Source organism: Myodes glareolus, chromosome 3 (assembly GCF_982192425.1).
Source record: "Myodes glareolus chromosome 3, mMyoGla1.1, whole genome shotgun sequence".
NCBI classification, from domain to species: Eukaryota; Metazoa; Chordata; class Mammalia; order Rodentia; family Cricetidae; genus Myodes; species Myodes glareolus.
Window position 1 is genome coordinate 28,866,840 of NC_142028.1, and position 121,907 is coordinate 28,988,746.

Here is a 121,907-nt window from a genome sequence, read left to right on the forward strand (position 1 = left end):
GGTGTGTGTTACCACAATCTGGTCTGTAAGGCTGACCAGTGGGACTGTTTTACTCTCAGATCTTCAGGCCATCTTTCCTTATTAAAATATAATTGAACTGCCACTACAGGGTGACAACAGAGAAACCCTGTCTTAACAAACCAAAAAAATAAAATAACTTCTCCTCCACCCATCCTTGTCATTTTCTCCATTCTTCAGTTCAGTCAATGCCCTGAGAGAGTTCCAGACCATCTCCTACTTCCCACCCTGCCCCCATCTTTGCTCCCAACACAAAGCAGAAATAGTAACTCTCTTTAGCACTAATTCGATTAAGTTACTCTCTGAAGACAGCTGGGAATGTAGGTATACATCTTAATCACAGCACTTGAAAGGTGAAGATGCCTAATTTATCATTAGTGCAGCCATGACAAGCTAATGATACTGGGATGAGGCCTCACCCTTACAATAACTAGGAAAACCCACAAACTGTACCCTGCAGGGGACCAATCAGTACTTAGACAAACCGTTACTAGATGCCCCAAAACATTAACGATAGCGTACAGAACTTGTATATAGGCTGCTAATTTCCTTGCAGCAATACCAGTACCAATTCCCATTTGACAAGACTTCTGTTGCCGGATCAGGGGTTCAACCCCCATCTGAACCCAGAATTCCCTTACCTCCTCCTCTTGTAGTCCTTAAATACCCTGCCATAACTGAACTCGATGCTCTCCTGATACAATGCTGAGTTGGAATGGATGGAGAGTCCCACCTCGAGCTCGCAATAAAGACTCTTTGCTTTTGCGTATGAACTCGGACTCCTGGTGGTCTCTGGGGAGCTCATGACATGGACATAACTTTTGGGGGCTCATCTGGGACCCATTGGGACCACTAACCTGAGGATTCTTCAACCGACTGGTCAATGTCTGTCTCTGCCGGTTTGTCTTGTTTGGTTTCACTTTGTCTGTCTTGCAATGTTGTTTGACTGGGCCCATTTCTGAGTTGCCTGCAAAGGTCTGGGCAGATGTGCTGGAGGACCGCAGGTCGGGACCTGGGAGATGTCCGTGGACCCTTCTGTATGGGATTGGATCTTGGATCCCTCTGGCTTCTCTGAAAAGACGAGGAGGGGCACGTCCAGTCATTCAACGACAAGTCTTGGTTTCAGTTTTTCTGCCAGTGAACAGGAGGAATCTGCAACCGCCCCAGGTCAGAAACGAAGCAGGTCAGTACCTCATCTGCCTCCTGGGCCAGATTGATGGGGCAGTGGGGTGTCTGGGTCCCACTGGCAGCACGTATGGTTTTCTTCCTAGTTCCTCTCCCACGCTATTGGTTGTCCTTAGAGCAGCAATCTGTCCATGTCTGTCAGTTTGTCTGTAGATTTGTTTAGTTGCTTAATTGTTGCTCTGTGTTTCATATTCAAAAAGAAAAAAAAAAGTGGCTCTTTTACAAACCCGACAAGCTGGCTCTGCTGAGGGAGTGCTGCATGGGCAGCTCCTTTAATCCGAGGATCACTGCTGCCCACGCTGCAACCTGAAATGATTTAACGACACTATATGGTTACAGAATGCAGTACTTGGGCTTGTGGGCCCCTTTCTCCTGCACCCATGAGAACTGGAGCCAACAGGTAACAAGACACCCCTTCTTAAAATTATAGCTGGAGAAAAAAAGTATTATCTGTCTGTTTTAATGTTTCGGTGCACAAATATAGCCGCTGCACACTTGTGTCGGACTGGTCATGAATTATGAGTTCACTGTGTGCTCTGTGTCTCGGCTGCAGCTCAGGTGCTCCTGTTGCAGCCAGCCACCCGGGCTCAAAATTTATCTCTGGGCATTCTGGTCATTAAAACTAATGTAATAAGGACTCAAATGTCAATTGAATATGAATAATATTAACATCGTTTTAGACTGTTCTGTTTATTAAAAAGCTGGCTCAAAAATTGGATTATGGCTCACCATCTTTCAGACCCAGACGGATTTTTAAAAGTCTCTGTCTGGGGTCAAAAATTGGCAGACAGGAAGAACAAAAGCAGAGCAGCCAAAAAAGTTATTGGTTTATAAATGTATTAGACTTGGTTAAAAATCTGTTGCAGCACAACAAATAAAAACGCGGAGACAGATATTGGGGTTCAGGCTGTGTGGCGGCCCACAGATGTGAGCCTGTTCCACCTTGACTAAAGGTCAGAGAGTTTGAACCCCTTTTTGCTCTTTCAAAGTTGTTGGCAACAGGGGTAGTTACAAACAAGAAATCCTTGCCTAGGGTGTGGTTAATTAGTATTTTGAGTGTAAAGGGCGGATCTGCTCCACCTGGACCAAAGGTTGGAGAATTCAAGTCTATTCCTTATATTATGTCAATGAAGTCTGTTGCTCCCCCCTTCTCCTTTTGAAGTGAAATACATAAGCATGTGGAAAATAAAAATGCATCAATTTGTGATTCGGTATTTACTGAATGTCCCTCCTGATGCTGTTCTGTGTTTCTGTCTCTTATTTCTCTCATAATTCTGATCCTTTTGCTCAATAATTCTAATCCTTGTGCTCCTACCCTGGAACATGCGAATTTCGTTGAGGCTGGACCCCAACATGTGTCACCTCAATGTGTGGCTTAGGACAAAAGCTGAAGATCAGAAAAGCAAAGCAGCCAAGGCACTAGAGAGGTCTTACTTCTACTAAGGCTCAGACAAACAAAGGGGCAATTCTGTCCTCAATGTGACTGCAGACTTGCAATGCCCTCCACCAAATATCAGGCTGAAGACTGAGCCTTGGAGGAGGGAGGAGGATCACTAATTTTTTTTCCCAACTTTTTCTTTTTTTAATTGATTTTTATTGAGCTCTACATTTTTTTCTGCTCCCCTCCCTGCGTCTCCCCTCCCTCTTCAACCTTCCCCCAAGGTCCCCATGCTCCCAATTTACTCAGGAGATTTTGTCTTTTTCTAATTTCTACTTCCCATGTACATTAGATCTATGTAAGTCTCTCTTAGTGTCCGCATTGTTGTGAAAATTCTCTGGGATTGTGTTTTGTAGGCTGGCTTTCTTTGCTTTATGTTTGAAAACCACCTATGAGTGAGTACATGTGATAATTGTCTTGCTGTGACTGGGTTATCTCACTCAAAATAATGTTTTCTAGCTCCATCCATTTTCCTGCAAAATTCAGGCTGTCATTATTTTTTTCTGCTGTGTAGATTTCTGCTTGTTGATTGTGTAAATATACCACATTTTCCTTATCCATTCTTCAGTCGAGGGATATTTAGGTTGTTTCCAGGTTCTGACTATGACAAACAATGCTACTATGAACATAGTTGAGCACATCTCCTCGTGGCACGATTGAGCATCCTTTGGATATATACCTAAAAGTGGTATTACTGGGTCTTGAGGAAAGTTATTTCCTAATTTTCTGAGAAATTGTCACACTGACATCCAAAGGGGTTGGACCAGCTTGCATTCCTACTGGCAATGCAGAAATGTTCCCTTTGCCCCACAACCTCTCCAGCATAAGTTGTCATCAGTGTTTTTGATTTTGGCCATTTTTACATGTGTAAGATGGAATCTCAGAGTTGTTTTGATTTTCATTTCTCTGATGACTAAGGATGTTAAACATTTCCTTAAGTGTCTTTCAGACATTTTAGATTCTTCTGTTGAGAGTTCTCTGTTTAGGTCTATACTCCATTTTTTTTTATTGGATTATGTGACCTTTTGGTGTCCAATTTCTTGAGTTCTTTGTATATTTTGGAGATTAGACTGCTGTCTGATGTGGGGTTAGTGAAGATTTTTTCCCATTCTGTGGGTTGTCATTTTGTCTTGTTGACCGTGTCCTTTGCTTTACAGAAGCTTTTCAGTTTCAGGAGGTCCCATTTATTAATTGTTTTTCTCAGTGTCTGTGCTGCTGGGGTTCTATTTAGGAAGTGCTTCCCTGTGCCAATGCGTTCAAGTGTACTTCCCACTTTCTCTTCTATAAGGTTCAGTGTGGCTGGCATTATGTTGAGGTCTTTGATCCATTTAGACTTGAGTTTTGTGCATGGTGATAGATATGGGTCTATTTTCATTTTTCTACATGTTGATATCCAATTATGCCAGCACCATTTGTTAAATATGCTTTCTTTTTTCCATTTGATATTTTTTGCTTCTTTATCAAATATCAGGTTTTTGAAGATGTGTGGATCGTTATCCAGGTCTTCTATTTGGTTCCATTGGTCCTCCTGTCTGTTCTTATGCAGATACCAGGCTGTTTTCAGTACTGTAGCTCTGTAGTAGAGTTTGAAGTCAGGGACTGTGATACTTCCAGAAGTTCTTTTATTGTACAGGATTGTTTTGGCTATCCTGTTTGTTTGTTTGTTTGCTTTTCCATATGAAGTTGAGTACTGTTCTTTCAAGATCTGTGAAGAATTTTGCTGGTATTTTGATGGGCATTGCATTGAATCTGTAGATTATTTTTGGTAGAAAATCACTAATTTGAGGCCACCCTGGGCTACACATTTTCCTCTAGTGGCTTGGCTGCTTTGCTCTTCTGATCTTCAACTTAAACTCCAATATCTGTCCCTGGGTTTTTATTAGCTGTGCTACAATCTGTAATATTTGTAACCAAAGGGTTAACTCAAAACTTCAACACAGGGTTAATAATCAGAAAGCTACATACATAACTTTAAAACAAAGACCTAATTCATCAATATTTATAATTCTGGGCCAGTATTCAAATTTATAAACCTTGGTTTTTTTTTTTAAAAGCATTTAGTTCTACTTATGACTAACTGTTTTTGTCAACTGAAATATGTCAACTCCAAAACATTTTTTTATGTTTAAAGGCTCATCCTGAGAAAGGCTTATGGCTACGCTGGAATCCCAAATATCCAGTGTAGTCACTGGCTAACTAAAATAGGGTCACAACTGCTAAGCTCCAAAACCTGGGATATATGTATATTATGATGCAATAAGACAATGACCTTTCACAGTCTAGCAGACAACTTGGATCAGTTTTTCAACCTCTGTTTTTCAGTCTTTTCAAGACTCCGGGGGTTAAAAGATCTTTTTACAACAACCTGCACGTTGTTTGCATTGAGATTCATAACGATGCACTACAAAAATTGGAAACCCCTGGCTTAAAAGATGTCTCTCTTAAAAATTTTTCAAGGTTCCAAAGACTGGTCTAAAGATATATATCTAACCCTCTTGTTTGTGTTAGCACGGTTAAGCTCTGGCTATTTTGGTAAACTGAGTCATACAAGAAACTGGTGTTTCTATAATGGTACACTGTGTAGGGATCAGGAAAATTTCCAGTCTGTTTATAGACTATGTTTATCAGTTAAAATCTTATCTTGATACTAAAAAAGCTTCAATTTAGAGACTATTGTTTTTATTATAAACTATTAAAGAAGATTAAGCCTTGCGATGTTCAGAACTATACTTATAAGTCATGCTAAGGATTATTGTAATTAAGTAAGGAAAAATTTATCTAGCCTTTTATATGTTTTCCTCACAGATCTTGAAAGAACAGTACTCAACTTCATATGGAAAAGCAAACAAACAAACAAACAGGATAGCCAAAACAATCCTGTACAATAAAAGAACTTCTGGAAGTATCACAGTCCCTGACTTCAAACTCTACTACAGAGCTACAGTACTGAAAACAGCCTGGTATCGGCATAAAGTATAGCCTAAAACAAAGAACTCAAACCAGAAGTTGTTTGACTCAAGTCCTCAAACTGTCAGAAATTTGCTGAATATGGCATTTAAGATATTTAAACTTTCTTTGTTTTGTTTTGTTTTGTTTCTCTATGTAGTTTTGGAGCCTGTTCTGGCAGTCATTCTGTAGACCAGGCTGGCCTTGAACTCACAGGAGTTCATCTACCTCTGCCTCCTGAGTATTGAGATTAAAGGCTTGCGCCACTGCTGTTCAGCAAAATATTTAAACTCTTATGGCAGACAGAGACTCTCAGATCTTAGCAGTGACTCCCAAGGTCTCCAAGAAGACAGTGAACACAACAGACGAGTCCACCTGGGCTATGGTAATGCTAGCCAGTGAATCACTGGGCGAGACTGCCACAATACCTTGCCTTCTGTCAAGGCCCAGCCCAAACTATGGACAAGCAGGACACTGGAGAGCTGATACCTTGCTTTACCTAGACAAGGTAAGGCCAGTCTCCCCATATTCCTCCTCCACAAAAGAGCCTGTCATCCTCTGGGCCTGGCAGCCGAGACTGCTACCCTGATAACTCTGCCCTCATTGTCATAGAGCCTATAGGAGCCTGGGATCACTGTCTAGGTAAAGACTATAAATTAGCCTCTGTTATTTTGGTTAATCCTTCCCAGATCTCTGACACTGATGGCTAAGCTAACTGTAGCTTTGTCAGGTAGACAACTAGGTCTCTTATCTAAAAAAGACGAACAGGTTTGCCTTGCTCACAAGCTTCAGATTAAAGAATAAACAGGTTTCAGATATAACTTTTCATTAAAGGAATATACCTTACAGTGACTGTTCTCAATAATAACTATTCCTATCTCTGATAAAATACACTTTCTGCCATATGGTGGTGGCATATGCCTTTAATCCCAGCACTCGGGAGGCAGAGGCAGGTGGATCTCTGTGAGCTCGAGGCCAACCTGGTCTACAAGAGTAGGCTGGTCTACAAGTATAGGCTCCAAAGCTACAGAGAAACCCTGTCTCGAAAAACCAAAAATAAATAAATAAATAAAAACATATAAAATGTCAAATACTAGTAAAAGTAGTGCAGAGAAAAATTTAAAAAATACAGAGAACCATAAAATTGGCCTGCTCTAGCTATGTTGAGAATCATATATCATAGATTTTTCTGGTTATATTTCTCTGAATGTTCTCTTAATAGTCAAGGAAGCATGGAAGCTTGGCAGGATAATTGGTCTTGGACATTAATCTTATATGCCCTGTATGACTTGCAGACTTGACTGAAAATACATCGCTACACCGAGACTTCACCTCTGCCCTGCTAGAGGTTTAAAATTTTAACACTAATAAGAGGAGTTTGGATAAACTGATAGAGCACTGAGTGCTCACCATTCAGTCATAAACTCAAGATTTTAAATGTCCTTTGCTTGTCTTCAAAGTACAGACTTAAAGATGCTTTTCATCAGGCTTACCCAAAGCCATAGCTTTTGCTGTGTCTCCAAGGTAGAAATCTGTTCCAGCTGTTTTACAGACACTGTTGACTGCTTTCTTTCCAAATACAGATTTCAATACAATGAAAATGCTAATATATCTAGAACTTATATCTCTTTTGATAAACTAAAAAAATCATGTAAACTTTAAGGAGTCAAAAAGGTCTTAAGGCTTAAAACCACCTGTCACTGGTCAAATGGACTCCAGATAAATAAAAATCCCCAATACAATGTTTTCTTTTAAGCTCCTGAATTTTAATTTTTGTCTTTAATCTATATTTGTCTCGGCAGATTTAACAGATATCATCCAGGGAGCACCTAAGGACGGCAAACTGCTGAGCTCTGGACTTGCTGATTATGAACCAGTTCAGTCGATATGATTGTTCCCTGGCCCTTCACGTGAAACAGCTCCTGATAAATGCTCCATTGCCCAGTCTTTCTCTAGCCTTTCAGCCCTTCTGGACCCAGATAACAGACACCCCAACTTCAGCTGAAAGCAGTTACAGAAATGAGTACATTGTCCGTTTCCTTAACAGGCTGAAATGCTAAGTCAAGGCAAATTCCCTTTGAGGGAAACCTGTTGATCACATGTCAATCATTCTGGGATAGTCCAGCAAAAGTAAAACCTTGATTGTGCAGAATGAAACTTATTATGCTGCCCCATCTGGATTATGGGCCTACAACACTGGGTTGACCCCATGCATTCATGGTATGGTCTCAAATGCAGTAGAGGGATACTGTGTGATGGTCCAGCTCTTCCCCAACATGAAATACTATGAAGAGACTCAGATGGAACTAGTCCTGTCTCCCGCTTTGAGATCTAAGAGGGCCATAGGGGAAGCTACAATACTGCTCTCCAGTTTGATCTGTTTGGGTTAGCAGAGCCATGGGTATAGGAACCTCAGCATTAATATTACAAAACAGAAACTACAAGACTTTACAATTAGCCATAAATCAAGACTTGGCTCACAAACTGACAAACTGGAAAAGTTTCTAGGTTCTCTAGCTGAAGTAGCTACAGAACAACTGGGGCCTGGATCTCCTATTTATGTAGCAAGGAAGTCTCTGTATTGCTCTTGGAGAAGACATTGTTTTTATGTCAGTCACTCAGAGGCCATTTGTGACTCAATGGCTACACTAAGAAAAAATTAAAGATAGAGAACAGTGGATCCATGTAGTAAAGAGAGGGCTGCTTGTTCATCCCAGCCGCCTGGCTAGCTTAGCCCCGAAATAACCACACAGAAATTATATTAATTAAATCAGTGCTTGGCCCATTAGCTCTAGCCTCTTATTGGCTAACTCTCACAGCTTGATTTAACCCATTTCTATTAATCTGTACATCGCCACGTGGCAGTGGCTTACTGATAAAGATTCAGCATGTCTGACTCTGGTGGTGGCTCCGTAGCATCTCTCCAACTCTCCCTTCTTCCTCCCAGCATTCTGTTTAATTTTTCCCCACCTACCTAAGTTCTGCCCTATCAACAAGCCCAAAGCAGTTTCTTTATTAACCAATGAAAGCAACACAAAGACAGAAGGACCTCTTACACCATTTCCCCTTTTCTGTTTAAACAAAAAGAAAGGCGTTAACTTTAACATAGTAAAATTACATATAACAAAACAGTCATCAAGCAAGAATTACAGTCATAATATTTATATCTACTTTATCTTTTATTATAAGTAAGACAAACTATAACTATAAATTCTTCAACTCCATCAAAGACCCCAGAAGGATATAATATTACCTATGCAAACTGTAAATGCATTGTAAGCAACTTACAAAACTCTAGAATTGACAGAGATATCTTGCTGCCTGGACAGTTACCCAAAGTTCTTCTGTACCATTGGGCCATCCATCTTTAGCCTACAGGCCTATAGTATCCAGAAGACTTTTCCATGAAGCAGGAAATTTCAAAGACAGTTTTGCCTATATTGGCAGTTTCCAGTAACTTTTTTCTGTATCCTGCAGAATGTCTGGCAGACTCTTTCATGAAGCAGGAACCCCGAAGGATTGTCTCTCCTTTAGGTAAGTTCAGCAGTCATTGCTTTGTGGGTCCTGCATGTCCAGTTTATGCAACAGTCCAGGCAAGAGCAGTTCCTTGCTCAACTGGCTAACCAACTCCATAAGGAGCCCTTTGAATGCCCATTTTCCTCTTAAAGTAGATAGGTGCTGCCAGGAACAGATGTGTCTCATTGTCATGAAAGGCCCTAAAATTCTTAAAACATTTTAAATGCCATATTCTGAAGATTTCTGAAAGATTTGAAGAATTCCTATCCATCTGAAATACTTCTCTGTACATCCAGAAAATCTAACTAACATAACTACAAACTTGACTATTATCGATGATTATCTATTAACCTATATTTCTTAATTATATATTACATTTTTAAATGAACTACACAATCACAATACCTTAATCAAGAGCAGAAATATACATATAACAAAATTGACCTTAAATTTGTATTAATAAACCAAGATCCTTACCAATACAAATTATTCATATCATATCCCCCTTTAAACGTAAAAGAACATTTATAAACAATATTTGGGAATATGGGCATAGTATTGTCCGTACTGCTTTCTGCTGGTTGGGGGTGCTGTTAATCAGGTCTTTCATGGTTTATCCTATGTGCTAGGTTCATCTCAGTCAGCAGTTGGGCAAAGTAATTTTTTGAGGGTATTCATGGCAACCTTTCAGGGGGGCGTGGTCTACCAAACCATATTTGTGTGGAAGTATTCCACAGGATCTCATCTTCTATGGAAACAAAAGAAAAACATCTTTTCCAAAGCAACATATCCTTAGACTCAAATTTTGGAATCAATATATCTTTAGAACATATATGGTGGTTTAGCTTAGCAGCCGATACAATGAAATGTCTCTTTGTACTTAGCTCCTTCACAGTCAAAAAAATTCAAAGAAAACACAATATACATAATCCTGACTTTTTGTGAATTTTCCACTTTTACATGGCTTATTTTTTCTTTACACCTTTTAATCTATGACTATCTGTACTCTGTCCCTTTAAAGATTTTACTGGTTTTATTTTATTTATTTATTTATGATTTTATTCAAGACAAGGTTTCTCTGTAGCTTTGGTACCTGTCCTGGAACTAGCACTTATAGACCAGGCTGGCCTTGAGTTCACAGAGATCCTCTTGCCTCTGTCTCCCAAGTCCTGGGATTAAAGGCGTGTACCACATTGCCCGGCTTTTTTTTTTTTTAATTTCTTTTTCTTTTTTTTTTTTCCTTTGGTTTTTCAAGATAGGATTTCTCTGTAACTTTGGAGCCTGTACTGGAACTAGCACTTGTAGACCAGGCTAGCCTTGAGTTCAAAGAGGTTCACTTGCCTCTGTCTCCCAAGTCCTGGGATTAAAGGCATGTGCCACATTGCCCAGCTTTTTTTTTTTTATTTTTCTTTTTTTTTTCCCTTTGGTTTTTCAAGACAGGGTTTCTCTGTAGCTTTGGAGCCTGTCCTGGAACTGACTCTCTTGTAGACCAGGTTGGCCTCGAACTCACAGAGATCCACCTGCCTCTGCCTCCTGAGTGCTGGGATTAAAGTTGTGAGCCACCACCGCCAGCCTACCCTTTTTTTTTAAAAAAAAAAACATTAACTTTATTTTATGACTCTCTATATTCTTTTTCTTCTTTCTCCCAAGCCTACATACATTTATCTAACACTGTGACCCATTTATAGGTTGTTTATGTCTGAATCTGTCCTATTGTGAATCTGTAATTCTTTACTGTTCTAGGCACACAGTGAGTCCATGTTGCCATCAAGCAAGCCACAGCACTCTGCTCACAAACCCAACTCAAATGCTCTGTAGTCAGACCTCATCCCTGAAAGAGTCAGAGGTCGTGCTGGCATCCTGGCCCAGAAAGCTGGCGTTTTAAAACTGCTGCTTTTTTTTAAACTGCTGCTGAGTCGGGAAAATCTCCCTTAAAGAAGCTGCAGCATGCTGCCAGCAAACAGCAAGAAGCTGTGTTAAACTCTGTATTTTTGTGTTTAAAATTTTTTTTCAAACTCTCTCAGGTTTTAAGTAGATTTAGCTGGCCATGGTGGTGGCACATGTCTTTAATTCCAGCACTTGGGATCTATGTGAGTTGGAGGCAAGCTGTGTCTATGAGATCTAGTTCCAGGACAGGCTCCAAAGAAACACAGAGAAACCCTGTCTCAAAACAAAACAAAACAAAACAAAAAGAACTGGCTGCTTTTTGAAATAATCTGGATTTGATTCTTTACACCCAAGTGGTGACTCACAGCCATCCATGATCTCAGTTCTAGAGGATCCAACAGATATACATATGATGAACATACAGGCATGGAGGCAAAAAATTATACTCATAATGGAAAACCAAATAAACCTAAATATTTTAAAAAGAGAGTTCTAAGCTTTCTTTTCATTCTAAACTCTCATCCATGCTTCCTTTCTGTCCTTAATTTCCTGGCTTATCTGCTTCATTCCCATACCACATCTTTAGTGTCCTGGCTTAATGTTACCTAGATAGTTTATAGTAATCTCTTCTCTCCTCCACTTACTTCTAGTATTCTAAGTTTCATATGGAAAAAAAATAGCATTGAATTCCTCTTTTATATTTTTTTCAAGCTAATGTTTGCACTGTTTAGCCCAGGACTCTGTTATTTCTCTATGGAGACCAGGCTGGCCTTGAACTCACAGGTACACATCTGCTTCTGCTCGGATTAAAGGGTTGATCACCAAGTCCCACAGACTGAATTCCTGATATATCCCCCCTACCCCTCTGCTTCTCCAGTGCTTACAGGAATGGATCACCTAACCTCACTAAACCTGAGCCTCCCTTTTCCCCTGTGTCAGTGCTGTGACTGCTGAGTCTCATCCTGGCCCAGGACTGATTTCTACCAGGTCTTCCTGACTCCTCTGGGCATTAGTACTGCTTGGACTGTTTTCTGAACTTTGTATAATGCGAATTTGCTGCATAGAGGTATCTTGCCCAGTGTGGATGCTCCAAACATAAGAGCTCAGAGTTCCTTTCACCCAAGAGACATTGTGTAAGCTGGATGTGAGAATGTACACTGGCGACCTCAGACCTCATAGCTCCAAGTCAGGAGAATCTTGAATTCAGGGGCATATGTGACTACAAAGTAAGATTGGGGTCAACAAACAAACAAAAATATGGAATAAACATGATACAGTAAGTATACTTTGTCTCATTTTTATGTCTAACTTCTTTCCTTGAATGTTCACAACTGTTACTAGTGTCTTCTGTATCTATAATACTCTCCAGATGGTGGAGGAGGTCCTTCTGTCTATATGTTGCTTTCATTGGTTAATGAATACAGAAACTGCCTTGGCCTGATGGGGCAGAACTTAGGTAGGTGGCGAAGATGGAACTGAATTCTGGGAGGAAGAAAGCAGAGTAAGAGAAGCCATGGATCTTCTGCCTGAGACAGAAGCTGGTTAGCCAGTAAGCCACAGTCACGTGGCGATACACAGATTAATAGAAATGGGTTAAATGAAGATGTAAGAATTAGCCAATGAGAAAGTAGAGCTAATGGGCCAAGCAGTGTTTTAATGAATACAATTTCTGTGTGGTTATTCTGGGTGTAAGCTAGCCGGGCGGCTGAGACAAACAAGGTACCCTCTCCTTGTAACATGTTACTGGTATCTTCTGTCATCTATAATACTCTCCTGATCTTTCACAATATTCACACGTGAATTCATGCTAATGAGACTAGGGAGCATGTGAGGTAACAAAGACCTTTGAATGAATTGCAGCTGTGACCTGGAGATTAGGATTGGAATTACAGACCTACCCATGGATTCACAGAAAAACTTGGGAAGATACCAATTCTGGGATAGGACCATATCTGCCTTAAAAAAGATTGGTGCACAGCAACACACAGAAGGTTCTGTGCCCTGGACTCTGTCACACCCCAGCCTGCCCTGTGTACCTCCCCACACAACTCATAATCTTTGAAAGAACTATAATAAACTGGTAAGCGAAAACTTCTTGGCCAGTTCTGTGAGCATGTTGGCAAATTCTCAAAGGCAGTGATTGAATTATCAAGGCTGGGATTAAAGGTGAAATTATTTATAAAAGGGTGACCCAAGGCTTGTCCCGTGAGAGGCAGCAGCTGTCCACCTGAGGCCTCAGCAGGTGCCCTTGTGGCTGGGAGACCTATAGATACACCATGCAGAGAGAGCTGGGGTATACAGTTTATTTAGTGGGTTATGGAGGGGGAAGGGGAGGAGGGAGAGAGGAAGAAGCTGCCTCTCCAGAAAAAGGGCAGAGAGTGGGGGGAGGGAGAAAGGGAAAAAGGGTGGGAGGGTAAGGGAGGAGGAGGGGGAGGAGAGAGGGGGAGAGAGAGAGAGACAGAGAAAGAGGGAGAGGGAGAGAGAGAGAGAGAGAGAGAGAGAGAGAGAGAGAAAGAGGGAGAGAGAGAGAGAGTCCTGAGGAAGTTGGTGCAGGACAAGCATGGAGCGGGCATGTTCAGGTTTTCCCTAGTTTTAAACACTCACCTTTATTGATAAAATTGGCTCCTCTTCTGCACACACTCTCAGATGTAAGCTTAAAGTTGGGGTCCTTTTGAAGGGGAGGGTGTAAACTGTTGTTAAAAACAAAACAAATGTCTTTCAATACTCACAACCAAATGTCTTTCAATACTCACAACCCTAAAATTATACCCAAGACAAAGGATAAATAACTTTTTATGAAATAATTGCTTCTCAAGTAACATTTTACAATAGAGCTGCCCAACCCATTGTCTCCAACACATCTCAAATGTACAGCCTTTCTTCTTCTTAGCCTTTCTTCTGGCCTGGGAAAAACCTACATGAGCAAATGGACCTTTAAATTAAGGGGTACTCTTCAAAAACCAATGGCTGCTTAGCGCATGCGTACAGGGGCTTATGTAGCTACATCATGCTTAGCAGCAGCATGCATAAATCACATGACCCCACTGCAGGTAGGTCACATAGGACTTGAGGACCCTAATGGCTATATAAGTTGTGTGAGCCAGAGATCTGATCTCCAAAATATTCAAAGAACTCAAGAAATTGGACACCAAAAGAACACATAATCCAAAAAAAAAAATGGAGTACAGACCTAAACAGAGAAGTCTCAACAGAGGAATCTAAAATGGCTGAAAGACACTTAAGAAAATGTTCAACATCCTTAGTCATCAGAGAAATGAAAATCAAAACAACTCTGAGATTCCATCTTATATCTGTAAGAATGGCCAAGATCAAAAACACTGATGGCAACTTATGCTGGAAAGGTTGTGGGGTAAAGGGCACACTTTTGCATTGCTGGTGGGAATGCAAGCTGGAACAACCCCTTTGGAAGTCAGTGTTGTGATTTTTCAGAAAATTAGGAAATAATCTTCCTCAAAACCCAGTAATACCACTTTTGGGTATATATCCAAAGGATGCTCAATTGTGCCACAAGGACATGTGCTTAACTATGTTCATAGCAGCATTATTTGTCATAGACAGAACCTAGAAACGACCTAAGTGTCCCTCTATCAAAGAATGGATAAGGAAAATGTGGTACATTTACACAATGGAGTACTACACAGCAGAAAAAAATAACAACAGCTTGAATTTTGCAGGAAAATGGATGGAACTAGAAAACATTATTTTGAGTGAGGTAACCCAGACACAGAAAGACAATTATCACATGTACTCACTTATAGGTGTTTTTTCAACACAAAGCAAAGAAAACCAGCCTACAAATCACAATCCCAGAGAATTTAGACAACAATGAGGACACTAAGAGAGACTTACATAGATCTAATCTACATGGGAAGTAGAAAAAGACAAGATCTCCAGAGTAAATTGGGAGCATGGGGACCTTGGGGGAGGGTTGAAGTGGGTAGGGGAGAGGCAGGGAGGGGAGCAGAGAAAAATGTAGAGCTCAATAAAAAAAAAAGTTGTCTGAGCACTTGATGGCACATATGCAGCACTGGAACCCGACATGCCCTCACTTGGGGTAGCTAGACATTTTGCCAACGCGCTGGGTGGTGGAAATGATAACAAAGGTGTGCACATGTCCAGCGGTGATTAGGTTTTGTATACAAATGAAGAATCTTGCATGGACAGTGGTAACACACACCTTTAATACCAGCTCAGGAGGCAGAGGTTCGTGGATCTCTCTGAGTTTGAGGCAGCCTCCTCTACAAAGTGAGTTCCACCACAGTCAGGGCTACACAGAGAAACCCTGATTCCACAGAATAAAGTTAAATAACTTCACATCCATCCTTTCTGGTCATTTTCTCCATCCTTCAGATCAGTCAATCCTCAAACAGAGTTCCAATCCTTCTACTTTCCAACCTTCCCCCATCTTTGCTCCTAATACAAAGCAGAAATTGTTCAATGTTCTTTAGCAGTAATTTGACTTCCTTATTCTCTGGTTGAAAATCTGTGAAGACAGATGGGTAGGGAGATATACATCCTTAATCACAGCACTTGGAGAGCAGAGGCAGGCAGATCTGTGAGTTTCAGGCCAGCCTTGCATACATAGTGAGTTTCAGGCCAACCAGAGCTACATAGTGGGACCCTGTCTCTCAGAAACAACAACAAAAACAAAACAAAACAAAAACAAATTAAAAGGAAGTTAAATTAAAAATCAAAACAAACAATAAGAAAACCAACAATGAGTAAAGCCTTACCAATATCCTCAGGGTATGGACAAAATCATTCAGCAATCCACATATTATATCCATAATATTTTTATTAGACACCCAAAATTTGAAAATTTGAAGTTATCTACCCTAAAGACCTAAGCTCATGGATGGCAGAGATGACTCAGCCATTAAGAGTACTGGCTGCTTTTTGAAATGACCTGAGTTCGATTCTCTACACCCATGTGGTGGCTCACAAGCATCCATGATCCCAGTTTCAAGGGATCCAACAAGCATGCACAAGATGAACATACAGGCTAGAAAGCAAAAATTTGTACTCATAAAGTAAAAACAGTTAAATCTAAAAATACTTAAAAAGAGAGTTGTTAAGCTTTCTCTCCCTTCTAAACTCATCCATGCTTCCATTCTGTCCTTAATTTTCTGGTTTATCTGCTTTATTTCCACACCATGTCCTTAGATCCCTAAATTAGTGTCACCTAGTAAGTTTATTATAATCTCTTCTCTTCTTACATTTTATGTTCTAAGACTCCTATGGACAAATATGAACAAATATGACCTTGAATTCCTTTTTAGATAAGATTTTCACTGCTGTTTTTAATAATTTATTTTATGTGGGTTGGTGTGAAGATTTCATATGAGGTCCCATGGATTTGGATGCAGAAAGGTGCTGGGAATTGAACCCAGGTCCTCTGTAAGAACAGTGCTCTTAACCAGTGAGCCATCTCTCCAACCCTAAGATTTTCAGTGTTTAGCACAGGTTTTTGTTAACCTGGATTTCTTTTTGGAGACTAGGCTGGCCTTGAACTCACAGGTACACAGCTGCTTCTGCTTGGATTAAAGGGTTGACCACCAAGTTCCACAGACTGAATTCCTGATATATGACCCCTACCCCTCTGCTTCTCCAGTGCTTACAGGAATGATTCACCTGACCTCACTAAACCTCAGCCTCCCCTTCTCCCTGTGTTGGGAACTGAAGCCTGAGCAGTGTCAGTGCTGTGACTGCTGAGTCTCATCCTAGCACAGGGCTGATTTCTACCAGGTCTTCCTGACTCCTCTGGGCATTAGTACTGCTTGGATCGCTTTCCTAATGTACGTACAATGTAAATTTGCTGCAGTGAGGTGTCTTGCCCAGTGTGGATGCTCCAAACACAAGATCTCAGAGTTCCTTTCACCAAAAAGACACTGTGTAAGATGGGTGTGAGAGTGCACATTGGTGACCCAGACCTGGTAGGGCCAAGTCAGGAGGGTCTTGAATTCAAGGGCAAATGGGGTTGAAAAACAAGATCCGGTCTCAACAAACAAACAAAAACATGGAATAAACATGCTATAATAAGTATATATTGTCTTGTATTTTTGCCTAAATTCTATCAAAGTTCACATGTGTTACTAGTATCTTTTGTCATCTATAATACTTCCCTGATCTTTGGCAGTGTTCACACGTGAATTTATGCTGATGAGACTAGGGAACATGTGAGGTAACAAAGACCTTTGAATGAATTGCAGCTGTGACCTGGAGATTAGAGTTGGAATTTGAAGACCCACCCACTTATTTACTGATATCTGGGATGGTCTGAAAAAATTCTGAAACATATCAGTTCTGGGTTAGGACAGTATCTTCCTTTAAAGAGGTTAGTGCACAGCAACATACAGAAGGTTCTGTGCCCCAGACACTGTCTCATTGCAGCCTGTCCTGCTCCCCTCCCCACACAACTCATCATCTTTGAAAGAACGGTTTTTTCAAAAGAAAGAGGTCTGTTAAATGAAGACCTCTTCATCACTTCTCTGAGAATGCTGACAAATTCTCAAAGGCAGGAATTGAATTCTTAAAGGTGAGACTAGATTCTCAAATGCTGGGATTAAAGGTGCACCCTACCATGTCCAGCTGTCATTAGCTTTTGTATAGAAATCTGTTATCTTGTATAGGCAGTGGTGGTACATACTTTTAATACCAGTACTTGAGAGGCAGAGCCAGGTAGATCTCTGTGCATTTGAGTTCAGCCTAGTGTACAAAGCAAGTTGCAGGAGAAGTTTTAAAGCTACACAGAGGAAACCCTGTATAAGGTTTAGCAAAATAAAATAACTTCACACCCATCCATTTTGGTAATTTTTCTCCATCTTTCAGTTCAATCAATATTCTAACAGAGTTCCAAATTTTCTACTACCCAACTTTCCCTCTTTTACTACCCAATTTCTACTACTAATATGAAGCAGAAATCATTCAACATTCTTTAGCACTAATTCCATTATGTTACTCTCTGGTTTAAAATCTGTGAAGACAACTTGATATGAATGTATGATGTGGGATTCCCCTCTGTATGTTATGAATATATTTTATAACCATTGGTTAATAAAGAATGTGCTTTGGCCTATGTCAGAGCAGTATGTAGATAGGTAAGAAAACTAAACTTAATGGAGGGAGAAAGATGGCAGAATCAAGGAGATGCCATATAACTGCTTAAAGAGAAAGATATCAAAACCTTACCCATAAGCCATAGCCTCGTGACAAAACACAGATGAACAGAAATGGGTTAATTTAAGGTGAAGGTGCAGCTGGGCAGTGGTGGCACACTGACCACCTAAGTGGTCATCACAGTACACGTGAGACAGAGGCAAGAGGATCTCTGTGAGTTTGAGGCCAGCCTAGTCTACAAGAGTTAGATTCAGGACAGGTTCCAATAACTACAGAAAAACCCTGTCTCAAAAAACAGAAACAAAAACAAAAACAAAAACAAAAGATGGAGGCACTAGCTAGAACTATGCTTGAGCCATCAGACAAACAATGTTATATTTAATATAGTTTCTGTGTGGTTATTCAGGTCTGGATGTCTGGGAAACTGGAGTACAGTTTCTGTTTACATAGTGGCACCCAACATGGGGCATTGCACATCTACATAGAGCCTAAGAAAGCTTAAAAAAGGGTAAACCTTTTTTTAAACCACTAAAATGGGGTCAATTGAAGATTTTTTAGAAGCCAAATTTTTTTTCAGAAAGTCTCTGTTCACTGGTGGTGAGCAGAGGCACTGTTTCTTTAAGAGATGACTTTCTGGTTTGTGGTGACAGCAGGAATGGCACTTGCTCTTGAAGAAGGTCCTGCTAATGAGCACTTAAATGGAGTTTGTGAACAGAATGCTATAAATTGCTTAATGGTGACATACACCAGCTGTGTTCCTTGAGCTGGCACAGTGAGCATGGCTTGCAGAGGCAGTGAGCATACATCTGCCATGTTGGACTTGGTAGAGTCAACAGGCAAAGCTGCAGCACTAGTCTAAGTCACATCTGTGTAACAGTTTAAAGCAGTGCTCAAAAAATGATTGCAGATCCACAGTAAAGTAAGCTTCGGATGAAAAAAGGATTGAAAATTTACAGTAAAGTAAGATTCAAATTAAAAGAAGCCCCTGAATGGTTTACAGTGTGTTTAAAATATACAAGGTAGGGCAGGCAGTGGTGGCACACACCTTTAATCCCAGCTCTTGGGGGGGCAGAGGCAGGCCAATCTCTTTGAGTTTGAGGTCAACATGGTCTACAAGAGCTAGTTTAAGCTACAGAGAAAACCTGTCTCCAAAAACAACCCCCAAACCCAAAACTATACATACATACATATACATACATACACACACACACACACACACACACACACACACACACACACACACACACACACACACATGCTTGGGAGAGAAAAGAAAAGGGATAGAAAAAGTCCTAAAAAAGGCAAATAGAATAGCTGGACAGTGCATGCCTTTACTCCCAGCACTTGAAGCCAAAGGCAGACAGATCTCTGAGTTCAAGGCCAGCCTGGTCTACAGAGTGAGATACAGGATAGCCAAAGATACACAGAGAATCCCTCTTTCAAAAATAAAAAAAGCAAAAATTAAAAAAATAAAATAAATAGAGCAAAAAAAAAGTCACGTAAGGATGGAAAATATACAGAGTCTGGATTATGTATATTATTATGTTTTCTTTAAATTTTTTGATTGTGAATGAGCTAATTACAAAGAGATTTCGTTGTACAGGTTGCTAAACTAAACCAACATAAATATTTTAAGGGTATCTTCATTTCAAAATTTGAATATAAGGATATATTACTTTGGAAAATAAGTTCTGCTTTTGTTCCCACAGAAGATGAGAACCTGTGGGTTCCTTCCAGGTTAATGTGGTTTGATGGAACTAGACCCTCAAGATGTACATGAAACCAAAAAATACTTCGTCCAACAAACAGCATGAAGCAGTTTGGAGAGAACTATGCCCAAATTCCCAAAATGATAAATTCCCAAAATGATTGTTTATAAATGTTTATTTTCACTTAAGAGAGTTGAGTATAAATTGTTAATGGTCACAGTCAATCTCTTTTATTTAAAAAAAAGATAGATGATAAGATATAGAAGTGAATACTTTTCATTGGTATGGACTTTGGTTTAGTGATACAAATTTAAGGTCAATTTTATTATATATATTTCTTTTCTTATTTGATGGAAGAAGACAAAATAATCCCACACTAGTTCAAAATTATGAATAATAAAGGGTTATTTATTTAGGAGAGACTTACAGATCACTGTCCTAGATAACAGTCCTGGGCACGAATGGGGGACAGGAACAGAGTCTAGCAGTCAGAAGCAAGAGCACAAGTGCAGGCTTGACAGCTGCATTTATTGTATAAGAGACCACGCACAAGTGGGCTGGTATCTTAAAGGCTATTGGCTGAAGGAGCGGAAGGAGTTCCCACAGCACCATATCTTAAAGGCTAGATAAGTTTTTTCACTCTTTCTAAAATAGTTTATTTAATTTCTTTTATGTTTGGTGTGAAGGCTATCATATGAGATCTCTTGTAACTGAAAGTACAAACAGGTATAAGCTGCAGTGTGGGTGTTGGAAATAGAAAACAGGTCCTCTGGAAGAAGAGCCAGTACTCTTAACCACTGAGCCATCTCTCCAGTCCAAAGATTTTCACTGGTTAACACAGACTTTTGTTAACTCAGACTCTATGGAGACCAGGCTGGCCTTGAACTCACAGGTACACAGCAGCCTCAGCTTGGATTAAAGTGTTGGCCAACAAGTCCTGCTAACCATGAATTCCTGATATAGCTCCCTACCCCTCTGCTTCTCCAGTGTTTACAGCAATGAATCACCTGACCTCACTAAACCTCGGCCTCCCTCCTCCCTGCGCTGGGAACTGAAGCCTAAGCAGTGTCAGTGCTGTGACTGCTGAGTCTCATCCTACCCCAGGGCTAATTTCTACCAGGTCTTCCTGATTCCTCTGGGCATTAGTACTGCTTGGATTGTTTTCCTCATCTATGGACAATGTGAATTTGGTGCAGGAAGTATCTTGCCCAGTGTGGATGCTCCAAACACAAGAGTTCAATGTTCTGTGCACTCAAAAGACACTGTGCAAGCTTAGTGTGAAAGTGCACACTGGTGACCCAGACCAGGTAGAGTCAAGTTAGGAGGGTCCTGAATTCATGGCAGGTAGGGCTGAAAAGCAAGACTGTGTCACAACAAACAAACAAAAACACAGAATAAACGTGCTATAATAAGTGTACATTGTCTTGTATTTTCGCCTAAATTTCATGATAGGTCACAAGTGTTACTAATACCTTCTGTCATCTATAATACTCTCCTGACCTTTGGCAATGATCACGGGTGAATTTATGCTAATGAGACTAGGTAGCATGTGAGGTAACAAAGACCTCTGAGTGAATTGCAGCTGTGACCTGGAGATTAGGGTTGGACTTACAGACCTACCCACCGATTCACAGAAAAACTCAGGAACATATCAATTCTGGGAAAAAAACTTTATCTGCCTTCAAAGAAGTAGGTGTGCAACAACACACAGAAGGTTGTGAGCCCCGGACTCAGCCACACCCTAGCTGGTTCTGCGCACTTCCCCAGCTAACTCATCATCTTTAAAAGAAGTGTAATAAACTGCTAAGTGAAGAGTTCCTTTTAAATTCTGTGAGAATAGTGGCAGATTCTCAAAGGCAGGGATTGTATTCTCAAAGGCAGGGATTAAATATTCGAATCTGGGAATAATGGTGTGCACTGCTGTGATTAGCGTTTGTACACAAATCTGGTATCTTGCACGAGCAATGGTGTTGCATGCCTTTAATCCTAGCACTCTGGAGGCAGAGGTAGATTGATCTCTGTGAGTTCAAGGCAGCCTGGTCTACAGAGTGAGTTCCAGGACAGTCAGAGATACACAGAGAAACCCTGCCACAACAAACCAAAATAAAGTAAAATAACTAAACTTTCATCCATTCTTCAATTTCTCCATCCTTCAGTTTATTAAATGTTCTAACAGAGTCCCAAACCTTTTACTTCCCCCTTCTTTGTTCTTATACAAAGCAGAAATCATTCAACTCTCTTTAGCACTAATTTGATGAAGTTATCCTCAGGTTTAAAATCTGTGAAGACATCTTAGTAAAGGTTCACATCTTCAATCAGAGCACTTGGGGGTCAGACAAAGGAAGACCACTACAAGATCCAGGCCAGCCCTGTCTACATAGTGAGTATGAGGCCAGCCAGGGCTATACAGTGAGACCTTCTCTCAAAACCAAAAGCAGAACAAAAACAAAAGAAGGAAAAATAAAAAGCAATCCATACCAAATATGCAAACAAACAACAAATCCCCCAAACTATAAAGCCTCGCCATCATCCTTAAAGTATGGATAACAGCACACAGCAGTCTATATATCATATCCACATTATTTTTATCTCACATTCAAAATTCAAAACTATCTAACCTAAAGCCCTAAGTTCAGGGGCTGCAGAGATGGCTCAGTCTTCAAGAGTTCTGCCATCTTTTGCAAAGACCTGGGTTCGATTCTCTACACCTATGTGGTGGCTCACAATCTTCCATGATCCCAGTTTCAGGGCATCTAACAGCCCTGTACAGGATGCACACACAGACACTGCGGCAAAAATGCATACTCATAAAGGAAAGCTATATAAAACTAAATATTTAAAATGATAGTTCTAAGCTTTGTCTTCCTTCTAAACTCTCATCCATGCTTCCCTCTATCCCTAATTTCTTGGCTTATCTGCTTCATTCCCACACCAGGTCACCTAGATAGGTTATAGTAATCTCTTCTCTCTTCCCCTTATGTCTTCTAAGTCTCGTGTGGACAAAAATAATATTTAATTCCTTTTTGATAAGATTTTCTCGTTTTTTAAAAAATTATTTAATGTGTGTTGGTATGAAAGTATCATATGACACCCCCTGGAACTGGTTCTACAGACAGGTATAAGCCAGATCCTAAGAAGAACAGCCAGTGGTCTTAATCAATAAGCAATCTTGCCAGCTCAAAGATTTTCACTGTTTAGCCCAGGTGTTTGCTTACCTGAACTCTCTATGGAGACCAGGCTGACCTTGAACTCACAGGTACACAGCAGTCTTAGCTTGGATTGAAGGGCTGGCTACCAAGTGATGGTGACCATGAATTCCTGATATTTCCCCCCATCCCTTTGTTTCTCCAGTGCTTAAAGGAATAAATCTTCTGACCTCACTAAACCTCAGCCTGTGCTAGGAACTGAAGCCTGAGCAGTGTCAGTGCTGTTACTGCCTAGTCTCATCCTAGCTCAGGGCTAATTTCTACCAGGTCTTCCTGACTCCTCTGGGTATTAGTACTGCTTGGATTGTTTTCCTAATGTATGTACAATATGAATTTGCTGCAGTGAGGTGTCTTGCCCAGTGTGGATGCTTCAAACACAAGAGCTGAGAATTCTTTGCACCCAAAAGAAACTTTGCAAACTGGGTGTGTAAGTGCATAAAGGCAATCCCAGACCCGGTAGGGCCAAATCAGGAGTGTTTGAATTTAAAGTCAAATGGGACCGAAAAGAAAGACCCGGTCTCTAAAAACAAACCAACTAACTAACAATAACATGGAATAAACTTGCTATAATAAGTGATTATTTGGGTCTGGACATCTGGGAAACTGAAGTACAGTTTCTGTTTATATAGTGGCACCCAACATGGGGCATTGTACATCTACATAGAGCCTAAGAAAGCTTTAAAAAGCTTAACCTTTTTTAAACCACTAAAATGGCATCAATTGAAGATTTCTTAGTAGCCACATTTTTTTCAGAAAGGCTCTGTTTGCCGGTGGCTAACAGAAGAGCTGCTCCTTTAAGAGATGACTTTCTGGTTTGTGGTGACAGCAGGAATGGCACTTGCTCTTGAAGAAGGTCCTACTAATGAGCACTTAAATGGAGTTTGTGAGTAGAATGCTAGAAGTTGCTTAATGGTAACATAGACCAGCTGTGTTCCTTGAGCTGGCACAGTGAGCATGGCTTGCAGAGGCAATGAACATACATCTGCCATGTTGGACTTGGTAGAGTCAACAGGCAAAGCTGCAGCACTAGTCTAAGTCACATCTGTGTAACAGTTTAAAGCAGTGCTCAAAAAATGATTGCAGATCCACAGTAAAGTAAGATTCAGATGAAAAGGAGCTTCTGATTTGTTTGCAGTGTGTTAAAAAAAATATACATAGTTAGGCCAGGTGGTAGTGGCACACACCTTTAAATCCAGAACTTGGGAGGTAGAGGCTGGCAGATATCTTTGCGTTTGAGGCCAGCTAGGTCTACAAGAGCAAGAACAGTCTACAAAGAAAGCTACAGAGAAACCCTGCCTAAAAAAAACTCAAAACAAATAACATATATACATGTGATATATAAACATACATACATAAACATACATACTTGCTTGGTAGAGAAAAGAAAAGAGATAGAGAAAGTCCTGAAGAAAAACATAGAGTAGCTGGGTGTGGTGGCACATGCTTTTAATACCAGCACCCCAATACTTGGGAGCCAAAGAAGACAGATATCTGAGATCAAGGCCAGCCTGGTCTACAGAGTGAGATCTATGATAGCCAAAGATACACAGAGAATCCCTGTCTCCAAAAACCAAAAATTAATGAATAAAAATAAAGAAATAAAGTTAAAAAGTCACATAAAGATGGAAAATATACTGAGTCTGAATTATGTATATTATTGTGTTTTCTTTAAATTTTTTATTGTGTTGATCTAACTACAGAGAGTGATTTCATTGTACAGGTTGCTAAACTAAACCAACATATATAATTTAAAGGTATCCTCATTTCAAAATTTGAATATAAGGATATATTACTTTGGAAAATAAGTTCTGCTTTTGTTTCCACAAAAGATGAGACCCTATGGGTTCCTGCCTGACTAATGTGATTTAATGGAACAAGAGTCTCCTAAGATCTACATGAACCCTAAAAATATTTCCTCCAACAAACTGCACAAGGAACTTTGGAGAAAACTATGCCCAAATTCCCAAAATGATTGTTTATAAATGTTTGTTTTCATTTAAAAGAATTTGATATAAGTTGTTAATGGTCACAGTCAATTTCTTTTTTCAAAAAGAGGTAGGTAATAAGATATAGCAATTAATACTTTTTATTGGTATGGACTTTGGATTGTTGATACAAATTTAAGTTCAATTTTATTATATATATATTTCTGTTCTTATTTAAGGAATTATATTTATACTGCTCATCTAAAAATGTAATGTATAAATTAAATTAATGTATTAATAGATAGTCATCTATTTTAGTCAAACTGTAGTCGTGTTAGTTTGGTTTTCTAGATGTACAGAAATATAGTTGAGATGGATAAGTATTCTTCAAACCTTTCAAAGACCTACAGAATATGGCATTTAAAATCTTTTAAGATCTTAGACTTTCCTTGACAGTGAGACATGTTGCTTCTGGCAGCATCAATTGCTTCAGAGAGGCTGATAGGTATTGAAGAAACTCATTATGAAATCTACCTTCAATATGACAGGCTAGCCATTTGGGCAAGAAATTGTCCTTGCCTAAACTGTTTGATGGTATGTTGTGTGAACTGGACAAGCAGAACCCACAGAAAATGGCTGCTGGACTTCCCAAAAGAAGGGGAGACATTTCTTCAATGTTCCTGCTTCATGAAAGAGACCATCAGAAATTCTGAAGGACATAGAAGAAAGTGACTGACAAACTGCCAATATAGATGAAATAGTCTTTCAAATTTCCTGCTTCAGCCAAGAGCTAACATCAAAGTAAATAGAGAGAAACTCCCAGTGATTCCACTGAAATCAGGAACAAGACAAGGTTGTCCACTATCTCCATATCTATTCAATATAGTTCTTGAGGTCCTAGCTAGAGCAATAAGACACCAAAGGGAGATCACAGGGATATAAATTGGAAAAGAAGAAGTCAAATTCTCAGTTTGCTGATGATATGATAGTTTATATAAGTGATCTCAAAAATTATACCAAGGAACTTCTACAACTTATAAACGCTTTCAGCAATGTAGCAGGATACAAGATTAACTCAAAAAAATCAGTAGCCCTCCTGTTCATAGATGATAAAAGGGCAAAGGAAGAAATCAGAGTGCCAACACCCTTCACAATAGCCACAAATAGCATAAAGTATCTTGGAGTAACTCTAACCAAACAAATGGAAGACTTGTATGACAAGAACTTTAAATCTTTGAAGAAATTGAAGACACCAGAAAGTGGAAAGATCTCCCATACTCTTGGGTAGGCAGAATTAATATAGTAAAAATGGCAATCTTACTGAAAGCAATCTACAGATTCAACACAATGCCCATCAAAATCCCAGCAAAATTCTTTAAAGACCTCGAAAGAACAGTGCTTAACTTCATTTGGAAAAGCAAAAAACCCAGGATAGCCAAAACAATCCTGGGCAATAAAAGAACTTCTGGAGGCATTGCAATCCCTGACTTCAAACTCTACTACAGAGCTGCAGTACTGAAAACAGCCTGGTATTGGCATAAGAACAGACAGGAGGACCAATGGAACCGAATCGAAGACCCAGACATCAATCCACACATCTTCGAACACCTGATCTTTGATAGAGAAGCAAAAAGTATCAAATGGAAAAAAGAAAGCATATTTAACAAGTGGTGCTGGCATAACTGGATATCAACATGTAGAAGAATAAAAATAGAGGTATAAATCTTTTAGCTTTTTTTTTTGTCATGAAACAGGATTTCTCTGTGTAATGTTCATAGTGGTCTTGGAACTAGCTTTGTAGACCAGGCTGGTCTCAAACGCACAAAGGTCAGCCTGCTTCTACCACCTGAGTGCTGGGATTAAAGGCATGTGGCACCACCACCAGGCAGAGGTACACAGCTTTAATCTCAGTTTATGGGAGGCAGAGGCAAGCATATCTCTATGAGATCCAGGACAGCCGTGGTTACATAATGGATATCAGGCCATCCAGGGCTAAAGAGTGATAACTTGTCTTGTAGGAGGTTCTTCTGTTTATGTGTTTCTTTCGTTGGTTAATGAATAAAAAAATCTGCTTTGGGCCTGATAGGGTAGAACTTAAGTAAGTGGAGAAGGCAGAACTGAATGCTGGGAAGAAGGACAGAGTGAGAGACGTCATGGATCTCCTGCCTGAGATGGATGCTGTTAGAATCGTGCCAGTAAGCCATAGTCACATGAGAATACAAAGATTAATAGAAATGGGTTAAATTAAGATGTAAGAATTAGCCAATAAGAAACTAGAGCTAATGGGCCAAGCAATGTTTTAATGAATACAATTTCTGTGTGGTTATTTTGGGTGTAAGCTAGACAGGCGCCCAAGACAAATAAGCTACCTCTCCTTACCTCATGTCTTAAAAACAAAAGGAAAAAAAAGAAAAATAACAAAAAATAAAATGCAAGTCAAACAAACAACATCAACAACAAAACCCCCAAACTGTAAAGCCTCACATTATCCTTAAGGTATGGATAAAATCTATCAGCAGTCCATACATCATATCCATAATGTTTTTATCACACATTCAATATTTAACACTATCTATTCTAAACCCTAGGCTCAGTGGCTGCAGAGATGGCTCATTCATTAAGTGTATTGGCTACTTATGCAAGCTGGTACAACCCCTTTGGATGTCAGTGTGGCAATTTCTCAGAAAATTAGGAAACAACCTTCCTTAAAACCCAATTCAGTGGCTGCAGAGATGGCTCATTCATTAAGAGTATTGACTATTTATGCAAGCTGGTACAACCCCTTTGGATGTCAGTGTGGCAATTTCTCAGAAAATTAGGAAACAACCTTCCTTAAGACCCAATAATACCACTTTTAGGTATATAGCCAAAGGATGCTCAATCGTGCCACAAGGACATCTGCTCAACTATGTTCATAGCAGCTTTGTTTGTCATAGACAGGACCTGGAAACAACCCAAATGTCCCTCAATCTAAGAATGGATAAGAAAAATGTGGTACATTTACACAGTGGAGTACAACACAGCAGAAAAAAATAATGACAGCTTGAATTTTGCAAGAAAATGGATGGAGCTAGAAAACATTATTTTGAGTAAGGTAACCCAGACACAGAAAGACAATTATCACATGTACTCACTCATAGGTGGTTTTTAAACATAAAACAAAGAAAACCAGCCTACAAACCACAATTCCAGAGAACTTAGACAATAATGAGGACACTAAGAGAGACTTAAACATAGATACAATCTACATGGAAAGTAGAAAGTATAAAAAGACAAGATCTCCTGAGTACATTGGGAGAATGGGGACCTTGCAGGAGGCCTGAAGGGAGGAGGGGAGAGGCAGGAAGGGGAGCAGAGAATGTACAGCTCAATAAATATCAATAAAATAATTAAAAAAAGAGTACTGGCTGATTAGGGAAGGGTCTGGATTCAATTCTCTACACCCATGTGGTGGCTCACAACCATCCATGATCCCAGTTCCAGGGGATCCAACAGACCTGCATAGGATGCACATGGCTTGGAGGCAAAAATTTATACTCATAAAGCAAAAGTAAATAAGCTTAAAAATATTTAAAAAGAGAGTTCTAGGCTTTCTCTAATAAACTCTCACCTCTGCTTCCATCCCAGCTCTAATTTCCCAACTAATCTACTTCATTCCCACAGCACATCTTTATTTCCCTTGCTTAGTGTCACCTAGTATATAGTAATCTCTTCTCTCCTCCCCTTACTTCTAGTCTTCTAAGTCTCATGTGGACAAAAACTACATTGAATTCTCTTTCTTTTCTTTTTTTTGATGCAATTTTCTCTATTTTTTAAATAATTTATTTAATGTGTGTTGGTGTGAAGGTGTCATATGAAACACCCTGGAACTGGTTCTACAGACAGGTATAAGCCAGGTCCTAAGAAGAACAGCCAGTGGTCTTAACCAAGGAGCAATCTCACCAGCCCAAAGATTTTCACTGTTTAGCCTAGGTGTTTGCTTACCTAAACTCTCTATGGAGACCACGGTGGCCTTGAACTCATTGGTACACAGCAGCCTCAGCTTGAATTGAAGGGCTGGCTACCAAGTGATGGTGACCATGAATTCCTGAGATACCCTCCCCACATCCCTGTGTTTCTCCAGTGCTTAAAGGAATGAATCACCTGACCTCACTAAACCTCAGCCTCCCCTTCTCCCTGTGCTGGGAACTGAAGCCTGAGCAGTGTCAGTGCTGTGACTGCTGAGTCTCATCCTAGCACAGGGCTGATTTCTACCAGGTCTTCCTGACTCCTCTGGGCATTAGTACTGCTTAGACTGTTTTCTTAATCTATGTATAATGTGAATTTGCTGCAGAGTGTTGTATTGTCAGAATGTATGCTCCAAACACAAGAGCTCAGCATTCCTTGCACTCAAAGGACACTGTGCAAGCTGGGTGTTAGAGTGCACACTGGTGACCCAGAGCTGGTAGGGCCAAGTTAGGAGGGTCATAAATTCAGGGCAGGTGGGGCTGAAAAAAAAAAAGACTGGGTCTCAACAAAAAACACAAATACATGGAATAAATGTGCTATAATAAGTATATTTTGTTTTGTATTTTTGCCTAAATTCCATGAAAGTTCACGAGTGTTACTAGTCTCTTTTGACATTTATAATTCTCCTCTGACCTTGGACAATGTTCACATGTGAATTCATGCTAATGAGACTAGGGAGCATGTGAGGTAAGAAAGACCTTTGAGTGAATTGCAGCTGTGACTTGAAGATTAGGGTTGGAATTTGCAGAAGTACCCGCGGATTCACAGACGATCTCGGGAACATATCAATTCTGGGATACGAGGGATAAGAGTGTATCTGCCTTCAAAGAGGTTGGTGCACAACACAGCAACATGCAGTAGGTTCTGTGCCTGGACTCTGTCGCACCCCAGCCTGCCCAGAGAACCTCAATCCAACTCATCATCTTTAAAAGAAGTGTTATAAACAGGTAAACTAAGATTTCTTTGTCAATTCTGTGAGGATGGTGGCAGATTCTCAAAGGCAGGGATTGAATTCTCACAGGCAGGGATTAAAGGTGTGCACTACCATGCCCTGGTGTGATTAGCATTTGTACACAAATCTGGTAGCTTGCACTAGTAGTTTATCTCACATTTTTAATCCTAGTTCCTTCCTCTTTAGTATAGTGGTGAAAAACAACAATCCTACTTCCTGTGAGTTCGAGGTCAGCTTGGTGTACAGAGTAAGTTTCAGGACAGTCAGATATACTGCCTCAAGAAACCAAAGTAAAATAAAATAACTAAATATCTATCCATTCTTCTGATTTTCTATATCCTTCAGTTCAGTCAATGCCCTGAGTTCCAAACCTTCTACTTCCCCAGCTTGCCCCATCTTGGCTCCTAGGACAAAGCAGAAATTGTTCAACTCTCTTGGACCTAACTTCACTAAGTTTGTCTCTTTTAAACTCATGAAGACTTCAGAGTATAGAGGAACACGTCTTTAATCAGTGAACTTGGGAGGCAGAGACTTGCAGATCTCCGTAAATCTAGGACAGCCTTGTCTACATATTGATTTCCTGCTAACCAGGCCTACTATAATCGAGACTATCTCTCAAAAACCGAAACAGAACAAAGACAAAAAATAAATTGAGAGCCTAAACAAAACCAAAGAAACAATCAAACAATAAAACCCACCAAACTCTATATCTTCACCATCGTCCGTAACGCTTTGACATTATCACGCAGCAGGCTGTATATATCATATTCACATTATTTTAATATTACATTCAAAATGTGAAACTACCTATTCTAAAGCCCTAAGCTCAGGGGCTGCAGGGATGGCTCAGCCATTAAGGTACTGGCTGCTTTTTGAAATGAGCTGGGTTCAATTTTCCATACGCACTTGGTGGCTCACAACTATCCATGATCCCAGTTCTGGGGGATCCAACAGACATACACATGATACAGGCAAGGAGGCCAAAATTTAACTCATAAAGTCAAAATAAATAATTCTAAGAATACATGAAAAGAGAGTTCAAGCTTTCTCTTCATCATAAACTCTCATCCGTACTTCCATCCCAACCCTAATTTTTGGGTTATCTGCTTCATTCTCACACCACATCCTTAGTTCCCTGAACTAAGTGGCTTAATGTCACCTGAATTGTTTATTAAAATCTATTTTTCTCTTCCTGCCACTTCTAAACCTCTTAGTCTCATATAGACAAAAATGACCTTGAATTTTTTTTAAAAAAACCTTTTTAGTTAAGTTTTTCACTCTTTCTTAAATAATTAATTTAATTTCTTTTATGTGCATTGATGTAAAGACTGTAACTGGAAATATAGACCGTTATAAACTGCCATGTGGGTGTTGGAAATTGAAACCAGGTCCTTTGGAAGAACAGCCAGTGCTCTTAACCGCTGAGCCATCTCACCAGCCTACAAATTTCACGGTTTAATGCAGACCTCGTTAACCCAGACTTTCTATGGAGACCAGGCTGGCCTTGAACTCACAGGTACACAGCAGCCTCAGCTTGAATTAAAGTATTAGCTACCAAGTGCTGCTGACCATGAATTCCTGATATAGCCCCCTACCCCTCTGCTTCTCCAGTGCTTAAAGGAATGAATCACCTGACCTCAGTAAGCCTCAGCCTCCCCTTCTCCTTGCGCAGGGAACTGAAGCCTGAGCAGTGTCAGTGCTGTGACTGCTGAGTCTCATCCTAGCACAGGGCTAATTTCTTCCTGACTCCTCTGGCATTAGTACTGCCTGGATTGTTTTCCTCATCTATGTACAATGTGAATTTGCTGCAGGGTGATGTATTGCCCAGTGTGGATGCTCCAAAGACAAGATTCAGAGTTCTGTGCATCCAAAAGACACTGTGAAAGCTGGGTGTTAGAGTGCACACTGGTGACCCTGGACTGGGTACGGCCAACTCATGAGGGTCTTGAATCCAAGGACAATTGGGGCTGCAAAGCAAGACTGGGTTTCAACAAACAAAAAAACATGGAATAAATAAGGCATAATAAGTATACATTGTCTTATATTTTTGCCTTAATTTCATGAAAGTTCACAAGTAATCCTAGTATCTTTTGACATTTATAATACTCCTCTGGTCTTTGACAATGTTCACACGTGAATTTATGCTAATGAGACTAGGTAGCATGTGAGGTAACAAAGACCTTTGAGTGAATTGCAGCTGTGACCTGGAGATTAGGGTTGGAATAACAGACCTACCCACCGATTCACAGAAAATCTCAGGAACATATCAATTCTAGGAAAAGACTTTATCTGCCTTCAAAGAGGTAGGTGTGCAACAACACACAGAAGGTTGTGAGCCCCGGACTCAGCCACACCCTAGCCGGTTCTGCATACTTCCCTAACTATCTCATCATCTTTAAAAGAAGTGTAATAAACTGCTAAGTGAAGAGTTCCTTGTCAATCCTGTGAGAATGGTGGCAGATTCTCAAAGGCAGGGATTGTATTCTCAAAGGCAGAGATTAAATATTCAAATCTGGGAATAATGGTGTGCACTGCCATTTCCAGCTGTGATTAGCGTTTGTACACAAATCTGGTATCTTGCACGAGCAATGGTGTTGCATGCCTTTAATCCTAGCACTCTGGAGGCAGAGGTAGATTGATCTCTGTGAGTTCAAGGCAGCCTGGTCTACAGAGTGAATTCCAGGACAGCGAGGGCTACACAGAGAAACCCTGCCTCAATAAACCAAAATAAAGTTAAATCACTTCACATCCATCCTTTCTTGTAATTTTCTCTTTAACATGAGGGGGCCTACTTGTTTGTGTTTTCTGTGCCTCCCAGTACCCCCAGCTGTTTAGTCCCAGAGAAAAATCAACCACAGAGTACTCAGTAAGTTATAAAGCTGATTGGCCCATTAGGTCTGGCTACTTATTAGTTAACTCTCACATCTTGATTAACCCATTTTTCTGATCTATGTTAGCCATGTGGCTCAGTACCTTTTTCAGTGGGGCTGCTCACATCCTGCTGTTTCGGTGATCTAGGCAGGAGTGGGAGGAATCAACTTCCTCCTCCCCAGAATTCTCCTGCTCTCCTTGCATCATTTCCACTTCCTGTCTGGTTTTCCCACCTACACATCCTGCCTGGTCAATCAGCATTTATTTAAAACATGATTAACAGAATACAGACAATTATCCCACCCTTCAACTCAGTCAATGTTCTAACAGAGTTCCAATCCTTCTACCTTCCCACCTTCCCCCTTCTTTGTATAACAAAGCAGAAATTGTTCGACTCTCTTTAGCACTAATTTGATGAAGTTATCCTCAAGTTAAAAATCTGTGAAGACATCTTAGTAAAGGTTCACATCTTCAATCAGAGCACTTGAGGGGCAGACAAAGGGAGATCACTACAAGATCCAGGCCAGCCCTGTCTACATAGTGAGTATGAGGCCAGCCAGGGCTATACAGTGAGACCTTCTCTCAAAACCAAAAGCAGAACAAAAACAAAAGAAGGAAAAATAAAAAGCAATCCATACCAAATATGCAAACAAACAACAAATCCCCCAAACTGTAAAGCCTCGCCATCATCCTTAAAGTATGGATAACAGCACACAGCAGTCTATATATCATATCCACATTATTTTTATCTCACATTCAAAATTCAAAACTAACCTAAAGCCCTAGATTCAGGGGCTGCAGAGATGGCTCAGTCTTCAAGAGTTCTGCCATCTTTTGCAAAGACCTGGGTTCGATTCTCTACACCTATGTGGTGGCTCACAATCTTCCATGATCCCAGTTTCAGGGCATCCAACAGCCCTGTACAGGATGCACATACAGACATTGCGGCAAAAATGCATACTCATAAAGGAAAGCTATATAAAACTAAATATTTAAAATGATAGTTCTAAGCTTTGTCTTCCTTCTAAACTCTCATCCATGCTTCCATCTATCCCTAATTTCTTGGCTCATCTGCTTTATTCCCACAGCACATCCTTAGTTCCTTGGCTTAAGGTCACCTAGATAGGTTATAGTAATCTCTTCTCTCTTCGCCTTATTTCTTCTAAGTCTCATGTGGACAAAAAAAATATTGAATTCCTATTTTTTGTGTTTTTTTAGATATGATTTTCTCTATCTTTTAAAATAATTTATTTAATGTGTGTTGGTGTGAAGGTGTCATCTAAAACACCCTGGAACTGGTTCTACAAACAAGTATAAGCCAGGTCCTCAGAAGAACAGCCAGTGGTCTTAATCAATGAGCAATCTTGCCAGCTCAAAGATTTTCACTGCTTAGCCCAGGTGTTTGCTTATCTGAACTCTCTATGGAGACCACACTGGTTTTGAACTCACAGGTACACAGCAGCCTCAACTTGGATTGAAGGACTGGCTCCCAAGCGCTGCTTACCATGAATTCCTGATATATATCCTCCTCTCTACCCCTCTGCTTCTCTAGTGCATACAGGAATGAATCACCTGACCTCACTAAACCTCAGCCTCCCCTTCTCCCTGTGCTGGAAACTGAAACCTGAGAGGTGTCATTGCTATGACTGCTGAATCTTATCCTAGTCCAGGGCTGATTTCTACCAAAGTCTTCCTGACTCCCCTGGGCATTAGTACTGCTTGGATTGTTTTCCTAATCTATATACAATGTGAATTTGTTGCAGTGAGGTGTCTTGCCCAGTGTGGATGCTCAAACACTAGAGGTCAGAGTCTCTTGCACTCAAAAGACAATGTGCAAGCTGTTTGTGAGAGTGCACACCTGCGATGCAGACCTGGTAGGGTCAAGTTAGGAGAGTCCTGTATTCAGGGCAGGAGGGGCTGAAAAGCAAGACTGTGTCTCAACAAACAAACAAAATACTGAATAAATGTGCTACAATAGTGTATATTGTCTTGTATTTTTGCCTAAATTCCATGAACAAGTGTTACCAGTATCTTCTGTCATCTGTAATTCTCTCCTGACCTTTGGCAATGTTCACACATGAATTTATGCTAATGAACTAGGGAGAAAGTTAGGTAACAGAGACCTTTGAATGAATTATAGCAATCACCTGGAGATTAGGGATGAAACTTGTAGACCTACCCACTGATCCACAGAAGTACTCAGAAACATATCAATTCTGGGATAAGACTCTTTCTGCCCCTTCAAAGACGCTGGTGCACAGCAACATGCAGTGGGTTCTGTGCCTGGACTCTGTCGCACCCCAGCCTGCCCTGTGTTTCGCAATCCAACTCATCATCTTTAAAAGAAGTTTAGGGGCTAGAGAGCTAGCTCAGTGGTTAAGAGCACTGCCTGCTCTTCTAAAGGACCTGGGTTTAATTCCCAGTGCCCTCATGGCAGCTCACAACTGTTTATAACTCCAAGATCTGACATCTTCACATAGACATACATGCAGGCCAAACACCAAGGCACACAAAATAAAAATAAGTAAATTATAAAAAAATAAAAGAAGTGTAATAAACTAGTAAACTAACACTTCTTTATCAATTCTGTGAGAATTGTGGCAGATTCTCAAAGGCAGGGATTGAATTCTCAAAGGCAGGGATTAATGGTGTGCACTACCATGCCCAGCTATGATTACCTTTTGTACACAAATCTGGTATCTTGACCAGCAGTGGTGGCTCACACCTTTAATCCTAGTTCCCATGAGTTCGAGGTAAGCTTGGTGTACAGAGTGAATTCCAGAATAGTCAGATATACGCAGAGAAACCCTGCCTCAACAAGTCAAAATAAAATAAAATAACTAAATGCCCATCCATTCTTGTCATTTTCTCCATCCCTCAGTTCAGTCAAAGCCCTAACAGAGTTCCAAACCTTCTACTTCTCCAGCTTTCTCCATCTTTGCTCCTAAAAGAAAGCAGAAATCGTTCAACTCTCTTAGCACTTATTTGGTTAAGTTAGTCTCTGTTTTAAACTCTGTGAAGACATCAGAATATGGAGGAACACATCTTTAATCGGAGAACTTGGGAAGCAGAGACTGGCAGATCTGTGTAAGCTCCAGGCAAACCTTTTCTACTACTTATTACTTATTGCTCAGCCAGGGCTACTACTGAGACTGCCTCTCAAAAAACAAAACAGAACAAAAACAAAAAATTAATTGGGAGCCTAAACAAAACAAAAATAAAAAATCAAACAAAACCCACCGAACTCTAAACTTCACTATCATCCATAATAATGCTTTGATAACATCACTCAGCAGTCTATATATGATATTCACATTATTTTTATCTCACATTCAAAATATGGAATTATTTACCATAAAGCCCTAAGCTCAGGGGCTGCAGAGATGGCTCAGTCATTAAGGTACTGGCTGCTTTTTGAAATGAGCTGGGTTCAGTTCTCCATACGCACTTGGTGGCTCACAACTATCCATGATCCCAGTTCTGGGGGATCCAACAGACATACACATGATGCAATACAGGCAAGGAGGCAAAAATTTATGCCCATAAGTCTAAAATAAATAAATCTAAGAATACATGAAAAGAGAGTTCAAGCTTTCTCTTCCTCATAAACTCTCATCTGTGCTTCCATTCCAGCCCCAATTTTCGGGTTATCTGCTTTATTCCCACACCACATTCTAAGTTCCCTGGCTTAATGTCACCTGGATTGTTTATTAAAATCTATTTTCTCTTCCTGTCACTTCTAAACCTTAGTCTCATATACTTGGTCATAGACAAAAATGACCTTGAATTCCTTTTAAAAACCTTTTAAGATAAGTTTTTACGCTTTCTTAAATAATTAATTTAATTTTTTTAATTTGCTTTGGTGTGAATGTTATCATGTGAGATCCCCTGTAACTGGAAATACAGACAGGGATAAGCTGCCATGTAGGTGTTGGAAATTGAAACCAGGTCCTCTGGAAGAACAGCCAGTGCTCTTAACCACCGTGTCATCTCTCCAGCTCTAAGATTTTCAGTGTTTAGCACGGATCTTTGTTAACCTAGACTCTCCATCGAGACCAGGCTAGCCATGAACTCACAGGTACATAGTTGCCTCTGCTTGGGTTAAAGGACTGGCCACCAAGTCGCACTGACAGTGAATTCCTGATATATCCCCCCTACCCCTCTGCTTCTCCAGTGCTTACAGGAATGAAACACCTGACCTCACTAAACCTCAGCCTCCCTCCTCCCTGTGCTGGGAACTGAAGACTGAGCAGTGTCAGTGCTGTGACTGCTGAGTCTCATCCTAGCCCAGGCTAATTTCTACCAGGTCTTCCTGACTCCTCTGGGCATTAGTACTGCCTGGATTGTTTTCCTCATCTATGTACAATGTGAATTTGCTGCCTAGAGGTGTCCTGACCAGTGTGGATGATCCAAACACAAGAATTCAATGTTCTGTGCACCCAAAAAACACTGTGCAAGCTGGGTGTGAGAGTGCACACTGGCGATCCATACCTGGTAGTGTAGAGCCCGGGCCTTCCCTTGCTCCCTGGGATACAAATCAAGGACTGTTTTGGCAACCAGCTAAGCATCCTGCTAAGTTCATTACTTGTTCTGCTATAGCCTGGTATAATAGCCTAGGGCTCTATATTACTTTGGAATGGTAATTTCTCAACCTGCCCAGAAGAACCCAGGCGCCAAGATCCCTCCAACCTGTCTGACACTGCCCTGCACCCCTCACCCACCTGCCTGCGGAGAAGCTCACTGGGCGCCAGCTTCCCCATCCCCCTCTGGTTGGGAGGGGATCGTTTTCCTCTTCTGTGGCCAAAGTATTTAACCCTGGATTAAGTTTGAATAAACAGCATTCTCCTCTTGGGAATGACTCGAACTCTCTATCTGTGTGTGTGTCTTGTGTTTAACCCCTAGGACCTTATCCAGCTTGTGAAAGGTATGGAATCACGGTCCATACCAGGTGGGTGGTGAAGCAGACCCCGTGGCGTGGAATGTTCACCACATGGTAGGGTCAGGTCAAGAGAGTCTTGAGTTCAAGGGCAGGTTGACTGAAAAGCAAGACCGGGTTTCAAGAAGCAAACAAACGAAAAACACAGAACAAACGTGCTATAATAAGTATATATTGTCCTGTGTTTTTGCCTAAATTCCATGAAAGTTCACAAATGTTACTAGTATCTTTTGACATTTATAGTACACGCATGACTTTTGACAATGTTCACACATGTATTTATGCTAATGAGACTAGGGAGCATGTGAGGTAAGAAAGACCTTTGAATGAATTGCAGTTTTGACCTGGAGATTAGGGTTGGAATTTCTAGAACTACCTGCTGATTCACAGAAGAACTCGGGAACATATCAATTCTGGGATAAGACTATATCTGCCTTCAAAGAGGTTGGTGCACAGCAACACACAGAAGGTTTTGTGCCTGGACTCTGCCACACCCTAGCCTGCCCGATGTACCTCCCCATTCAACTCATTATCTCAGAAAGAAATTTAATAAATTGGTAAGGGAAGACTTCTTTGTCAATTCTGTGAGAATGGTGGCAGATTCTCAAAGGCAGGGATCAAAGGTGTGCACTAGTATGCCCAGCTGTGATTAGCGTTTGTACACAACTCTGGGGTCTTGCACCAGCAGTGGAGGTTCATGTCTTTATCCTAGTTCTTGGGAGGTCGAGGCAGGTTGATCTCTGAGAGGTCAAGGTTAGCCTGGTCTACAGAGTGAGTTCCAAGACCGTCAGATGTGCACAGAAAAGCCATGCCTCAACAAACCAAAATAAAGTAAATTCACATTCATCCATTCTTGTCATTTTCTCCTTCCTCCAGTTCAGTCAATGCCCTAACAGAGTTCCAGACCTTCTACTTCCCAACCTTCCCCCAACTTTGCTCCTAATACAAAGCAGAAATTGTTCAACTCCCTTAGCACTAATTTGGTTAAGTTAGTCTCTGGTTTAAACTCCGTGAAGACAGCAGGGTACGGAGGAACATATCTTTAATCAGAGCACTTGGGAGGCAGAGGCTGGCAGATCTCTGCAAATCTATTTAGCCTTGTCTACATATTGATTTCAGGCCAGCCAGGGCTACACAGTGAGACGTTAATTCAAAAACCAAAACAGGACAAAAACAAAAAACAAAAAGTAAAAAGCAAGCCCAACCAAATATTCAAACAAACAACAGTTCTCCCAAACTGTAAAGCCTCGCCATCATCCTTATGGTATGGATGACATCACTCAGCAGTCTATATATCATATCCACATTATTTTTATATCACATTCAAAATGTGGAACTATCTACCGCAAAGCCCTAAGCTCAGGGGTTGCAGAGACAGCTCAGCTATTAAGGTACTGGCTGCTTTTTGAAATAATCTGAGTTGGATTCTCTACACCATGTATGGCTCACAACTATCCATGATGCCAGTTCCAGGGAATCCAACAGACATGTCCATGATGCACATACAGATAGGGAGGCAAAAATTTATATTAATAAAGCAAAATAAATATATCTAAAATGAAAGTTCTAGGCTTTCTCTTCCTCATAAACCTGCACACAATTGCATGCTTCCACGCCATACTTAATTTCCCGGTTTATCTGCCTTGTTCCACCAGCACACCCTTAGTTCCCTGGCTTAATGTCAACCAGATGACTTATTGAAATCTTTCTCCCCTCCCCTTTCTTCTAAACTTCTAAGTCTCATATAGACAAAAATAACATTGACTTCCTTTTCTTTTTAAAGATAAGATTGTCACTGTTTAGGGCAAATCTTTGTTAACTTGGACTCTATTGAGACCAGGTTGGCCTTTATGAACTCACAGGTACACAGCAGTTTCTGCTTGGACTAAATGGCTGGCAACCAAGTCCTGCTCACCTTGAATTCCTGATATAGCCCCCCCCCCACTCTCCTCTGCTTCTTCAGTTTTGCAGGAATAAATCAACCTCTTCTTGTCAGGGGTCTTGAACTTTAGAAATCCCTCACCTCCACCTTTGCAAGTATAAAAAACTCAACCCCAACTGAACTCGATGCTCTCTGATCACTTCAATATGTTGGACACACAGAGAGTTCAAGTTTGCCAACTTTTGTAAGAATAAAGGCTCTTTGCTTTTAAATATAGGACTTGGTCTCCTAGTTGTGGGGGGGGGGGGGGATTCCGTGATCTGGGCATAACATTACGACTGCTGATTCTCATGCTAGCCCAGGGATAATTTCTACCCAGTTCATCCACGTTAGTACCTCTTGGATTATTTTCCTTAAAGTCTCTGTACAATGTGAATTGACTACAGAGAGGTATGTTGCCCAGTGTAGATGCTCCAAGCACAAGAGTTCAGAGTTCAGTGCACCCAAAAGATACTGTGCATGCTGGGTGTGAGAACGCACACTGGAGACCCCAGACCTGGTAGGGCCAAGTCAGGAGGATCTTGATTTCAGGGGCAGATGGTTCTGCAAAGCAAGACTGGGACCAGAAACAAAAAACAAACAAACAAAACAAAACAAAAAACATTGAACAAATATGGTATAATCGGTTTATTTTGTCTTGCTTTTATGTCTAAACTCCTTGGCGGTTCATGAGTGTTGCTAGTATCTTCTGTCATTTATAACACTCTCCTGATCTTTCACAACGTTCACACCTGAATTTATGATAATGAGATTAGGGTGCATGTGAGGTAAGAAAGACCTTTGAATGAATTGCAGCACTGGCTTGGAGATTAGGCTCGTGCTAATCTCCTACTGATTAGACCAACCCATTGTTTTCCAAGAAAGTGGGATGGTCTAGAGAAACTCAGGAGCATATAAATTCCTGGATAGTAAGCACTGTGTCTGCCTTCAAAGAGGTTGGTGTGCACCAACACACAGAAGGTTCTGTTCCCAGGACTCTGCCAGAGCCCAGCCTTCCCTGCGTACCATCCCATCCAACTTACCGTTTCTGAAAGCGCTGCAATAAACTGGTAAGTGAAGTGTAATAAACTGGGAAGCGAAGACTTCTTTGTAACTCCTGAGAATGGTGTCTAATTCTCAAAGGCAGAGATTAAATTCTCGAATGCTGGGACTAAAGATGTGCACGGCCATGCCCAGCTGTGATTAGCTTTATACAAGTACGATGTCTTGTCCGGGCAGTGGTGGTGCATGTCTTTAATTCCAGCACTTGGGAGTCAGAGGCGGGTAGATCTTTGAGTTCGAGGTCAGCCTGGACTACATAGCAAGTTTCAAGACAGGTTTCAAATTACACAGAGAAACAATGCCTTGAAAAACCAAAGAAAAAGCAAGCAAACAAACAAAAAGCCCAAATCTGGTACCTTGCAACAAGAACAATGAGGTAGTGCTATGTAGCATGACAGGTGATTAAGAGGATGACTATAGTATGGCCGTGGACTCCAGTATAGACTTAACAGGGCGGCAGGAGGACTTGTGCAGAATCAATCAGAAGCGGTCATTTCTTCTATGTTGCCTAGTGTATGAGGAATCTCCCTCTTCCTTCCCCTCTCTCTCCTTCCTTTTCGTTGTTTTGTTTAAAATATTTTTTTTTCCTTTTTTACATTTACTGTCTGTAATTGGAGGGATCAAAAGATAACCCATGTGACTTATTTTTCTCTTGGTCCTCCATCCTCTACCTTTCTGGGACTCTCTTTGTGCTGGGATTCCAGTCATGCACCACCGCACCCAGTGCCAAAGGAGGTCCTGAAATTCTCTCCTGGAAGGAGCAGTTCGGCCGTTTGTCTGTCAGGAGTCCTTAGCGATTCTCTTCAAGGAGTCCCGGCTCTGGTAGGCAGGCTTCCCTGCTTTACCGCAGCGTTTCCCAGACTTGAGCAGACGTCTGAATCCCCCAGGGGCCTGACAAACACAGATCTTGGCAGATAATCAGTTAAAAGAATCTCAGGTAAACAAATGGGAGGGCGTAGGGCCGGACGACGTCTCAAGTAGTGTAATCTTTGAGAAATCGTCTTTATCTGAGACCAAATGTACCTTCCTGCCACGCGTCGGTAAACACTTTCAGATTAGTGGCTTCAGTCTCCCTTGAGGCAGGTACTTTGGATGATTATCTATTTTGTCTTTTTAGGAAATTTCAAGATACATAATCGTATTAGAGGGTTTTTTTTTTTCTCCATTACTAATTCTCCTATTAGCCTCGCAGACGAAAAAAAATCTCAGGAGAAATAGTATAATCTTTCACATGGTGTTCTTTTGTCTCGCCTTAATTTTGAAACCTGCCTCGCCACTTTCCCTTTTTTTTAGCCTCAGCTCATGAGCACCACCATATGGACAGAAGCGGTAGCTCTTGTCTTTCAGATTTAAAGATTTCATGTTTATCTAAGTGTGTTTGTGCGAATGTATTACCACGTGTGTACACTTGTGAGCTGGGTACTGAACTCAGGTTCTCTGTAAGACCTGGCCATGATCTTAATCCCCAACCATCTCTATCTAGTCCATCCCTCCACCCATATAGGAGTTTGAATTCAGGGCCTTTGATTTGAGAGGCAATCGCTCTAGCACTGGGCTCGGTAACCAGCTCCTCCTCCCCTTCATTTACATAGTCTCGGCTGGCCTGGGCCCTGCTGTAAGGCTGAAGCGCGCCTTGGATTTCTGATTCTCTTGACTCTACCCTTTACTGGTGAGCGCTGTCGCTAGTGCTACCGTGCTAGGGACTGAACTCGGGGTTTGAATGCCAAATAGCTATCCTACCGAATGAACTACACCCTCCTGTTTTTATTTATTTTTTAAATTCTGAGGTGATGGTTTCGCTCACTTGGTCAGGCAGGCTTTGACTTCACTCTGTAACTCAGACAAGCCTTGAATTTTTTGGTCCTCTTGCCTCAGCCTCCTGGGTAACTCAGATTACAAGCCTTCACCAGGCTTGTTTCTGGACCCAAAGGCTTTTTTGATTTTATCCGTAATCTCAATACAGTGAACTTTCTCTGCCTCTCTGCTTTTTTGAGACAGGGTTTCTCTGTATGTAGTCCTGGCTGTTCTGGTACTCACCTTGTAGACCAGGCTGGTGTCGAATTCACAGAGAGCAGCCTGTCTCTGCCTCCCAAATCCTGGGATTAAAGGCATGCACCACCATCGCCTGTCCCTATCTGTTTTTATTTTATGGCCTTCATTTTTTTTTCTCCCTTCTGCTTCTCCCCCTCCCCCAAGAACTTTTTAATTAAAGAAAGAAGAAGAAAAAATTAAAAGCTGAAGAAATAATCCAGAGCAGACTCTAATTGGACTATCCTTTTGCTAAGGATTAAATTCCTGGTCAGGGCAAAAGGAACTTCAAGAAATTATTGCCTAGTTCGAGGATTTGTCAGGAGATTGATAGATGGCAGGCAGTTTGATTTGGAACTCCGGTAAAGGAAGCAGAGCCACAGTCAGGCAACGGGAGGGGAGGAGGTGTCTGGAAGAAAGAGCCAGTCAGGACGGCTTAGGAAGGGGTGGGGAAAGCATTGCCTGTGTGTGCAGCCGGCAAGGACTTTTCTGCCTTTCTGCAGACATTGTGTCTTTGTGAGCTGACTGCAGAGGCCTTGTGTGGGCAACGTGTAATCGAATGTATGTGTTGTTTCTTTCCGACCATGGGTCTGGGTGAACTGCTGACTGCAAGAACCAGGAATGGGTTGCTGAAAAGATTTTGCAGTCGGAGAGCTTGTCTGTGGTTCTGTGGTATGTGTGGCTGGCTTTTTGCCAAACGTGCTGTTTCTGGTTCCAGCTCTCTTGGAAAGTTTAGTGGACAGCTAGCAGATTAAGCCAAGACACAACAAAGTCAGGATTTAGAAGAAAATACAGGGGCAATGTGAGGTGGAAATAGAATCTGGTACAGAAGAAAGAAGAGGAGACAGAGAAAGGGGGGAGGGGAAGCAGAAGATCAATATTTAAGTTCCTTCCTTAGGAAGAGAAAGAAATTTCTGAGTGGGAGGGGTAATGAAAAGCAGCGCACACTTCAGATGTGGGTGCTGGACAACCCCAGTATCTTCGCCTCCCCCATTTCTGGGCATGTTTATCTTGAAATGTGGGTGTTATGTGGATATTTAGGTTCTACCAGGGTGCTCAGAGCGTGAACAGTTCTTAGGGGTTTCAAGGCTGTTGCTGGCGATGGAATAGAGAAGTGATTGAACACAATTGGTTCCTGATCTGGGAGTCACGCAACAGGACAGAGGACTGTTTTGGTGATGAAAAGAATGCCTGAGGTGCATGGCTAATTTCAAAAGCAGAGACCCTGAGATGTCACCACATTCCAAGAATTGACATTATTGCTAATTTACTTAAATGTAATAGGGGCCACCCACACCTGGAAGGAGACCTATAAAAAGGCGGTCTAACCGTGGACAGGACACTTCATAGGAAGTGAGGGTGTAGACCTCGAACTCACAGATCCACCTGCCTCTCCATCTCAAGTGCTAGAAATAAAGGCAGGCACTACCACTGTCATGCTCAGCTACCTATTAAGTTGTTGTTGTTTTCTGAGACAGGGTTTTTCTTTCTTTCTTTCTTTCTTTCTTTCTTTCTTTCTTTCTTTCTTTCTCTTTCTTTTTTCCTATTTTCTTTTTTTCTTTCTTTCTTTTTTTTTTTCCCGAGACAGGGTTTCTTTGTAGCTTTGGAGCCTGTCCAGGAACAAGCTCTTGTAGACCAGGCTGACCTCGAACTCACAGAGATCTGCCTGCCTCTGCCTCCCCAGTGCTGGGATTAAAAGTGTGCGCCACCAATGCCCAGCTGAGACAGGGTTTTTCTATGTAGCCCTGGAACTCACTTGTAGACCAGGATGGTCACAGAGATCCACCTGACTTTGCCTCCAGAGTGCTGGGATTAAAGGCATGCACCACTACCGCCTGGCTCCGATTTATATTCTTAATTACAAATTTCATCTACTGTGGTGTCTTCCCAGCACTTTGTTCCTGTCAGTTTTAAACTTCCGAAACTAGAAATCACACACTCAAGATGACTTGCACTGTTCCTCGTCTGCCTGCCTCTCTCGTTCAGCCATTGCTGCCTAACTTCTTTCCTTGTCTCCCGTGGTCTGGATTACCTGATTAATTCTTCCACTTTTTTTCTTCATCTTTTTAAATCAAAAATCAGCCCTTTGCAGGTTTGTCTTTCGCTCACTGCTTTCCTGGCGTCTCTGTGTCCGGCAGACTGGATGCAGAGGTAGGGAACAGGCCTGGAAGGCAGCTGCTTCAACTCTTTCTCCCAGCAGCCTAGGAGGCTGACTTAAAGTGGTCTGCGCATCCCCTCTTTCTAGCACACAGTCTTCCGTGCAGGGTCTCTCCACGTCCCCACCTTCAATTCCACCCTTCCCCCATCTGTCTTCTGACATCATCCTCCACCAGCTGTGACAGTCGGGGACACTGACCTACTTTCAGCCTGTCAAACACGAAATCCTGGTTTTTCTACTCAACTGGCTTCTCTGCTGAACACTTTTGGTCCCCCACGCGCCAGCGAGTCCCCCGACACTTTGAACTATTTTATGGTCTCAGAAAGAAAATAGCTTTTACTTTTCATATCAGAAGAGCAAAAACCATAATGATAAACAAAAGCTTCTACGGCTTTAGCAGATCCATTTACGACTTAAGTGGGTTTATTTATCATTCATCAAAACAGAATCTATGTGTATCTGAGGATTCAAGCACCTATTGATATTTTTTTTTTGTTGAATCTCTGTAGGTGATGCTTGGTTAGTAGATTCTTAGGTCTGTGGCAAATTTGAACATACACCACTATTTCTCAAATTTTTAAATGCCATTGAAGAAATATACCCAAACAGTAACCACAGATAAGACAAACTCAAAATGTGAAAAAACCTGAAGGCATCAAGTCTGTAGTCTCCAGACGGATGATGAGGAGAATTGGAATAAATTAGAACAAAACTTGGCTCTGCCACTTACAGCTGTGTGACTTTGGACAAGATGCTTAACATCTCTGTGTCTTGGGATGTTTACAGAAAGAAGATACGGAGATCCAGCAGGGTTGTTGGGAGACCTTAAAGGGCTTAATGTCCATAAAAAATTTTTAGAAATGACCCCAGGGACAGGGAAGAACTACGCATTCCAAATATTTCTGTGGTCCTTCTGACACGCCTAAGTCTGCAGGAGCTTGTATCTCATGTGTGTGCTCAGCTGTTCAGAAAACTTTTTGGAGTCAGAAGTCAACTAGCAATTCTCCATTGATTTTTTTTTCCCTTTCTTTTGGAAACAGTCTCCTTGGCCCAGGCTGCCTTCAAACAAACTTGCTTAAGACGGCCTAATCCTTCCAGTCTCTGTATCCCAAGAACTGAGATTCTGTGGGCATTTATCACCAGAGCATATTACCAACTGAGCTCCATCCTCACCTCTCCCTCAATTGATCTTTTTAAAAGATTTGTTTTCATTTTATGTGGATGTGTTTATATGCATGTACCTGCACTGCATGTACTTATGTGCAGCACATGTGTGGCTGGCACCCTCTGAGGGAGCCCCTCGAATGCAATTACAGACAATTTTAAGCCGCTATGTGGGTGCTGGCAATCGAACCTTGGTTTTCTGGAAGAGCAAGCGGTGCTCTTAAACACGGAGGCTCGGACACTCTTGAGGCTCTTGCCTTGGTTTTTTGAGTCCGGAGATTATAGGCATGTGACACCTCACTGGCTAATCCTATTTAGTTTTACTACATTTAGTGTGTGTTTTCCTCTTTCTTGAGATAGGGTATCATGCAGTTTAGGCTAGCCACCATTTGATAGGCAGTTGAGGAGGTCCTTGAGGGCTCTCCAAGCCCTGTTTTTTTCCTTTTTCCTTTTTCCTCAATATTTTGTCTGGCTTTGCATTTGCCTGTTTAGGATAAAACTCAGACTGAAAAAGAAGAGAAGCCAAGAAAAGGTGGTGCTCAGGGATTCTGGAGCTGACTGAAGAACAGAGGTGACAGATAGCACAGTGGTTTTTGTGAAGCCAAGAGAATAGAAACAATTTAGGAGCAAAATGAGGCGGTAGAGCAGCAGTGAGAAGTTGGGCACAATACTAGGGAGGTAGATGCACGTGGATCTACATATAAGACCTTCTCTCAAAAAGAGAAAGGAAGGCCGGGTGGTGGTGGCACTGGCTTTTAATCCCAACACTTGGGTGGCAGAGGCAGGTGAATCTCTGTGGGTTCGAGGCCAGCCTGGCCTACAAAGTGAGTTCCAGGACAGGCTCCAAAGCTACAGAGAAACCCTGTCTTGAAATACCAAAATAAATAAATAAAAATAAATAAGTAAATAAATATCCTTTTATTATGTATGTATGTATGTATGTATGTATGTGACAAAGCAAACCCAAACAATCGTGGTGGTGCCAAGCCTTTAGGATGCTTGAATTAATTAAATCTGCATGTTTATTAGTCATTCAGGGTGCTGCTGGATTAGGGTGACATCTGCAATAGCTGTTATGTAGTTTGAGTATAATCACTTCTGTAGTCGAAGCCCATTGGTAAATTGTCTCCCAGGTCAACCTGGTTTTCTTGCACCAAGTTGGGAGACACCCTTTCCTCCCCCTCCTCACTCTTAGTTGACATTACCCTTGCTAGGAGAGAACATGTTGCCTCTTCAAATTTCTTTACCCCATTGTTTCCCTCAAGTCTTCCAAAACTGACTTATTTGAAAATATCCCAGATGAACAGGCAGTCAAGAGAACAAGGTGATCACCAGTGATTTAATCTCATTGCCTCACCTTTCCGCTGGGGGAGGGGGCTAACAATATTTACTCAACCTTATGAGGTTGCTGGAGGCTACAGTGAGTTTATAAATGTTGAGTGTATTTTGCAGATGGTTATCTAGCTCTCTTCAGGAACTTCCATGTGCACACAATCACCTGGCGTGGTTATTAAAAAAATGCAGACTTGGGAATAGTTTTAGAAGCTTAGTGGCTCAGGTCGGAAACCACACAGCCTGCTTTTCAAGCAAGCATCCCAGGTGATTAATTCCTCGGGAGCTGATAGGGGCGGGGAAAGCGGGGACGGGGGGAGGGGGAGGATCTCACAACCAGAGGCAATTAAAGAAAGGGAGGGGGCTCGCCCGGCTAACACGTCCATCCTTTCAACCACGTTCTGTGATTCTGTCTCTATGGGAGCTTTCACTCTGTTCCCGACCCCGTCTCCCTTTGTGTCTGCTCTGAGCATTATGAGAGAGGCAGAGAGTTTAATGTGCAGAAACGGGGAGCAGCAAAGGAGGAGGGGAGTGGGTGGGGTAGGCTTGACCAGTGTTTAGCTATTCTAGCTGACTGACTCTGGCAGTGGAAGCTGCAGGGAGAAGTAGGTTCAGCAGCTCCTTGTCTGCGGATGGAGGTGCTGACACAAGACACCAGCCCATTTTCTCTAGCCACGTGAATCTGGCAGTTAGACGCCTAGAAGAGCACCCTGTTTGGTGCAACAATCCAGCGATTGTCGTCTACTTTGCAGTTCGCCTTTGCTATTTTGAGTCCGTCATTTTTAATCAAATCCCAGCTTGTTTCCCCGTCTTGAACCCCAGAAGACGCGCAACAGATGGTGCCTATAGGGTGCTTTAAAGAATTTTACTGTCTAGAAAAAAAAGAAAACCCGCAAATTTTACTGTTGCTGGGTGGATGACTTGTGCTTTTGGGGGAGGTGAGGTGGGGGTGATATCAGTAGACACCCATGCTGAGAAGTAGATCCAAGAGTTAACAGGATCTGGGTGTGGTGGTCCATGCCTGTAATCCTTCCCCTTTACAGAGAGTTCCAGACCAGCCTAGGCAAAACCTTGTTTCCTTCAAGCCAAACCCAACCCAAAATAAAGCACACACACACACACACACACACACACACACACACACACACACACACAGGCTTGAGGAGCATAGTGTGTTGGGGCACCCCTGTGGTTTAAGCACTCAGGAGGTTGAGGCTGGAGAACCAGGAGTCCCAGGTCTGCCTAAGCTACTCAGTAGTGAGACTGAACCGCAAACAATAACCAGCCGCAACAGAAACAAGCAGAATCATAGAGTCATAGGGCTGGTTGGGGCTGGGCAGATAAATCTTATTTGATATTGAAGAGAATTAAAGAGGTCCAACTTTATGGGTAATATCTTTGAGATGAACTCAAAGTTCATCTTTTCCTCTGACCAAGCATTTCCAAACTTAACTCTTTATCGAGCCATTAAATCCAACTGGATAGAGAGAGCATTTATTGGTTTTGTACCGAAAGACACGCCTTTGAATATAATTATCTGTACTGCTGTCACACATCTAAAAATATTCCTCTTTGCTCCTCAGCTATTTTGGTATCAACTTGAATAATAGCCAATACTTACTAAACTCTTGCTGTGCTTGACTTATGTTAAACTGCATTAAGTTTGGGTAACTTCATTAATCCTCATAATTTAATAAATCAGTGCTAATAAGATATTTAACTTATCGATGCAAAAAAAATGGAGGTTTGTGGAGGTTAATAAGCAAAGGTCTGGTGTAGCTAGTAAACAAAGCTGGGGTTTAAAATAAGATTTCTCTGACTCCAGGGTTGTAGCATTACCTACATAGGATGCCTTTCCAGGCGCTCAGCTGACCTCTGACCTTCAGAATGATACTAATTCACCAGAGAATAACGAGCTGGAATAATGAGCGGGGAGGCTGGAGCTTGTTGCTCGGCCGTGAAGAGCACCGAGTTCAGTTCCCAGCACCCACAGGGTGGCTCACAACACCTGCAAACGGGGCTGCAGGTGGCGCACAGACATACAGTCAAAATAAAATCCACGCAAATAAAGGAATACTTCAAATTTTAAAAAAGTCGGGAGGTAGTGGCACACACTTTTAATCCCAGCACTCGGGAGGCAGATGCAGGTAGATCTCTGAGTTGAGGCTAGCCTGGTCTATAGAGCGAGTTCCAGGACAGCCAGGATGACATAGAGAAACATGAAATAACCAAACCAAACCAAAACAGAACAAAACCTAGTGGGCATATAATGAAGCTAAGGCTAACTACCCAAAATACTTATAATAAAGCACATCTTCCCCCCCACCCCCAAGACAGGGTTTCTCTGTGTAGCTTTGGAGCCTGTCCTGTACTCACTCTATAAACCAGGTTGGCCTCAGACCCAGAGATCCTCCTGCCTCTGCCTCCTGAGTGCTGGGATTAAAGATGTGTGCCACCACCGCCCAGCTCATAAAGTGCATCTTAAAGGAGATGTGAGACATAGCAATCTAAGCAAATGGACCGTGAAGCCTGTATGGTCGTTCTCGTGGTTTCCCATAATGGGACGGTGGAGATTCCAGCACCGTTACTTATTCAGAAAAGTGAAATGATTGTTTGTTCATCTAAGTACCTCGGCAGCACAGCAGTTTAAAACAAGCCGTACCCCACAGACCCGAGGCAGAGTCATCTTGAGTTATCTCTGAAATTCCATAAGGAAGCTCCAGCAACCCAGTTTAAGAGCTGACTGTTGTAAAGCTGGGTGCCAGCGTGTTTGAAGTGTTGATTACATCACGCTTAAGGCATAACTAAGAACTGAAAATGGCCCCATTAACACTAGGTTTTTACTTATAACATTGGATATTCTGCAGTTAACCATGCTTGTCTTATCTACCCCCCTCAGGATTTTTATGAGCATAAAATAACCTGTTCTGCTGTTCAGATACGATGAAGGGAAAGTTCCTTATCGAAACCAATGCTGTACACATTCAGACACGGTGCAGGGAGCGGCAGTGTGGTAGATAAGAGAGCCTTGACCAGGGAGTTGATAGAATACCTGCAGCTCAGGTCTCCTGCACAGCCTACTTTTTCTGGAAGGTATATGGTTACTATCAACTGGATTGAGTTACAGTAGGAGGGACAAGCTATTCATGCTCTGTGCAATCTTTCTCTCTGCCAGTTTCTGTGTGTGTGTGTGTGTACACGATGCACGCAATCCCACGTGTATGCGTGTGCTTGCTAGATTCTCATTATGACCAAGTTTCCCTTTATTACAAAACGCTTTAAGAAAGCATGGTTGTGGTGGTATTTTGTATGTGCTTTAACAAATAAAGCTTGCCTGAATATAAGGGTACAGAACTAGCCACACTAGAGACCAGGCAGTAGTGGCACACGTCTTTAATTACAGCACTTGGGAGATAGAGGCAAAAGATCTCTGAGTTCAAAGTCACCCTGAGTTACAGGAAATTGATCTGGTCTAAAAGATAAACAGAGTCAGGCAGTGGTGGCTCACACCTTTAATCCCAGTACTTGGGAGTCACAGGTCTTTAATCCCAGTTCTAAGGAGGTGGAAATAGGGATATGGCTGGGCGGAGAGAGGAATATAAGGCAGGAGGAGTCAGGAACACGTGACATTCAGTCTGAGTATTCCCAGAGACAGGATTGCCCTTTGGTCTGAAGTACAGGTAAAAACTTGTGACTGGCTTCTCTAATCTTTCAACTTTCACTCCCGATAGCTGACTCCGGGTTTTATTATTAAGACCAATTTGAGTTTGCGCTACACATGGTCTTTTGGTTAAACCTGCCTTATGTGCCATAGGCTATCAAAGTAGTCCCTTTCCTGTTTTTCTCTGAAGGCAGTATGCCATACTGCACATTTGCTCCTCTGAATGTGTCCTCTGTAAAGAGGGCTTGCTACCGTAGACGGCTCTTAATGGCATAACGAAGAATAGATATAACCACTCATGCAGATGCTTTGTGTCAGGAGGTGTAACCTACAGTCAGCCTTCTTCAGATTTAACTAACTGTAGATAGAAGACATTTGAAAAGATTGCATCAGTACCAGATATGTTCAGGTGTTTTCTCTTGTCGTCTGTTCAATATTGTATTCAGCATGACTTCATCTAGAGATGGTTTAGGGTGTGTATAGGGTATAGGCAAACAACACCTACCTTTTTATATATGGAACTGGAATATTCCTAGAGTCCTAGGTCCAGTTCCCATGGATATTGAGGACCTGCTGTGCTTACTAGCTCCTTAGGACAGTTCTAAATAAAGCAGGTAATTCCTTTTTAAAAATCACTATTTCTTTCTTCAGGCTAAGATAGAGGGAGGTGAATTTACTTCAGATCACACAGATAGTGGAACCAGCAGTCCAATGCCAGCAGTGTGGCTCCAGTGGTTCCCTCCCTAGGTTATGGTACAGCTCCTAAAATGTATATATAATCTCTGTGCACCCACCTACAGAGAGAGAAAGGGGTGAGATAGGTCATGCTTGTGGGAACTGGTCCTCTTTTTAAATTACTGTTATTTGGTTTTTTGAGACAGGGTTTCCTCTAGCTTTGAAGCATGTCCTGGAACTAGTTCTTGTAGACCAGGTTGGCCTTGAACTCACAGATCCGACCGCCTCTGCCTCCCACGCCTCTGCCTCCCAAGTGCTGGGATTAAAGGCATGTGCCACTACCATCCTGCTGGGAATTGGTCCTCTTACTTGCCAGAGGTGTACAGGTGTCTTTATGTACCTACTGAGCAATTTCGCCCACTGTCTAGGCCAGTGATTCTCAACCTTCCTAATCCTGTGACCCTCAACACTGCGTCTCAGGTCATGGTGGCCCCCAACGATAATTATTGTTGGTACTTCTGTTATGGATCGTAATGTAAATATCTGTGTTTCCCCATGGTTTTAGGCTATCCCTGTGAGTTGGTCGTTTGCCCCACCCCCAAAGGGTCGAGAACCACTGCTCTATGCTGCTAGGACTCTAGGACTGGCTAGATGATTAAACGAAAAAAGCATAGAGCTGTAGGTTGACATGATTTCAGATGGGAGGGGGAGTACAAGGCGCTTTAATTGTAGCTCATATCTGGGATCTCTGATGACTGAAGTTATTTGTGGATGGATTTTCAATGTAAGGGCGGTCACTCCTCATCCTTGGTTTCATTCATGGTGCAGAAACGGGAGTTAAGTAGCGGAGCGTGGTCAAATGTTTAGCCTCTGTTTGAGACAATGATTTTCTTTTTTTAATAAGGAAACGCTCCTAAATGCATGATCTGTTTATTCTGACATCAACTCGGAGCTCCTCGGAGGTTCATAAGGCTTCCAAGAGGCCGAGGTGGCTCTAGCTTCCCTGTCTATCTCTGAATCTGTCCAGCCCACAGAATTTATGATATCCTTTATTTTCTTTTGCGGCACAGGGTCGCCTGTGATCCTCCTGCCTCAGCGTCCCTTAGCGTAGCACGCTCGGCTGAGGCTGCAGTTACCGCGCCTTTCGCGTGCGTACGGAGAGGTATTGTCTTCGGTGCAACAGCAGACCGGGATCATTACAGTTACCATCATCTTTGTCCCGAAATCTATGCCTCCTGGTGAGGCAGGAAGGACGCAAGGGAGGACGGTTGGCGCCACGGCGGGCCGCCCGAGTGCCCAGGCCAGCCCTCGCACGGGAGCCTCGGCCGGGTCGGCGGGCATCAAAGCGCGCACGGCCGCTGCCCAAAGCGGGGGCTGCGCGGGCGAGCGGGAGGGCGCACAACGGCAGGGCCTACTCTCGCGGTGCCGAGCGGAACAGACCTCGCCCCCCACCCGTTTTCCCGGCTCCAAGAGGACGGTTTGGGGGCGGGTGGCGAGGCGCGCGTCCTTGGGGGCGCCCGCGTGGCGATCCTCGCGAGCGAGTGAGCGCGCCCGCGTGCCCCGTGGCTCTCGTCCGGCCGCGGGGCGGCCCCCTCGCAGGTGTCAGGCCCGCGGGCGCGCTCGGCGCCCCGCCCCCCGCCGCCCCCCGCCCGCGTCGGCGGCGCCGCCGGGGGGCGTGGCCGCGCGGGTCCTCGGCTCGGGCGGGGGGGCGCGCGGCGCCTCGGTCTGGGGGACGCGGGGCGGCCTCGCCGGCGTCGCGCGCTGTGTGAGTGTGTGTGTGTGTGTGTGTGTGTGAGCGAGTGTGTGAGCGGGGTCGCGCGCGCACGGGCGGGAGAGCGAGCGACAGGCGAGCGAGGGAGCAGCGGCGGCCGGGCGTGAGCGTGTGGGAACGAAGAGTGCGGGCGTGGGGGGAGGGGGGGAGGGCGAGCCGCCGGGCCGACCCCCGCGAGGGCCGTGAGAAAGTGGGCGAGCGGGCGTGGACGCGCGGCCTGGCTGCGGGAGCCGGCGGCGAGGAGAAAGGAGGCGGCTCCCCGGCATCCCGCCCCCTCCCCCTCCTCAGCGGACTTCCCGCGGCCCGCGCTTGCTCCTCTCTGAGGCGGCGGCCCGCCGGGCGGGCGAGGGAGGAGCCGGCGGCCAGGTGAGCGGCAGGCCGTCGGAGGCGACGGCGGGGCCGGGGGACGGGGACGCGCCCTCGAGCCCGGAGCTTCGGCCGCGGACCCGGGGCGGGCGCGGCGCGGGGGGCGGGCTGGCGGGCGCCGGAGGCCGGTGGTCGCTGGGTACCCGAGTCGGCGGGGGAGCGAGGCGGAAGCTGGGAGTCGCTGGCGTGCGGGAGGGGGCGTGAGGCGGCGGTCGCGCCGTGAAATCCGCCTGGTTTCCCGTGTCGCCGAGGGGGTGTGGTAAGCCTGGGAATGCCGCTTGGAGTAAAAGCTGCGGGCTGCTTCGCAGTCGGCAGGGGTGTGGTTGCCGCCGTGGTCCCCGATTTTCTTCGAAGAATTTGTGACCGAGGCAGGCGGAGGCTGTGAGCCTCACCCTGATGTTACTATGTCCCTCCCAATGTGTAAAATTTAGAGGAGCGATTGGCTCTTTCCATTTTTTTTTGTCTTTAACAGCCGTCTGAACAATAAGGGTGACTAAGTAATTGAAGGCTTGACTGTAGTAGAAATATCCCCTCCCCCAAAAAAATTCCTGGTAGAGGACAACTTCAGTCTTAATTTAATGTTTCTCATCCCAGGTTTGTAATCGCTGTGTTCTGTCCGGTTTGTAGTCATGAACAGACATGGGGTGCTCATTCTGTTTTATCAATGGGGTTTTTATACTAACCGAGCTGTGTGTAACTCGAATGTAATTTTTTTCAGTGTAATTTTATTTTCCCCAAAATTGCCTACAGTTTTCCCAATGTTTCTGAAGTTGGGTTAAATTCCAAATCTGTGTGGAAAGTCTTATCAGTTTACTCTGGAAGGTTTCCTTTTTCTTTTTGCTGTTGGCTTTTTTTTTTCTTTTCTAGACATTCTTAATAATTAAGTGTAACCATGAAGGTTTAAATGGCACTTATGTCTATTCCTTTCCACAATGGGGAGCTTGAAGGTTATGTCTCCGGCTTTCAGATGATCTCTTAAGCAGTTAATTGACAATACTTTTTGAGATATTTGGGATCAAACAACGGGATTTCAGACACGGCGTTTAACCCTTTACTTTTTTAAAGAAGCCGTTGTTCTCTCCTAGTAGTCCCTACGTTATTTTGTCAGGTGGTTTGAAGTGGCCTGTTTAGTCGCTGTCAGTAGGCGCCTTATTTTGTACGTGTTGTCGTTGTAATTGTTAGTTTGATACACCCCCCCCCCCCGCCCCGTGTCCCCGTTTCCTTGTGTCGTCGTAGGTAGCCCCTTTAGGTGCTGGAGTCCGCGTGCTTTGTCTGACAGCTAAGGTGAAGAGCAAGTCCTCCACTCAGTCAAGAGCCACTGCCTAGTACTCTTTGCTGCCGCATCTGATAGCGAGCGCAGGACCTAACCTTAATTTAGCCATTGCCCACCAGCTGCCATCTGGCTTCTGTTAGTTTAGGCTGGACAGTTTTATGGAAAGCCATTTTTGAGTCCCTGTCGAATCTATTCACTTCAGTAGTTGCAAAGGGGTTAGGGGAAGAATGACAATAAGTTATTCTGCTCTCAGGGTTTCTCCACTCAGAAGCAGGAGTAGCTTTTACTCGTGGGAAGCAGGCATAGCAACACAAGCTGAACGAAAAAGTGGGTGGAGGAAAAACCATGACTAAGTGTGAAGAGTTAGATAAACCAAATATAAAGGGAATGAGTTTTCTTGTAAGTTGTGATTGTTTTGGGAGCTCTGTAGTAATGTGAACTTCTGGGGAGCATTATGGCAAGTGAGTTTACAGAGGATTCTGTAAGTGGGATTAAGTTATAAACATTAAAAATCTTTGGAAATGAGCAGGGTGGTAGTGGCACACACCTCTAACCCCAACACTTGGAAGTCAGGTGGGTGGGTCTCTTGAGTCCAAGCTAGACTGGTCTACAAGAGCTAGTTCTAGGACCCTCTAGGGATGTTACACAGAGAAACCATGTCTCAAAACAAAAAAACAAACTTTAGAAATTGCAACCATGCTATTTAAAAATCTGAGGGAGAAAACATTAGCTGTGCTGACATGAGTTCTAAGAGAAGCTGAGGAAGATAAGGTAAAGATGTTAGAGAAACTGTCTTTCCTTCCTTGGAATTTTCTTCTTGTCATGTTAAGATTTTTGAAGTAATATGGAACCTCTAAAAATATCTGCACGTAAGTATTTTAGATCCATGTGCCATATGTATCAGTACAGTTGAGGTTTATAGAAAGGACTTTCTGGCTTCATGGTAACGAATGGAAGGCTGTTATTTTTAACATTTTCCAGTGTTTTTCTTCTCACTTGGCTTAGACATAAAAGCTACAAGCGAGTCTCCCCTGTTTCCTAGAACCTTAGAAGAGTGCATGGAACCCTATGTACTCAACCCTCCCTCCCCTTACTAAAATTGTTTTTGTTCTTTCAACTTAAACTGTTAGGACTGTTTCAGAATCAGATCTATGATCATGGATAGTGACATCAGGCTATTTAAATTTATTTTTTTTTTTTTTTGAGACAGGGCCTCACTATACAGCTCTGGCCTGAACTCATTATGTGAGCCAGGCTGTGCTCAAATTCTGCCTTAACAGGTGCTGCCATAAAGGATGTGTGTCACCATGGCAGCTACATTGGGCTTTTTTTCTTCCCCAGAGCTGAGGATTGTAACTTGGGCTTTGTGTATGTCAGGCACTGCTGCCCCTCCCACTCCATTAAGATATTGGAAAAATAATCTATGAACATTGACGGTATGTTTTGTTGTTGTTAACATGACCAAAAATACCTGACGAAGTAATTTAAGGGAAGAATTTAATTTGGTTTATAGTTCTAAATAAGTGGTTTTCTATGGATATTTTGTTTGTGGGTTTTTTGTTGTTGTTGTTTGTTTGCTTTATTTTTTTCAAGACAAAGTTTCTCTAGCTTTGGTGCCTGTCCTGGAACTAGCTCTTGTAGACCAGGCTGGCCTCGAATTTGAGATCCGCCTGCCTCTGCCTCCCAAGTGCTGGGATTAAAGGCATGTGCCGCCACCGCCCAGCTTTCATGTTTAGTCTTTAGACCAGTCTGATCTTGAACTCAGATCTGCCTGCCTCTGCCATCACCACCTGACTGATCGTAGTATTTTTTTGATCTTCCAGTTCAACAAGTAATGTCTATAGAATATCAAATTCTCACAAGTTATATATATACCAACTGAAAATAAAACCTTAGGTGTTTATTTACCTGATTAATTTTACTATCCTTTTGTAGTGATAATTTTATTTGTCTAAGTAAATAAAGCTTGCCTGAAGATTAGAGAATAAAAAATAGTTGCCCTAGTCAGCCTTACAGATGAGGTGTTGTGACACACCTTTAATCCCAGTAGTCTCCTAGTTTGCTGAAGAAACTGGGTCATAGTGGTGCACACCCTTAATCCCAGCACTAGAGAGGAGACAGCTCAGTCTCATTCTGAGAATTCCTGGAAGCAGTATCACCACTTCAAACAGAGGTAGAAGTAAGAGCCAGTGACTGACTGTTTTGCTTTCCTGACCTTCAGGTTGAACCCCAGTATCTGTCTCTGAGTTTTTATTAATTGTGCTACACCCTTTTCTCCCACAAAATGTCAGTATGTCATGAGTTGTGACAAAAAATTGACAGCTACTCATCACTTAAATGCTTCCTACTGTCTTCTGTACCTTTCACCCTTCTGTTGCTACTAGCTACCTTCATGCTCTAAGCACGTAGCCAGAAAGTCTGAAACAAAAAAAGGTATTGTTTCCTCCTCTTTCTCTCTAGGTAATTCTCTCTCCCACCCCCTTACCTTTCTCAAACTCCTCACTTAAGCTTTAAAATGACAATGAATTGCTGTATGATGGAAGACCACTTGTTTTATATTGCTGTCCTTCCATTTTGGTAGCATTTGAGTTTTTGTACTTTGTCAAAAACTCCATTTTGGAGCCAGGTAGTGGTGGTGCAAGCCTTTAATCCCAGCACTTGGGAGGCAGAGGCAGGTAGATCTTTGTGAGTTCAAGGCCAGCCTGGTCTACAGAATGAGTTACAGGACAGCCAGGGCTACACAGAGAAACCCTGTCTCGGAAAAAACAAAAAACAAAACAAAACTGCATTTTGGAAGCCTTAAGTAAATTTCCTCCAATAGTGTTGGTAATTCTTTCCTAGATGTTTTTGAGCGCTCAGTTGTTAGCTTACTCCATTGACATATAATTTAGTCATTCTGTTGGGCTCCAATAAATGAGTAGTTTCACATTGCTTTATCAAAGCACGTTAAAGTCTGGGGGGAAAATTTGGGGAGGACCTTTGAGCTACACTGTGTTTGTACCTTCGTGTTTGGGTTTTTTTTTTGTTTTTTTTTTTTTTCTTTTTTTTTCTAAAGATACTTTGTAACATTTTTCAAGACAGGGTTTCTCTGTGTCAGAGCCCTAGCTGTCCTGGAATTCACTTTGTAAGACCAGGCTGTCCTTGAACTCAGAGATCTACCTGTCTTTGCCACCCGAGTGCAGGGATTAAAGGTGTGTGTCGCCATCGCCTGGCCTTTAGAAATCTTTTATAGTTTGCTGTAGATGAAGTTGTAACCTTTATCAAAGTTTCATTTTTATAAAGATTTATTTTTATCCTATGTGTATTATTTGCCATGTGTATGTGGTTCCCAGTAGAGGCCAGAAGAGGATGCCAGATCACTTGAAACTGGACTAAGAACAGCGGGAGCTTTTTTTTTTTTTTTTTCAAGACAGGGTTTCCCTGTAACTTTGAAGCCTATCCTGGAACTCACTCTGTAGACCATACTGGCCTCCAACTCACAGAGATCCATCTGCCTCTGCCTCCCAAATGCCGGGATTTAAAGGCCTGTGCCACTACTACCTGGCAAGTACAAATTCTTAATCCAATTGATTGCATGAGGCTTTTCCACATTTTGAAAGATAATCTTTTAAATCAATAGATTATAGCTGTTAATCACTTACACAGACTACCTTGAACAAAGACCAGAATATGGTCAGACAAATGAACATTATAGCTTAGCCAAGCTTTTCTAAAAAAAATTTAATGATCACAATGGGGGGTGGGTGGGTGCAGAATATAGGTGTTAAAGCGGGTATATAATTTAAGAAATTAAAAACTCAATGAGGCAAGAGGATGACATTTAGTTAGGGAAGCCCAGTAACTTCATTTCAGTTGGATTTGAAATTGAGTCATGAGCTCGTAATTGGAATGAGATACTTAGGTCTGTGTTTCAATAACTGCCAGACTCTGGATGAAAATGACGTTTTTAGTTAGTAGAAATGGGTTTAGAATGGAAACCTGAGATTTATGGACAGGGGAACTGCCAGAGACGAAAACTCTTGAAGGAGTGCCTAAGACTCAGCAGATCTCTACAAACCAGTCTACTCCCATTTCTCACACTGAAGTAGATGGCATCACTTGAACAAGGCTATAGCCATTTCTGGATTGTTTAAATGGTCTTAGAATTTTATTGTACATTACAGTAAAATGATACACTAATTCTCTTCCATAGTAATATACAGCCATCCCTTTGTATCCATCTCTGTGTTGAAAATATTTGAATAAAAAGTCTGCATTGAACATGTTTGACATGTTGAAGCGTTTGGATGTTTGGTCCCTAATTGATGGTACTGTTGGGGTATGGGTGTGGCTTTGCTGGAGGAAGTATGTCACTGGGACAGGCTTTTGGGAGCATCAGAGCTGTACTTTGTTATTCCCAGGTTGCTCTCTCTGCTTTCAGTTTTCCACTCCAGATGCCATCTGCCCCTTCTCCACTATGATGGGCTCTTATCTCTGTAATCCTAAACCCAAATATACTTTCCTCTAAAACTGCCTCGGTCATGGTGTTTTATCACAACAGTAGAAAAGGAACCAATACACATATAGAAATAAGATATGAGAATGTCGCTTGGTTATGTTATGCATAGTATTCTTGCATGTATGCCTGAAGGCCAAAAGAGGGCACCAGATCTCATTTTAGATGTTTGTGAGCTACCATGTGGTTGCTGGGAATTGAATTGAGGACCTGGAAGAGCAGCCAGTGCTCTTAAATTTATTATTTTTATGTGTTTGTGCACCTTATGTGTGTCTGGTACCTGCAGAGGTCAGAAGAAGACATCAGAAACATGGGGACTGGAGTTAGAGATGATTGTGAGCCTACATGTGTGGGTGCTGGGAATTGAACCTGAGTCCTCAGAACAAGTGCTTTTAACCATGAAGAATCAACTCTCCAACTCAAGGAGTAAAAGGGTTTTTTGCTTGTAGAAGTGTTTTAATATCTTTAGAGAGTACATTTTGGCTTCGTTCCCTCTTTTCCCTCCTTCAACCTACTTTTTAAGGGTTTTGCTAGTGCTACTATTCCTTGTCCCCTAACTTTTTATTCCTTTGCTTTTTCCCTTACCACACAGCTGTGGGAGAGGGAAGGGGAATGTGGTATCCTTGATTTACTTATTTATTTTTTGTGATGTTTTAAAAACTGTCTTATTCTGTATTGGGTAGTTCCAGCTCTTTGTGTTCATTAGGCTCAAGGATTTTAACTTTGAGTTTTGAGAACATCTGTTTATTAAGGGAATTAAATGATAAGAATTAGAATGCTAAGCTTTAGATCCTAGAAAGTTTTAGTTGAAATTATTTGAAAGGTAAAAAGAGTACTTTTACCTTTACGGTAGTCTGAGAATTAAAATTTTGAGAAAATAAAGGCATACTTTTAAAAACAAAAAATCAAAAAACTAGAGCTAGGTATGATGACATTTGCCTGTATTCCCAGCCCTGGGGGATGGGGTTGTGGACAGGAATAGGGGTGGGTTGAGGTCAAGGCCAGCTGGAGCTACATAATTGAGACCCTTTCTTTATAAATATATATATATATATATATATATGTATATATATATATGCAGTCTTAACCACTGAAACAATGATTTTTCCCTTGATAAAGGGAATAAGTGAGGAACTTCAATTCTTTAGCCTTGTATTCTAGGCAATGTTTTTTGTTTCTTTGTTTTTGGCATGCTGATGCTGAGCTTGCAAGGAAAAGCTGTCAGATATAAAGTGTCTGTAGGTGTCTCAAGTGAAGAGCATTTGGCACTCTTGCAGAAGACCCAGGTTTGGTTCCCAGCACCTACATGACAGCTCACAACCATCTGTAACTGCCTTCTAGCCTCCATAGGGACCAGACATGGGTTTGGTGTACATAAACATGAAGGCAAACATTCTTGCACACTAAAATTAAATTAAATTGAGACCAGAGTTTATAACTTGGTATTTATACATTATTTTCCTTGATACTTTAAAAGAAATTTTAAAATGTGATCAGAATTAGTTGACTTGTGTTTACACTATAAGAAGAAATGAGTAGACGGTGGTAGTGCACACTGTGGTGGCGTAGACTTGATGGTGCACACTTGTCTTCATAGTATTGTGGAGATGGAAAGATTGCTAGCTGGAGGCTATTCAGTGAGATTCTGTTAAAACGAGGATTGATGTGGGATTTCCCTCTGTATGCTGTGATTACTATTAATGAATAAAGAAACTGCTTTGGACCTATAGCAGGGCAGAACTTAGGTAGGCAGGGATGATGGAACTGAATGCTGGGAGGCAGAGGCAGAGAGATGCCATGTAGCCCCACTGGAGACAGATGCAAGAACTTTAGCCAGTAAGCCACAGCCATGTGGCCATACACAGATGAATAGAAATGGGTTAAATTAATATGTAAGAGTCAGCCAATAAGAAGGTAGAGCTAATGGGCCAAGCAGTGATTTAAATAATACACTTTCTGTGTGATTATTTTGGGTCTAAGCTAGCCAGGCAACTGGGAACCAACAAGCGGCTCCCTACAACAGGCGATACTATGCTTTTAGACATTTCCTGACTTTCCATTTACCTTGCAACTGTATTTTCTCACGGATTTTATTAGATAAGCAAGCTCCTTTAAATGCTAGGAAAACTGCCGGGCGGTGGTGGCGCATGCCATTAATACCAGCACTCGGGAGGCAGAGGCAGGGAGATCTTTGTGAGTTTGAGGCCAGCCTGGTCTACAAGAGCTAGGTCCAGGACAGGCTCCAAAGCTACAGAGAAACCCTGTCTCAAAAAACCAAAACATACATACACACACACACACACACACACACACACACACAAATGCTAGGAAAACTAACCATTTTATTTTACAGGCACTCTTTTAAAATAGTAAATATTGAGGCCAGTGAGATGCTTTAGCTGGTAAAGTCACTTTGCCATCAGAAAGACAGTAAATCTGGGTATTCCATGGACATGGCATGCAGAGTCTTGAGCCCTTGAGGCAGAAATGGACCCTTTCCCTGCTTAGGATCAAAGAATGAGCTATAGGACTTAGAGGTAATACATTGACCATTCCTAACTGTATACACTGTTGAGAACTGTGTGTGCCTTCCATACATACACACCTGCTGTTTTTCTGGTCATGAAGCTAAGTGTGTAGCAGCACCCCTGTGATACTCTTCACAAAGGTTCCTATCTGCCTGTGCTGAGACTTTTTGGGGTCTAGCCTGGGTAACAGGTGTCTGGTTGGGGATGCTCAACAAATGTAAGGTCATGCATCTTCAACAATACCTGCTATCTAGAGACTTTTTAAAAAAGATTTATTTATTGTGTATATAACATTCTGCCTCCATGTATGCCTACATACCAGAAGAGGGCACCTAATCACTATATGATAGCTGTGAGCCACCATGTGGTTGCTGGGAATTGAACTCAGGAGCAACCAGTACTCTTAACCTCTGAGTCATCTCTCTAGCCTCTAGAGACTTCTTATGGAAAATGTGTTGCCAATTTTTTTCTTAAAGGAAAATATTTTATTTATATATAGTTACTGAAAAATTATGTTATCTCCTGTGATTTACAGCAGTTGACATTACTATTGACAAAATGTTTCTGCTTCCCCAGTAACAATTTATTATGATTGGGGCAGCAGTTATCACTTAGTGGAAAGTTCATCATACAGTAAAATTAGTCATCCCTGAAAATATGAGGTTCAAGAACCCAAGTGTGAGACATGGTTCTGGAATAAAAACAGTGAATACAAGTGTTGTTTGCTCAGGAAAACTAAGACTGTCTCAGTTGTTCTGTGTGAGTTCTTGTGTCTTCACCTTCTGAGTGAGCCCTTATCTTGTAACCATGAAAGCCCTGTGTGATCATGATTTCCTAGTGAGCACTTGTGCCATCTGCAGCAAATACACTGCTGGGTTGGCTACACACTTTGGCTGGCCTTATGTGGTTGTCCACAGGGAAGAGTGCAGCATAACACTTCAGAAAACATCTTCAGTGGGGCTGGAGAGATGGCTCGGCTGTCAAGAGCACTGACTGCTCTTCCAGAGGTCCTGAGTTCAATTCCCAGCAACCACATGGTGGCTCACAACCATCTGTAATGAGATCTGGTGCCCTCTTCTGGCCTGCAGGCAGGATACTGTATGAATGCATAAATACATAAATCTTTTTTTTAAAAAAGAGAAAACATCTTCAGTGAAGATGACAACAGTGTAGGTTTGCTTTGTATTTTTCCACAACTATGGTTAATGTAAAAATCTTTATGTTTGTAGCTGGGTACGGTGGTGCGTGCCTTTAATCCCAGCACTTTTGAGGCAGCGTGAGTCAGCGGCAGGCAGGTCTCTTGAGTTGGAGGCCACACTGGTTTACAAAGTGAGTTCCAAGACAGCAAGGACTACACAGAGAAACCCTGTCTTGAAAAAACAAAAAACAACACAAAAATTTAAGCTTTGTGGAAAGGATGTTTTGGCTAGACCTAGTTGCGTGCTTTTAATCCCAACACTTGAAAAGTTTTGCAGGAGAATTGTGTTTTAGGTTTCTGGGCTACATAGTGAGACCTTGTCTCAAAAAAAAAAAAAAAAAACCATACAAAAACTCTTTCTGTTTAAGGAAAGGAAACATAAGTTTGTACCTTGTAGGCTGTATAGGGTATCCCATATGGGGAAAATAAAACATTTTGTATTTCTGTTGTAATAGGTGATTATCTTCTAACTAGCACAATCATTGTAATTTATAATTTGCCAAAATTGGGGATGGTGTGGTATTGTTGGCTGGATTTCTTCTTAGCCTAAATTGAGTTATTAATAGAACGGTTGGCTGAGACCTTTGAGGAAATGGTTGGTGTAGGCAATTTAGGCATAAGTGGGTGTGTCAGGTTGGTAGGTGTGGCAAGCCAAAGTACTGAGTGTGTATACTGTGTCCTTTTTAGCTGGTATCTGGGAGATCAGAAAGTTGCTGATCCACCATGCCTTGCCTTCTTCCAACCTGGACCTTTGTTCTGGGTTGGTTTCCATGCCACTGGGCATGACACTCAGTATCAGTCATACCTCATATCAGTGATTTCTCCTAACCGTCATACCTCAGTATCAGTCATACCTCAGTATCAGTGATTTCTCCTAACCAAGAATATTTACTGAACAATTGTAGGCTTTTTTTTTCTTGCTTTTTAAACAGTACAGGCATTTATGTGCATTTGCACTGTATTTGGTCTAGAGGTGATGTAAAGTATACAAGAGGATGGATGCAGGCATACAGAATACTTCACACTTTACTATAAGGGCTTGGGGCATCTGTAGATGTGCTCTGGAAGTGAGGACTATGGCTGGGATTGGGATCTAGAGGTAACCTTCTCTTTTAAGGGGCAGCTCTTCTCAAAGTGTATTAGAGTTTTGTCAAATTTGGGAGTGTTGGGGGTGAGATAAGGTTTCACTTTGTAGCCCCGGGTAGCCTAGAATTCACTGTGTAGCCCAGGCTAGCCTAAAACCCACAGAGATCTACTTGACTTAAAAAATACCTTGTAAGCTTTCCCTGCTTTATTATCAAATTGTGTTTGAGCAGTAAACTATTTGCTTTTCAGAAAGACACTTTTCAACTGTGTCTCATGATTCAGACTGAGAAGTAGCACTCTGGGAAAGGCATTCTCTTTTTTGCATTCTTAGTAAAATATGTTTGTTTCAAATGTTTATTTAAAGAAGGGATACAAACACAGAGTAAGTGTGCTGTCCTTGAAATAGTGGCACACAGTGATGAACAAATACAGCATTTGTTTGCATTATGTAGAGACTTCTTGGTTCATTCTTTTTTTAATTTTTATTAAAATCTCTTTATTGAAATTATTCCTAAAATGCTAGTGTTTGCTTGTATAGTAATACATATATTTTATTATCTACATAACAGTAAAGCAGTAGAAATTTTAAATATGCAGATAAAATAAACTTAGTAAGTTTCCCATCTATTGATGGGAAAGTAAGATATTGTCGATGGTTTTTTGTTTTGTCTTTTGTCTTCGATGAAGAAAAATTTATTTTTACTTTTGTGCATTGGTGTTCAGTCTGCATGTATGTCTGTGTGAGCATGTTAGATCTTGGAGTTATAGACAGTTGTGAACTGCCATTCTGGGGCTGGGAATTGAATCCTGGTCCTGGAAGAGCTGCCAGTGCCCTTAACCACTGAGCCATCTCTCCAGCCCCAAATATTGTCAATGATTTTTAACACCTATTTTATGCCAGGAAGGGAAATTGATTTTATATTAATTTTTTAGGATTATTATGCATATGAATGTGTTGCTTGCATGTACATATTTGTACTATGTGCATGCCTGTTGCCCACATGTGACACCAGGTCATAAGAGTGTTAAATGGAACTGGAATTGTGGATGGTTGTGAGCCAGCATGTGGATGCTGGGATTGACCTCAGGTTATCTACAGTAGCAAGTGTTAACTGTTGAGCCATCTTTACTGCCTCCAAGAATTGGAATTTTAACAGAAGGATGAAATAGTGAAAATAGAAATAAGCAATCAGATTAAGTATATTCCTGGACAGAATATATTAATATAGGGAAATTGTAATGGAAGTATGCTTTGTGACCTGTTGTACTGCCAGCTTTCTCAGGGGAAGATGGAGAGATCTTTGTTGAGGATGTTCGGATTTTTAGTGGTATACCATTGAAGAGAAGGAATAGTATTTCTCCTTTGTTTTTTATTTAAATAGGGTTACTGAGGCTGGCCTTAAATATTGAGCTCCTGATCCTCCTGTGTCTGCCCCTCCCTCTACTTCCCCAAGTATTTCTCTCCATGTCTTGTTTGTTTAATTAGCATAAAACCACATTTATTTGAACTCATGAAGTCTTTATGATTTTATCAATCTCATGTGTATTTTCTTTTCCATCTAGATAAAAGTTTACATTCAAGTAATCCAGAAAAGGAACAGCAAGTAGATCGAGATGTGTAGCTCCGTGACTGCCAAGCTGTGGTTTTTGACAGATCGACGGATCAAAGAAGACTATCCGCAGAAAGAGATCTTACGTGCTCTGAAGGCCAAATGTTGTGAGGAGGAACTGGACTTCAGGGCTGTAGTGATGGACGAGGTGGTGCTGACAGTTGAGCAAGGAAATCTGGGTAAGACTATAAGTACTCTTTCAGACTTTGCTTAGAATGTGGTATGTTTAAATTTCTGGAATAATGAGAAGTGAAGTCCTAACAGCTTTATCATAAGTGCCGTCACTCACAGAGACATAGGAGCACTAGTATTTCCTAAATTGTTTTATGTATGAAAGAGTGGAAAGGAAATCTTAAAAAATGACTTTGTAGTTTTTATATGTCTTTAACTCCTGTCTTATTTTTTTTCCCTTGAGACAGGGATTCTCTGTGTAGCCCTTGCTGTCCTGAAACTCACTCTGTAGACCAGGCTTGCCTAGAGCTCAGATTGACACCTGCATCTGCCTCCATAGTACTGAGATTAAAGGAGTGTGCCACCACTGCCCGGTTGAGAAACTGTGTCTTTAAAAAAACTAATTTTTTTTTAACTTATCTACAAACTTTAAATCCCTAAAGTACTGGTAAGAAAATTTGTAATTAACCAGTGGGAATTGTGTTGATTAATTAGTTTCCATGTGATTCTTATTTTCATTTTTCTTACATAATATCTACAGCATTCATTGAAATAACTTGTTATTTAAAAAAAAAAACCCAGCAGTGTGCACACCTTTAATCCCAGCACTCGGGAGGCAGAGGAAGGCATATCTCATGAGTTCCAGGCCAGCCTAGTCTTCAAAGAGAGTTCCAGGATAGCCAGACCTGTTACACAGAGAAACACTGTCTCAAAAAAAAAAAAAAACCAAAAACCAACAACAAACAAACAAACAAACAAAAAAACAAGATTTGATTCAACTGGTGATAGATGTATTTCTAATATTTTGCATGTGTTCAGAAAATAGCCTGGACATGGTGGTTCATTATAGGTGAGGCCAGTATGAGCTACAGAGTAAGAAAGAACCTGTCTCTGCAAACAAAAATAAATAAATATTAAACAAAAATAAGAAAACCAGGTGGTAGCCTTCGGTGTTCTAACCTTTAAAAAATGTCTGCTAAGCAACCAAAATTTGGGAGGTAGACTTGAACATCACTCTGGTTGTTGGCTTCACGGGACCTAGAATTTTCCAGAATACGTGCTTCTGTGCATTCCTGTGAGGCACCTTCTTAACTAGGCTAGTTCATCTGTTAAAACCCACATGAACTGTTAGCAGGGCCATTCCTTGGGCAGGGATCCTTCATTTATGGACTTCTTGGGGATGTAGACATTTTTAGTCTTTTTTTTTTTTTAAATTCATGAGTGTTCTGCATGCATACCTGCAAGCCAGAAGAGGGCATCAGATCCCATTATAGGTGGTTATGAGCCACCATGTAGGTGCTGGGAGTTGAACTCAGGTCCTAAGGTCCTCTGGAAGAGCAGCCAGTGTTCTCAACCATTGAGCCATCTCTCCAGTCTCCATTTTTAGTCTTCTACATTTTTTATATTTATTTTGTGGGTGTTTTGTCTGCATTTATGTATGTATGTGTGCCACGTGTATGCCTGGTGTCTGTGGAGGTCAGAAGAGTGCTTTGGATCCTATGTTGCTGCTGGAAATTGAACCCTGGTCCTCTAGAGGAGTAACAAGTATTCTTAACTGCTGAGCAACTCTTCAGCCTTGTATACTATATTAAATGTCATCCTCTTGTAGGAAGGTGATGAAACAGCTTTCAAGAACTCTTTTCTCTTTTTTATTTCCTTTGGAACATTTTCCTCAGTATATTAATTACAAAGCAACAAAAGAAAACTACTGTTAGACTAAAGTGGAGTTGGTTGGCTGAACCTGCCTGTGGGTTTCTGTCCTTGGGCTGTCAGTTTTATATTTTCCCTGCTTATCTCTTAGTTTTACTGACTGGTTTTAACTTCAGGATCCCTGATTCATCTCAAAGCCACCCTGTTTGATAACAAAGCTCCTTGTTTTCAGACTTGACATACTTGAGTCAGACTCTGTGTCAGCTGACCTGCCAATAGGAAGAAGAGTGAAAACAGCCCTTATCAAACAAGTGGTAGATTTCTGCTCTGCATGTATATGGTGCGGGCTCTTGTAGACCAGGCTGCCTCAGTTCTGCATGATTATGATGTGGGCTCTTGTAGACCAGGCTGCCTCAGTTCTGCATACTTATGGTGTGGGCTCTTGTAGAGCAGGCTGCCTCAGTTCTGCATGCTTATGGTGTGGGCTCTTGTAAACCAGGCTGTCTTAGTTCTGCATGCTGATGACGTGGGCTCTTGTAGACCAGGCTGCCTCAGTTCTGCATGCTTATGGTGCGGGCTCTTGTAGACCAGGCTGCCTCAATTCTACATGCTTGTAATGTGGGTGCTTGTAGACCAGGCTACCACAATTCTACATGATTATAATATTGAGTATTGTAGGCCAGACTGCCCTCAAACATCCGATCCCCATTTCCACCCCTCAGTGTTGGGATTAGTGGCATGGGGTACTACATGTGACCCTCCTAGATGTGATTTATATAGTATTAATATTTCTGTTTTTATGAGCTTTTTGCTCAGAAATGGCACCTGACACTAATTTGAGAAAAAGTCATAGTTATTATTTAAAATATTATGCTTATTTTTCAGATACATGTGATTTGTACTATTTATGAATTACAATTCTTGTTGCCTTCCTATGGTTTTTGGATAATCTCTTTTAGAAAAAGAAAATTATTTTTCTTTTTTGGATGATTGGCATGATTATCAAGTTCTGAGATTCATTTCTCTGCTAAGTCCATTATAGTGAAATTTCTACCAAAGGCCTTTTTTATTAGTGTTTTCAGTATGTACCACTTTTTATTTGTTTCTGTCTGTTTCTGCATGCTCTCTGCTTTTTCCATAGAAAGTCTTATACTGTCATAGCTATTTCATTCTTGCCTAGGCTGACTTGGAGCTCTTATAGCTCAGATCAGCCTAAAAGTTGTGGTGATTCTCCTGTCTTAGCCCCCTCCCATGTGCTGGGGTCACAGGTGTGAGCCTCTCTGCCCAACTTCCTAGTGTTTTACAATCTGATACTTTGGCATCTGTCTCTGAGTCTTCAAACTATTTCTTACCCTTCTATTGGCATACTAAAATACTCCAGCTAATATCCTCAGCTTACAGGAGAAGTGAGCTTTCTTTTAGCCTGCTGTTCAGTCCGACATTGGAGGCAAGTCAAGGCAGGAACTTCAAATTGCTAATCTTACCCACAGGCACGGGTAGAGTGAATCCATGGATGTTCAGTTGTTTGCTTGTGCTCAGCTAGGAATTCTGCCTAGGGAATGGTGTTGCCTTTAGTGAGCTGGGTCTTTCTTCCTACTGTGTTAAGATAATTAAGACAGTTCTTCTCCATAGATTTGCCCACAGGCAGTCCCTTATTGAGACTCTCTTACCAGATAATTCTAGGTTATTAGTATTTGTGAACATGTAGAAATTCACCTTCAGATTTTATGCTTGTCATTTCATTCTTTTGTGGTGAATCTTAAGTCCCTTTTATGCACGGGAGAAGTTAAAAGGTGGAGGTGTGGGTTATAAACAGTGCTCAGTGACCACCTGAAGAGAAGTGTGAAACTCATTAACTTAGAAAATGTTATTTTCTGTTCTTACTTTTTGCCATCAGTCATTTTTATATTCTAATATAAATCACAGTTGCAGCACCTGACCTGTTCTTGTTTTTGCTTGTGATTTCTGGCTGTAGCTTGCACCCCCAGTATCTTTCTTTTAAACACAGAAATGCCACTCAAGGTTTTTGCCCTCACCTTGTTGATACCACCTCACTGACCACTGTCAGAATTTACTACAGTAACTAAATACCATAAAATGGAACATAAAATTCTTTTCCCACTAGAATGAACTCTTGAGAACAAGGAAGAAAAATCTGTCTTAATTCATTTATACTGAGAATTTGGAGAATTGTAGCATGTAGTAATTACTTAATATTTATAGAATGAAAAGTTGTTCAGGAAGGGATTAATCATGACATTTTAAATTCAACCATTAAAAAGCCACTGAGAATGAAAATCTCTAATGTAATTTTAAGTGATGAGAAATTTATGTTAAATAATATACAAAACTCTGATTTTTTTTCCAAAAAAAAGTATGAGCTTTATATATACTTAGATGACCATGGAAAAAGTTAACAGCACCCAGGATGGGGGGTGGAAGGTAAAATGTATCCTGATGTTTTATATTTGAGTGTTTTAAGCAACATTTGCTATTTTAAAATCAAAAGATTTTAAGGGGTAATTCTTATAAAAACCTACATAAAACACAAAGTGGAAAGAAAATTGTACAGAGTACAATGTTGAAATTCCCTGTTCTACCTTTCTCTGCTTTGTCACCCAGGCACCTTCAGAAGCTGGTCGTTTATCTTTCAGAATATTTTGTATTTATATCTGCAAATAAATTTATTCTCAAGTTTCCCTTTAATACATTGTATGTGTGTGTATTTGTTTATTCTGGCATGTATAATTTAGTTAATAAGTCAGTTAGAATTTTTGCTCTTTTTAAAGAGATAAATGTCTGTCCTAATCCAATATTAACAACATAGTGCATTTGATTTTGAGATCTAAGCTTTTGTATTTTATTTTATTTATTTATTTTGGTTTTACCAGATAAGGTTTCTCTGTATCATCTGGTAGTCCTGGAACTAACTCTGTGGACCAGGCTGCCCTCAAACTCAGACTGACCTCTGCCTCCCAAGTGCTAGGATTAAAGGTATCACCACCGCCTGGCTTGCTTTGGTATTTTCTTATTCCTTTATATTATTACTTTTTTGCATTTAAAAATACTATTTAAATATAAGATTATAATATAATTACATTATTCCTTCTATTTCCTCCTTCCAAACCCTCATATCTTTTCTTGATCTTTCAGATTATTGTCCCTCATTAATTATTGGTACATATATATGTATATATACATGCATATTCCTAAATACACAAAACACAACCTGCTCAGTCTATAATGTTACTTAACGCGTGTTTTTAGTGCTGACCATTGGTATTGGGAAATTAATTAGTGTGCTCTTCCTGGGGAAGACTTTTCTCTGGCTCTCAATTCTTTAGTTGCCTATAGGTCTTGTTTAGGGTTGAGGCCTCTTGGGCTCTCCTGTCCGCATTAGCATGTCTGTTGTTGTCCTTGTTCAGCTCATGTTTAGACAGCCATGTTGGTGAGACTTAATGGGTGGAGCTTCTGACATTAATAGGAGACACAATTTCACAACAAACACCTTGTTCTTAACATCTCTCGATCCCTTCTCCTGTGATTGAATTTTTTTTTTTTAATTATAAAGAACTTACAAAGAAAAACCAGGAGCTCACTCTCTAGTCCTGACCTTGAACTCATGGAGAGTCTCCTTCAATCTTGTGAGTGATAGGATTACAGAATTGAGGCTACCATCTCTTTTATTGCATACTTCTTCCTGTGGTTTTAGCTTTGCTGTTCTGTTTTTCAGGTCTACGGATCAATGGAGAGCTCATCTCTGCCTACCCACAGGTGGTGGTAGTGAGAGTTCCAACCCCATGGGTGCAGAGTGATAGTGATATCACTGTTTTGCGCCACCTAGAGAAGATGGGGTGCCGACTGATGAATAGACCTCAAGCTATCCTGAACTGTGTTAATAAATTTTGGACATTTCAAGAGTTAGCTGGCCATGGTGTACCTCTGCCAGATACTTTTTCTTACGGTGAGATCACAAACAAGAATGTTTAATGTGGGGGGGCTAGAGATATGGCTCAGCAGGTAAGAGTGCTTGCTTCACAACCATGAGACCCTTCCTGAGTTCACATCTGCACTCATGTAAAGATGAGTATGGCCACATGGCCCTATAACCACTGTGCTGTGGATGGTGGGCAGGAAGATCATTGGAGGTTGTTGGTTATCAGCTACGCTTTGAGGGAGAGACTGTCTCAGGTAATAAGGCCTTTCTAGTGATAGAGCAAGACACCTAGCATCATTCTGAAGTATGCATATGCTAATGCTGCATCATTAGTCCGTATTTAACTTATAGAATAAATAACAGATGCTAACTGTGATATTTAAACAAGTATATCTCTTTTCCAATGAAACTTCATTGTAAAATCAAATAATAGGCCAAAAATTAGCCCACAGCCCTTAGGTTTGAGGTAAAAGAAACCTGTTTGGTATTTATATTTAATGTCTTGCCTTTGTTACCATTTCATAACTTAATATACAATTTAAGAAAATGATCTCATTAAAGAATATGGGCAGTATGCTTTAAAGTAGCACTTAACTGTTCTCTTACAAAGGATCATTTTAAGTCAGTTTGATGTGATTAATATTAAAGTGAAATAAATTTATACAGCATAATGAAACTGAAAAAGTTTCTAATCCTTTTACTTGATCACCTACCAATAGCAAACATGTCATAAGAGTAACACTGCTATAAATATTATCTAATTTTCTGCCCTTCTAGTTGGAAAAATGTCCTTTTCTTTTTTGATTTTTGTTTGTTCTGAACTTGCTATGTAGAGCAGGCTTTCCTCAAATCCTCCAGCCTCTGCTTCTCTGGTGCTAGAATTACAGGATTGTGCCACTATACCCAGCTTTCTACAAATAATGTTCAGTAGAACGCTTAGAAATTTTATGAGGTTTTAAAATGCATTTGTCTTCCTATAAAAGACTGAACCTCATGTGCATGTGTTGATATAATTACTGCCTGCTTTTAGTATTTACACAGGACAAAATTGGTGTGAATCTCTTAAAGGCTGGCTTCCTAATGCTCTTGGGGTTTTATTTTGGGAAGGAGTAACAGGCTCACTAGCCAGTAAACTGTACCTTCAGTGGTGAGGGATTAAGATTTTATAAGTGAATAATCTTAATTTCTGTAAATTGCAAATATTCATATTATACTGATGTCCCCAAGCCTTTTCCTGGCTTAAGTTTCTATAATATTGATTCTTTTTTAATTGTAGACCAGTTTTTCCATCTTGCTGCTCTTTTTTTTTTCTGAGCAGTGAAAACAATAAGAAGCAAGTAAGATTAGCCAGGCGGTGGTGGCATGTATCCTTAATCCCAGCATTTGGGAGTCAGAGGTAGACAGATCTCAATTTGAGGATAGTCTGGTCTACATAGCATGTTCCAGGACATTCAAGGCCACACAGAGAAACCCTGTCTCAAATAACCAAAAACAAAGCAAAACCAAATAAACAGAAAGGAAAACCATGCTGGACCTAGTGGTGTAACATGAAGGGTCTGCTTGTTTGTGTTTTCTGTCCTGCCCGGTTCCCACAGCTGTTTAGCCCCCAAAAGAAAATCACACAAAGGACTCCGTAAGTTATAAAGCTGATTGGCCCATTAGCTCTAGCCTCTTACTGGCTAACTCTCATATCTTGATTAACCCATTTTTCTGATTTATGTTAGCCATGTGGCTCTGTACCTTTTCCAGCTGGCAGATCACATCCTGCTGCTTTGGTAGTCTGGGCAGAAGTGGGAGTAATCAACTTCCTCTTCCCCAGAATTCTCCTGCTCTCCTTGCATCATTTCCACTTCCTGTCTGGTTTTCCCACCTAACACCTCCTGCCTGGCCAATCAGCGTTTATTTAAAACATGATTGACAGAATATAGACGATTCTCCCGCACCACTTCCCCCTCTTTTTTTTTAAAAAAAAAAAGGAAAATATCCATAGTCCATTTTTTTTTGGGAATGTGGGTGTAGTATTCCAGGCTACTTCCAGCTGGTTTGGGGCGTTGATAATCTTATGGGGACCTAAAGAAAATTTAGGGCTATGATCAAGTCCTGACTGAAGTATCCTGTGAGTCTTGATCATCTCAGGCAGCAGTCTTGAACCTGTTCTGGATGAAGAACTCAGATATCTGGGCCATCTGTTCCTACTGGAGATTTTTCAGGTGGCCTTCCTTGATCAAAGGTGATTTTTCTTAACTCTGAATAAATCCAGAGCCTCTCGTTTCTGTGGAAACAAAAGCAAAATCCCTTCTCCAAAGTAACATACCTTTTGACTTCAATTTTGAAGCCAAGGTATTTTCAAAATACCTTTCTTGGATTGATTCTGCAGCATTTATAAGCAAGCATCTTTTAGCAGCTGTTGCTCCTTCCTCAGCATTTAAACAATTTAAAGAGAGCATAATAGCATACAGTATCAAGATTCTATGTATATTTTCCATCTTTATGCAGCTTTATTTTAACTTCTATTTCTTTTTACTTTTAATTTTTGGCTTTTTGAGACAGGTTCTCTGTTTATCTTTGTCCTGGAATCCCTCTGTAGACCAGGCTATCCTTGAACTCCCAGAGATCCCTCTGTTTCTGCCTTCCCACACCCAACTACTCTCTTGCTTTTTTATTTTAAGGCTTTAACCTTTTTTTTAAGCCTACATATATTTTTAGCATATTGTAAACCATTTAGAGGTTTTTTTACTCTTTGAATCTCTCTTTACTGTAGATCTCTCTTTTTCTGACCACATGGGTCTTTAATTTGCTAAGGAATATGGAGAAAACAACAGTCAAAAGCTCTTAAGGCGTTTCAAGGTCCTTGCCAGGAAGCAAGCTGCAACAGTGTTTCCATAGTCAGGACTGCCTGCTTGAAAAGAGTTTTCCCTGGCTGGACGGCCCAGAAAGCCGACATTTTAAAACAGTGCAGCTTTTTTCCTGCTACGGCTGAAAACCAAAATGCTTTACTCTAGTCTTTCCCAAGTTTTCTCAGGCTTTCTGTGGATGCAGTTATCCACGTGGGCACCATCTGTAACATGAAGGGTCCTGTTTGTTTGGGGATTTCTGTCCTACCTGCCCCCCCCCCAGTTGTTTAGTCCCAGAGGAAAAAAAATCACACAAGAGATCTCTAGAAATTATAAAGCTGATTGGCCCATTAGGTCTAACCTCTTACTGGCTAACTCTCACATCTTGATTAACCCATTTTTCTGATCTATGTTAGCCATGTGGCTCAGTACCTTTCTCAGTGGGGCAAATCACATCCTGCTGCTTTGGTGGTCTGGGCAGAAGTGGGAGTAATCAACTTCCTCTTCCCCAGAATTCTCCTGCTCTCCTTGCATCATTTCCACTTCCTGTCTGGTTTTCCCACCTAACACCTCCTGCCTGGCCAATCAGCGTTTATTTAAAACATGATTGACAGAATACAGACAATTCTCCCGCACCATAGTGGTACAGGGCAGTAACCCCAGCTGCTTAGGAGGGAGGCAGGGGAAGCACATGCTGAAGCACAGCTTGGACTGCACAGTGAATTCAGGCCAGCTTGGGCACCTTAGTGAAACTCTGTCTACAGTGAAAAATAAAAAGAGGTCTGGAGATACAGCCCAGTGGTCGTCTGTGCATGCTTAACATGTATGAAACTGTGGGTTAAATCCCTGGTCCTACAAACAGAGGCACTAATACTAAAACAGATGTGTTCATGGAATATTAAGAGGACTCATATAGCTACAGCCATCTGATTGTCAGCAGAAAGAATGGCCAAGAACAAGCATCACAGAAAACAGACAATTTCATTCTGGGAAATCTATATAGTTACAAGTAAAAACAACTAAATCCCTATGTCTCACCCTGCGGAAAAATTCATTTCTTTTGTGGGGTGGAGGGGGGTATAGAGTTTATTTAGTGGGTTATGGAGGGAAAAGGAAAGGGGGAAGAAGAGAGAGGGAGTGGGGAGGGGGAGAGAGAGCAGAAGTTACCTCTTCAGGAGAGACAGAAAGAGAGCAGAAAAGTCATTTCAGAAGTGGTTAGAATCTCAGAGAGACCTGAAACCATGTAATCACTAGAGGAGAACACGTGAAACAATAGGTGCAGATAATCTCTCTCACATACACGTTATTTTGTGTGTGTGGTGTTTTATCTGCATATATCTCTGCACCAGGTGAGTGATGTCAGTGGAGGTCAGAAGTGGGGGTCCTCTGCAGCTGAGACCTGCTGCGTGGGTGCTGAGGATCGAACTAGGTCATCATGAAGAGTAGCCAGTGCTTTTAACCACTGAGCCATCTCTAGCCCCCAAAGGTGCTATTTTTAATGGATGGTCGGTTTGATTTACTAGCCGTCAGTCCATTTCTTCACCTCTCTTGTCCTGTGCTTAAAATTGGTCCCAGCATACTTAGTCTTATACTTATTTTTTTCTCAAACCAGGTGGCCATGAAGATTTTGCTAAAATGATTGATGAAGCAGAAGTCCTGGAGTTCCCAATGGTAGTGAAGAACACAAGGGGTCATAGAGGTATGTAATTTGATGCGCTACATACTTTTGAAGTCACTTTTACAAATTAACAATTGAAGAGCAACTAACAAGTGTTTGGGATCACAAACTTCTGGATTTCTACAAGTTCGCTTTGGTGAGATACTTCTTTCTGGTTAGAGGTTGTGGTAGAGATTTTACATGCATGACTAAATCTCAAGTTAGTGTTTTACTTCAGCAATACATATTCCCTTAATGTTTTAAATATGAACTCACTCAGCACTCTCCAAAGCACAGTGACATTAAAAGCATTTTAAATCTTAAAATACATCTTTCTAGGAAACCTAGTTGGCTGAACTTTGACTCTTCAAGTGTAGATGAAAGTTTCTGTCCTGCCTGGTCCTTCAGCCATTCAGTCCCAAAGAAACACACAGATGCTTATATGTAAACTGTTTGGCCTGTTAGCTCAGGATTATTATTAACTAGGTCTTACAACTTAAATTAACCCATAATTCTTGTCTGTCTTTAATAGTGTACAAGAAACCTGTAAACTTATTTCTTAGCATAAAGATTTATATTATCTTACTAATCATAATTAAATCATTTTGTTTTTAGTTACAGCAAAGAATAATCTAAAAGCATACAAGTATAATTGGTTCTGAAAGAGTATATTGGGACCCATGAATGTATGTTTATCACTATCCACAGTCTCATGACTTGCATATATTGTATATTTTTATTCTTTTTAAATCCTAGGTAAAGCTGTTTTTTTGGCACGAGATAAACACCATTTAGCTGATCTAAGCCATCTTATTCGGCATGAAGCTCCATATCTATTCCAGAAATACATTAAAGAGTCTCATGGAAAGGACGTACGAGTCATTGTTGTTGGAGGCCGTGTCGTTGGCACCATGTTACGTTGTTCGACAGATGGAAGGATGCAAAGCAATTGTTCACTAGGTAAAGACAATGTAGTGTCTTTGTGTTGTTATGTGGCGTGACTGTGCTTTCCACTGTAGTCCTACCGTCACTGTTAGTTGTCTTATTGAATCAGATTTCACCAATTATGAACTGATTTTATTTTTGTGGTAACAATTTTTTTCATTTCTGTTGAAGATTTTCATGCTAGTATGTATATTACTCATGCACCACCACTTTTGCCCCCTTGTCACCTTAGTGCCTCTGCAGGAGCAACGAGTGCTTTAAACTACTGAGCCATCAAAGTGGGCTTTGCTACATCTCCCAGTGCTTGGATTAAAGGCACATGATCCCACATGTGGCTACCATTCCCACTGTTAACTTGGGTTTTACAAGTTCTAGAAAATTTCTCTCTCTCTATTTTTTTTTTTTGTTATAAAGTGGTTTTTATTGTTGGTTTGATTTGGTTTTTTGAGACAGGGTTTTTCTGTGTAGCCCCACCTACATAGTGTAGCCCTGGAACTCATACTATAGACCAGGCTGGGTTTAACTCTCAAAGATTCATCTGTCTTTGCCTTTTGAGTGCTGGGATTAAATGTTGCATTGCTACCGCCTGGCACGCTCTCTCTGTCTGTCTGTCTGTCTCTCTCTCTCTTTCTCTCTCTCTCTCTCTCTCTCTCTCTCTCTATATATATATATAATATATATGTTTTGACTATGCACCATGTGCCCACAGAGACCTGAAAAGGGCATTGAATCCCCTGGAAATGCAATTGAAATTGTGAGCTTCCATGTGGGTGCTGGGAATTGAATCTGGGTTCTCTATAAGAGTAGTATCTCCTTCTGGAAGATTTATTTTCTGATTCAATTTCCAGATTTCCTACTTTGTTCTATGATTTCATTATAAGTTTTTTTGTCTGTGCTTCTCTCTATATTTGATTATTTCTGCTTTTCTTTTTGTTTGTTTTTTGTTGTTCTATTTGAGACAGGGACAGGGTCTGGCCTTGAACTCACTGTGTATCCTAGACTGAACTTTTCTCCTGCCTCAGCCTCTCAGCTATCTTTTCACCACACCTGCTTCTCTGAACTTTCATAAATGACTGTAAGTTGTGGGATATTCTGTAGAAAGAAGTGTTTGTCCCGCCCAGTCCAGCAGCTGTTCAGTCCCAAAGAAACACACAGAAGCTTATATTAATTTTAAGCTGTTTGGCTTATTAGTTTAGGCTTATTATTAATTAGCTCTGATGTCTTAAATTAACCCACTTCTATTAATCTATGTATTGCCACATGACCTTGGCATTACCTCATTTTCTACATGTTTTGTTTTCTCGGTGACTGACTGGCAGCTGCATCTCTCCCATTGGTCTTAGAATTCTCTTAGTCTGGTTGCCCCACCTATACTTCCTCCCTGGCTACTAGCCAGTCAGAATTTTATTAAACCAATACGAGTAATAAATCATTACAGTGTACAAAAGCATTATCTCACAGCAATGTTCAATCATACTGTGAACACTGAGTTTGCATTTGTATTAGTAAAATAAAATAAGCCTTGGGGGTCATGAGGAAGAGCTAGCAACTGGTTGACAGCAATCAGAGTCAGTGAATCGAAGATGGAGAGATGCACAGAAATAGTAGGGAGGGACTTTGAGTAGGGTGGTCTTTGGTGTGGGCAGAGTAGAAAGATGCTCTCTTTCTGAGATACCAGCAAAGAGGGAAGTCAGTTAGTTGCTTCTCAACCTCTGAGCTAGCAGAGGTTGACTCCCAGGTCTTATTGATAAATAGAACAGTAGAGGTTTAGTTAAAACTACATTTGGTGGCATCGACAGGAGGGGCGGGTGTTGAGACGTAAAAGTGACTGTGGAGCCACAATTACTGGCTGAAACAGCAGTGGATTCAGGTGCAGACACTGTGCTAATGGAAAAACAACTGTACTATCCTCGTTTCCTCTGTTGAATGTTGAGTTGCTAATCATTTTGTTTCAGTTTCAGAAAATCTTTTTGGCTGGGCAGTAGTGGTGCAGTGGTGCAAGCCTTTAATCCCAGCTCTTCAGAGACAGGTGTATCTCTGAGTTTGAGGCGAACCTCATCTGAGAGTTCCAGGACAGTCAGAACTTCACAGGGAAACCTTGTTTTGAAAAACAAAACAAAAAGGCCCACAACTTTTTGTTGTTGTTGTTGTTGTTGTTGAAGTTGGATTTCTTCAGAGTATTCTTTCTATTAGTTATTTATCTTGTCATGGGCTTATTCAAATTTTTTGGTTTTTTGGAGCATTTCTTATTGCTTTAGTCCTCCAGGTAATGGGAGACGGTACTGGTTCCTGGACTCTTCTTATCTTTCCAACCTATGTGTAGTAAGGATTTAGCTTCATTGGTCTGTCTACTTTGTCATTATGCATGACATTCCTATGGATGTTCAAAGCTGCTATGCCCGAAGTCTTGTCAGGCTTCTGTGCTTTCTAGTCTTCTTAAAGCTAGGCTCCAAGTGAAGATGATGGTTCCTTACTCTCACTCTATACTAGCAAAGCTCAAGCCTTACCTCTTTATTTGATTAGTAATCTGAGAACTCAGAAGCCTTTTTTCTTCGGAATAGAACCCATAGAGAAAGAGTGCCTTATTTGGGTTGCCATATTCCCAGTATGCACCACATCTTTTGTTCCTATTTTATGTATGTATTAAATTAACTTTTAAGGCAGTGTCTCACAATGTAGGCTTTACTAGCCTGGAACTTGCTCTATATACTAGACTGCCTCAAACTCACAATTTCGCTGGGCTTCTCCCCTTGTTATATAAAATCAGCTGGTGGACTGGAGAAATGGTTCAGTGGTTAAAAGTATTGGCTGTTCTTCCAGAGAACCTGAGTTTTTTCTCAGCACCCACATGGCAGCTCATAACTGCCTGTAACTCCAGTTTCAGGGAATCCAGCACCTTCACAGAGGCCTACACGAAGGTAAAGCATAAGTAAATGGGCATGAAATAAAAATAAGTAAATTATTTTTTTAAAAAAATCAGATAGTATAATTATATTTATACAACATTTTAACATAGTCTTCCATATTTGTGGACTCAAATGGTTTAACTGAGGACTTAAAATACTGAAACAGCCAAACAATCCAGAGTTGGTGGTTATTGCTCAGTGTGTGTTGCTTCCTAAAGGTTCCTGAAAGCAGAACTCTGTAGAAGCCAACACTGCTACATCAGCGGGAATCGAGTAATACTCAGTCCTTCTCCACTTCAGTCCCCTGGGGTCCTCATCATTTCCCTGCACTCTTTGAGGGTCATTTCAATTGAGTTTATGGACAGGAAAGTTGAGCCTACAATGGTTGCATCTGCATTGAACATATTATTGTTCCTAAGCAGTAACGTTTTAACAACTCTTGGGTGTTTCCATTGTATTAGGTATTGTTCTGTAGAGCTGATCTAAAGAATGCAGCAGGTTGTAGGCACTACAAACTCTTGAGAGATTGTGATTTGTAGGTTTTGGTGTCTGGTGGAAATGGGAGGTTCTCAGCCCAGGGATATTGGTCCATGTTACAGGCAGGATAAATCTTAAGAAAAGATTAATGTCTAAGACTTTCTCTTGGAAGTTCTTTCTCACTTTTCTTTAATCTATGTTCTGGCGTATTTAAAAAGTTAATTTAAGCCAGTGGTGGTAGTGGATGCCTGTAGTGCTAGCACTCTGGGGACTGAGGCAAGGGATACTGAGTGTGAGGAGGTCTGAACTAAAGAATTATGATTTAGTCTTAATAGGATGAAACAAAACCAGTTCCACACTACTAGTATTGTTTCGTTGTTTGATTAACCATTTAGAAGAGTTGCTAACTCTCTCCTCTTATTTGCCAGGTGGTGTGGGGATGATGTGCTCATTGAGTGAACAAGGGAAGCAGCTAGCTATCCAGGTGTCTAATATCCTGGGGATGGATGTCTGTGGCATTGACCTGTTGATGAAAGATGACGGCTCCTTCTGTGTCTGCGAGGCCAATGCAAATGTAGGTTTCATCGCCTTTGATAAGGCTTGTAATCTAGATGTAGCTGGTATCATAGCAGACTATGCTGCCTCCCTTCTGCCCGCTGGCCGGCTCACCCGGCGCATGTCCCTGCTCTCTGTGGTGTCCACGGCCAGTGAGACTAGTGAGCCGGAGCTCGGTCCCCCTGCCAGCACTGCTGTCGACAGCATGAGCGCAAGTTCCAGCTCTGTCGATAGTGACCCTGAAAGCACCACCGAGCGGGAGCTGCTCACCAAGCTCCCAGGGGGGCTGTTCAACATGAACCAGCTGCTAGCCAATGAAATCAAACTCCTGGTGGAGTAACTCCACCGGTAAATAATTAACCAACAAAACCCTTGTAAAACTGTCTCCCCTCACCCCATCCCCTTTCCCCTTTAACCAACTTGCAATGCTGTTCATGGAGAATGCTCAGGAGGTTGAGAGAAATGTATAGCAAGATTGGTTAAAAGAAGGGAAAATAGATGAGTCTTCTATAGGATACTTACCTGACTTACAGATTCTACAGAGAGGAAGAATAGGTGATACGCAGAGAAATGGCAGGCTCTCTTGCTAACCGTTTCAGTTACTAAAACCCTGCTCTTGGGCCATGAGGAACATGAAGGTTTCTTTTCCCATGGTCTCTTGCTTTTGTTTTTATGTAGAATGGTTTTGATTCGAGTACTAGTAGCATGACTTCACACAGTTTCAAGATTTGTAAAGAAGAAACATCTGCTTAAAATACAGAAATGTTTTAGTAACAATCTGAAAATTCTGCCGTTTCTCTGAGCTAGCATTTAAATGCACATAGTTGTTTATGGACTCTACTCTTAAGGGACTCTGACCGGGATTTCTCATTTTCATGTTCGTCTTTGTTTTTTCCCCCTTAATTTGGGTGGGAGGGTAATGTGACTATATTCCAATAAAGATTTTTATTAACAAAATTGGCATGTTTGCATGATGAAAAGGAAATGAACAGTATTGCAATGTCTGGTATACAAAGTAACACTCAATGTAGATAAAGTTACACTAGTTAAAGTTTGTGCATTGACTTGTATTTGTTAGTGTTTTAGTCTTTTTTGAAAGATATATGCTCTGTTAATGTTGCATTTTTAATACATGCTGGTAACATCCCTTGCTCTATGACTTCATCTTTAACCATGGCCAAAGTAAACAAAATGCTACTTTTTTGGTTAACAAGACACTGACTCAACATACACATTTAAAAGTCTTCCTGCCCCACTTTTCTCTTGATGAGTTGAACATTTAAAGGATAAGTACAGGGACATCATTTTTGGGAGGCAAGTGAATGTCATTAGGTATAAAACTGAAGTGAATTCTTAATGCTATTTTTTTGTATTTGCATTTTTCACAATTTAGAAGGGTTTATATATATGTTGCATGCAAGTGTACGTGGTTTTTTGTTGTTGTTGTTTACACCAAACAGAAAGAATAGATTCTAGAGAATGGCATGATGGGAAACAGTTCTTCCTTAAAACAAAGAAAACAATTGAATTGCTTTAGACACTGATAGTGTAGAGATACTCCCCTAAAAACAATAGGAAAGTAGATGTTTCTTAGGTTTTGTGTGTGTGTGTGTGTGTTTATTTGTAGACTGGCGTATGGCTTATTCCAAGACTACACACTTAATGTTATGGTTGTGCATTTTCTCTTTATACACTTAAGATTTGGAGGGAGGTAAAGTGGATGTTTAATTGGGATTTATTTAACATGTTGAGTCTCAGAGCCCTATTCTTAAGCCTTCAGTACTGACTACTCTATATTCCTTTTCTAAACTGGTGAAAGCCCCCCAATCTGCATATAATATGAGCCTTTAAGACAAAGATAAAGCTAATCCAGTGATTGAGTCTGGAAGATGTGTTAAGAAATGGAGATGCTACAGGTTCATCTTACTTTTTAACAAGCAAGTTCCATCTCCCTACAAATTCTCTGCAGCTTCCCCAAGCTTTTCTTGCCACTCCAGTGCTGCTTCCTTTCAGATGGACCTTGCCATAATTTCTTGGACATTACTTAGAGACTTGAAGATGATAATAAAACATGAGTATTATCCAGCTCTAACAGGTTTGATCATGATTAACTGTACAGTTTTCTCCCATTTTAAAAAGGAATGTAATGAAACTTGATTTACCCCCATAGAATTAAATAATATTAAAATGGAGTGAAAGGTTGATTGTTGAACTAGAATAGTACCTGTATTCTGTGAACTCTCATTTCATCTCAGAAAAGACACATAATGAGTTCTACTTTATTTTAGGATACTCTCACTGCATCTGCACCATTTGGTTTGCACAGGGTCATTGGGAGCCATAAGTACCTCTGATTCACTAACAGAATAAAAGTACTTGGTACTTTGCTGAATGATCATATTTTGGAGGGCGCATACTATTTGGTACAGAGTAATATTTGAGTTGTGTGATCAGATCCTAAAATAGATTATCTGGTTGCCACATACATTATGATATACATGTAAATCCATGGTGAGATAAAGAAACAGAAAAATTATAGTTAATCTATTTTAAACCAAGCACTATTTGCCAGTTTTCACTGGTAGTTCCACTCCCTGTTGATGCAGCCACTGGGCATCATCCATAGTGTTGAAATGTAGCTCTTCACCAACCATCTTCTGGGTATCAACACTCACACAGTAGAATGAACACAACAGGGTTGGTCATCTTGAATTCTCTCCATTAAGGTAAAGATAAGAACAAATCATTCTGAAGTGATAGTTGACTTATTCTCGTAATTGTTTTTATAACTCTTGTATAATCTTCATCTATGAGATAAAATGTATTAAATCTGTAATAATGTCAAAAATCTGAATTACTGTAAATTTTTTGGTATGTTAAAGTTGTAATTGTTAATTGTATTTTTAATAATTCTGTTTTTTATGTTATCTATGATGAAATTTGGACTCACTAGATCTATACATATGAACTATGCCATTTAAAATTTCTAATAAGTATTTTTTCTTTTGATACTTACAATTGGTCATTTCTGCTGGCATTTCTCCAGTGAACTTTGAAATCTTTCTTTATGCTATCAATAACAAACTACCCTGGAACGCTAGAAAGAAACCCAAGAGACTTGCTTTCATTAAGCACTTTATCAGACTTTAAGAGAAAACACTGAAGGCATTGGAAAAGGCCACTGACTACCAATCATCTTTTTCTCAAGAAGGAAAACAATGGAAAAGCAAATCTCTTCTCAGTGAACCCCCAGCTTGGGGATGGGGGTGTTAGAGACATTGTGAAATCAAATCTTGTGTTATATTTTTCTCCTGATTCGCTGTTTTTGAGAAGGTTTATGGGCTATTTGGCTGGTGAGACACGATCCCCTCCTAAGAAAATGTAGGTGCTCAGACAGGTAACCTCTGCTGCTGTTTGTTTGTCTGTTTGTTTGGGTTGATTTAAAATTTACTTTTGTGCGAGGATTTTAAAAAATGTAATATATCACAGGATTTATAACCAGGTTCACTGCTTTCTTTTGTTTCTTAAAAAAGTTTCGCTTAAAATATAATCTAGGTACCTTGGATTTTGAATGTTTTAATGATGGACAGAAGTCTGCTGTTGGAATCATCTAGTCTTCTAGATTAGATTTGAAATGTTTTCATTTCATTTTGGGGTTTGTGTGGTATTTTATTTCCTTTATCCCAGTGTACTTTGCCATGCCTCCTGAGGTGGCTGCCTAACTCTAGTGAAATTTGTTTCAATGTTTAAAAAGTTTGGTTTTTTAAAAATTCCTTAATGTTTTACATTTTTATAATTGTTCTTGAAGAAATATTCTAATTGCTTGCACTGTTACTGTTCTTTGCCAGCCTTTTCGGGAGCCAAAATATACAAATACAAACAAACAAACAATACTCAGAGAAAACACTTTCCTTCTCCCCCTTCCTGATGCTGAGTGAGGAGTTTTGAGAGCTTTGGGGTCAGTGCCCTTCTAAACTTCCCCTCCCCCAATAATGCAGCTCTGCAGTGGGCACTCAGTGCAGCGGCTTGGACCAGCCACAGCCCAGCCTGCTAGCAGGTAATTGGAGTCTCCTTTATTTCCATCAGAAGGCTAACATTTTACTTTTTAAGTTTTCTTTCTATTATACGTTAAAGGCAAACATGAGTTTATCATAACTTGGTTTTTACAAATAAAACATAAATGTAATAGCAAGTAATTTAAAGAAGAGTTTGGGATAAAGTTTGAATTGATTGGGATGAACTCAACATTTGGGATTTCATTTAGCTGTTTAGAGACTCCATTCCTTGCATATATGTCTATAATTAAGTTTTCAGGGTGACTTTGGCTTTGTTTTTTTGTGGGTTTGTTTGTCTCTTCCTTTGTCCTATTCTGGCTTAAGCTTTTTCAGGGGTTGGTGTTCCGAATACACAGTGAGCTCACAATTTAAAGACATCAATTAGGAGTTGACAGGTATGGAAAACTAGAGTTGTGTAAAGTAAATTAGGTTCTAGGTTTATCTATATGGTTTAAAGTACACTGAAGTGTTGAGTTGGCCTTAGTGACGTGTAAGGGGCTTGTGAAACCAATAGAGCATTATAGTCACTTTAGAAGTGATCACAGTAGCCTTTCTGATACAATAACCCTAATAGATGATATGTAAGTAGCTGAAGATTATCTTATTCTAAAGAGTATACATTGTAAGTTCGAACATATAGGGGAGTATTTCTGAAGCACAGCATGGTTAACCAGATTAGCCAAGATCGTAAAAGAAAGTTAGTGGCAGAATGGAAATGCAGTTTGTTACAATTTGGTAGTTTTCTGTTAGTTAGCACTTTACTTTAACTATCCTAGTTTGCTTACTGTTTTCTCCTTTCCTGCCCTTTCTAATGTTTCACTCTGAAAGCTAGTTTTCTATTTTATTGGGGCATATTAATCTCTCTTTAATAAAGGATTTCAGAGACAGTAGCCAGCACCATCCCTATGTTGTCTGCATAATTTTATCTGATAGCCTTTATTGCCCTCCACAAAGAATGTATACATTCAGCAGACCACTGGTTAGTGAATAAGAAACCCTGGCCTCAGTGCTCTCTACAGTAAATCATTAGTCTATTCTGTGCTTCGGTTGACACATGATACAGGGACATCCTCTGGCATCTTAAGATGTTGAACTGAACTGAAATTTACTTGTCCAGGAATCCAAGCTGCACTCCTGTAGGGATGTTATGAGGTGTTCTGAGAAGGACTCTCAGCCTTTTTTGTTCTGGCCTATGAGCATGGCCACCAGTAGAATGTTTGCATTGCACAGGGTGTGGAGAGGTTAAACAACCTCCATTCTGATGCCCCATTAGATACTGCTGACTTGTAAGGAATCTTGATTTTATCGTACTCAAACTTACTAGGTGGACCTTATATAATATAGTATATTTACCTGGCTGCTATTTGGGGTTGGGGGGACATGAGGGGTGGGGTGAACTGTTGTTGTTTTAGGTTTCAGTCAGACAGACATCCCTGTGCCTCAGTTCCCAGAAGCACAGCAGGCCTCTAGGAGCATCCGTGGGAACGGCGCAGTCCTGACATCACCAACTTCCTCCTGCTCAGGCTCATCCCATATGCAGAGGTCAAAAGGGTGGGGTTTGAGATGGGGGAAGGAATGAGAAAGTAGAAGCGATGTCATTGCAGTGCTGCTGTTGACCAGATTTTTGGTGCTTATGTCAGTGTTTATTGTTTAAGTTGGCAAGTCTGTATGTACATTTATTTGGGGTGAAGGTAATGGGAGGGTGGAAAAAATAAGCCATTATTATTGGTAGTCTGTTCTTGGATATAGTTCCTTAGTGTCTGATATCAATTTCAAATGTAGGCTCCAGTGACAAAGAATGAGAATAGAAGTGAATCATAGATTTTTAGAAAACACTAGACATTATGCTATGTTAATTCCCAATTCTCTTATAAATACTATTTTGTCATTCTTTCCCTTCCCCCTAATTTTTCTATGTATATATTAGTTTAAGGAAATATACTTCATGGGCAGTCCTTTCTAAGGAACTTAATGAATATTAACTCTTTTACAAAACGAAATACCCAATGCTTATGGGCATACAAATGCTACCCTATTTTAAATGTAGGTGGCGTATGTGTTCGTGTTTTATTTTATTCAGAGCCATTGGGCAATAAGCAGTCCAGAACATTGAAATCTCAAGCAGGTAAAGCACCTAATACCCTTAGTTTCTAGAATTACTTTAAAGGCTTTATATTGATGTGTCTTCTGTGGTTCTTTGGGTAGTCTCTGGATTTGGAATTTGTAGGAGCTGTAAACTACCTAGTTACCATTTAAATCATGTATTTATTTATAGCTTATAGGGATGCATCTGGAAGAAAAATAACAGACCAGAATGTGGCTCTTGTGAGATAATGACCGAGTGTATAATCGTTCCTCTTCCTTTCTTCCTACTTTTTAATTTTCCCAGCTTAGCATGAACATTGATCATACATTATTTGATTTACTATGATTGGGTTTTTTTTCCTGATTAATGAGGTGGGATGGGCAAGATATGGAAATGTTGATTCACATGCGAAAATATGAAATGTTAAAGCTTTTGTTTAATTTGAACAATAAGCAAGGCCTTTTTCTATATGCCCTTCTGCTGCAGCAGAGAGATAAACGGGTAGGTGGCAGCAGAGAAAGGAACTCTTGAGAGTGGCCATTGACATTAGCCCTGCATAGGAGAAGATAGCAGGTGACAGACACACCAAGTGGAGCTGGACTGGGATGGCTGCCTCCTTACTGTGAATGGTAAGTTATTTCCAGCCGGAATGTGTCCTCAGACTGACAGCAGTGCTGTGAAGGCACCTTGCTACATCCTGTGGTGGGATGTAGACACGGCATCTGCCATTCTCTACTAAGGTTGAATTTGACCTTGATGCATTACCAGTCTTTATTTTGAAAAATTGCTAGCACTTTGTAAAATTATCCCCAGCACATTGAAACACACTGACCTAATGATGGCAGACATTATGTTGAATGTAGATTTTATTTTTAAACTAGTTTATGGAATTAAGACCTCTCCCTTCAGTAAGAATACTGCAGGGGTAGATAAAGAACGTAATATTTAAGCCAACTGTGGTGGTACAGGCCTTCAGACCCAGCACGTGGGAGGCCGAGGCTCTCTGCATGCCTGTCTGTTCTCTCCTGCTCATGTTTCTGAGTCTGTCCTCTTTTTCATTCCTCATTTCAGTGTTTGTATCTCTCTCTCTGCTCCCCTTTCCTCTTTCCCCTCTCATTTTCCCTGATGCCTCAAGATTTTTACTTCCTGGTGTTGTCTTGCTGCTTTTCTTTGTTGTGTGAGCCCTGGCGGTGGTGGAACTCACTGTGAAGGCCACTAGTCTAATAGAGTGAGTTCCTGGTCTACAAATACCTGCCATAGACGTTCGTAAAGATTATTGTATGTAGTCTTAAATTCAAGTTCAGGTTAGTCAGGCTTGCACTTCCAGCCCCTTTACACGCTGAGCCATCTCTTACGTCCTCAGGCAAGCCCTCTAACTCCTGAACTTGAGCTTTATCCCTGGAGCCCATGGTGGAAGGAAAGAACCAACTCCCTAAAGGACACTGATCTCTGCATGTTCATGTGCTGGCATAATGAACACAATAATTTAAATAAATTACAAAAAGATTTCCCAAGATTACAGAGCCAGAGCTAAACCCCAACTCTAAAGTGTTACTTACATTATACACCACTCATTCTTTTCCATCCATCCATAGTCACTGGGCACATTCTCTGCAGTGGAGCTGTACTTACCCCGGGTAAGCAAGCTAAGCTGATCTGTAGGGAACCACCTCTGGATGGTTTTGTATGCATGTTTACTGGTTACAAGTGCTTTTACTTGGCTCAGCAGTTAAAAGTGCTATCTGTTCTTTCCAGACCTGAGTGTGGGTCTTCCTCAGTTCTAGCACCCATGTCAGGTGGCTCTCAACCACCTGTATCTCTAGCTCCAGAGGATTCAGCTGGCATCTGCCCTCACTTGTATTGATGTGCACACGTGTGCGTGCACACACACACAGACACACACAGACAGATATAATGAAAATAAAATCTTTTGAGTAAGGAAAGATACAAGGACACCTTTGTGCTCTCTAGAAAATCTGCTCAAAGGAGAAAACATTGGTTCCATGAGACCTGCCTCTCTTCTGCACATTCCGTTTTATTCCAGAAAATGAGTCGGTTTGTCACAGAGATGAAGTCTATAATCTCAAGTTCTTTCTTTTCCTTATAGGTTTCAAAACCAAAAGAGGGACAAGCAGAATCAGTATGGTGAATGATAACACAATAGTGGAACAACTGTCTAATATGGAGTGAGTTTTGTTGTCTAAAATTTGTTTAAATGATATCACCTGTTTTTTTTAAATAAGAATTGTTCTAATGTTAAAATATTCTACCGCCTTAAACAGTTATGTCCCAATCAGTAATTTTGGCTAGTATATAGAAATGTTAAAAAAAATTCAAGGCTGACAAAGACAACCAACTTGAATATTAATCTGAAATAAAACTTATTGTATATATACATTATTGAAAATTTAGGGGACAAGAATAAGAGAATTAAAGAATTTTCATTCTTGCTTCAGTTTCTTGTGCTGGTGCAGTTCTGACTGCAGCAACACAGTTAGAGACCAGCTTTATGAGGAAATAATCCTGAGCCAGGCGGTGGTGGCGCACGTCCTTCATCCCAGCACTCAGGAGGTAGAGGCAGGCGGATCTCTGAGGTCAAGGCCAGCCTGGTCTACAAGAGCTAGTTCCAGGACAGGCTCCAAAGGTACAGAGAAACCCTGTCTCTAAAAAACAAAAAAACAAAAACAAAAACAAAAAAAAATTATAAAACTTGCTAGTTTTAAAAGATTATGACTGTTCAGTACCTCAGGTTGCAATTTTTTTATAAAAATGTAAGTTATTCCTGTTGGGTATCTTTTTTAAGACGATTTTTAAATTTTATTTTGTGTACATTGATTTTTGCCTCCTTGTATGTCTGTGTGTGGGTGTGAGATCCCCTGGAACTGGAGTTAGAGACATTGGAGCTGCCGTGTGGGTGCTGGGAAATGAACCTTCATCCTCTAGGAGAGCAGCCGATGCTCCTAATCATGGAGCTCTCTCTCCAGCCACCCTGCTGGATATCTTAATCTCTGAGAAAATATACGTAGCTAGATAATTTGCTTAAAATAAGTTATCAACTATAGGAAAGAAAAAAGGCAAAGTGAAAAACAAAAGCTGTAGTACTGTGCTGCTTGTATCCTCTAGGTTTTGTGAGCTGGAATCTTCCTTGTTGCCCTGGGTGGGCAGTCATTCATTGTGTTGCTTAAGTACCAGGATCTTGCAGGCTGTCCTGCTTCAGCATCCACTTGCTGAGATTAAAGGCGCACTGTTGACAGTATTATGTATGGATCCATATACGTATTCAGGGATTTAGAATAATTTCTCCTGGAGAATTTGGGAAAGAAGCCTGTATTTATTTATAGTAATAGGTATGTTCACTAAAATTTTATGAACATTAAATACTTTCTAAGTTATAGAGTATATATTTTTGTTAACTTGGATTACCAAGTCAAAGAATGTAAATAACAACAAAAATTGAAGTTTTGTGATATATTGTAATGTTGGTTGGCATCCTGTCTTTCTCTTTTCTCTTATCCCCGTGATAGAGACTATAAAATCTGATTTTTTTTGTTTTTCCCCAGGTTTTCTTGAAATAATCAGTGGTATTCTGGATGAAGACAGATTTGAGTTTGCTTTTTACAATGGAAGAATAACGCAGAATAAGAAACCAGTAGTTCTACCTTGTTGGAATCAGTGTGGTTTCTTTTTCTAAAATAAAAGCACTGGATGGAAATGAAACATGTGGAGTGTTGTGTTCTTTTAGCAGCTAGTATACCCACGGCGTCATATGTGTTATTCACCTAGTCCAGGATCCTAGGCTCAACCGAGTTTTTCCCATGATGTGTCTTCTGCAAATGAAGTCTTATATCCTTTAATTCTGAAGTGAGTACCCCTTTGCACACATAGGCAGGTACTTGGATGGTGTTGGATGGTCTCCTGAGTCCTTTTCTTCACCACTGAAGATATGAAAAGCTTAACAGCCAGCCACTGACTCTTACCTTGACCTCAGTCTGATATGGTGATCCTGCCCTCAGGAATCTCAAAAGGAAACTTGAGTTTCTGAGAAGTGTTTCCTCCCATTTTATAATCCTCTCTGGGATTAAAGGTGTGCACCACCATCATTAAAGGCATGTGCCATCCAGTTTCTAAGGCAACTAGTATGGCTACTGGGATTAAAGGTGCATATTGCCATAATCTGGTCTGTTAGGCTAACTATTAGGACTTTTCACTCTCAGATCTTCAGGCAGTCTTTATTAAAAATACAGTTAAATGCCACTACACAAGCTGAATTGTGGCAGTTGGTTGATCTCAAGTTTGTTGTTTTTTTTTTAAATTATTTGTGTACACGAGTGCTCTGTCTTCGTCCATACCAGAATGCATTACAGATAGTTGTGAGCTCCCATGTGGGTGCCGGGAATTGAACTCAGGACCTCTGGAAGAGCAGTCAGTGATCTTAACTACTGAGCCATCTCTAGCCCATCAGATTTCAATTCCAACAATTAATGGTTACAAGGCCTTTGGACACATCACTTCTGTGACGTAGGGTATTATTTCAAAAGAAATGAATTTTGTTAGATTAATATGTAAGGATTACTAGGATATGGTATAGCACTTCACCTATTGTTGAGTACTTAACACTGTCGGTCTTCTGCATTTGATTATTGACAACTAATTGAAAACTACTGATTAATTTGCCAAAAATTCAACATGGGGTCTTGCCCATACTGGCAAGCACTCTACCACTGAAATAAATGTATTCTTAAAAACCAAATTTCCTGTTGTGGAAAAACAATGTTTGTGATAGTGAGGCACCTGTGTACTGGTTACCTTTCTCATTGCTGTAACAGAACACCCAACCAAAGCAGTTCAAGCAAGGGTGTTTGTGTGTTAATGGCTTACAGTTCAAAGGGATGCAGTTGGTCACAGCTGTGAAGGTGGATGTGCTGTTCATGGTGCATCCTCATCAGAAAGCGGATACAAGAGTGCTGGTGTTCCTTTTGCTTTTTATTCAGTCTAGGACTCCATTGGAATGTGATGCCTGCATTTACATGGGGGAACAGGGTAGGGGAGCATCCCACCTTAGTTTACCCAATCTAAGAAACCCTTCACAGGCATGCCCAGAGGTTTAACTGTCATACCCAACTATACACATCAGTGGAACCTTAAAGTAGCAGGCCATAATTAGCAGTCCAGTGAGAAGTATCCCAGAACTAGCAATATCACAGCCCTGAAATTATTTCTCATGTAGATTCTGTAACCTTACTAGACTGAGACTGGGGTACCACAGTTTTGAGGCGGAGAAGTCCTGTTTTGTAGAAAGAAAACATACCTGTTAAAGAATAAGTACGTTGAATGTCTTATGAAATGACCCATAATTTGAGATCCTGGTAACACAGCACAGTCAAAAAGGAATAAAGAGTTGATATCCCATGAAGTTAGCCCAACTGAATCAGTAAATTGAAAGCCACCCTTTATAGTAAGACACTTGAGGATAAGCAAAAAGCAGCAAGGCATCAAATCTCTTCAGCGTTCTGAAGACTAATAAAACGATCAGTAAATGTCAACTTCTTCACTATTGACTTTTGACAGGTTCAGGAGGGTTTCGCTTGTTTTTTGTTTTTGGTAGTTTCCTATGTCAGATACAGTTGTGCAGGAAGACTATAGATCAAGAGCAAGGCCTCATCTGATAGGTGCCAACATCTCTCAGCTTGTTTATGACATTTATACATGGTGTAAACTCTGGGTAGTCGAGATAGTTTTGAGGAAAAGATACAAAGGAAAGGAAAAAGCAGTAGACGGGAAAGCTTTTGGTGTGCAGACTTCATGAGCCCACTAGTCTGAGCAGGCTACCCATTAGCTGCTGTAGTGCTGCCTGGGTAGGAGCCTGACTAATACGCTGTAGGAGTCTTTATCTGACCCATGAAAGAAAGGGTTGTAAGCCAGATGTGCTAGTTACACCCACTCCCATTTGAAGAGACTAGGTGCTACAACCCCATGGCAACTGTGTTCCACTCCTTAACACTACACAGACCTGCTTCACACATTTTGGGAGCCCCTTATGATTTCATGGTTTTTTTAAATTCCCTGTGTCATTACTACTGGCACGTTGTGCATTTAGGATTTGCTGCATACAGTTCAATCTGTAAGGCCTACTCAGATTTAGTAGTGTCTCCCGATCATTGAATATAAAACGTTGAAGCAGTGTGTCTGGGTAGGTTATGGCACCTCTCTAAGGTAGAGTGATCCACCAGGTGGTGTTTGCTTCCTAATAGCAAGTGATGAAAAGTATAGTCACGTTTATTTCATAGGGTGCCTTTGCTGGAAGACCCGTGACCTCTGGCCTCCTAAAGATATCAGAGGAATGGCAGAACCCTTTATCTTTGTAGACTTTACAACTACAGAGACCACAACTCAGCAGGGTTTCCATTTTTGTTAGCTACCTCATGCTTGTTTTACCCAGTTAGCACATCACAGATAGAATGGATTTCATAATCCGTTATCCAAGGAGCTTAATGTCCCAAGAGCAGTGGATTAATGGAACAGCAGACAGTCCCGAATCCTGTATATTCTAGTCTTTCTAGAGTTAATTTGTCTTTTGGTGTTTTGTGTCATGGTGCCTCCTCGTGTCATCATTCTTGTGCTTTGGGCCATTATCAGGTGAAATAAAGGTTACTGAGACACAAGCATTGAGTGCTGGAGCAGCCGACTAGTCAGCAAGAGAGCGGCCCTCCCAAATAAACAGTAGTATGCTCGGCATTGGTATGAGCTGACAGTGACTGCTTAGGGGTGGGCAGCAGGACAGCATGAATTTTTGTCTTGATACACAGAGGTGTGCAATTTAAAACTTATGAAATGGAGTATAGTTCTGTGGTGGAGTGCACACTTGGCTTGTACAGGGGTCTGGGTTCCATCCTCAGTGTTCCAAAAATAATAACAAAACTTAGGAACCGTTGGCTTCATGGGATATTCCAGTTAATACTTCCAGACCAGGGGGTTGTAGGTGGTTGACTAGAATTGAGGATGACTGAGGGATGTTGTGTGGGACATGTTTGGATACAAAGATGTAAAGATAACCCTTCCCCAGTACAAAACTAAATATTGACTATGCCTCAGGGGTGGAAACATTTCTGGTTCTCTTTCCTGATATGAAAAATAAAATCCCAAATTTACTAAAGCAAAGACTTTATGCGTATTTTATAACTGAGACCTAATATTACCCTCTTCTGTGCAAGTACTGGCTCTGAGTAAATCAACAAATTGGCCTTTTGGTACTGAAGTAGATCCAAAAAATGGAAGTTAGAAGCCAGCTAGCCAACTACATTTCTTATAATTTATTTTATTTTTGAATAAATAAACTCACTGTGAATCTCAGACTGATCTGAACTTGGTTCTGTAGACCAAGATTGTCTCAAACTCACAGAGATCTGCCTCCAGAGTGCTGGGATTAAAGGTGCGCACCAACGTTCCTGGCATATTCTTTTATTTTTTTTTTTGTCAAGACTTTTGAATAAAGGGGTTGGAAAAACTGACTTGGTGGTTAAGAGCAATTGCTGCTCTTGCAGAGGGCCTGAGTTCTGCTTCTAACAGGCATATCAGGTAGCTTACAACCACATGTAACTCTCAATCCATAGAGTCAGATGACACCCACTTCTGACTTTCACAAGCACTGTATCACACATACACACACAAAGATTGACTGACTGACTGACTGACTGATTGATTGATTTTTCAAGACAAAGTTTTTCTGTGTAACATTCGTGGTTGCCCTGGAACTCACTCTATAGACCAGACTATCCTCAAACTCAGAGATCCACCTGCCTCTGCCTCCTATGTGCTGGGATTAAAGGCATGAGCCACCACCGCCTGGCTAAAATTTTTAATCGTGTGTAATTTGGTGCTAGGACAACATGAAATCTCCATGGGTCCTTTGCGTATGTAGTAACATCGTTGCCTATATGCGCAAGTTGTGCAGCAGATTTCTCAAACCGTATACCCATTCTTCACGTGTCAGTTCATTACCACTACCCCGGCCTTGGCAGTCTTTCACTCCTCTTCTAGGGCAATGCAAGTGGGATTTTTGGGATTTTGCAAGACATGAAGTTTATCCCTTTGCATCTGGCTTATTTGACAGCACATCCTTAAGGTTTATCATGTTCAGTGTCACAGCGTTTCCTCTGTGTGTGTGTGTCTGTGTGTGATTTTTGTTAATTTTTTTTATCCAGGGTCTATTATAGCCCTGGCTGGCCTGGAACTCCCTGTGTAGACTAGGCTAGCCTAACCTCTAACTCTCAGATCAGCCTGACCCTGCCTTGCTAAATTCAGAGATTAGAAGCCTGCACCACCACCACAGCCCAGCAAGCATCTCCTTTTCTAAAAGTTGAGGTATATTTTGCCAGGCAGAGGCAGGTGGATCTCTGAGTTCAAGGCCAGTCTGGTTTATCAAGTGAGTTCCAGGACAGCCGGGCCTACACAGAAATCCTATCCCCGCCCCCAAAAAATAAAACAAAACAAAATCTAGTTAAAGCTTAATCATATCTCAGCTAATTCAAAACTTGTTTTCTGTCAATGGAGGTTGTTTCCATAGCTATGCTCAAAGATTGCACAATAAACATAAGAACAGGACTCTCTCTCTCTCTAATTTTTATTTTGTTTGCATTGGTGTTTTGCCTGCATATATGTTTCTGTGAGGGTGTTGGATCCCCTGCAACTAGAGTTACAGGCGGTTGTGAGCTGCCATGTGGGTGCTGAGAATTGAACCCTGGTCCTTGGGAAGAACAGCTAGTGCTCCTAACCACCGAGTCATCTCTCCAGCCCTAAGAACAGATCTCTTTATTGGATAAACACCCAAAAGTACAATTGCTGGACCATTTAGTGATTGTAGTTTAATACAGGAGTGGTAGAGGGAACTCTGTGTTCTCTACACTGTAGCCCCACTGTTTCTCAGTGAGTCTTCTTTTCTTTTTTGGTTGTTTATTTTTGTTTTTCGAGACAGAGTTTCTCTGTGAAGCCCTGGCTGTCCTGGAACTCTCTCTGTAGACCAGACTAGCCTCGAACTCACAGAGACCTGCCTGCCTCTGCCGTCTGAGAGCTGGTATTAAAGGTTGTGCACCTTCACCACCCTGCCGTAAGTTTTCTTACAGGATGCCTTCAGTACTTAAAGGAGACACAGTTTTCAGTAGGAGAGACTTCATTAAAGTAAATTGCTGCTCCTTGCCTTCTGTTGACCTTGTTGTAGAGCAGTGGTTCTTAACCCATGGGTCATGGCCCTTTGGGGTCAAAAGACCCTTTCACAGGGGCCACCTAAGAAAACATAGATACTTACATTACAACTCACAACAGTAGCAAAATTACAGTTATAAAGTAACAATGAAAATTTTATGGTTGGGGCCACCACAATATGAGGAGCTGTATTAAAGGATCCCAGCATTAGGAAGGCCGAGAATCACAATCTAGAGGAAATTACTGCTTGGCATTTCCTTGTATATCTTTCTAAAACAAGACCTCACACGTCCTAGACTAGTCTTAAGCTCACTACATAGCAGAGGCTGGCTTTGAACTCTTGGTCTAATTGTTTCCACCTCTCAGATGCTGGAATTAAATGTGCAGCACTAGGCCAGATCACTTATTAGTATTTCTTTCTTGTGTGTGTGTTTTTGAGGCAAGGTCTAATGTAGCCAAGGCTGACCTCAAATTCACTGTGTAGCTGAGGCTGCATTTGACCCTTCTTGCCTTCCTGCTTCCATCTCCTGAGAACTGTGTTGCAGGTGTGCACCCCACACCTGTGTGATGTGGGGATTCCCCTCTGTATGCTGTGAATACCATCGGTTAATAAAGAATCTATTTGGGGCCTGTGCAGGCAGAATAGAGCTGGGGGTGGGGTGGAGGACGGGGAACTAAACTGAATGCTGGGAGAAAGAAGGCAAAGTCAGAGAGCAGCCATAGAGCAACCAGAGGAAAAAGATGTGAACCATCAGCTGGAACCTTGCTGGTAGGCCACGAGCCTCATGGTGAAATATAAACTAATAGAAATGGCTTAACCAAAGATAAGAGCTAGCTAGCAATATGCTTAAGTGATTGGCCAAGCAATGATTTAAATAACATAGTTTCTGTGTGATTATTTCATGGTCTTGGCAGCCGGGAACGAGCAAGGGCCTTCCCCCAACACCTATGTATTTATTAGACCAACCAAATCATTATAAAAAGCAGTGTTCTGTAGCTTATCCCTTGAATATTTTGTCATACAAGCAGGTGTGCTGCTTTCTCTGCATTTTAAACAGCATGTGATAGTCCATATTTGCTTCAATTATAATTCACCTCATTTTAGCTGCGTGTAGCATCTGGATATTCTTTTAGTAAAACTCCCCTTTTGCTTAAATCTTTTTGTTGTTTTTAGATGCATCCAAGGAATTCTAATATAAGAACATTAGCTTTATTTAGCATCTTTAAGTAGGGTGACGAATTGAAAATTATTTGAAGACATGACCTTTCCCAGAGCAGTAAGCAATCCTTGCGGTTAGGATTCTATACGCTTATGTCTGACAAACGGCACCTGCAAAGGTGTGGAGCATAACAGGGGCCGTACCATAGTGAGGTCCCAACTTGAAAATGGTCATATGGCCAATTATAAGAATCAGGAGAAAAGCCATGGGTTAGAAAACAATAACAATTGCTTTTGTCTACCAGCAGAGTCAGGAATTGTCCTGGAATCTGGCCCGAGACAGCTGGAGGTTAATGGAGGAGACAGGAGAAAGGAACCGCCAGCTCGAATTAACATCCAGGGGCCGGAAAGGACCAGCAGAAAGAGGAAAGCCATTTGCACTTGTTTAACAGAATCAGTTGAACCCTTGAACACACACTTGGGGACTCTAATCCAACCTCATATTTAGTGTAACTATAGGGTATGAGATCATAATGAAAGCCTGAAGGAAAGAAAGTCTGCCAAGAATCCAAGACAACGTAGCTCCAAAGCCACTTTTATAGTCCTAAGTATTTTCGTATCTTCACTCTGTCCCCTATTCCACCCGAACTCCTCGAGATAATCAGCCCCTCTGAGTGAGAGCACAGTGCTCAGATCAGCCAGTCAAAAGCCACGTGTGTTTGTGTTAAATATTTGTTGGCCACAATGAGCAAATTCAGTGTATGTTTCAGCTTCGGGGTCGGTCAGCACAGTTCTGGACCACTTCATGTATGAAACTCTGACAAAGACCCTGAAGTCTAATTCCAGGGGGCTCTCATTCACATGAATACAGCATTTTCAGGGGTTCCAGCTCGAGGAGCCCCTAATGAAACCAGTCAGTGCCATCAGTGGCCTCCCCAGACCGTCCTTACTGTCTGACTCAATCAGTTGTGACAAATCTAGTGGGCAAATTCCAGGTAGAACTGAGTAAATCTGAGCTTTCGTAGCTGGGCATGGCGGCACATACCTCTAGTTCCAGCACTCCAACGGCAGGCAGACCTCCAAGTTCAAAGCCAGCCTGGTCTACAATAGTAAGTTTCCGGACAGCCAGAGCTACATAGTGAGACCCTATCTAAAATAAATAAATAAGTAAATAACACCCACATGCATATAAAAAATAAAATAAACAGAGACATTTTGCGGGGGGGGAAAATGGATCTGGCTACATGATAGCTGACGGCAGGTTCACAAAAGTTAGAAAGCTGGGCACACTGGTCGAAGAACGGCAGGAAGCCGGCTGTGTTCTGTAGCTAAGGGGACAGAGATGGGGAAGTGCAGTTTTGCAGAGACAACGGCAAGAGAACTCAGTTTGGATCGTACTAGTAATTAGTTATTAGTTATAGTACTAATAATTAATTAGTTATTAGTTATAGTGCTAGTGATTAGTTACCAAGATGCCCTTCCATTCTTCTTCTATATTAAAATTTTATTACAAAAATTTAAATTATTTTTATTTTATATGTGTGGATGTTCTGACTGCATTCATGTCTGTACACCTCATGTAGGCAGTGTCTGAGGAGGCCAGAAGAGGGCGCCGGATCCCCTGGAACTGGAGTTACAGATGGTTCTGCCAAGCCCTGTGGGTGCTAGCAAGGGTCAAGAGCATTACCTACTCATGATTAAGGGACCTGGAGGATGCTTTGCTCTAATCTGTCCTGAAGTCAGGGGACTGAGAAAGTGAATGGAAGCAAGGGCGCCCCAGGGTCTGCTCATGGGCAGAACAGGCCTCATTCTGTCCCTTTCCATCCTCCTTCAACACTGTGTCCCATGTGTTTGTTCTCTGGGAACTTCAGGAGAAGTCTGGTTAGAGAAAGGGAAAGAAGCTTTTCTGTGGCTGCCTAAGATTCCCGTCACTGAAAAAGGAGGAAACAGACAGCCATTGCCTCTGCTTGATGCTTTCTCTATGTTTGGAATTCAAAGCTTAGGGCATTATAAAATCTCATCCTCCAAATGACAGCAGCAGACATTATCCATGAGTAACCTTCCCAGAAGTCTCAGGGCCAGGTATTTTGTTGATTCCCTAGGATGATCAGCCAGGTCAGGAGACAGCTTCGAGGGCAATACCTGAGGAGATGACTCTTAACCACTTTGAAAGGGTTCTACAGACCCTGTGTTTCATTTTTTCAATGGTTGACTGATCTAAATTCTGCCTATAGACTACTATTGGTCTGAAAAAATAATGTAGTTTGTCCCAAGAAAACAAATGGATTTTAGAGAGTGTAACAGAAACTTAAGGTCTACTAAACCACAGAAAGCTCTTATAGACTCTGGGGCACGTGCTGGCTGGACGAAGTAACGAAGCCAGGGCTAAGTTAAAGGGTGTGTATAGCTGGATTTTCAAAACTCGGGGAAAGCCCTAGACTCAGGGAAGGAGGTAATATACTTCTATCTGGAGAAGAGGAGATAGAAGAGCAGATGGGTCGGGGACCAGAGCAGAGCTGACTGAAGAGTCAGGGCAGAATCCAGAGGATGAGAGGACCCAGTTTGTGCTGACCCTTGGAAAGTGATCTCTAGGGCAGGCAGTGGACTTGCAACCGTAACCTACCAGTCGGACAGAAGAAAACACCATCTCAGCAACCCTACAACTCGGTCCTCTCCTAAACATTGTACACACCCGCATTGAAAGAAGGCATGTGAGGGGCGAGAGAGATGGCTCATCCATTCACGGCATGTACTGCTCTCGCAGAGGACTTGATTTGGGTTGCAGCACCCAAGCTAGGTGGCTCTCAACAGCCTATATCTCCAGCTACAGGGAGTCTGACACCTTTCTGACCTCTGATAGCACAAAAATGATCAAAATTTTTAAAATCTTAAAAATAGCAATAGTGGTTTGAAGAAGAGGACTCCACCAACAGAGTGCTCCAGATGTGCAAGTCCCAGCGGAGGAACAAAAGCAACATGGAGACCACAATGGCACGTCCTCCCCCAAACTACTAACCCAGTAGTCATTCGCCCCGTGAAAATGACCTGGAAGAATTACAAAGAATGACTACAACTGTGTTCAAACAACACAAGAAGTAACGAATATACACCAGAGAACAAAACTCAAGCTGAATGAAATTAGGGAGTCCACTCAAGATACATAAAGAGCCAGGCAGTGGTGGTGCACACCTTTAATCCCAGAACTCAGGAGGGGAGGCAGGCAGATCTCTGAGTTCAAGGTCAGACTGGTCTACAGAGCAAGTTCCAGGACAGCCAGGGTTACACAAAGAAACTCTGTCTTGAAAACAAACAAGAAAACAAAGATACAAAAATAGAGTTCAGTAAAGAGAGACTTGATTGATGGAGTAAAGAGAGATTGCTGGAGTAAAGTCAAACTGAAGTGATGCTGAAGATGAAAAAACTCAATAAAACAAACACAGCCTTTCTGGGCAGCTTCATAGATAATACATCATGTGGAAGCAATGTCAGGGGTGGAGGACAAAATACAGGAGTTGATCACTTGACCTTCAATCATTGACCTTCACCAAGTGATCCAAAATGATAAATTTACAAAGAAATGTGAACAGAACATGGAGAGGTTTGGGGTATGGTTTAAAAAAAAAAACCTTCAACTTATGGGCATAGACAAAGAAGACAACATTAAAGGCACTCAGAGCATTTTCAATAAAATCATAGGAGAAAAGTTCTCAAACCAAAAGAACTGGTAGTTTGAACGTAATTGGTCTCCATAATCTCATAGGGAGTGGCAGACTATCAGGAAGTGTAGCTTTGTTGGTGTGGGTATGGTCTTGATGGAGGAAGTTTGTCACCGTGGGGGTGGGCTTTGCGGTTTCCTATGTTTAGAATTGAAACATAAATCTAATTAATCTTAATCAATAAAAACCAAGAGTCAGATATCACAGTAAAAACCTGGAAGATCCGAGAAGCAGGAGTAGCTGCCATTTGCTTCCTACCTCTATCCGTTCCTCCATCCAAAAGGGTCAAGAACCTCTCTCTGCCCTGCCTTATCACTTCCTGTTTCCTCTCTATCTACAGTCCTCCTAACCTCTGTGGTTAACTAGTGGCTAGCTCCCTGCTCTGACTTCAAGTGAGCTTTATTTGTCAGAACACAAACAAAATATCACACAGCACAGGATACTGCTGAGTTTGTCATTTGACTTCCTGTTGCCAGCAAGATGTAGGACTTTCAGCTCTAGCACCTCGTCCGCCTGCATGCCGCCATGCATCCCTATCATGACGATAACTGACTGAACCTCTGAAACTGTTACCAGTCCCCTCAATTAAATGTTCTCATTTATAAGAAATGCCGTGGTCATGGTGTCTCTTTACAGCAATAAAAACCCTAACGAAGACACCCTCCAAACACAAGAGGCCTGCAGAACACTAAATACATAGGACCAGAAAGCAAGCTACCCATAACATAGTATAGTAAAAATACTAAGAACACATCTGTAAAGGATAAACAAATAGTTCCAGGTCTGTTAATCAAAAGAAATGAAGACATGTAGTAGTACTTTCTTGTCAACTGCCAGCCCCCAAATAATGTGTGAAGACTTATTTACTGAATGATGATTGGATCACTAAAGAAAGAAAAAAAAATCCTGGACAGGAATGAAAACTAACAACATACCAAAATCTTTGGAAAACAATGAAAAGTGTTGATTCTTCTTTGAAGTTCTGATAAAATTCTACTCATCTGTTTATGGGTTTTTATTAGTTGGGAGACTTTTCTGCATCATTCCTGTTGTTGATAATGAATCTGTTTAAATTGTTTATTTCTTCTTGTAATTTCAGTATGTTATATGTATGTATATTTTATGTAGGCACTTAGTGTTCTCTGTTTTCCTCTTAGAACTGCTTTCATTATAAAACATTTAGTTGGGGTGGTTTATTTACAGTTTCAGAGGTTCAGTCCACTATCATCAAGACAGTGTGCAGGCAGACATGGTGCGGGAGCTGAGGGGGCTACATCTTGCAGGCAGCAGGAAGTCGACTGACAGTCACACCGAGGGAAGTTTGAGCAAACAAGACATCAAGGTGATGCCCCCATAGCGACACATTTCCTCCAACAAGGTCACACTCCTAATAGTGCCACTCCCTTTGGGAGCCATTTTCTTTTAAACCACCACAAAATGTGAACCAACAAATGTTATCCTTCATGTAAATAGACTCAAACACAGAAATCACTTAATCATTTCAACAGAGGTAGTAGAGTCCTTTGACAAATTCAAGATTCTTTTGCAATCAAAGTCATGGAGAAGCTAGGAGTGAGGGGAGCATATCTCAACATTGGCAGTAGCATATTAGGAGCCTATTAAATGCCTGCACAATAGTGATGCATGCATTTAATCAGAGCACTCGGGAGACCGAGACAGGTGGATGGATCTCTGTGAGTTTGAGACCAGCCTGGTCTACAGAGTGAGTTTCAAGACAGGCTCCAAAAGCTACACAGAAAGACCCTGTCTTAAACCCCTTCGCACCCCCCCTCACTTAGGAAAAAAAGGTTATATGTGACAAGTCTATAGATATACTAAATGGAGAAAAATTTAAAGCATTCTCACTAAAATCAGGAATAGGACCAGAGTGTCCACTTTCTCCACTCCTATTAAATATAATGCTTGAAGTCGGAGCTAGAGCATTAAGAGATGAGAAGGGCATTTGAATATGGTATAGTTCTATACATAAGAGAGCCTAAGGCTCAATCAAAAGCTCTTAGAGCTAATAAATATTTTCAGCAAAGTGGCAAGATACAAGATTCACCCACACAATCAGTAGCCTTCCTATTTCCCAATGTCAAACACACTGAAAGATATATCGGGAACAGTTTCATCAAAGTAGCCACAAAAACAGCTAAATACGTAGGACTAAGCCTCGTAAGGAAGAAAAGGCCTTTACAGTGGAAACTATGAGACACTAAAGAAAGAAACTGAGGAAGACGCTAGAAATTGTAAAGAACTTCCGTGCTCATGGATTGGAAGATTTAATACTGTAAAAATGACCATTGTGCCTAAAGCAATCTACAAATGCAGTGCAATCCCAATAAAAATTCCAGGGTGATATTTTACAGATGTAGGAGAAACAATCTCAAAGTTGTATGCTGGCCCAAAAAGTCAGTCTGCAGGACAAGCTGCCAGGCTGAACCCGCCTCCAGCTACAGCTGTATTCTGAGTTTACTGTGGGTTGGAGTTCAGCATGAATTTGGAGAATGAAACATAATTTAACCCATACCATTCAAGAAATCTTTATGGACAAAGTATCTTTCCCTAACAGAGTAATCTGAGCACATGATTTACTTTCCTGCTTGTCTTCCCATCTTTTAACACTAACTTTTTTTCCTTTCTTACTTTAGGGAGTGAACTAGATATTCTCATACTACCATTTAAGCTTGGGTGGGATTAATGACCATCTCATTTGCCTTCACGCATTCATTTGTGAGTGTTGGCACATGGCAGAAAAAAGGGAATATAGTTGAACCTGTAATTAGTCAAGGGTGGAGGGGACACAGAGGGATCAAGGAGTGACCAAGCTTCACTGGATCTTCTTTTTCTGCTCCTTATATTGTGATTGGTTATAACTCCAGTTCTCCAGATGAAGTCTTGAGTCAGCACATCTGGTGTGAGACAGAAAGAGGCCTCCCTTTTCTGGTCTCCTCTGGAATGAAGAGAACAGACACCTAGCTTCCAAGAATTCTTTCCACCCAGCAGAAGTTACCAGGATGTTCCTAGGGTGTCACCAAGTGACATGGGTTTGGAATTATTTTGAAACCACATCACAGAGAATGAAAGCAGGCACACATAGTTGCAGGTATGAGACCAATGGCATATGTGGAAAAGTAAAAATCATCTGGGGAAAGTGAGGAAATAATATTCAAGCAGAATATCAAATACATAGAGATCTGGCAGTGTGGCTCAGTTGGTTGAGGGCATACAGAAGTCTCTGGGTTTGAACCCCAGCACTGCCTAAAGCTGGGTGTGATGTTACCTGCCTGTACCTTAACACTCAGAAGATGGAGGCAGGAGGATCAAGAAATCCATGTCATCCTCGGCGATGCAGCAAACTCAATGTCAAGAAAGCTGAGTGACACAAAGATAGACAAATGCTTTAGAAAAAAAGTCATTTTGTTTTAGCTGTATTGATTGATAAAGATTGGTACCATTGGCCTGGGTGTGTAGCTGGGTGGTTGAGCACTTGCTTAGCTTGCACAAGACACTGGGTTCAAATCCCAGCAACACACACACGAGTGCACTCTACATGTGCACATGTATGTACCACTCATTTTCTTTTCTAAAAGGAAGTCCACTATTATATTTTATCTATCTGTCTGTCTGTCTGTCTGTCTGTCTCTCTGTCTATCATCTGTCTGTCCATTCATCTATCTGTCTGTCTATAATCTGTCTAATTTATCTATCATCTGTCTATCTATCTATCATTGATCTGTCTACCCATCTATCATCTATCTATCTATCTATCTATCTATCTATCTATCTATCTATCTCTCTACCCATCTATCATCTATCTATCTATCTATCTATCTATCTATCTATCTATCTATCTATCTCTCTACCCATCTAATCATCTATCTACTATCTATCTATCTATCTATCTATCTATCTATCATCTGTCTGTCTGTCTGTCTACCTACCTACCTATCAACTGTCTATCTATCTATCATTGGTCTGTCTATCTATCTATCTATCTATCTATCTATCTATCTATCTATCTATCTATCACTTGTCTATCATCTTTCTCTCTTTCTTCCTTCCTTCCTTCCTTCCTTTCTTTCTTTCTTTCTTTCTTTCTTTCTTTCTTTCTTTCTTCTTTCTTTCTTTTGTCTGTCTTTCTGAGTGTTGAACCCAGGGCTTTGTGCATTTTAAGCAAGTGCTCTATCATAGAGCTTTAGCTTCTGCCCAGGAAGACCACTCTATACCAGAAAAAAATTCTCTCTCTCTTCCTATCTCTCTATCTCTCCCTCCCTCCCCACTTTTCTCCAGGGTCTTTTCTGATTCCGTTTCTCAAGTACTAGTATTACAGCTATGACCTACCATATCAGCAAAATTTAATCTCTTAAGGGACTGTAGCTGATGTCTGGTGATAATTTCAAGGGTTTGAAGAGTCACTAAGCCTCCATCTGTGCTCATCCATCCATGCTCATACAAGCAACCTGGTGTAGGAGGTCCTTCTGTATTTGTGTTGCTTTCATTGGTTATTAAAGAAACTGCCTTGGCCTAGTTGATAGGGAAGAACTCAGGTAGGTGGGGAAGACAGAACAGAATGCTGGGAAGAAGAGCAGAGTCAGGCAGACACCATGGTTCTCCTGCCCAAGACGGACGATGGTTAGAATCTTTCCTGGTAAGTCACGACCTTGTGATGTTACAGAGGTTAGTAGAAATGGGTTGGTCAGGATGTGAGAGTCGGCCAATAAGAGGCTAGAAATAATGGGCCAGGTCGTAATTTAATTAATACAATATCTGTGTGATTATTTTGGGTGTAAGCTAGCAGGGCAGGAAGAACAAAAGGACCCACTCCTCATACTACACAACCTCAATTAGATGTAATAATACACACACACATGCGTGCACGCACACATGCACACATATGTACACACACATGCACATGCTCATGCAACACCCCCACACCATGTTAGTAGTAGGGTATGCTGGTTAGCCCTTTTGTCAATTTTTGTACAAAGGCCTTTTCCACAGCTGTTGAGATGAACATGTAATTTCTACCATTAGTGCATTTTAGGTGCTATTTTCCATTTATTAATTTGAATATGTTGAACTATCTTTGGATTCCTAGAATGAAAAATACTTGGCTGGAGTGTATCATTTCCCAATATGTTGCTTAATTTGTTTGTAAATATTTATTGAGAATTTTTGTGTTTGTGTTCAGCAGGAGAATTAGTACTGCTTTCTCTGGTTTTGGAATCGAGACAACACTGGCTTCATTAAATGTGTTCTAGTGTTCTTTCCCTTCCTGTTTTATGAGAAAGTTTAAGAATAATTAGCATTGGTTCCTCTTTAAGGCATGGAAGCTTTGGCTTTACCCATGCAATCCTTGGCTTTCCTTTGTTGCCAGTTTTTATACTGCTCAATCTCATTATAGATCTGTTTATATACTTTTGATTTGATTTTGGTAGACAATATGTATCTTAGAATTTATCCATTTCTTCTAGATTTTCTATCTTTTTTTTGTTAATACAGCTTTTCAAAACATTCCCTAATAGTCCTCTGAATTTCTTTTGTATCTATTATAATGTCCTATGAGGAATGGATAAGTCCTAAGTGAATCTGTATCATTGACTTGTCAAAGACTCCAATGCCTCAGATCCCTGGTCCAAGGTCAGATGTTGACAATGTCTGTAGAAAATATGAACTACAGCTTCTTCCTGAGATGGATGACTCTGACCTGAGACTGCTCTCCTATAGAGACCCCTCCCGAGATCGGCTAATTCACCTCCGCATTCAGCTGTTTGTAATAAAGTTGCTTCCTCCTTCAGCTGGTGTACTTCCAACCGAGTACACAGTCCACCTGATCCCAGCTTTCTTTGTATGCGTGTCTTTGGTGTCTTCATTTCCCCGTGCCCCAGTCAGGTCAATTCCAAAGCAAGGCAGGTCATGGCAGTGCCTCATCCCCCATCTCTACTTTTATTAATCTGGATATTTTCTTTCATTTGGTTAGTTGGATAAGGGTTTGTTGATCTTGCCTAGTTTTTCAAAGAGCTAATTTTGTTTCATTGAGTGTTTACATTCTTTAGTCTCTGTATAATTAATTCATGTGCTGACATATATTTTTTTTTAAAGTTTTTTCTCAGGGGTACATGTATCGAAATGTGTGGTGTGGAACGCTGGTGCCCACTTAGGCCAGAGGTATTGGATTCCCTGGAGCTGGAGCTACAGGCTGTAGTGAGCTGCCTGATATGGGTGTTACAAACCAACCCGGGTCCTCTGGAAGAGCAATACACACTCTGTGACCCCCCGAGCCATCTCTCTAGCCCAACCCTGACCTTTCTGTTCCGCGACTAATGATGGCTTTGGCTTGCCCTTGTTTTTCTTGGGCCTTAGGGTATATTCTTACATTGTTTATTTGAGATATGATTTTCTAATGTAAGCACTCATAGCCATAAACTTTTCCTGTAGTTATATCTCTCATCTTTGTGAAAGACTGCTGAAAGAGGCCATTTAAGGGAGGAGAAACGGCTTGTTTTTGACTCACGGTTTTAGGGGATATAGTCTATCACGGCAGGTATGTGTTAATATTTCTTTTACAGTTTGGAATGTTATCTCTTTTAGAGAGAGTTCCATTTCCAGCTGATAAGAATGTGTATTCCGTTATCTGTAGGGTAGAATATTCTATAGGTGCTGGTTACGATCCCATAGTTCAGATTAATGCTAAAGTTTTTTTAGTTTTATTAGTTGGTTGATTTTAATTTTTTTGCACTTACTATCTATTACAGAGAAAGGAATGTTAAAACCACCACCTATAATTTTTATGGTCCCATCTGTCCCTTTATGTCAAACAATGTTTGTTTTATGACAGTGAGTACATAAAAACTTGCAGAATATATATTTGTAATCATTACTCTTTAGACAGGGTTTCACTATGTAGTCCTTACTATGTAGGAACTTACTATGTGAACCAGGCTGGCCTTAAACTCACAGAGATCTGCTTATCTCTGCCTCCCAATTGCTGATGATCCCCAAGCCCAGGAAGGAGTCCAGGGTTTGGGTATTGTTGCTCGGGTTCTGCCAAACAAAGAAACACAGAAACAGAGAGACACTTATGGTGAAGAAGTCTTGAAAGATGGTCATTAGAGCTCCCACAGACACATTTCCCACTTCTTAGGAGAATTGGGCTTGGAGGAACCCCCTGTCAGCGGAACAGAAATGGTCTAAGAGGAAGTGATATCAGAAGGGATGTAGAAGTCACTTTGGGAGAAGCGTGTGCAGGAATTTTTGTGGAACTAGTTAGAAACAAGCTTGTAGCCAGAAAGGCTCCCGGGAAATAGAAAGACAGCCGTTGACAGAAGGGAGATGCAAACCTCGCAGCTGGGCCCGGGGTGCCTGCAAATGACTCAAGAGGTGGGCTGTGACAAGTCCTCTGAAGTCAAATTGGCGGATGAAGAACAAACACTCGAAGTAGAAACAGAACCTAGGGTGAGAGCACGGAGAACCCCTTTACTGGAGAAGGTGAGCCTCGTGTGCATGGGGTGAGAGATAGCACGGAGAACCCCTTTACTGGAGAAGGTGAGCCTCGTGTGCATGGGAGTCTGGAGACCGATGGCTCTAAATATAAGTTGTCAAGCACTGGAAGTTTGAGGGGAAAGGAGATGGCTGTACACAAATGTACGATCTCACTAGAGGGGGTCGTGGTGTCACTTGGATAGTCAAAAGTACATATTTACAGAGATAAGTTTACAAGTCCAGGAGTCAAGCTATGGCAGAATGGGGAACTGGGTTCCCTGCCCTGACAGCAATAACATCAAGGGTCCTTTGATAATCTCTTTCAATGTGGATTTTCCAAAGGAACAGTTGAAAAGAAGCAAAAGAATGTGTCAAGAAACTACTCAAACAAGGATCAGTGCAGAAGAGAAAAATGTACTGGAGGGTTATTAGGAACAAAGGAAATTGGACTTGGTTGAAACAAGTAAAATATAAGCCAGGTGTTTTGTAATGCTTTTAGGTTTTTTTTTTACTTTTTGTGTTTGTAGTCTGATTTTTTTAGGGAGTCTTCATCGATCAAACCTAATCATCTTTAACCTTGAATGAGTCCATAGTCTCCCATTTCCTGTGGAAATAGACACATAGCCTCTCTCCCAAAGCAACACACCTTTTGACTTCATTTTGAAGTCAAGATATTTTTAAAATATATAGATTGGTTTAATCTAGCAGTTCTTATAATACAGCATATTCTAGCAGCCAAAAAATTCAAACAACACAATAAGATACAGGGTCCAGACTCTCTATCTACTTTCCATCTTTATGTAACTTTTTAAAAATATGACTTTACTCCCTTTTTCTGTAAATGCATTTCTATTAATCTTCATTCCGCCTTGTGGTGTTACCCCTCTTTTATCTTGCACCTCCTGTTTCCTCTTCGTGTCTCACTGGGGATTCCTCTGACTCCACCCTTCTTCCCAGTGTCCTTAGTCTGGTTCTCCCACCTAACATTACCCTGTCCACCTATTGGCCAGTCAGCTGCTTCGTTAAGGCAATCACAGCAACATATATTCACCCAAATGGCTCTCAAATGTCTGGCACCTACATCTCCGTAAGACCTAAAAGAGCTTTAAAAAAGGTTCTAAACACACAAAATAACCTGGCAATCTTGTTTGCTTCCAATCTCCAGGTGGATCTATATGTGCTTTTCTTTGGGTTCACCTTATTACTTAGCTTCTCTAGGATCATGAACTATAGGCTCAATGTCCTTTATTTATGGCTAGAATCACTAATGAGTAAGTACATACCATATTCATCTTTCTGGGTCTGGGTTATCTCACTCAGGATAATGTTTTCTACTTCTATCCATTTGCATGCAAAATTCAAAATGTCACTGTTTATTACCACTGAATAGTACTCTAATGTGTAGATGTGCCACACTTTCTTTATCCATTCTTCCATTGAGGGGCATCTAGGTTGTTTCCAGGTTCTGGCTATTACAAATAATGCTACTATGAACATAGTTGAACAAATGTTTTTTGTAGCATGGTTGAGCATCTTTTGGGTGTATTTCCAAGAGTGGTATTGGAAATCCAATGCTGGATCCTGAGGTAGGTTGATGCCCAATTTTCTAAGAAACCACAACACTGATTTCCAAAGTGGTTGCACAAGTTTGCATTCCCACCAGCAATGGATGAGTGTTTCCCTTACTCCACATCCTCTCCAGCCTAAGCTATTATTGATTTTGATGTTAGCCATTCTGACAGGTGTAAGATGGTATCTCAAAGTTGTTTTGATTTGCATTTTCCTGATAGCTAAGGAAGTTGAACATGTCCTTAAGTATGTTTTGGCAATTTGAAATTCTTCTGTTGAGAATTCTCTGTTTAGTTCAGTATCCCATTGTTTTAATTGAGTTATTTAGAATTTTACTGTCTAGTTTCTTGAATTCTTTATATATTTTGGAGATCAGTTCTTTGTCTGATGTGGGGTTGGTGAAAACAAAAAACCCAGGATAGCCAGAACAATCCTATACAATAAAGGAACTTCCAGAGGCATTTCCATTCCTGACATCAAACTCTATTAAAGAGCTACAGTAATAAAAGCAGCTTGGTATTGGCATAAAAAACAGAGACATTGACTAATGGAATCAAATTGAAGACCTGGATATTAATCCATGCACCTATAAACTCCTAATTTTTGACAAAAAAAGCTAAAATTATACAATGGAAGAAAGAAAGCATGTTTAACAAATGGTGCTGGCATAACTGGATGTCAATCTGTAGAAAAATGAAAATAGATTCATATATCTCACCATGCACAAAACTCAAGTCCAAATGGATTAAAGACCTCAATATAAATTTGACCACACTGAACCTGATAGAAAAAAAAGTGGGAAGTAGCCTGCAATGCATGGACACAGGAGACCACTTCCTATGTATAACCCCAATAGCACAGGCAATAAGAGCAACAATGAATAAATGGGACCTCCTGAAACTGAAAAGCTTCTGTAAAGCAAAGGACACAGTCATTAAGACAAAAAGGCAACCTATTGAATGGGTTAAGACAGGATTTCTCAGCCGGGCGGTAGTGGCACACACCTTTAATCCCGGCACTCAGGAGGCAGAGGCTGGCGGATCTCTGTGAGTTCAAGGCCAGCCTGGTCTACAAGAACTAGTTCCAGGACAGGCTCCAAAAGCTACAGAGAAACTGTGTCTCGGGATTTTTCTGTCCTGAAGGTACTCGCTCTGTAGACCAGGCTGGCATTGAATTCAGAGTGATTCATCTGCCTCTGACTCTCGAGTGTTGGGATTAAAGGTTGCACCATCACTGCCTGGTCACTATATGGTTGAATAGAGCTTGTGTAGGTCAGGATTCTCTGGAGGAACAAAACTGACAGAATCTCTCTCTCTCTCTCTCTCTCTCTCTCTCTCTGTGTGTGTGTGTGTGTGTGTGTGTGTGTGTATGTGTGTGTGTGTGTGTGTGTGTATGTGTGTGTGTGGCAACTTGACATGAGCTAGTGTCATCAGAGGAAGGAGCCTCAGCTGAGGAAATGCCTCCTTGAGATCCAATTGTAAGGCATTTTCTCATTTACTTACCAATGTGGGTGGACCCAGTCCATGGTGCCATCCAAGAAGGTGGGTTGAGCAAGTTCATGGGAAACAAGCCAGTAAGCAGCTCCCCTCTATCGCCTCTGCATCAGCTCCTGCCTCTAGGATTCTGCCCTGCTTGAGTTCCTGTCCTGACTTCCTTCAGGGATGAACAGCCATGCTGAAGTGTAAGCCTAATAATCCCTTTCCTCCTCAACTTGCTTTCTGTGTGTGGTGTTCCATCACAGCAATAGAAACCCTAACTAAGACAGTGTGTGTAAATATATGCTATATAAATATATATATACTATATGGAATAATATATACAATATACACTATATGTATATGTGTATATATAGATAGATATGATTTATTAGAGAGGATTACAGGCTTATTCTAGCTACCTCAACAATAGTTGTCTACCAATGGAAAGTTCAAAAATCCAGTAGCTGTTGAGTGCACGAGGTTGCGTATCTCAGCTGGTCTTCAGTGTACTTCAAAATCCCGGCGAAGTAGGCTCTAAGGCCAGTGAGGGAATGGACTTGCCAGGGAGAGCAAGGGCAAGCAGGCAGAGAGAACTTCTTTCTTCCAAGTCCTTTATATAGGCTGCCACCGGAAGGTGTGACCCAGATTAAAGGTGGTTCTTCCCACCTCAACAGATCCAGATTGAAAGCAGATCTTCCCACTTCAGATAAATAATTGTGAAAAAAAAAATCTCTAAACAGTGTGCCCAACTGCTTGGCTTTTAGTTAATTACTGATGAAGTCAGGTTGACAACAAGAACAGCCACCACAGAGTTCCAGAGCCCTGTGTTCCTGGCTAGCTGTAACTTTGTACTCACTAATCAACTCTTCTCCGTCCCTCTTCCTACCCTTCTCCCGTTCACTGTTGTTGAGAATGTAGATCAGCACAGCCAGTATATAACACCACAGAGCTTCCTCAGAACAACCTAGACTGGAACCTCCTGTGATCCAGCAACTCCACCACTGTACAAAGGGAAGTGGCCACCACTCGACTCCCAACTTCCCCGACTTCACGCGTGTGTGAGATCACGTGGATCTTGTCTTCCGGTGTCAGACAGTTACACACGGCAACACTCTCCAGCGCATGGTGCCGCTGGGAGTGCAGGGTCCATACTGTTGCCCCAGGTGATGGACACTTCCAATAGCTCCCTCTTGGGCGCTTGAGAATGACGCAAGCAACCGAGAGCAGGGGGGGTGTGGACCTCTTTGGCTCCGTGGCTTCATTTCCGCTGTACAATGGTAAGATTTCTGGGTCACGTGGTCATTTCAATCAGTGCTGTTGTTCACAGTGGCCGTACTAATTTGCACTGTCACCAGCAGTGAGCGAGGGCTGCTCAGTGTAGTCTACGTGGGCTGCCGTAATCTCCCAGGAAGGGGGTTTGAGTCAGCCTCACTTGGAATTACTTAACTGGATATTCCCCCAGCTCCCCCAACCAAATTCCAGGCAGATGCTCTGGCTGATAATTGCATTTAAAGAGAGATTTTAGAGTAGATCAGAAGAGATGGAAACAGTCAGGGAAACAATCACATGGTGTAAGGGGTCGAGGGCACAAACGGCTCCCACTGAGGCCACTTGGTCTCCTACAGAGGTGGTGTTAAGGGACCTGGTGCTTCCCCAGGCAGAGTGGTGGGACAGAGAAAATCGAGACTTACCCAGGGATTATGTGTTTCTAACACATGCTGGTGTTAGGACCAAACCTTGTTCATGGGTCCTCTGGAGTTTCCATACTCTGAAGTTTATTTCAACTGCAGTTTGATTTAAACTGAAAGCTGATGTGGAGGGATTCTCTGATTAAAGTCCAAAGCAGATATTAATCAGATAGTAAATGTAGTTGACTGGAAAGTACTGGGCTTAATCAATGCAATATAGCGTTTAACAGTTGACATATATTTGAAGCATCTAAGAGGCGAGATTGGCCCTCCCAGCGGTTAAAAGCCGTGCGCACACCCATCTTTCCTGGACAACCCAGGAAGGGCCGAGATTAGAAGGAACACTTTGTGTGTGTGTGTGTGTGTGTGTGTGTGTGTGTGTGAGAGAGAGAGAGAGAGAGAGAGAGAGAGAGAGAGAGAGGGAGGGAGGGCGAGAGAGAGAGAGAGAGAGAGAGAGAGAGAGGGGGAGGGAGGGAGGGAGGGAGGGAGAGAGAGAGAGAGAGAGCGAGAGAGAGAGAGAGAGAGCTTTCAATTGCTGTGACAAAATACCTGAGAAAAACAAGCTATGCAGAGGACAAGTTCATGCTGATTGGCTCAGAGGTTTCAGTCACCTGGGGTGAGGCAGCCTATTGCTGTGGGTAAGCACAGGGGCCCAGACCACTGTGGTCAGATAGCAAAGGGGGCAGCAAGATGGGGTCATAAATTGCTGTCAAAGGCATACCCCAAATCAAATAACTTCACTTCCTTCCAGTAGGCCACACATTCATATATGTATGTATGAACATAAAATGTGTTGAAACCTTCATATAAGTGTACAAATGATTCTTATTTGTAGCAAGCAATAGTTTATTTGGTGTATACCAAAGCTTTAATTAGATGTACTAGTTTTCCCTTGTGCACAAATCAATCAAAGCCTCCAGGGCAGACCTGGTGAGGGGGGGCTGTTTAATAAAGAGTGATAGAAGGAGCTGGTGTGCTCTGCCTGCTGTGTGCATGCGCCAGGGGAGTAAGGGGAAGTGCCAAGGGGTTGTCTTGGACTCTAGAAACCAGTTCTCCAGAATTCCCCTAACGAGGCTCTGAAGGCGCCCTTAAGTCATTCATAACCAGTCTTATGCATGCACGTGCACACACACACACACACACACACACACAACACACAGATAGGTATGTGATTGTGTGTGTGTGTGTGTGTGTGTGTGTGTGTGTGTGTGCATGCACAGTTATACCAATATTAATTGAAAGCTTCCAGGTACCATACAATCTGGGGAGACAAAATCAGCCAAACACAATCTGCCTGGTCTCTGACCATTGCCAGGAGGAGAGCTTTGCAAGACTATGATCTGAATCACATTCTGGGCCTTCTGAGGCAAACCAAAGACCCTAAGGTGTGGATTAAATTTAGCATTCATTGTTTTCCCATGCATCATGGCTTTAGGGATATGTTTTGAAAGGAAATCATACACAATTAAATCCTGAAACAATCCCTCATGGTTTGGAAGTAACTCTCTCTCCCATTAAAGAAAAACACATCTGGATTCGGTCCATGGAGGGCTCGTTAATGCTGGTACCTTGTTCCTTCCACCCCACATGGTTACTATTTTCATTCTCCTCTGGGGAGCAGAGTCCCAACCTAAAATTGCTGCTAATGGGGATAATAAGCTCAGAGGCGCCCTGGGAAGAACAAACTGGAACCGGTTTCCTGGTCTCTCCCTGTTGGCTGTTGGAAAGGGAGATGCAGAGATGGGAGGGGCTTTTTGAGAATTCACTCTGCCCTAAGCTCCAGGAGGCCTTTCTGGTCCTGCTCACTCCCCTCGCTCGCTCTTAGACTCAGCATCTCCGCATTTCCTCCCAAGACACCACCCCTGGACCGGCAACACCAGTTCTGCCCGAGAATTCTTAGGCCCCACCACCGAACAAGGGATCACAGATCCTGGCGCTGGGACCTAGGAAAACGTGTTTTACCATCGTGCCATGATGTCTCCATTACTAACAGATTAACTGAGCTGCATTCTCTGTACATTCTCTAGTCTAGAGTACCGAATGTTAGCTGTCAGAAGGAACAAGTGTGAGGCCTGCGGGTGCAAACTCCAAACACAAAGACTGTTGAGAGGGTCTGCCCGAACAGGAGTAGAAGGAGTGGCTGGGGAGGACACGGAAAGGCAGGCAGAAAGTGGGACACTTCTGCCCCCTGGCTCTTCATTCAGATGCCACACCAAGTCCGTGGGCTGGGGAAAAATGGTGGCTGTCCCTCTGAACGGTTTCATAGAGTGAGTGGGGAGTCACTCTGATGAAGGGGGACAAGACAAAATGTCTAGTGATGTGGTCAAGTTCACAGGTACTGAGGTTTGCGGACATAGAAAAGGAGGTATTAGCTCTCCCCACAGCACTAGAAGACGATGGGCTGAGTTAGGGCCAGGTACAAAGAATAGCACACGCCTGCGCTCTCTTCATTCGGTCCTGCATAGCCCCTTCGAATCCCTCAAGTCTAGTGTGGGGGCACAAAGCAGTTGTAGGTAATATGCAGATGAGCAGACAATATCCAGATGAGCAGATAATATGCAGATGAATGGGCAATATGCAGATGAGTAGGTAATATGCAGATAAGCGGGCAATATGTAGATGAATAGACAATATGCAGATGAGCAGGTAATATGCAGATTAGTCAGCACTGGTTACATCAAAACTTTACTTACAAAATAGATGGCAGGTTGGGTTTGATGTTTGGGCCATAGCTACCCAACTCTACATCTTCTGTCCTAAGAGCTTCCTTTAATATTACTGTTGGCAACAGAGTCCCTCATTTTTTGCTATCTTTTCTGGCCAGGTGTGGTGGCACAAGCCTTAACTCTCAGGCAGATTCCGTAAGTTGAAGACCAGCCTGATCTGCAAAGCAAGTTCCCGGAGAACCAGGGCCACATAGAGAAACCCTGTCTCAGAAAATAATAATAACATAAAATAAAAAAGAATTCTGGGCGAAAGAAATGGCTCCTGCAGAGGACCGGTATTCAATTCCTAGCACCCACACAGTGGCTCATCACCATCAGTGACTGCAGCTCCAGAGGCCCTGACCCCCTCTTCTGTCCCATGTTGCGCACAGACATACATGCGGGCAAAACATCTATCTATACACATAAAATAAAATAAAGATTTTCCTCTTACAGTAGGAAGACACTTTTACTGTACACAGAATTTTAAACTTCCAGGTTTCTTTTCTTTCAGCATTTTAATGTTGTGAGTGCATCTTTCTGGCTTATGTTTTGTTTTCTATGAAACATGGTGATCTGGCTTAGCCTCATGAAGTAGTTGAATTCTCTAATGTAGTATGTCTCTCTTTGATGGCCTTCAAAATTTCCTCTTTAGCTCTCATTCTTGACAGTTTGAATATGCACTTAGGTATATTTTATTTTTTTTCATTCTGTTTTTTAATACAGGGTTTCTCTGTGTCGCCCTGTTTGGGAACTTGCTCTGTAGACCAGGCTGACCTTGAACTCAGAGATCTGCTTGTCTCTGCCTCCCGAGTGCTGGCAGAGCAAGCACCACTACTCCCAGTGACATATTTTATTTTGATATTTATCTTTGGAAGTCTCTGTGATTCTTGAACTTTTCATTACATTTAGAAGATTCTCAATCTTTAAGCATTTCATTTATTTTTATTTACAGACAGGACCTTACATGTCCCAGGCTGGCCTTGAACTCACCATGTAAATAAAGGAGAACAATTTTGAACTTCTGATCCTTCTGCCTATACCTCTTGAGTGCTGGGATTAAATACAGGCATTTGCTGCATCCAATTTCATCCTAGACTGGGGATCAAACCCAAGGTTTTGTGCTAGGAAAGCATTCTACCAACTGAGTAGACGAAACGTTTTTTCTATTGCTTCTTTCTCTCTTCTCCCAAGCTTCCAGTCAGCATGCTAAGCTACTTACAGCTTTGTCCTGCAGCACCTGGGGCCTCTGTTGGATGTCTTCCCTCTCTTTTTTCCTCACTATATTTCACTCTGGGTAATTTCTGCGGACTCACGTCCAACGTGACTGACTGTTTCCTTGGATGTGCTAGAGTCACTAACAGCTTTCCAAAGTTGCTCCCCTTTTCTATTGTATTACTATTTCCTCCTCCTCCTCCTCTTTCAGCCCCTTCTCATCTTCCTCCTCCTCTTTCTTTGTGATGAGGTTGAACCCAGGACTTCATGCACACCTGTACTTTTCTTTTCTAGAGTTTCTATAACTTCCATCTTTCTTTAGAAATTCCCTACCTGTTCATGCACACGACCCATATATTTTCTTTAGATCCTTTTACATACCATGTCTATATTTTAGACTATTTTTGTGGCTTTGTTTTTGAGACAGAGTCTCACTGTGCAGCCCTGTCTGTTCTGGAACTCATTTTGTGCTCAGGCTGGCCTCAGACTCACAGATATCCTCCTGCCTCTACTTCACAAGCACTCGGATTAAGGCCTGCACCGTCAGGCCTGGCGACTACCCTGTGTTTTTGCAAAGGAGACAGTTGCTGTTTTCCTCTTCTTCTGGTATATGTTATGATTTGTTTGTTTTTGGTTTTGGCATGGTTTGGAGATCAAACCCATCACCGTGTACATGTGAGGTAAGCTGTCTACCACCGAGGCAACTCCGATCCTCCCATTTGAAAACTGTATTTGAGGAGAGGCGAAATGGCTCAGATAGCAAGACAGCTTATTGCCAAGTTTGATGATCTGAGCTCAATCTCCAGACCCCATTTGGAGGAAGGAAAGAAATGACACCTGGAAGTTATCCTCTGACTTCAAGCAACATGCTGTGGCCTGCTCCCTCCCCCAGCTCCCCCCAATCAATCAATCAATCAGTCAATCAAATATATATATATATATATATATATATATATATATAAAAATTTAGTTTGAGACAGGGTTTCACTATGTAGTACAGGCTCGCCTGAGACCTGAAACTGTCCTTCCTGTCTTCACCTGCAGAGTAGCTAGAATCACAGGGATTTGCCACCACACCAAGCACATTTGACATTTTCCCCTCAGCACTGGAGAGTGAATCTTGGGTATACAAGGGAGGCAGGCACTCTTCACTGAGCAACAACCCAACCCTTGGATGTTATGGTTATTGATTGAATATCCATCATCTTGTGTGAAATGAAACAAAGTTAAGAAAACAGTACTTGTTCCTGGAAATGAACACATCTCTCCACAGGTGTGGAGTGCAGGAGGCTGAGTCAGCCTCATTAAAAGGTGAGCTAAAGTGAGGTTTCACTTCCAAAGCCTTCTGCTTAGGGCGGTGTCTGGAATGCAGTAGGTTTCTCAACTGGGGTGCAAGCCTCCCTGTGTATGCAAATGAACCGAACAGGATCCGTTCTCTTGTTCTTGCCTGTCAGTTCGAGGCCTGCATCTAGCACTCTGACAGTTGCTGCGTTTGCCAGGAGGGCATTGGATTCCATGGAACTGGAGTTGCACACAGCTGAGAACTGCTGCGTGGTGCTGGGAATCCAGCTGGGCTCTCTGGAAGAGCAGCCAGTGCTCTGAAATGCTCAGCCATCTCTCCAGCCCCTGCCTGGCTGGCTGTCGCTATTCTCAGAGAGGGAGCAACGCTCACGTTTTTCTGGATTCTGAGTGAAAGTGGAACCTGAGACTTGTTGATTTGTGTCTTATTAACAGGGACATTCCATTCAATCAGTATCATAGAACAATACCATTACTGTTTTCCATGCCTGAGGATTAGCCTAGAGCCTCACACATGTAAGGCACACTGAGCACACACTGTTGGGTCTGCGACAGTCGCACCCTCTGCCCAGCTGGCCTTGAACACATGAGCAGCCCTCACGCTCAGCCTGGAAAGTAGCTCAGACTTCAGGACTGAGACACACAGTATACGGCTCAGAAAAGAGTATTTCTTTCTTTCCCTAATGTATTTTTATTTCACGTGTATGATTTTTTTAACATTTAGAATGTTTATTTTATGTGGACGACTGTTTTGCCTACAAGTCTGTCTGTGTATCACTTGCATGCTTGAAGCCAAAGATCTGGATTTACAGATGGTTGTGAGCCACCATGTAGATGTTGGGGATTGAACTCTGGTCCTCTGGAAGAGCAACCAGTGCTCTTAACTGCTGAACCAGCTCTCCAGCCTTATAAAACAATATTTATGACTTTAATTTTTTTTTGATGTTTGAGATAGGGTCTTACTATATATGTAGCTCAGGCTGGCTTGAATTTGAAGCCCTCCCCCTCAGTCTTTCTAATGCTGGGATTACATGTCTGGCCACCGTGCTCGACCGAAGAAACATTCTTAAAAATATCGTTATCAAAAAGGTCTTATTTATCTATTTTTACACCTACTTACTTATGTGCGCACACACATGCGCATCTGCTGAAGTACGTGAGGGAGGCCGAGGGCAGGCTTTGGTAGTCAGCCTCTTCCTCCACTGTGTGAGTTCTGCAGATTAAACAAGGGCTGTCAGGCTTGATGGCAAGCCCCCTTATTTACTGAGCCATCTCCCCAGCCCAAGGAGCTTAATTTTTTTTCAATGGCTGCACAACACTGCTTTAGGTTAAGACAACAGCTTGTTCAAGCAAACCTGTATTACTGGGCGCAGTATAGGCTGAACGCTGTGCTTTCTGGGCATCTTGCTCCAGTTGGCCTCCCCTGGTAATTGTCTCGGCTTTCTTTGGGGAGTTTTCCCTTGCCAACTCCATGGATGTCCAGCGGGGTTGTCAGTCCTAGTACCCCGGGGGCCTGGCCTTGGGGTGAGCAGGAGGCAGGGGCCCTACTCAGCACAGCACCTTGGCTACGGTGACTGATTCAGGGGGAAGCAGGAGAGCTCTTGTCAGCGGGAGCCACAGAACTGGACCGTGCATCCTAGACCCAGCAGCCTTCTTCTTGACCTCTTGTGAAGAACCCGGGGTGTAGCACCCAACAGTGGGGACTTTGAAGAGGCGAGGCCCATCAGCCTAAGCCCAGGTCATGAATAGCCTTTGGTTGTTCTGGTTCTTTCCATGCTTTCCTCATGTCTGAGGTGCCCCAGTTACTGGAAGCCTTTTTTGTTGGAATTGTTTGGATACGGCTTGGTCATTGTGCAATGCAAGAAGGCATTGTCACTTAATTACTTCCCGTATAACCTGTATTATAAAGAAGAAATGAAGTGGTTGCACCTTCTGCTCTTTCCCCCAGGGAGATGCAGGCTAGGATGTGCAGAGGCACATTTTAAAGGCCTTTGCTACATGTGGCCAAGTGGCTTTCAGCAGGCTATACAGTTTATTTTTTCCTATAGATCTACATATGTCCCTTTTTCCACACAGACATGCCAGTACTAAATAGCATTGAAATTTAAAAAAAAAACAAAACTCCTAATCAGGGTTTGGGAGTGGAGCTGGTTTAGTTGGTAGAGTGTTTGCCTAACATGCACAGAGGCCCAAGTTGGATTCCCAGGACCACACAGACCAGGCATCTCAAAAGAAAAACAGTGGTTCCTAATTGGAGGATTATTGCTTCCCTCAGTCCTCCCTCCTCCCCTCCCCACTTCCCTTCCCTCTTTCCCTCCTCACTTCCGTCCCCTCCTTTTCTCCCCACTTGCCTCCTTCCCTTTTGTATTTTTTTATTTTACTTTTTCACTCTTTTGGGGTCCCACCATTCAGCTTCCAAATAAATACACATGAAGTCTTATTCTTTCTTATAACTGCCCAGCCTTATTTGACTTGTTTCTAGCCAACTTTTTAGAAATTATCCCATCTACCGCCTCCGGAGTACTGGAATTAAAGCTGTGTGCCACCACCACCTGGCCTTTCTGGACTTCTTATTCTGTGACTGGCTGTGTAGATGGGTGGCTGGCCCTTTGCATCCTCCGCTCCTCCTTTCCTGTTCCTCCATCGTCTCTCCCCAGATGTCTCCTCCTATTTGTTCTGTCTGCCACCCCCTCCCCGCACCCTCCTGCCTATCCTTTCTCCTGCCTTGCTATTGGCTGTTCAGCTCTTTATTAGACCAATCAGGCGTTTTAGCCAGGCAAAGTAACACAGCTTCGCAGAGTTAAACAAATGCAACATAAAAGAATGCAACACATCTTTGTCTCATTAAGTAAACGTTCCATAGCACAAACATATGTAACCCATCTTAAGTTACTATTCCACAACATCCCTTATCTCTCCCTTCTTCCCTTCTTGGGACTGGGTCTCATGTAGCCCAAGGAGACTTCGAGCTCACAGCTCACCCGAGGTTGCCCCTAAATCCCCGACCCTCCTGCCTGTTGCTCAGACTCTGGGTTTTCTGGCACCAGCCACCACACA

General features: G+C 41.6%; 1 protein-coding gene across 5 annotated transcripts; it reads left to right on the forward strand.

Moving 5' to 3' along the window:
- The first annotated feature begins 40,615 nt into the window (after nucleotides 1–40,615).
- Rimklb (ribosomal modification protein rimK like family member B) lies at nucleotides 40,616–91,052 on the forward strand. Of its 5 annotated transcripts, XM_087904278.1 has the most exons (10): nucleotides 40,616–40,725; nucleotides 66,016–66,241; nucleotides 71,617–71,847; nucleotides 76,267–76,353; nucleotides 77,068–77,271; nucleotides 81,068–87,374; nucleotides 87,822–87,964; nucleotides 89,443–89,521; nucleotides 89,792–89,979; nucleotides 90,896–91,052. In XM_087904278.1, the coding sequence occupies exons 2-6, from the start codon at nucleotides 66,067–66,069 to the stop codon at nucleotides 81,532–81,534; spliced, it is 1,164 nt and encodes a 387-aa protein (XP_087760404.1). In that variant the 5' UTR covers nucleotides 40,616–40,725; nucleotides 66,016–66,066; the 3' UTR covers nucleotides 81,535–87,374; nucleotides 87,822–87,964; nucleotides 89,443–89,521; nucleotides 89,792–89,979; nucleotides 90,896–91,052. The 5 variants fall into 5 exon arrangements, with proteins under 5 accessions (XP_087760404.1, XP_087760402.1, XP_048300258.1 ...); XM_087904276.1 differs by having other exon boundaries at nucleotides 81,068–87,964; XM_085687068.2 differs by lacking the exon at nucleotides 40,616–40,725 and adding an exon at nucleotides 53,647–53,872 and having other exon boundaries at nucleotides 81,068–87,964.
- The last annotated feature ends 30,855 nt before the right edge of the window (nucleotides 91,053–121,907 follow it).

What these genes read in the sequence shown, in the direction of transcription:
- Rimklb (XM_087904276.1), top strand. Translation starts at nt 66,067, where the DNA reads ATGTGTAGCTCCGTGACTGCCAAGCTGTGGTTTTTGACAGATCGACGG. An exon ending in GCCAGATACTTTTTCTTACG is followed by an intron (nt 71,848 to 76,266) that starts GTGAGATCACAA and finishes TTCTCAAACCAG; the next exon opens with GTGGCCATGAAGATTTTGCT. An exon ending in GAACACAAGGGGTCATAGAG is followed by an intron (nt 76,354 to 77,067) that starts GTATGTAATTTG and finishes TTTAAATCCTAG; the next exon opens with GTAAAGCTGTTTTTTTGGCA.